Consider the following 118,528-nt stretch of genomic DNA (forward strand, 5'->3'; position numbering starts at 1 on the left):
GGTGTTTTTCAGCAAATTTAACTCTGGCCTGTCTATTTTTGGAATTGATGAATGGTTTGCATCTAGATGTGAACCCTTTGTATTTACTTTCATGGAGTCTTCTCTTTACTGTTGACTTAGAGACAGATACACCTACTTCACTGAGAGTGTTCTGGACTTCAGTTGATGTTGTGAACGGGTTCTTCTTCACCAAAGCAAGTATGCGGCGATCATCCACCACTGTTGTCATCCGTGGACGCCCAGGCCTTTTTGAGTTCCCAAGCTCACCAGTCAATTCCTTTTTTCTCAGAATGTACCCGACTGTTGATTTTGCTACTCCAAGCATGTCTGCTATCTCTCTGATGGATTTTTTCTTTTTTTTCAGCCTCAGGATGTTCTGCTTCACCTCAATTGAGAGTTCCTTAGACCGCATGTTGTCTGGTCACAGCAACAGCTTCCAAATGCAAAACCACACACCTGTAATCAACCCCAGACCTTTTAACTACTTCATTGATTACAGGTTAACGAGGGAGACGCCTTCTGAGTTAATTGCAGCCCTTAGAGTCCCTTGTCCAATTACTTTTGGTCCCTTGAAAAAGAGGAGGCTATGCATTACAGAGCTATGATTCCTAAACCCTTTCTCCGATTTGGATGTGAAAACTCTCATATTGCAGCTGGGAGTGTGCAGTTTCAGACCATATTATATATATAATTGTATTTCTGAACATGTTTTTGTAAACAGCTAAAATAACAAAACTTGTGTCACTGTCCAAATATTTCTGGACCTAACTGTAGGTCATTGCCACGGTCTTGATGTGAATTCATCCAAGAATTGCATATGGCATAAATGTTTTCCAAGCTGTCCGACCGTGTTACATATATACGTTCATTATAAGAAAATTTCTCAGAAAATGAGCCATAAGGTAAATACGCCACTAATACACATATACTGGCGGCGTATATGCACCACTCGCAATAGAATGCAATCGGAAGGACACAAGAGTGTATGTGCAAACAAGAATCTTTATTTAGTGAAAAATACACGCAAAACAGCAATATAAGATAGGATAAAAACAACTACCACTTAATCAAGGGGGGCATACAGTGTGACAATAGATGGTATAATGCATATTACACACCAGTAGCCGTGGGAGAGGTGAACAAATGATAATGTTACGGTGAAAGTATCAGCATAAACATGATAATGCAGAGTTCACGCTCCCAAAATAGCCGTGGGAGAGGTGGAAAATTGGATACAAGGGGTCACAAAAAAATACCAAGTACTAAGCAATTTAGACTAGAAAATAGTCGTGGACAAGAGGTATAGATTTGAATGGACCCACTCTCATAATAGCCGTGGGAGAGGTGTAAGGCTTTTTTGTCGCAAAGCACTTCTCTTAAAAGACCCCGGGTCTATGGTGTAATAACCAAGGAGGCCCTGGGAGACATAGTGTCAAGAGACATAAAGTGCAAGTGCATATGGATGGTACAAAAAGTCCCAAAACCATTAGGAGGGTACACAATAGTAAAAACACCCACAGAATAAAAAAGGCTACTGGCTACAAATCAAGGTTATTAATGGTCACATAGTGTACATACCCAGAAGGACAAGGGATCACCACCATTAATAACCTTGATTTCTATTACTGTGTTTTCATAAGCCATCTGTGACAGTTTGTAGAGAAAGTGGCAGAATAAATGTTGTTATAGCTAAAATTGTGTGTGGATTATTCCTATCAAACCTATCTGGAGCCTTGCAATGTGATTGTGTACATACTTGGCATACTCAGTAGCAAATGACGGAATCCTGCACTGGATTCCATCGTGCAACGGATTACGGCAGAATCCAGCACCATAGACATCCATTATACCTCTTGACGGATTGTGACGGAATCCTGCGCAGTGAGTTTTTTTGATGATCCAAAAAAGTCAGTTCCTTCCGCCCGACGGTCAGTCATTCCACGGTTGATCCATCGCACGGTGAATGCAACGCAAGGCCATCAGTCGCAATCCGTCGTTAATACAAGTCTATGGGGAAAAAAATGAATCCTGCAAAATATTTTGCAGGATACCGTATTTTCTTAAGGCGACGGATTGTGACTGATGCAAAAAGACTGAAGTGTGAAAGTAGCCTTGTAATGGTAGAGTATTTTTAATCAGGATAATGACTCCTCTTGTCTCTTGGAAATCAGACGTAGAGAAGATCCTCATGTATGAAGAATGAAATAATTTAGGGCGGTAGAAAAATGTGACTCTTGTACAGTAAATAGATAGTGTCTAGGGCATGTCCTGAGTAGTCTAGAAATGCTTTCTTACGTTTTAGTGGAGAGTTGAATCCCTGACATTATGGGATAGAATTTTACACATGGTGGATATAAGAGATGGCTGATGTGGGCTCAACTTGAGTATTGGCAGGTGATAGTGTACATTGTTGTGTGGTAAGATCAGTACAGACCTGGTTGTAGATCAGTCCAGAGGAAACGTCTCAGACGGGCTTGGGGATGGGGCGGCGGGAACCTGGGACAAGGGGAGTCATACGAGAGAAAGTAAAAGCAGGAAAACGAAGACATATAAGAGCAAGGAATAATATAACAAAATGGGCAAGGAGCCCAACAATATTTCACAACCACTAGGCAGCAAGCAAATTACCCAGGAATGAGGTTCGCAGTATATGTCATAACGTCTAACAAAAGTAACCGTCATTTAACATGCAAGTTTGGAGCTAATTTTTTTTTACATTTTTTCCACCAACATCAGTGAACCCAAATGTCCTTTTTGCGTGTGTGGCTGTGTGTGCAAAAAATGGGTTTTTTTTGTCTTCTTATTTTTGTTTTGTTTTTTTAACTTGATTTGTTTCTATCATATTCTGAGTTATTTTTACTTTTCTGATAATTAACCTGTGTGAGAGATTATTTTTTTCTGAGGCAATCTGAAATTTTTACTGGTTCCTTTTTTTGGGTGGATAAAACACATTGATAAATATTTATTAAAAATGTGTATGGACTTGCGGCAACAAAATAATAAAAAAAAACATTCATTACTATTCCATTTCTTTCCTGCTTCCAGTATTTACAATTTGGATTAATTTATTTCAATTGATCAGATTTGTACGGACTTGGTGATACTAAATATGCTAATTTTTGACTCATTGATATTGTGATGAAAGGTGATGATTCCAATTTTTCTTACGTATTTTTTAAAACTTTATTTTATTGTTTTTAGTCCTTTTAAGCATTTTGAACCTGCAATCATTTCATCGGTTGTTCTATATACTGCAACATAATTGTGTTTCAGTATGTATATAAAATGAAACATGTGACTGTCAAGGAGGAATGAGACAGAGATACCACCTAAGGCCTCCTTCACACGTCCATGTCTCTGGTATGTGTGTGGTCCGTTTCCTCACATTCCGGAGACACGGGCACACGTAGACCCTTTAAAATCAATGGGTCTGCGCTCACATGCGTATTTTCCCATGGACCGTGTGTCCGTGTGGAGCATACATATGCCCGTGTGCTCCACACGTAGCCATGTCCGTTTTTCTCCGGCATCACGGGTCGCACACGGACCGCATGGATGTGATCCATGTGACATGCGCCGGAGAAAACACACGTGCCTGTGAAATAAAGAGAATTTCTGTACTCGCCTTCTCCAGCACTGCTGTCTCTGCCGCTGCTGGCACCTGGTTCCGCCCTTCACTCATTATGCTCCTTGCATATTCACTCCACTGCGGGCCGGAAGCAGCAGCAGCAGGAAGTCGGCAGGACTGGAGACCGAAGATCAGCACCACGGACAGCAACATCAGGGACAATTGAGCAGAAAGTTCCCGTTCTCCGTGTGTTATCACGGATAACACACAGAGAACAGATGTGTGCCATAAACACGGCACACGGAGGGCAATATGCATCTTTGACACGTCAGTGAAAAACGTGCATGATTTTCACGGACTTGTGAAGGAGGTCTAATAATGTCTTTCTCCAAAAATAATACAGGGTATTATATTATTTATTCTTCTCCAAAAGATCATTTAGGGCTTAATTTTAGGGGATGTCTTATTTTTTATTCCATTAACAACAATCCACATTTATTCTTGAACAAAAAAAAAATCAACATTTATTCAAATATAATCATATCACTTTATGGAACATCAACATAATTCTACAAACCCTGTGTGTAACACGTATATCATACACATGTATATACATAATATACACACACGGCACATATGTACCAGCCTGTCTGTTCTTCAACTTTATACTCCTGCAGTTAAGAAGCTTTTGGTGACAACATAGTCACAGCACCGTGATGTCACAAAGGTCCTTAAGCAGTCTTATAGCATTATAGAGACGCTGGGGCCCTGTGAAATTGCCCAGTTCTCTCAGACTTTCACCTAGTGCCAGTCCTGTATACCAGCCTGCCTCCTGTTCAGTTCTTTTAGACTCCTGCAATGAAGAGACCTTTATTTACATCATAGTCACATGAATGTGAAGTCACCAAAGGTCGTTAAACAATATTAACCTCAGAATACAAACGCTTGGGTTCCTAAGAGAGTGGGAGCCCTGAGAACTTGTGCAATTTGACTCCTTCCAACGCCCTCCTTATAAGTAACTAGGGATTATTTTTGGACTAGGGCTTATATTTCAAGCATGCTCCAAAAATCCTGTAACATCATGATAGAGCTTATTTTTGAGGTAGATCTTATTTTCAAGTGAAACACGATCGCACTTATATACAGGCTCCTTTATGAGTCTCTTCTGAACATAAAACTAGAAATTATTATTATTTATTATTATAGCGCCATTTGTTCCATGGCGCTTTACAAGTGAAAGAGGGTATACGTACAACAATCATTAACAGTACAAAACAGACTGGTATAGGAGGAGAGAGGACCCTGCCCACGAGGGCTCACAGTCTACAGGGAATGGGTGATGGTACAATAGGTGAGGACAGAGCTGGTTGTGCAGTGGTGTACTGGACTGAGGGCTGAGGGATCTGAGGTTGCGTGCAGGTAGGTACCGGGAGACTTGGTCACAGATGTAGGGAGGAGACAGGTTGTGGATGGCTTTGTATGTCATAGTTAATGTTTTGAACTGGAGTCGTTGCGTGAAATGATTCGTGACAGTGAAATAAAATAGGAACCTATAAAGATGACTTCAGAGAAGTGAAAATTTTATAGAGTACAACCTGGTGACCTAACATCATAATCTATTAGTCCTTGTTTTGTATTCTGTCTTAAGGCCTCGTCACACACAGAGATAAATCTTTGGCAGATCTGTGGTTGCAGTGAAATCATGGACATATTGTTTCATTTGTACACAGCCACAACCCTGGCAGTGATTGTCCACAATTTCACTGCAACCACAGATATGCCACAGATTTATCTCTATGTGTGACAGGGCCTTTAGTCTGTTGATTAATTGAATTACATTACACTTTGTATGAAAATGGTATAAAATAATATTAATATAATTTTAAGGCAGTGTTATTGAAAAATCATATCACTTTTATTATTGGCAGATGGCTGTACTAGGACTTCAGAGAGAAATCTGATGTTTTCGAACTTTGCAGCAGACAATTCTTTTGTCAAATCAGATACAATCGAAGAACAGGCTCTTATGCCAGATACTCGTCAAGCCCTTCTCAGAAAAAAACTTTCATGTGATCCTTTACAAGTCCTATCTTGTGCATCATCAAAGACCCAAATGCAAAACAAAAGTCACAAAATGGTTATTGAACACCAAACAGCTCACATAGGGGAGAAAACATTTTCATGTTCAGAATGTGGGAAATGTTTTGATCATAAAAAAAAATTAGTTACACATCAGAAAATTCACACAGGGCAGAAGCCATATTCATGTTCAGAATGTGGGAAATGTTTTTTACAGAAATCAAATCTTATTAAACATCAGAAAGTTCACACAGGGGAGAAGCCATTTTCATGTTCAGAATGTGGGAAATGTTTTACTCAAAAAATAAATTATGTTACACATCAGAGAATTCACTCAGGGGAGAAGCCATATTCATGTTCAGAATGTGGGAAATGTTTTCTAGAAAAATCATATCTTGTTAAACACCAGAAAATTCACACAGGGGAGAAGCCATATTCATGTTCAGAATGTGGGAAATGTTTTAATCAGAAAACAAATTTTGTTAAACATCAGAAAGCTCACACAGGTGAGAAGCCGTTTTCATGTTCAGAATGTGGGGATCTGTTTAGTGAGAAATTCAAACTTATTAAACATCTGAGAAAGCACACAGGGGAGAAGCCATTTTCATGTTTAGAATGTGGGAAATGTTTTAATCTTAAAATAAGTTATGTTATACATCAGAGAACTCACACAGGGGAGAAGCCATTTTCATGTATAGAATGTGGGAAATGTTTTAAAGGAAAATCATATCTTGTTAGACACCAGAAAATTCACACAGGAGAGAAGCCATATTTCTGTTCAGAATGTGGGAAATGTTTTAATCGGAAAACAAATTTTGTTACACATCAAAAAACTCACACAGGAGAGAAACCATTTTCATGTTCGGAATGTGGAAAATGTTTTAGTCGAAAAAGAAATCTTGTTAGGCATCAGACAATTCATACAGGAGAAAAATAACTTTCTTTCAATGTTGAAAATGTGTTAAATGAACATGGACAAAAAAAAGTAAAAAACCCCCTCACATTTACAATGGTAGAAAATGTAAACAATTACCATTGACCATTATAGTAGTATCTCCCCACACCAAATGTTACATCAAGTGGAAGAGAAAGGAGTTGGACAAGCCCTTTGACACCTATTATCAATTCTGATTAAACATCTGTGTTGAAAACTTATACCCTTGTGTGATCTATATTTCATTATTATTGAGATGTATAGATATTGCATTGAAAGCTAAGTGTGATGCCTCTGGATTCGAATCTTTGAACCTCTGGTCTGTGGTTGGCTTCTTTGTCTGCTTAACCACAGCAAATACGCCTTTTGTTTGGGTGTTTAGTTTCTGTTCTTCTTGTTTTAGTTCTTTTTATGGAAACAGGTTTACTCATTTGCACGCTTTTTTTCCCCAATTACCTTTTGGGTGCATTCTAATTTTGATGTCCAACCATGCTGCTGTTTGTTTATGACGGGCAGTGGAAGGCCAGCTAGGGATCATTTCTGCAGTTTTTTCTTTACTCTGCACCTACCTTCTGTTTGTTGTTAAAAAGTGGGTGGCATATTCTTTAGCAGTATATACCTTATCTTGTATTTTGTTTGTTTTATTCACTCTGGGATCACTTTCTATCTCAGCACACCTTTCCTTCTTTAGGTAAATTTCACTCTCTGAAGAACGTGAGGGGCAAGACGGCCAATCAGGCAGAATAGGTCCGAGCTGCCATCTTTTTGATTGTTGTCAGGGCTATCCCAGCTCATGCAGGAACTATTAGGAACTGCAGGAGCAGGATCTCTAGTCTGTAACAGGATCCGTCAGGGTCAGTTGCACTTTTTAGTGTGTTGCGTAGTTCCCGTGTGAGTTGCAACACAACCCTAGCCCTAAGGAGTTGAGGCAGAGCTGATAGGAATTTTATGTATAAATAGTGGAGGGAGAATTGCATAGTAAATAATACAGTTGAAAAAGGATAATTTACCATTTAAATCTGTTTCCTTAGTCTGGTCAGCAGCACAACACAGAAATTCTTCACCCTGTGAGCTGAGAATGGAAATTTGAATCACCCCAGACTTTCTCCACTTGTGTATTTTGAACTTTTTTATTAGCAGGTTAAGAATTTTGTATAGAGGGAGCACTCAACTGCTGATGGGACAATGGGAAAACAGATTTACACATAGCTCCCAACTTTCAAAGAAGACAAAGAGGGACAGATTAAGGCTGAGGCTACACAAGCACTGCTGCGAGTTCATCCCATGACACTTGGATCCCGCTCTGATGGAGTGCAAGCTGAGTGCCATGCCACTGTAATGCGGTCCTGCGCTTGCAGCACAGCCAGGTAGGAGGGGGCACGCGCTGTGAAGGAGAGGGAGGGACTAATTTCCCTATCTCCTCTATTTTCAGCTGATGCGTATATCGAACTGTACTCTGTTGTAATGCGAATGATGTGCAACACTTGTCTCGCACCCATGGACTTGTAATGGTGCGAGAGAAAACTAATTGGATTCCACCCGCAGCATGCTGCGATTGTTTTCTCTGTCCAATTAGGGCTGAGAAAAAAATCGCTCATGGGAGCGGCCCCATACAGTAATTGGTCCTAGTGGAATTCCACTCGCTCCGTTTTTCTCATTGTATGTCCTTAGCCTAAGGATACACCAAGCATGTCGTACAACCACACTCATAACCACATCCACTTACTACATTTTAGGAGACTATCTTAACCACACGCCTAGCCACATCAAAAATATTGTTAGAAAGTGATGCTTACACTACTTTTAAACAAGGAATCCAATTTGACACACCTCACAGAAATCGTCTTTTTCTCTCAGAATTTTGTAAATATTATGGTGGCCTAGACAAATTTGCACACCCAACATTTTATGGCACACAATCCCACTGTCACGATTCCTTTGTGCAGAGCATCTTGCACATTAGGAGATGCTCTGTTGTGTTTTCCTGGACTACTGAGCTGGCAGTGACACGATTCCTTTGTGCAGAGCATATTACACATTAGGAGATGCTCTGCTGTGTCCTCCCGAAGATGACCCAACTTTGACTGACTTTTCAAAATTTGTCCGATCATTGATTACTTCAGCAACAAATTTGCTGAGGTAAAAAAACAAGAGGACTGGAGTAGATAGTGTGTCAAATCTCATCAATACATTTTTATTCATTATTCAAAAACGTTTCTTAGTAATAAAGGACACCAAAAATGGTTATAATAAAACATGAACATAAAAACATGCATGGAGAGGGATCACAATCTGTGTAGAGATAAAAAAAGATGTACGGTATGTTGGACAACTATTGGGACGTACTGATGACCCCTTTTAGGGTTAAACTTTTGAGTAAAGACACTGGTGCATTTAAAGTAAGGAAAAGCCTTGCTCCATTATATTCTATGCCAATTGAGGTATTAAGAAGGATTGCCTAATGCAAAAAGGTGCAACTGCTGTAATTTGGCAGGAAAATCTATATATAAACACAATGCACTAGGATATCCAGACATGCACCAGTATCCTGTAATCCAAGGAAATCTACAGTTGTGCTCAAAAGTTTACATACCCAAGCAGATTTTTTGCTTTCTTGGCCTTTTTTTTCAGGTAATATGAATAACAAAATTGTTTCCACTCATGGTTAGGGGTTGGCTGAAGCCATTTATTGTCAAACTACTGTGTTTTCTCTTTCTAAAGCGGGCTTTACATGCTACGAGATCGCTACAGCGATCTCGTTGGGGTCACGGATTTTGTGACACACATCCGGCCGCTGTAGCGATCTCATTTTGTGTGACTCCTAGGAGCGATTTTGGATCGTTGCAAAAACGTCCAAAATCACTCCTCGTTGACATGGGGGTCCATTCTCAAATATCGCTGCTGTCGCGTGGGCGAAGTTGTTCCTCGTCCCTGCGGCAGCACACATTGCTACGAGTGACGCCGCAGGAACGAGGGACCTCTCCTTACCTGCCACACGCCAGCAATGAGGAAGGAAGGAGGTGGGCGGGATGTTTGTCCCGCTCATCTCCGCCCCTCCGCTTTGATTGGCCGGCTGCTTAGTGACGTCTCGTTGATGTCGCTGTGATGCCGAACGTCCCTCCCCCTTGAGGGAGGAATTGTTCGGCAGTAACAGCGACGCCACCGACCAGGTAAGTGCGTGTGATGCTGCCGTAGCGATAATGTTCGCTGTGGCAGCGATCACCAAATATCGGCATAACGATAGGGGCGGGTGCTATCACGCTCGCCATCGCTAGCATCGGCTAGCGATGTCGCAGCGTGTAAAACCTGCTTAACTCATAATGACAACCAAAAACATCCAAATAACCCGTTCACATTCCCCTGACTAGTCTGCTCTTAGCATGTTAGCACATCTTCCATGGCAGGTTTAGGCTCAGTGCGCATGATCAGAAGTCACCGCACTTTCGGTCATCCGAACTAGATCACTGAAGCCTGGACATGTATACCCGGCTTCATAGTGCGTATGACCGGAAGTGCCGGGACTTCTGATCATGTGCACTGAGCCTAAACCTGGCATCGGAGGCGGGTGACAACGGATACAGGTACACACGTCCATGCCGATGACGCTGGGCATTGAATAGCATGTTAGCACGCCCACAGGGGCATGGTAACATGCTAAGAGGGCAGACTAGTCGGGGAAAATAACGCCCTTTAGACTAGTCCCTGCACTCATTAGCATATCATAAAGGATCTTTAGAAATACTTTTTCTAAAGATCCCTTTATCTATGCTACTAGATCCAGGACAGTTAGGCAGGAATTAGACATATGCACTCATAACTGCTGGTGATTCTGGGTGCATATTGGACCTGACAGGTTCCCTTTAAGGGTATAACAATTAAGTTCGAAAATTTTCAAAATATTTTCCAAATTTCCAATATTTTCACAAAAAATATCATTACACATTTACCACTGTCACATAATACAATGTAACATGAAAAAACACCCAGACTCAGAATCACTGGAATATATTGAAGTGTTCCAGATTTATTACATCATAAAGTGACATCAGTCAGAATTTGGAATGGTCATGGCTTGGCCTGGTCAGGAAGGTGAAAACAGGCTGGGTGGTGTAGGGATTAAAAAAAATGCAACTTCACATCTACATCAAATAAGAGGGAACAGTCATAAAAAAATTCAATAATCAGAGAAGATTGTTATAGTGTATTTGGGTGCAAACACTTGCTGAAAACAAAGCCACAATATTTATGCAACGTGTGAACACAGCCTTATAGACACAAAAAAAGCCAGATTATTATTATAGCGCCATTTATTCCATGGCGCTTTACATGTGAAAAGGAGTATACATAATAGGGACAAGTACAATACTCAAACAATACAAGGTACAAACTGGTATAGGAGGAGAGAGGTCCCTGCCCGCTAGGGCTCACGGTCTACAAGGGATGGGTGAGGATACAGTAGGTGAGGGTGGAAATGGTCCTACAGCGCTATGGAGGACTGAGGGTTACTGCAGGTTGTAGGCTTGGCGGAAGAGGTGAGTCTTCAGGTTCCTTTGGAAGCTTTTCAAGGTAGGTGAGAGTCTGATGTGTTGTATAGTGAAGCTACATGAAGATGATAAAGTACTGGCTGCTCAAAAACAACTAAACAAAATACAGGTCTCAACTAGAGATGAGTATGATGCACCAATGACGTTGCACCAGCCCTGGATAATCAAAAGCCGTGCCAGGAATGTGTGAAGGTAATATATTTGTATCCTCCAATTCAGCTGCCAGGAACCACTGAACATTACAATGGAGTCCCATGAATTGATCTGCTCATCTTTAGAACCAACCATCCTGAATCCAGTAGACAGTCCTGGATTTGGGCCGTGCAGTCTCGAGCGGTGGCAGAATGTTCCTCACTGCCACCGCCCCTCTGACATCTCCTCCTGCCGAGAAGAACGAAATGGCAAGTGGGTGTGACTTGATGTATGGCCAGGGACACAGGCAAAATTTACCTAGCAACTTCTTTCTTTTCTTCAAAAGTTGAACGGTATGCTTTAAATTCTGCTGACACAATTGACAGTGGCATCTAAGTGATTATACTGCTGTGATTGGAGCCATCTCCACTTGTAGCAGTTAGACTTGGGTGTCAGCTGTATAACGCAGCCACCACCTGTGCTGTATAGAGTGTGACCTGGGCTCAGCTCCTGAGTAGAGATGAGCAGGGCTGTTGAAGATCAGCCAGGGTTCAGCTGAACTTTAGATAAAGTTTTAATTTTTGTTTTTTTTCATACTACCTCCAATAACGATGATTTTACCTCCAGGGGGAGTCATTCAAACACTGCAAGCGGCTTGCACTGGGCCGAGCACTGACTGTACCCGAGCAAAATGATGCTCGATCGAGTGGTCCACAGATGTAGAGCACATGAACTCCAAACTCGAACTCTAATTTTTTTGAAAAGTCTATGTTCTGTATGAACACAAAACTTTACCATTCGGGTCTGCTCATCTCTACTCCCGAGCTCTCCTCAGAAATTAAGGTCTCATTCATACGTCAGTATTTTTGCATCAGTGTTTCTATGCCAAAGTCAAGACTGAAACTGACAGGGATAAATTATAATTGAAAGATTGTCATTTTTTCTGTGTTTTGGAGACACTTCTGGTTTTGGCATAAAAATACTGATTAAACTTACTGAAGTGTGAATGAGGCCTTAGTGTGCACATCCACCGTATAGATCTTGCTAATTGAATTCTGGGCAGAGTGGATCTCCAGAAAAAATGAAAAATTCTAATTTTTTTTTTATTAATTGCTTTGTGTCTCTTTATCTACTACTAGCTGTAGTACCCGGGCGTTGCCTGGGATAGTAACTATCTCTCTGTCTCTCTCAGTCTCTGTCTGTGTGTCGCTGTCTGTCTGTCTCTCTGTCTCTTTCCTTGGCCGTCTGTTTCTATCTCTCTGTCTGTCTTTATATTAGTCTATCTGTCTGTATCTCTGTGTCTGTCTCTCTATCTGTGGCTGTGTCTGTCTGTCTCTCTCTATCTCTGTGTCTGTCTCTATCTCTCTCTTTCCCCGTCTGTCTCTTTCCAGATCTGTCTCTTTCCAGGTCTTTCTCTTTCCCTGTCTGTCTCTTTCAAGGTCTGTCTCTTTCCCTGTCTGCCTGTCTCTGTCTGTCTTTTTCTTTGTCTGTCTTTATCTCTCTGTTTCTTTCCTCATCTGTCTCTTTCCAGGTCTGTCTCCCTGTCTCTTTCCCTGTCTGTCTTTGTCCATCTCTTTGTCTGTGTGTTTGCCTGTCTGTCTCTTTCCCTGTCTGCCTGTCTCTGTCTGTCTCTTTCCTTGTCTGTCTCTATCAAGGTCTGTCTCCTTCCCCATCTGTCTTTGTCTGTCTCTGTCCCTGTCTGCCTGTCTCTGTCCTTGTCTGCCTGTCTCTGTCCCTGTCTCTGTCCCCATCTGTCTTTTTCCTGGTTTGTCTCTTTCCCCGTCTCTCTTTCCCTGTCTGTCTCTTTCCCCATCAGTCTCTGTCTATCTCTTTCCCTGTCTGTCTCTTTCACCATCTGTCTGTCTCTGTCTGTCTCTATCTGTCTCCCCACCGACATCATATTACCTCACACGTAAGCTTCTTATACTACTAATGTCCTTTCTTCCTATAGCAACCAATCACAGCTGCTATTAATAACCTGTAGTTCTGGGCTCCATTCACTTTAATGGAGGCAGGTTTTTTGGAGAGTAACTGTAAAGTGAGGGGATAAATTTTCCTGTCAAAACATAGTCTACGACGTTCCCTGGGTCACATGAAGCGTCTGTGCAAAATTTAGTGATTCTAAATGCGACGGTGCGGATTCCTTTAGCGGACATACATACACACATACATACATACACACATATATACATACATACATACACACATAAACTCAGCTTTATATATTAGATTAGGACTTGTATGAAAATCAGATATTGTTTTATATTAAAGTCATGCAAAAGTTTGGAAAGTTCTGAAGAGTTTGTTGGCAGGGTGGACGGGCGCAGTTGTAGTTGTAGCAGAGGCTGTGGCTAGGCCCAGTGTTATTTCTTTGCATTCGGATTGCCTCTCCAGTGCAATTAAGTGTTAACAGTACATTCTCATGGACACTTTAACTGTTTTCTTCAAGATAACTTTACTGGTAATTTTCAACAGCATATCTTGATCTCGCACAAGGTGGGCACATTCTTGTCCCCCGAGGGGGTTTCCAGTAGCTGCACATCTGGAGTCTCAACCGCCTTCTTAGGATCCCGTTCACATTGTTCAGCATCACACATAGCACTTTCAGTAACGAGTCCATCACCGGTTAAAAAGTGTAACAACTTTACTGTAACATCTTTCAACACACTGCTTCTACTTCTTTAAAGCAGTTTTTCTACCAAGATTTTCCATAGGCAATTCCTTCTTTACAGAAACTGGCTCTTTAGCTACGGCCACCAAGAAGCGATTTATCGTTTCCTTCCTGACCCAAACATTCAGCATGTCAGCTGGTCTGACAGCTCGGCTCTTTGGCAATGAGAGGACTCCTGGTTGATCTCCCGCTGTGCTAGTGGCCCCGCAGACCATCTGTCTACAACACTTACAATCTGCCGGCCTAACGGCCCCGTTACATGCGTCGATTTATTGTGCGATCGCATGTGTGATCGCACCCGCCCCCATCGTTTGTGCGTCACGGGCAATTTCTTGCCCATGACGCATAAAGTCGGTCACCCCAACTTTGAGGCCCTGTTACACGCTACGATATATCGGGTGATATGTCGTCGGGGTCACAGATTCGGTGACGCACATCCGGCATCGTTTGACATATCGTAGCGTGTGACAGCTACGAGCGACTGTTAACGAGCAAAAATACTCACCTTATTGACACGTCGTTCATTTTCAAAATATCGGTCAAATTCCTGGATGCAGGTTGTTCGTCGTTCCTGAGGAAGCACACATCGCTCCGTGTGACACCCCGGGAATGACGAACACAGCTTACCTGCATCCCGCCGGCAATGCAAAAGGAAGGAGGTGGGCGGGATGATACGTCCCACTCATCTCCGCCCCTTCGCTTCTATTGGGTGGCCGCTGTGTGACGTCGCTGTGATGCCGAACGTCCCTCCCCCTTCAGGAAGAGTATGTTTGCCGCCCACAGCGAGGTCGTTCACACAACACGGGTAACAAATTGTAGCTGAGGGGCTCACACTTCACTTCAGTCTCCTTGACTCTTTCTCTCTTCTTGTCTTCTTTTAAAATGCCTGACTCCTCCACACCACTCGACTCCACTCTGCTACATCTGACCTTGCAGGTCCTATCTCTTCTTGCCACTACTCCTGCCTGCAACCAGGAAGCTCTCTTCCCTAGATTCTCTTCTGTGCAGGGGACTCTCCTCCTCCTTTTAACCCATGTCTCTACATTCCCTTACGCTGAGGGACCAGGGACTCAGTGACACCTGGGGGTGGTCAGCCAAATTACACAGGGGAAACACATAACTATATAGTTCATTACTATCATATTTCACTAGAATATACCCATTTGTCATAACATCTTCACTTGTACTATAACATTCTTCAGGGGCGGCAAGGCACTGGACCCCTCTTACATATACACCAGGGGAACGAACGTCACCACACCACATGGACTCATCACACGCCTAGGGACGCAGATACAGTTGGTCCTCTCCTCACTAGGACCTTCAGTGTCCAGGATCTGGGTTTGACCCAAACGTATGGGCCATATTTTGGTTAACCGTACTCCTCACTCACTACGCCTCCCACAGATGCAGCTTCTGTCTCTTTCCACTTCACTGGGGACTCTACTGTCACTTTCCATGTCCCTGACTTTCTATTGACTAAACTCCTCCTTGCAATTAACTCTCCCTAACCCAAGAGTACCAGGGAAGCAGTTACTGCATTGTGGCCATCTAGTAGCCGCATGGGCACATTACACTGTTATATCAATTTGAGACACTACAGAATTAAATAAATGGTGTATTGTAGGACAGGGGAGGCCGCGCCTTATGTGCCGCCCCTGCAGCGGTCGAACCGCTCGGATTCGGGGGTGGTGATTACTCGTGACAAGAGGGTATCCGGACCCGGGGGCTAGGGGCCACACTCAAATGAAGAAGGGGATTATTTACAGGGTATAGGTATAGTTCATGATGCCACAAGTGGTGTACGGTAATTGGGAGTTCCGCTGCTGCTGTTGGGAGTACCCGGAGTGATGGAGTGGGACAGCAAGATGACGTTACCTGCCACGGGTAGGGGAAGGCCCCGAGACTCTGGATGGTGCTATGGGATGCAGGGGAAGCGCAGACTCGCTGGTTGCAAGGGTTAATTAGGTACTCACTCAGCAATAAAGCAGATGCTGACAACAGGGTAAACCAAGTCTCTGACTGCCGTTGTCTCTTGAGGGGAGCTTCTGGGTCGCGTCCCCTGCAGCACTGCCTGGTGGTCTGTGACCTGCCTCCTGGCACAGAATTTAGAGTGTCCTTTGTGGCCCGTCAGCTTGGAGCTTTCCGGGCCCCGCTCCCCACTATGGATAAGTGAAGGAGCCTGCTCTTAGGAGCTCACGCTTAGGATTTCAGTGGGCCGCTTGTTTGGAAAGCCCTATCCCCCTCGTTGCACTAGTGCCCCCAATCTCTGAGCTTCGTGGGAACAGTCCATAGAGATCCTGTTCTCCGCAGGTTAATTGCCGGGTCGCCTGAAGCTTCTCCCCCGACCTAGGGTCCGTGTACCCCGTCGTGCCTTTGGTCCCTGACAGGTGATTAGGCCCAGGCTGCTGACTGTCCTCCAAGACAAGTCTCAGGCACCTAGCCTCAATCCCCTGCGACCGGGGGTCCGACTCCTCTAGGTCCAGACCACCGTCTGCGACCTAGTCTGCTTCTCCCTTGGGAGCTACAACTCTCAGCTTCCTCAGAGCTCCTCACAGCTCGAGGGCTACCACTCAACTCTAGGGAACTGCTACTCCCAGCTTCTCACTCACTGGGAGTTACTTCTGTTTTGCCTGTCAGCTCTGCTCTGTGCTCCATTTCCTCCCTCGTTGACTCCCCCCTACCACCACTCTGTCTGACCCCTAGGTGGACTGCCCTATTCCAGCTTAAGCAGCCCACTGGTGTGCCTGACAGGTGTGGTGCAAGGTGTATCTAGGATTTGTGAATGCTGAGAGAGGCAGTACTGCAGGTTAGGTTCCCAGAACCATGGGGGTTTGAGCCCTGCACGGGGAGGGAAAGATTGTGCAGAACCCTGTGACGACCTGAATAGTCCATGGCGTCACATTTACACCCCCTTAGGCTACTTTCACACATCTGGTTTGAGCACTGCGGCTCAATCCGGCTGTGAAAACTATGCAACGGATGCGGCGAAAACACCGCATCCGTTGCATAAGTTTTTACATGCGGCCCGTCCGTTTTTTTCCGGTTGCGGCATGCTACTGAGCATGCGCAGTGGAAAAAACCGCATGCGGCGACCGGATGCGTTTTTTTCCGCATCGCGCCGCATCCGGCCTCCATAGGTATGCATTGAAAGATGCGCCGCAGCGGCCGGATGCGGCGCGATGCGGTGTTTTTTGCCGGAGCAAAAAACGTTGCAGGGAACGTTCGATCGGGCCGCGGCATCGGCTAAATCTGCCGCATGCGGCAAAAACCGGACCGAACGCAAGATCCTGCGGCACAATACGGCACTAATGTAAGTCTATGCAAAAAAAAAACGCAACCGGCGTTACAAAAGCCGGTTGCGGTTTTTCTGCAGAACGCCGTATTGTGCCGCAGAGCAAAAATCCGGATGTGTGAAAGTAGCCTACAGGCTCACAAACTTTCAAGCACTTTGTATATTCTAGTAGTCAGAGACACGGTCCTTCAGCCCGCTAGCAATGTATCCCACTATTATACACCCCCTAATCCCTCTCATTTGCAGTGCTTGCATTGCCTTTCAGCAGTGCAGACTTCTCTTAGGCATCTGTGGAGCCCCGCATTACCTTCTGATGCAGGACGCCGCAGGGTCTCCACGGGCTTGGAAATCTTCGGGTCACAGGTAGGTTACCTTCAATGGGGGATTCGTGACGCCACTCTCGGTATTTGCGGTCAGGGGATGACCGCCACTGCGGTATAGGGGGCGCCTGGGGCTGATGTTCGTTGCAGTCAGATGTTGTAGCCCGATGTTGTCCCGAGAGTGAGGCTGGCCCCAGGGCCCAGTGTAAGTGTGTAGTACCACAGGTCGCAGAAGGACTCACACACAAAACAGCAATGTCTTTCAGGGTTTTTACTCACGCTTTCTGGTAACAGTGAGCCAACCCGGGCGATGCTGTGATGAACCAGAGGACGAACCAAGCAACCTTCAGGCTAATCCAAGGGTGACTGCTGACTTGCCTTCCTAGCCCTCTTGTTTTTGTGGTGACCCAGACTTGGAGTCTTACGGGGTCACCCAGGGAAACTGCTTCCACCTGTTCTCCCCTTTTCGGCCCGTTTGCTTGTAACCTTGACCAAGTAACTCCGGCTGCTTGCCTCTCGTCACTTATGGGCCCTCTCGTTGCTACGTGGCTGCGGACTCTGTGTTGGTTTGGTGAAGGGCATGGAGTGCCCTTACCTGCAGGTTTAGCAGGCCAACTGAATGGGCCCCTGCTCTGGCGACCTGTAACCCCGTGCGGGCGTAGTCCACCAGGCAGTCACCTTGCTCAGCCACCTATAAGCACTCCATCCCTAGGTGGTTTTCAGGCGGCACTGCAAGGTAGCCGTTCTCCCCCGCCAGCAGCCACTACACCTGCGGTGTCCGACTAGTGACAGCCCGCAGGTTCTCTCTCTGCGACTGCTCTCTCTCCCTCGGCTTCACTAACTGACTCGGCTCACTACTCCCTCCCCTCTGTGCCTGCTAGTGATGTGTCGGTCGCGAACGATCCGACACAAAGATCCGGCTCTCTGCAGTGACTGACAGGAGCCGGATCACTAGTGTGAGCCACTAAAATATCTAAACGGCTCTTTTCGCCGTCAAAACCCCGCCCACCAGCGGCTAAACTCCGCCTACTCAGCAATCTAATTGGGCGCTCGCAAGTGGGCGGGGTTTAGCCGCGGGTGGGCAGGGCTTTGGCGGCGTTACTATAATCTTAAATATGTGTTCACCTGGGGTGAACACATATTTAATAAGGAGCCGAGACCGAGCTGAAAGAGCCGGCTCTTTTTGGTGAGCGGAGCCATAGGAACCGGATCACCAAAAAGAGCTGGACTGCCCATCACTAGTGTCTGCCTCCGCAACTCTAGCAACCATCTTCTCTACCACACCCCTTGAGTGGAGATGGAGGCCACGCTCCCTCCTGGATTCCACAGGGGTCCCCTCAAAGGTCAATGTGGGAGACCTGGTTACTATGTGCCCATGTGTCCACACCCCGGTCAGCCTTCTGGATTACCTGTTTTGTACTCACTCAGCCTGAGTGCAGTACTCAGTGGCGCCTGACCAGGTTAGGGGCGCCTGACCAGGTTAGGGGCGCCACACATCATTCACACATCAGTATTTTCCATCAGTGTTTGTATGAGAAAACCAGGAGTGGGACAGAGAAAAACTATAATTGAAAGATGTACACCTGTTTTCTGTTTCTGAGAAACACTGATAAAAAATATTGACGTGTGAATAAAGCCTTAGGCAAACCAAAACTGGAACCAAAACTGCACCTTGTCCCAGAGAGCCTGTTAATGTAAAAATAAAAACGCTAGTAATGATGGTGCGTTTCTTTATGCGTTTTTGATGCGTTTTTGTCAATTCTGATTTCATGTCTTTCAGTAGAAAGTGTGACAAAGCAAAAGAAGACAGAACCTGCTACTTTTTTTTGTTAGAAATTTGTGATAAATAAACTGCAGAGAAAAAAACTGCAACATGCTAACAGCAAATCTGAATTCTCATAGACTTTGATAGGAAGTTAGAAGTGAGAACTTTCTGACAAAACTGCATAAATAAAGCGTCAAAAACGCGACAAAAACTGCAGCGTGCACATGTAGCCATTCATATAGCAGCTTCCTGCAAAATGTAGGACGGCTCCTCCCCGCCAAGTGACTGATCAGATGACTGTGACATCATCACAGGTCCTGGAAGCACAGAACAGCCGTATTTTTGGTGTGCGGCTCTGCAGGAGGAGGTGTGTCGAGATTCCTCATTACTGGGCGTAGGGGGCATTAACCCACTTAGTGCTGAGCCCATGATAAATCTCTGTGTGTGACTATAGTTGGATTGTGTGTTATACCGGGGGCAGGACGGGGCCAGGACTGGATGTAGTGATCATGTGAAGCCGGTAACAGCTCCGGAGATTTCTTACATGGGATCTTTCTGATGTTACATCGTCATCTTCTCCCCATTCAGGTCCCTACAATATCGGATCCTCTCAGATCTTCTATAGAAGAGAATTTTCCTGATTGATCCGTCAAGGATGGATAGGGACAGGGACAAGATGGCGGAGAGGATATTACACCTCACCCTAGAGATCCTCTTCCGGCTTACTGGAGAGGTGAGAGATTCTGATGACGTCACATTACATCATTCTTATCTATGGGAATAACAGATGGACAGAACTGGAGAGGTGAGGACTCTGGAAATGTCTGTAGTGAGATTTATTAATGTGTCTCTCCATAACCAGGATTACACAGTAGTGAAGAAGACCTCTAGTGAGCGCTGTCAGGACCCTGTGTCTGAGGGATGGGGAAGACCCCTGAGCCCAATCACGGGGCCTCCACCTCACCCCCTGATACATGAGGACATCAATGACCAGAAGATCCTAGAACTCACCTACAAGATGATTGAGCTGCTGACTGGAGAGGTGACACTGCTGGGAATGCTGGGACATTATACAGTAACGCTATGAAGGGATCGGGGGATGACGGTATCATTGTATGTGTCAGGTTCCTATAAGGTGTCAGGATGTCACCGTCTATTTCTCCATGGAGGAGTGGGAGTATTTAGACGGACACAAAGATCTGTACAAGGACGTCATGATGGAGATTCCCCAGCCCCTCACATCACCAGGTAATAGACAGGACTAAACACACACGGCCTATAATTATCTGTATGTAAGGAATGAATTCAGTCCTTGTATGTGTTTCCTCCAGTTCTATCCAGTGAGAGGACAACACCAGAGCGATGTCCCCGTCCTCTTCTTCCACAGGACTGTAAACAAGAAAGTCCAGATGTTCCTCAGGATCATCAGGTAGATGGAGAGAAGGTGCCATGACATCTCCCTATGATGTGTAGACGGCTGTGAAGGTCTTGTGCTCAGTCTTGTTTTGTCCTCCAATATTATATGTTTTATAAGTGTGTATGAAAATGGTAGAGATTGCAGGATTAGAGCTCATCATAAATGCAACTTCTCCATCTGTGACTTTTACAATATTTCTTTCAGGGTGAAGATCTGACCTATATTAATACCACAGGGACATATGTGAGTGGTGATGAATGGTGTAAAGAGGAGATACCTACAGACACAGGTGAGTAGAAACCACTAAATGCAGAGAATATGCCTTGTTGAATTCTTCAGACTATGTTCACAGTTGTTTTTAATGTGGATTTTAAAGATTTGGGACCCAAATGAAAGCCACTCTTTTTTGCCTTATTTTTTTATTAACACATTTTGACTATAAATTTTCAATGACCAAAACTGAAATGTTTCTTTACTCAGAGGAGTATCTAGAGGGGGAGCTGGCGGGGCATTTGCTCCAGGCGCAGTTGCCCCAGGCGCAGTTCCAGAGAGGCTCTGTTGGGCTGCATGATGCCGCGCTCTGAGATTCTCCCCGTTCCGTTTTGCCACCTTCCGTAGTGGGAGCCGGCTATTCTGAGTCCTGCTATCAAGCTGACAGCCCAGACTCAGAGGAAGTGCGGCGGGTGGCTCCTTGTGATCAATTGTAATGGTGTCTGTCAGACGCCATTACAATTGAACCCTGACCACCGACACTTCTGGGTCAGCGCGACATCATCAATGTGATCAGTTCAGCTGATCAGACTGTTGACGTCACTTGTCGTAGACACTGCCCACAGACGTAGCAAACAGCGGCGGTGGTGAATGCTCCAGTGGAGCTGAAGACACCGAAGAGGAACAACAGAGGGTGAGGGGGGCAGTATATACGGACACAATATGGAGGGTGGAATATATTGTATTTGTGTCCACATATCATGTAGAGAGATGGTGGGCAGGGTGGAAATAGGTATGACCACACAGCATGGAGAGAGGGTGGAAAGGAGGATGTATGGCCAAACAACATGGAGAGAGGATGGAGAGGAGGATGTATGTATGACTACACAGCATGGAGAGAGGGTGGAGAGGAGAAGGTATATATGGCCACACAGTATGGAGAGAGAGGGTGGAGAGGAGGAAGTATGTATGGCCACACAGCATGGAGAGAGAGCGTGGAGAGGAGGAAGTATGTATGGCCACACAGCATGGAGAGAGAGGGTGGAGAGGAGGAAGTATGTATGGCCACACAGCATGGAGAGAGAGGGTGGAGAGGAGGAAGTATGTATGGCCACACAGCATGGAGAGAGAGCGTGGAGAGGAGGAAGTATGTATGGCCACACAGTATGGAGAGAGAGGGTGGAGAGGAGGAAGTATGTATGGCCACACAGCATGGAGAGAGAGCGTGGAGAGGAGAAAGTATGTATTGCCACACAGCATGGAGAGAGAGGGTGGATAGGAGGAAGTATGTATGGTCACACAGCATGGAGAGAGAGCGTGGAGAGGAGGAAGTATATATGGCCACACAGTATGGAGAGAGAGGCTGAGGAAGAGTGATGTATATATGAAGACATTTGTGGAGAGAGGGAGGGGAGTGGGGATGTATTTGCACAGTATGGGGAACAATGAAGCAATGTATATAGATATAGCATGGGGAGAGAGGTTGAAGGAGGAATGTATACAGGCATAGTAGAGGGTGCGAGGTTGATGGTGCATATGAACACAGTGTGAGGAGCAATCGGGGGAAATTAATCTTGAAGACACAGTATGGGGAATTTCAGGACTGTATGTATGCGAGGGGGTAATTTTGAGGACACGTTATGGGCAGAAAATGGGCAGAATGGGTGCAGACACAGTATGGGGGAGCGAGGAGGAAATGTATGTGGACACAGTTTGGGGAGTGAGGGGGAATGAGTGCGGAGGTTGTGAGGAGACTGTGTGGTATGAAAAAAATTGAGGGGTATGGAGAGGGGGCAGCATGGGGGGGGGACAGTGTGAGGCCATAGCGAGAAGGGGTGCCTAATGATGGGACATACTATATTACAGTTCCAGAAGCAAGGACTAGGGGAAACTATATGCAACTGAGTAAGGAATTGGCTAAAAGATAGAAAACAAAGAGTAGTCATAAATGGTACATTCTCTAAATGGGCTATAGTCAGCAGTGGGGTGCCGCAGGGATCTGTGCTAGGACCGATTTCTTTTTAATCTCTTTATTAATGACTTTGTGGATGGGATTGATAGTAAAGTGTCCGTCCTTGCTGATGACACCAAACTATATAGCATATTAAAAACTGACCTTGATTGTACAATATTCCAAAAAGATCTGGATAAGATGTCAGAATGGGCGGATACTTGGCAAATGAGATTTAATGTTGATAAATGTAAAGTAATGCACCTAGGACAGAGTAATCCTATAGCTGCGTATACATCAAATGGAAGTAAACTCGGGTCTACAGAACAGGAGAAGGACTTGGGTATTCTTATTACAAATAAGCTGAGCAGCAGCACTCAATGTCAAGCAGCAGCTGCTAAAGCAAAAAGGATTTTTGGGTGTATAAAAAGAGAGATTAGATCCCGCGATCCCAACGTATTGTTACCCCTCTATAAATCACTTGTAAGGCCACATCTAGCATATGGGATCCAGTTTTGAGCTCCACATTTTAAAAAGGACATTCAGAAGTTAGTCGGTTCAAAGGCAATTAACTAGACTACTACATGGAATGAAAGGCCTCCCATATGTTGAAAAAGTTAGATATGTTTAGCTTAGAAAAAAAGATGTCTCAGAGGAGATCTCATATATATGTGTGGTCAATATAAAGGACTGGCACATGACTTATTTCTTCCAAAGACAATACTAAGAACCAGGGGGCATACACTGCGAGTGGAAGAAAAGCGATTCCGGCAGCTAAATAGGAAAGGGTTCTTTACAGTTAGAGCGGTCAGACTGTGGAATGCCCTACCACAAGAGGTAGTAATGGCAGATACTATAACCGCTTATAAAAAAAGGGCTGGATGATTTCCTCAGTACACACAACATTGTTGGTTATAAATGACTAAAGGGGGCTTTACACGCTACGATATCGTTAATGTTTTATCGTCGGGGTCACGTTGTTAGTGACGCACATCCGGCTTCATTAACGATATCGCATCATGTGACACTTACCAGCGACCTTAAGCGACCTCAAAAATGGTGAAAATCGTTCACCATGGAGATGTCGTCCCAAAACCAAAAATCGGGTATGGTTGATTATCGATGTTGTTCGTCGCTCCTGCGGCAGCACACATCGCTGTGTGTGACACCGCAGGAGCGAGAAACGTCTCCTTACCTGTCGCCGATCGCAATGCGGAAGGAAGGAGGTGGGCGGGATGTTACGTCCCACTCATCTCCACCTCTCCGCTTTGATTGGCCGGCCGCTTAGTGACGTCGCGGTGACATCGCTGTGATGCCGAATGTCCCTCCCCCTTGAAGCAGGGATTGTTCGCCGCTCACAGCGACGCCGCCAACCAGGTAAGTGCGTGTGGCGCTGCCATAGCGATAATGTTCGCTGCGGCAACGATCACACGATATCGCGCGCACGACAGGGGTGGGTGCTTTTGCGTACGATATCGCTAGCAATTGCTAGTGATATCGTAGCGTGTAAAGCCCGCTTTAGTGACCAAATGTAGAATTGATGGAGGAAGGGTGAACTAGATGGACCTAGGTCTTTTTTTTCAACCTAAGTAACTATGTAACTATAGTATAAAGACCGGGCAGTATAATGAGGACACAGTGTAGAAGACAGTGTGAAGAGGGTCTCAGTATGGAAAGGAGAGGGCAATGTGGTGGTCATGTACCATTAGAGGGACAGTGTATGCATCATATTTTGTGCAGAGAACACAGTGAGTGGCAATTATTTATTAAGGGGCACAGCGTAGGGCAGATATTTTTATATAGAAGTATAACCATTCCACTATACAGCTACAAGATGTATTAGTCATTGCTGAGGTCAGTGATTGGCTGAAGCGGTTACATGTTTGGCTGCAAGAGAAAGCATGGAGATTGGGAGAGGAGTGACTGGTCAACTCTCTGGAAATTAGGAAATTACTAATATTATCTCCCAAACACCCTTTAACCTTTTTATGACCGTATATACGGTAGTTTTAATTTTTTCGCTTTAATTTTTTTCTTCCCTTTCATGCAGGAAAAATAATTTTTGTAAAAAAAATCCTCCAATATCAGTGATGCCAAATGCCCTTTTTATGTATGTGGCTGTGTGTGGGAAATACATTTTTAAATTACTGATGATTTAACCTGTGTGAGAGCTTTTTTTTTCCGAGGCAAGCTGAAATTTTTACTGATTCCTTTTGTGGGTGGATAAAACATTTTGATCATTTTTTTTTTCTTTTTAATTGAAAATTTATGGGCTGATTTGCAGATAATAGAATCACAATAAATTATTTTTTTAATTATTTTTCTGCTTACAGCATTTACAATTTGGATAAATTGCTTTATTTCAATGGATCGGTCTTTTACGTACTTGGTGATACTAAATATGCTTATTTTTTATTTGTATTGGGATAAAAGGCGGTGATTCAAATATTATTTTAAATTCTTAAAAATAAATTTCTCTATCGCTTTCATTGGGGGACACAGGACCATGGGTGTATGCTGCTGTGACTAGGAGGCTGACACTAAGTGAACATAAAAAGAGTTAGCTCCTCCCTAGCAGTGTACACCCCTAGCCGGAGGCGGAACTATGCCAGTTTTTTGCTTAGTGTCGTAGGAGGCTGATGTGGGCCCATATCTCTGTGGGCCAACCTCAGCCTAGGCTATTTCTTTTTTCCGTTTTTTTTCATCCTATACGGCGCCGCTCAGCCTTCTCATCTTTTTTACGTTTTTTATCTCCTCTGCAGGGTTAAAGGCCCTGCATCAGAGAATACCCTCGCCTTTCCCTACGGGGTATCGTTCCCAGGGTTCCTTGAGGCTCGAGACGCCAGCCCCTATCCCCCTCCGGCCCCACGGTACCACTCCAGGGGCTGCTTGGGGTCCCACACGTTTATTGTTTATGGGCTCACTCCCCGTCGACCCCTATGGTACCGTCCCAAGGGGTGTTTCGGGTGGAGACGGCGAGGATGCTCTGCACTGGATGATCATCGCAAGCGCAGGAGCGCTCACAGCACCAGGCCTCCCCCAGCGTTCTTCCCTGATTCACTGGGCCCAGGCAAAGGATCACACACTGCAGCGCAGGAGCGCTCTGCAGTCTCCCCCACAGCCCCCCAGCAGCCCTCCCCTGGCACTTGCCAGCAGCAGCCGGCACTCACCGGGGGCCGCAGCAGCCAGGATGGGACCCAGGGATCTGGACACCGCGCAGGGACGCAGGTAAGCTCTGCTCCGTGCGCAGCGCTGCACTCCCGGCGGCCGCCGCTCACAAATTTAGTCCCCGGCTGTGGGCCTACCTTAGGCCGAAGCGCTCCGCCCCCCGTTTTGCGCGCGCGCGCGTGTCTTCCTGGCCCGCCCCCCGCTTTTTCTGCCCAGCAACAGCTGAACTCATCCCTAGCACGCCCCCTCAGTAAAAAAAAAAAAAAAGAGGCAAAAGCCCGCGTTTTTCTTGCAAATCGGCCCACCTCAGCACAGGCAGGCCACTGAGTAGCAGCATCTATTTTCCGGTGGCTGCCCCCGGCTACTCTGAGCCTCCTGCTGACCCGGGGAGGACACAGGCCTGGGTGAGTGCTGTTTCTCATTAGGATCAGCAACTTTTCTTACACTTTTTTCTCCCCACTTTTTTCCTTCCTATCTCCTGTCTCCTCCCTAGTGTCTCTAGTAGGAGCCCCTGAGCAGCCATGCCTAACTCTAAGTCTTCCCGATCCCTTTCATAATGCATTTTGCGTGCTCGTCCTGCAACGAAAAATTCTCCCAAGGCCAGCTTGCGTCCCTGACCCACAGCCCACGCAGATTGCCCCAGACGCCGCCGGCACCCCCATCCCACTCGCTACTGCAGCAGTATGCGCTCCCTCCCCCGGAGTGGCTGACTTCTTTCTCCCAGTCGGTGGATTCCCTGTCGAGGGCGTCTCTGACCATCGCACAGGCTTTGCAGTCGCTCCATACGCTCAGCCAGGCCCCGCAGGTCCAGCCGTCGCAGGAAGACAGTCGGTCTGACCCAGACCCGACTACTGGAGCGAGGAAGCGGACCCGCACGGTGTCGTCTTCCAATTCCTCCCAGAGGTTACTCTCCCCTCCAAGGCCCGAGTGCCACTCGTCTCCGAGACCGTCTAACGATTCAGGGGAAGAGTCGGATGCAGCCTCCCTTCTGGTTTCGGATCATTCAGCCGATGTCAGGCGTATGGTGGACAGCCTGGTCGACGCGGTGTATACGACGCTGAAGCTACAGCCGGACCCTGCAACCACCCAGAGCTCACAGGTATCTTTCAAACGACTTAAATGTGTTCACAGGTATTTCTGCGATCATCCAGAGTTCGCTGAGATCTTACGCAAGCACAGACGGCAACCGAACAGGACGTTCAACAGCGGTAAGTCGATTGATTTACACTATCCCTTCCCCGAGGATCTCAGGAAGGAATGGGCGGGCTCACCAGTGGTCGACCCTCCGGTCTCCCGCCTGGCCTCGCATACAGTCCTATCTCTGCCGCAGGGAACATCGCTCCGTGATGCCACGGACCGGAACATCGAGAGATTCACCCGCTCGGCTTTTGAGGCGGCAGGCGCGGCCCTGTCTCCGCCCTTCGCCGCCCTCTGGGTAGCTAAGGCCATGGTGACCTGGGCCGACACCCTCCGCAGAGGCTTCGCTCGCAGTCTGGCGATCCCGAGCTCGTCAACATGGCGGCACAGATTGCTCTGGCGGGTGAGTACATCATTAACGCATCTCTGTCTACAGCCAATTGCGCAGCACAAGCGGCCATCAACACGGTGGCAATCCGCCGGGCGGTCTGGCTCAGAGCCCGGAATGCAGACGCGGCTTCAAAGAAATCCCTTACCGCCCTCCCGTTTGCAGGAGGCCGCCTGTTTGGGGACAGGCTCGATCAGATTATCACCGAGGCTACGGGAGAGAAAAGCACCTCCCTTCCCCAACTGAGACCAAGATGTGTGCCGCGCCGCCAGCCGACCTCAGGTTTTCGCCCTTTTCGCATCTTCAGTTCCCCGACACAGCCTAGGAGGAACAGATCCCCGCAGAGAAGCAGGAAGAACCCGTCTTTCAAGACAAATCCCTCCTGGCGTTCCAGACCACGCCAACCTGCCAAACCAGCATCTAGATCTCAGCGATACACCTCCAAATGACTCGTGGTCTTCGCGCATCAGCGCAGACTAGGTGGGGGGGCGCCTTTCTCTTTTCCAACGCGTCTGGATCCCCTTGATCACAGACGCTTGGGTCAGAGAAATCCTAGTCTCGGGTTACAAGATAGAATTTACGTCAATTCCTCCAAGTCGGTTCACTGCCTTACCGTTTGGTCTTGCGTCTGCGCCTCGAGTGTTCACGAAAGTCATGGCGGCTGCCATGTCGATCCTACACTCCAGAGGTGTTTTGGTAATTCCATACATACCTGGACGACTTGCTGATCAAAGGGTCCTCTTTCAACGACTGTCGTCTAAGTGTCCAGATCACCATGGACACTCTATCCCGTCTCGGTTGGCTCATCAATCGGAAGAAGTCCTCGTTGACCCCGGCTCGCCGGATTACCGTCCTAGGCATGGAGTTCGATACCATCCAAGGACGCGTGTTCCTTCCACAGGAATAGATTGTCTCCCTCCGGAAGGACGTCCAGACCCTCCACCACTCCAGAGCGGTGTCCATACGATTTGGTATGAGGGCCCTCGGCCGAATGGTGGCGGCAATAGAGGCGGTTCCGTTTGCCCGCTTCCACCTTCGTCCTCTTCAGCTATCTCTGCTGCACAATTGGGACAAGTCTCTATTCACCTTGAATCGCAAGATACATTTGTCCCCGGAAGTCCGCCACTCGCTGCGCTGGTGGACCAACAGCCAGAATCTCGTCAAAGGAACGTCGTTCTTACTTGTGCACTGGAAGACAGTCACCACCGATGCCAGCCTGCTGGGCTGGGGAGCGGTCTTCCATGAACACACGGCTCACGGTCAGTGGTCCTACCAGGAAAGCCGGCTCCCGATCAATGTTTTGGAGTTAAAAGCAGTCCTACGAGCCCTGCAAGCCTTTCAGCGCCTTCTCCAGGGGTCTCCAATCAGGATACAATCAGACAACGCCACCGCGGTGGCATACATCAATTATCAGGGCGTCACGAGGAGCCTCATGGCAATGAGAGAGGTGAAGAGGATCATACAGTGGACAGAGTCTCACCACGCCAGGATCTCCGCGGTACATTTCCCCGGCGTGGAAAACTGGGCGGCCGACTACCTCAGCAGACAGGGTCTGGCGTCGGGCGAATGGTCTCTCAACAGAGAGGTTTTCGAGCAGATTTGCCACAGGTGGGGGACTCCGGATGTGGACCTGATGGCCTCGCGGTTCATCAATCAAGTCCCACAGTTCATATCCCGCTACCACGACCAGCAGGCGCTAGGAGTCGACGCCCTCATTCTTCCGTGGAATCAGTTCAGACTACCATTCATCTTTCCGCCGCTGCCACTGATCCCAAGAGTCCTCAAGAAAATCAAGGCAGAGGGCATTCCGGTGATTCTCATCGCCCCAGAATGGCCCAGGCGAGCACGATTCGCAGAACTCGCACAGCTCGTCGCAGACACCCCATGGCGGCTTCCGGATCGGCCGGACCTGCTGTCTCAGGGTCCGCTCTTCCATCAAAATTCAGGGGTTCTCAATTTAACGGCATGGCTCTTGAATCCTGGCTGTTAGCCCAGTCAGGATTTGCTCCAGGAGTGAGTCACACTATGATTAGGGCTCGAAAGCCTTCATCTTCAAAGATCTACTACCGCACCTGAAAGGCCTTTTTTCAGTGGTGCGAGGTCAACGGCAATCGCTCCCCGCTAGTTCTGTCACTACCGACGCTTCTAGCGTTACTTCAGGCAGGGTTGCAAGCGGGTCTCTCGCTGGCAACCATCAAGGGGCAGGTTTCGGCTTTGTCGGTTCTTTTCCAAAGAAATCTAGCATCACGTCCGCAGGTCAAGACGTTCATCCAAGGAGTCACTCATCTGAATCCGCCCTATCGGGCTCCGCTAGAACCATGGGATCTTAATCTGGTTTTAGGATCCCTCCAACTGGCTCCATTTGAACCACTCAAAAAATCTTCATTCTCACACTTATCCTGGAAAGTGGTCTTTTTGGTGGCGGTCACTTCAATCAGGAGAACGTCTGAACTGGCAGCTCTTTCGTGACGTTCACCTTTTCTTGTTTTTCACCAGGACAAGGTTGTCCTGCGCCCGTCTCCGGAGTTCCTGCCGAAGGTGGTGTCTCCTTTTCACCTGAATGAGGAGATCGTGCTTCCATCTTTTTGTCCGGCACCCACTCGCTCCTTGGAAAGGTCACTACACACTCTGGACTTAGTACGAGCGCTTAGGACTTACGTCTCGAGAACTGCGCCTTTCCGCAAATCAGACAACCTGTTCGTCCTGCCTTCTGGTTCCAAGAAGGGCATGCCGGCGTCCAAGGCTACCATTGCCAGATGGATCAGGTCAGCCATTTCGGAGTCCTACCGAATCAGGGACAAGTCCCCTCCGAGGGGAGTAAGAGCCCATTCCACCCGTGCAGTTGGGGCGTCTTGGGCAATCAGGCACTAGGCTTCAGCCGAGCAAGTCTGCAAAGCCGCAACGTGGTCCAGTCTTCATACCTTCACCAGGTTTTACAAGGTCCACACCCAGGCATCAGCAGATGCCTGCCTTGGGAGAAAGGTGTCGCACACCTCTAAAAAGGTAGTAAACATTTGTACAGAACTTTCCTACAGAATTTGTGTGTTTGTTTTGGATCTGTAGGACGGCTTATCTACCCACCCAGGGACTGCTTTTGGACGTCCCATGGTCCTGTGTCCCCCAATGAAAGCGATAGAGAAAGAAGGATTTTTGTGTACTCACCGTAAAATCTCTTTCTCTGAGTCTTCATTGGGGGACACAGCACCCACCCTGTTTGGATTGTGAGGTCTTCATTTACCGGATGTTTCCCGATGTTGTTCGCGGGTCACCTTTGTTTCCATCCGGCTATGATATATATTACGTGCCCATAAGGCACTGTGTTTTTCACCACACATTTTTTCTCTTGTATTACATTGTTAGTTATGGTTGTTCAGGTCTCTCCTACTACTGCTTTTGCTGTAAACTGGCATAGTTCCGCCTCCGGCTCGGGGTGTACACTGCCAGGGAGGAGCTAACTCTTTTTATGTTCACTTAGTGTCAGCCTCCTAGTCACAGCAGCATACACCCATGGTCCTGTGTCCCCCAATGAAGACTCAGAGAAAGAGATTTTACGGTGAGTACACAAAAATCCTTCTATTTTTTTTTTTAGTCCTTTTAGACGACTTTAATCTGCAACCATTTCATTGCTTGTTCTATATACTTGTTCTATATACTTCAACATAATTGTGTTGCAGTATGTAGAAAAATTAGGCATGTGGCTGTCATGGAAGAATGAGACAGAGACACCACCTAATATCCTGTTTCACTCAAAATAAGACAGAGTATTACCATATGTCCCCAAAAATAAGACACTGTCTCATATTAGTTTTTTGCCCTGAAAAATGGACTAGGACTTATTTTTGGGGTAGGACTTATTCTTGGGGAAACTCAGTTGTTGAAAAGTTGAACCCGTCCAAAAAAAGCAGACCCCCCCTCCTTCCTAGGAGAATCATACTTATCCAACCCTGGACATCGGTGTCACTACGAGGTCCTCCTGTGATCTTCAGCAGGTGCTCCCAGCAGGTACTGTGGTCCTCCCTTGCTTCAGACCAACACTCACACACAACAAATCGCAAATACTGATATACACACACAAATCAATATACACACACACACACACTTCAGATCGAATATACACACACATCAGATTACACACACATCACATTGCACACACACAATCACACATCAGATTGCACACGCACACACAACATCCGATGATACCTATTGCTGGCCAGCAGGGAAACGTGGGTTGCAGTGCAGTGGAGCGTGAGGACCTGCGGTGGAATGCATAGAGGACCTGCAGTGGAACACATTGATGCATTCCACCGAAGGTCCTCCGTGCATTCCACCGCAGGTCCTTGTGCTCCACTGCACTGTGTCCCAGGTTTCCCTGCTGGCCAGAAGTGATCGGTATCATTGGATGTGGTGAGTGTGTGTGCGTGATCTGATGTGTGCTGGTGGGCGTTCCATTGCAGGTCCCCCCTTTTAGCGTCTGGTGAGTATGACTGCGGGGACTTCTATCTTCTCTTCTTTTGGTGTGTCTGCTTTCTATAATGAATTGTCCTGCAATATCTTTATCTTTTTTATTTGCATGGACACTTCATTATTGAACCACTACTAGGGCTTATTTTCGGGGTAGGGCTTATATATTAGGCCCTATACCAAAAAGGATAAAAATTCCTGTTAGGGCTTATTTTCAGGGAAACACGGTACATTGTTTTTTGCTCCAAAAGATCGGTTAGGGCTTATTTTCAGGGCATGTCTTACTTTTTTTCCATGAACAACAATCCACATTTATTCTTGGGAAAAAAAAAACCATTTATTCCAACATAATCATATCACATTGAGAAACATCACCATGATTCTCCAAACCCTGTGTGTAACCCATGTAGCATACACACATGTGTATACTATAATATCCACAAACCCCGTGTGTACCACGTGTAGTATACACCTATGTATGTATGTATGTATGTATGTGTATATATCTAATATATAAAGCTGAATGTGTGTGTGTGTATGTAAGTGTGTGTATGTGTGTGTGTATGTCCGGGATTGGCATCCGCACCGTCGCAGCTACAGCCACAAAATTTTGCACACTCACACTTCTGGACCCTTAGAGCGTCATAGGCTATGTTTCGAGAGGAAATTTTAACCCCGCTCTTTACAGTTATTCGCCAAAAAACCTGCCTCCATTAAAGCGAATGGAGCTGGGAGCCACAGTGCAGCCAGAACTTCAGAAGAATGCGCAGCCACGCCCTTATATGGAATGTTGGCGTGTCACAATGCAGCCAGGGAAAGAGGCAGACACAGACAGAGTATGAAACAGACATAGACAGGCTAAGAGACAAATACAAAGAGACAGAAAAACAGACAGACTGACAGGGAAAGAGAGGGAAAGCGAGAGACAGGTAAAGAGACAGACACAGACAGGTAAAGAGACAGACACAGACAGGTAAAGAGACAGACACAGACAGGTAAAGAGGCAGACACAGGGAAAGAGGCAGACACAGGGAAAGAGGCAGACACAGGGAAAGAGGCAGACACAGGGAAAGAGGCAGACACAGGGAAAGAGGCAGACACAGGGAAAGAGGCAGACACAGGGAAAGAGGCAGACACAGGGAAAGAGGCAGACACAGGGAAAGAGGCAGACACAGGGAAAGAGGCAGACAGACAGGGAAAGAGATAGATAGCCAGGGAAAGAGACAGACAGTCAGAGACAGACAGGGAAAGAGACAGACAAAGATAGAGAGATCGAGAGAGATATATACAGAGGGGGAGACAGACAGAGAATTGGAGAGAAACAAAGAGACAGTTACTATCCCGGGCGTTAATATATTCTATTTATACATTCTATCCCGGGAATGTTAATACATTCTATTTTGTTAACAGCAGTTATTAACCCGGGCGAAGTCGGGTAGTACAGCTAGTATATCTATATATATCTCTATATCTCTATATCTCTATCTCTATCTCTAGAGAGAAACACACACTACACATATGTACTAGCCTGTCTCCTCTTCAACATTATACTCCTCCAATTAAGAAACTTTTGGTGACAACATAGTCACATCACCTTGATGTCACGAAGGTCCTTAAGCAGTCTTATCAGAGCAGGATAGAAACGCTGGGGGCCCTGTGAAATTCCCCATTTTGATCTGCCTTCCACCTAAAGCCAGTCCTCTATACCAACCTGCCTCCTTGTCTGTTCCTTTAGACTCCTGCAATTAAAAGACTGTTGGTTTCATCATAGTCACATGACTGTTAAGTCACCGAAGGTCGTTAAACAATTTTAACCTCGGAATACAAACACTTGGGTCCTAATTGAGTGAGGGTCCTGAGAACTTGCACTCTGACTACCACTATCGCCCTCCCTGACTGTAACAAGGTCTTATTTTGGGAGTAGGGCTTGTATTTCAAGCCAAAAATCCTGTTAAATCATGCTAGGGCTTATTTTCTGGGTAGGTCTCATTTTGAGGGAAAGAAAGTACCAGTGACTTACAGGCCCCTTTTATGAGTGTTTCCTGAACATCATACTGGAAATGATTAGTGACAAGTGAAGTCAAACATGAACGTATGGAGAAGAAGACTTAAGAGAAGTGAAAATTTTAAAGAGCATAACCTGGTGACCTAATATAATAATCTATAAGTCCTTACTTTGTGGTCTAATGTCTTAGTCTGTTGATTAATTGAATTGCATTACACTTTGTATGAAAATGTTATAAAATATAAAATAATATAATTTCAATGCAGTGTTACTGAAAAATCATATCACTTTTATTATTGGCAGATAACTGTACCAGGACTGCAGAGAGAAATCTGATATTTTCAAACTTTGCAGCAGATGATTCTTTTGTCAAATCAGATACAAGTGAAGAACATTCTATTACGCCAGATACCCATCAAGCCCTTCTCAGAAAAAATCTTTCATGTGATCCATTACAGCAAGTTCTATCTTGTGCATCATCAAAAACCAAAATGCAAAACAAAATTAATATAAGGGTTATTGAACACGAAATAGCTCACACATGGGAGGAAACATTTTCATGTTCAGAATGTGGGAAATGGTTTACAGAGAAATCACATCTTGTTACACATCAGAGAATTCACACTGGGGAGAAGCCATTTTCATGCTCAGAATGTGGGAAATGCTTTAATCATAAAAAAAATTTTGTTACTCATCAGAGAATTCACACAGGGCAGGAGCCATATTCATGTTCAGAATGTGGGAAATGCTTTAATCGGAAAACAAGTTTTGTTACACATCAGAAAAGCCACACAGGGGAGAGGCCATTTTCATGTTCAGAATGTGGCAAATGTTTTATAGAGAAATCATATCTTGTTAAACATCAGAAAATTCACATAGGGGAGAAGCCATTTTCATGTTCAGAATGTGGGAAATGTTTTTTAGAGAAATCATATCTTGTTAAACATCAGAAAGTTCACATAGGGGAAATGCCATATTCATGTTTAGAATGTGGGAAATGTTTCAGTCGAAAAATAAATTATGTTACGCATCAGAGAACTCATACAGGGGAAAAGCCATTTTCTTGTTCAGAATGTGGGAAATGTTTTATAGAAAAATCATATCTTGTTAAACACCAGAAAATTCACACAGGGGAGAAACCATTTTCATGTCCAGAATGTGGTAAATGTTTTAATCGGAAAACCAACTTTGTTACACATCAGAAAATTCACACAGGGGAGAAGCCATTTTCATGTTCAGAATGTGGGAATCTGTATAGTGAGAAAGCAAAACTTGTTAAACATCTAAGAATTCACACAGGAGAGAAACCTTTTTCATGTTCAGAATGTGGAAAAAATTTTAGTCGAAAAACAAATCTTGTTAGACATCAGAGAACTCACACTGGAGAACAATCACTTAGTTTCAATGTTGAAAATGTTTTATAGAGAATTGACACATTGATAGACATCATAGAACATGTACAAGAAAAACATTAGTCAAAATCAGTCACATCTAAGTTAATAAGATGATGTTAATTAGATTGAGCCTAGGGCATGCATAGACAAAGTTAATTGCCCCGCCACCACAAAAGAAACAAGAATTACTCGATGGAGTAATGGTATGTAAGTGCAGCAGAAGACGAGCGTACTTCCCAACTTGTAGAGGTAGAGAAGAGAGTGTTGATTTATATATACTTAAAGAAATTCTGCTACTAGAATATTTCCTTAGTGTCCCACCCAGTACAGTTCCTTTTCTATAGCATACAAAAAGGATGTCTCCCTGCTCCCTTTTAATAGTGCATTTTCCCACAATTTAATGTTCCCACAAAGGATTCCCGCAAACAGTGTGATGTTTACACAGATTCCCCCACAGAACCTTCCAGTCATGTTACCAGTGTGACCCCCAACACTGTATGATGTCTCCACAGTGCTCTCAATACAATATTATGCTTCCACATTCTGTTCAATAATAGTGCGAGGCCATCATAGTGCCCCAATATGGTATAATGCCCCCATATTGCCCTCAGTATATTGAGGGTGCCACAGTACCCTAAATATAGTTTGATGCCCCCTCAGTATCCCCCTAATATAGTTTGAACCCTTCAGTGTCTCCAATTACAGTTTGAGGCCATCAATGTGGCCTCAACATAGTGTGATTCACCTATGGTTCCCCAATTCAGTATTATGCCCCCATAAAGCTAAGAAATACAGTATGAGGCCGCTACTGTTCCTTTCAGTACAGTATGATTTGCTCCCTAATACAGTATGATGCTCCCTAAGTGCCCCCTAATACAATGTGATGTGCCCATCAATACCATATGATGCTCCCTAAGTGCCACCTAATAGAACACAGAAAAATGCAATGACATAATTTCAAAAATACTCACCCAATCTCGTTCCCCAAATGCAGTGTTTTGGTCTGTTCTATGTGGACTAAGGGGTAATTTACACGTTGCGACATCGCATCCGAAATATCGTCGGGGTCACGTCGTTAGTGACGCACATCCGGCGCCGGTAACGACATCACAACGTGTAAATCCTAGACCCGCCGATAAACAATTGCAAAAGCGTCGAAAATCGGTGATCTGTGTAGCGTCGGTCATTTTCATAATGTTGGGTCGACCGCAGGTACGATGTTGTTTGTCACTCCTGCGGCACCACACATCGCTGTGTGTAAACCCGCTGGAGCGACAAACATCTCCTTACCTGCGTCCCGATGGCAATGCGGAAGGGAGAAGGTGGGCGGGATGTTATGTCCCGCTCATCTCCGCCCCTCCACTTCTATTGGCCGGCTGATTAGTGACGTCGCTGTGACACTGAACGCACCTCCCCCTGAAGGAGGGATAGTTCGGCGGTCACAGCGACGTCGCCGAGCAGGTATGTGCGTCTGAAGCTGCCGTAGTGATAATGTTCGCTACAGCAGCAATCACCACATATCGCATGTGCGACAGGGGCGGGTACTATCGCCCTCAGCATCGCTAGCCGATGCTAGCGATGTCACAACGTGCAAAGTACACCTAAGGGGCACTTTGCACGTTGCGACATCGCAAGCCGATGCTGCGATGTCGCACGCGATAGTCCCTGCCCCCGTCGCAGGTACGATATCTTGTGATAGCTGGCGTAGCGAAAATTATCGCTACGCCAGCTTCACATGCACTCACCTGCCCTACGACCGTCGCTCTGGCCGGCGACCCGCTTCCTTCCTAAGGGGGCGGGTCGTGCGGCGTCATAGCGACGTCACACGGCAGGCGGCCAATAGCGGCGGAGGGGCGGAGATGAGCAGGATGTAAACATCCCGCCCACCTCCTTCCTTCCGAATAGCTGCCGGCGGCAGGTAAGGTGATGTTCCTCGCTCCTGCGGTGTCACACACAGCGATGTGTGCTGCCGCAGGAACGAGGAACAAAATCGTACCTGTCGCAGCACCGGCATTATGGAAATGTCGGAAAATACACCTTTTGCGCTCGTTCATCGTATCATCTAGGATTTACACACTACGATGTCGAAAGTGACGCCAGATGTGCGTCACTTTCGATTTGACCCCACCAACATCGCACGTGCGATGTTGCAACGTACAAAGCCGCCCTAAGACTCCGCACAGCAATCACGATCTAGTAATTTAATTTTGCCTGCTGCTCTAGAACTAATATGCTCTAGCTAAATAATGTATCAATGAGCTGATGGCTCCACCATTGTATTTAACTTTATGTGTGTCCTAAAGATGCGGAAATCATTGAAACTTCGACACACCAGGCCCTTCCCTGGCTCACCGGCTTCAAAACAGCCCCATGGTCTGCAAACGTCTGGCTGTATACCACTGGATGATGCCAGTTAAGAATCAAATAGCAGCCTTGGCAGTTAACCCTATTATGTACAGTAGTATCTCACAACGGCAAATGTCACATCAAGTGGAAGAGAAAAGTGTTGGACAAGCCCTTTGAAACCTATTATCAATTATGATTAAAAATCTGCATTGAAAACTTAGTTCTTTGTGTGATCTATGTTTCTTTACCCAGCGTTGCCCAGGATAGTGTCTCTTTGTCTCTCACCCTCTGTCTGTCTCCCTCTCTGTCTGTCTCTCTCTATGTCCATGTCTGTCTATGTCTGTCTCTCGCCCTACCTGTCTCTCTGTCTTCCTCTCGCCCTGTCTGCCTTCCTCTCCGTCTGCCTCTCTGTAGATCTCTCTCTCTCTGTGTCTCTCGATTTGCCTGTTTCAGTCTGTCTCTCTGTCTCCACTGTAATCATACCGACTGACACATCAGCTGTCTTATACTAAAAATATCTTTCATTCCCTATAGCAACCAGATTAACGACCTGTATCTCCCAGCTCCATTGACTTTAAAGTAAACAAGTTTTTTGGTGAGTAACTGTAAAGCTCGGGGTTAAATTTCCCCCTCAACACATAGTCTATGACTTTCCTTGAGTCAAATGAGGTGGCTGTGCAAAATTTCCTAATTGTAAATGCAACACTGTGATTCCTTTAGCGGTCATACATACACACAGTTTTATATACGGTATGAGTTTATTTAGATATGTAGATATTGACTTGGAAGATAAGTGTCATGCGTCTGGATTCGAACCCTTGAGCCTCTGGTTGGCTTCTCTGTCCGCCGAACCACAGCACATACAACTTTTGTTTTGGTGTTTAGTGTCTGTTAACCTTGTTAGTTCTATTAGGATAACGGGTGTATTAATTTACACATTTGTTTGCACAATCACCTTTCAGGTGTGGCTTTTAATACTGTCCCTCTGCTGGTATTTCCTGCTAATGTGATATTTTAAATTGGATGTCCAGCCATGCTGTTGTTTATTCCGGTCAGTTGAAAACCAGCTAGGGATCATCTCTCTGCTGTTTATATTCGTTACTCTGCACCTACCTTCTGTTTGTAGTTAGAAAGTCTGCCCCATATTCTTTAGCAGTATATACAGTCAGGGCCAGAAATATTTGGACAGTGACACAAGTTTTGTTATTTTAGCTGTTTACAAAAACATGTTCAGAAATACAATTATATATATATATTATGGGCTGAAAGTGCACACTCCCAGCTGCAATATGAGAGTTTTCACATCCAAATCGGAGAAAGGGTTTAGGAATCATAGCTCTGTAATGCATAGCCTCCTCTTTTTCAAGGGACCAAAAGTAATTGGACAAGGGACTCTAAGGGCTGCAATTAACTCTGAAGGCGTCTCCCTCGTTAACCTGTAATCAATGAAGTAGTTAAAAGGTCTGGGGTTGATTACAGGTGTGTGGTTTTGCATTTGGAAGCTGTTGCTGTGACCAGACAACATGCGGTCTAAGGAACTCTCAATTGAGGTGAAGCAGAACATCCTGAGGCTGAAAAAAAAGAAAAAATCCATCAGAGAGATAGCAGACATGCTTGGAGTAGCAAAATCAACAGTCGGGTACATTCTGAGAAAAAAGGAATTGACTGGTGAGCTTGGGAACTCAAAAAGGCCTGGGCGTCCACGGATGACAACAGTGGTGGATGATCGCCGCATACTTTCTTTGGTGAAGAAGAACCCGTTCACAACATCAACTGAAGTCCAGAACACTCTCAGTGAAGTAGGTGTATCTGTCTCTAAGTCAACAGTAAAGAGAAGACTCCATGAAAGTAAATACAAAGGGTTCACATCTAGATGCAAACCATTCATCAATTCCAAAAATAGACAGGCCAGAGTTAAATTTGCTGTATAACACCTCATGAAGCCAGCTCAGTTCTGGAAAAGTATTCTATGGACAGATGAGACAAAGATCAACCTGTACCAGAATGATGGGAAGAAAAAAGTTTGGAGAAGAAAGGGAACGGCACATAATCCAAGGCACACCACATCCTCTGTAAAACATGGTGGAGGCAACGTGATGGCATGGGCATGCATGGCTTTCAATGGCACTGGGTCACTTGTGTTTATTGATGACATAACAGCAGACAAGAGTAGCCGGATGAGTTCTGAAGTGTACCGGGATATACTTTCAGCCCAGATTCAGCCAAATGCCGCAAAGTTGATCGGACGGCGCTTCATAGTACAGATGGACAATGACCCCAAGCATACAGCCAAAGCTACCCAGGAGTTCATGAGTGCAAAAAAGTGGAACATTCTGCAATGGCCAAGTCAATCACCAGATCTTAACCAATTGAGCATGCATTTCACTTGCTCAAAGCCAGACTTAAGACTGAAAGACCCACAAACAAGCAAGACCTGAAGGCTGCGGCTGTAAAGGCCTGGCAAAGCATTAAGAAGGAGGAAACCCAGCGTTTGGTGATGTCCATGGGTTCCAGACTTAAGGCAGTGATTGCCTCCAAAGGATTCGCAACAAAATATTGAAAATAAAAATATTTTGTTTGGGTTTGGTTTATTTGTCCAATTACTTTTGACCTCCTAAAATGTGGAGTGTTTGTAAAGAAATGTGTACAATTCCTACAATTTCTATCAGATATTTTTGTTCAAACCTTCAAATTAAATGTTACAATCTGCACTTGAATTCTGTTGTAGAGGTTTCATTTCAAATCCAATGTGGTGGCATGCAGAGCCCAACTCGCGAAAATTGTGTCACTGTCCAAATATTTCTGGACCTAACTGTACCTTATCTTGCATTTTGTTATTTGTTTTACTCACTCTAGGATCACTTTCTATCTCAGAACACCTTTCCTTCTTTAGGTAAATTGCACTCTGCTCTGCCCTCCTGTTCTTTAGGAGGAACGTGAAGTGCACAGTGACTGATCAGGCTGAATAGGTCCAAGCTGACATCATTTCGTTTGTTGTCAAGGTTATCCCAGCTCATGCAGCAAACAGGACAGACATCGGCAGCAGGATCTCTAGTCTGTACAGGAATCAGCAAGGTCAGCTGCAGTTTTTAATGTGTTGCCTAGTTCCTGTGTGAGTTGCTACACAACCGTAACACTAGGGCCACTTTCACAGTGCGATTTTACTTACGTTCACTGGTCACATCGGGACATTCGTCCGAACCCCCCCAAAAAACGGGTTTCGGACGCATACGCCGACGGGGCGATTGACTATAATGGATCAGACCGGGTCAGCGTGTGCTCTGTCTTGCACCATTTTCGGGCATATATGTTTTTTGCAGGCGGACACCCAAAATACGAGACACCCCATGCAACTTTTTTAAAATTATTTAAATAAATAATTTTAAAAACCAGTGTGCAGTCCCCCCCCCAATTTTGCTACCCAGCCAAGATAAAGTAGACAGCTGGGGGCTGGCATTCTCCGGCTGTGGAGACCCATGGTTATTGGGCCCTCCAGCCTAAAAGTAGCCCACAACTACTTTAGAATTGTTGCACTAGATCTGACAATTCCAGCACTTTACCTGGCTCATTCTAATTGCTCTGGTGTGGTGACAATTGGGGTAATATAAGGGATTAATGTCAGCTGTGATTTGTCAAAAAGTTACAGCTGTCATCAAGCCCAAGGTTAGTAATCGGAAGGGATCTATGTGACTCCCATTACTAACCCTGTAAGTAAAAAGAAATCAACACAAAATGCAGAGGAAAATACTTTTTTTTTTCTTAAAAATCCACCCTCTTTCTCCAATTTATTAACAACCAAAACACCCCTGCAGATCCGACGTAATCCACAGACACCTGTTCAAATACAAAATACGGCACTCCTGGTTTGGTGAGGTGCCCGGATAGGAGCCAACTCCGTAATACTAACAAATAATCTGGCACTCAAATTTGCATATAAGTATATAATTTTAATGTGGCAAAAAAATGAGGTAACAAATTCTTTTGTCTGTACTTTTTTGTCTATATTGATGCCCCTTCTTTATCTTTTGGTTTATCATACTGTACATTTGAGGAAGGTTATTTTGAAACCGAAACATCACGGATTTGTACACCATTTTTTTGCCACATTAAAATTATATACACACTCATGCAAATTTGAGTGCCGTATTCTTTTTTTGTTAGTAAGCCACAGACACGACGTCCCACGACGATCCCGGCTTTCCTACATCTGAGATCGCAGTGCAGAACAAGAGAAGTAGTACTGTACAGTGTGTATATATACAGAAGAAGGGTTTGCTCACACTTGCGTATAAATACATGTGCAATCCGATCAAAAATCAGATTGCACTCGGACCATAAGCTGTTTTCCAAATATTAAGCTCTGTTTTTCTATTGTATCAAATACTTATTTCATGCAATAAAATGCAAATTCATTATTTAAAATACAATGCGCCTAAGCCAAAACATATATCCCTTTCATCACACTCCAAAAACAGTCACATAATTCTCAACCACATAGTTGATGTCACCTGCAGTCCTATGTAACGCCACAGATAAGAGTGGTTTATCTCTGCGTTCAGATAATGTATTAGATGTGACCTGTAATCCTATGTAACACCACAGATAACAGTGATAATACTCTGAGTACAGATAATGTAGCTGATGTTGTGTCGCCCTGGGCAAGCCAGGGGACACAGGTCACAACACCACCACACCCCACACTCCAGGTAGGCACATCACAGCTAACCACAAATCCTTGTTGCCTTCCTCCAGAGGTTGATGATGCACACCAGGGGGTGGGCCAGGCGGTTGGCTCCGCCCACCAAGGAGCTCACAACTCTGGAGGCAGGAAGTAAACCAGGCAGAAGAGCTCAGGGAGAGCTTGAGTGAGGAGTCCAGCTAGGGACATGAAAGAGTGAACAGCAGATTAGCCCAGGCAGGGCTTGAGTAAACATCAAGATTAGCCCAGGGAGGGCAAGAGTGAAGACAGAGTGAAGTCTAGCAGAGGGCTAGAGTAAACAGAGAAGTGAAAGTGGTGAAAGTAGAGAAGTGTAAAGGAGAGAAGCCAGTAAAGTGACAGAAGGAAAGAAAGCCTGAGAGCCCAGCTTTGTGTAGGGCCAGAACAGCAAGGTCAGCAGTCAGCGGTGAAGATCTGCAGTGGGACTGTCTGGAGGTTGCTGGAAGGGCCGCGGAGGCTGTGTGTATCCAGGGCCTGGAGCAGTATACAAAGGGCAGTCAGTACCAGAGCAGGGGCTTTCGGATCCCAGCAAGGCTTGGAGTCGCTGTAAATTGCTAAATCCGTTAGTGAAGGGGACGTAGATCTCTCAACAAGCAAGTCCTGATTGACGGCAAAGGTCCAACCACAACGGGGAAACACCGCCACCGCCAAGGCACCAGTTTCCCAGGGCCGGCGCCTGCGGGCAAAGTGTAGAGTTCCTCCGGCCCAGATTGCAGCCGGGGAGCGGGTAACCGGAGGGAATCCACCGATACCACAAGACATTTCAAAGGTGCAGGGAAGAGACCGTCACCGCTAACTGCAGGGAACCGCAGCACCGTGAACCATCCGAGGGACCCGTCCAACCAGCCGTTTGTTTACCGAGAACTGTGTCGTGTTTACTGGCTGAGTGAGTACCTCAGTGCCGCAAGGCACAGCGCTGCCCCTGCGCCCCTGCACCCCACTGGGCCCCGGGATCACCAACCCCTACCCACGGAGGGGCAACACAACACCTGGCTGCTCCCATCACCATCCCCGGGATCCCCATCCAAAGCAGCGGTGGTGCAATCACCACAACCGTGGGTGGCGTCACTAACTATAACCCCAACAAACACCCCCTTTTCACTCACGGGCGAGGAGTGTCGCTCGAGACACCCCGGGATCCGGCCCACAGCTCGAGCCACCAGGAGCAACTGCCGGACCCGAGCAGAAGGGGTGAGCGCGGTGTGCAAACACCCTCCTCCCCGCCCGCGACAACTTGGCGTCACGAACAGGATCTTACCGTTCTGCCGTCAGGTAGAGGTGCGCCATGTTACCGCCGGAGGCATCCGTCAGAAAAATTTCAGAAGCCGCCATCTTTGGCGCGAAAAGTTCCCGCTCGAGCGTCTTCTCGAGCAGTAGAGGCGCGAAGGCCAAAACTCCGCCCCGAGAGAGGAGGGGCCGGAAAGAGCTAAGGGGGACGAAATGGCGGCTGGCCGCATGTAAGCACGGCTATGGAAGCAGGGACGCCAGGACCCTGCGGCCATTTACTGGTTCCTGGAAGAGGCCGCTGCTAAAGATGCTGAGTCCGACCAACAACACCGTGGTCCCCGCGCCTGGCATGGCGGCGTGGGTGGAAGTCCGGACCGTCCAGCTAAGCAGCCGTCTGCAGGTCCACAGGCAGCTCCTCCTAGAGGAGCGGGAGGCCGACATGGTGGAAGTGGTGGCTGCTATGTGGAGATGCGAGGTGGAGGAAGATTTGGAGGAATGGGTAAGAGACCCACGTCCCTGTATTCCCGAGGGATCGGCCGCTGCGGCTGAGGGGCCCGGCCTACACCCGTTCACCCTGCTGCCTCTCCCGCTACCCGCGTTAGCTGCTGCTGCCCCGCCACTAGGCCCGCTACCACCACCACCGGTAGCGGTACCCTGCCAATCCGCCCCGGCGGACCGACCTGCAGCAGAAGCTCGTGACCACCCTGAACCGCTTCTATGGAAGAAGCCAAAGGCTGAGCCCGTCAGCAAAGATGCACCGGAGGCACGGCGGGGATGCAGCTGCCAGGAGGCAGAGCAGGCCATGTCACAGCGGGGTCCCTCATTACTGAAGGTGCCGGTCGTAGCCGACACGGAGGGACTCTGGCTGGGCCCGTCCCTCGCACACGCTGAACCGGAGCAAAAAGAAAGTGCTCCCGGCTGGGAGCGACGGCAACAGCAGCTGCGCAGGGAGATCGATGCCCGAGAGGGGTGTAGAGCGGATGTGCGTGCCCGCATGAATATGGAAGAAGATCGCCTGCAGCGAGCTACCATTGGGGTCCAGAGCGGTGCACCATGTGAAGGTGGCACTAGAGCCCCACGAGTGAGAATGGACTGTTGAGCCGCAAAAGGCAGCGGAGTGCCGCTGCACCGTCCCCGTTGGGACCATCACTGAAGTTGCTGTTTGTTTAAAAAAGTTTAAAAAGTTTGAAATGATAAGTGAAATTACCGAGTTTGTCACCTGACTTGTGTGTTGATTTGCAACCGGCTGGAGCCGGCACCGTTGTCCCCGTGGGGACCGTTTAAAGTTTAATTGGCATGGGAACTATCCATGGACAAGCCCGTGAACTTGCAGGGCAACCACAAACGTTAAGTGGCTTGTAAATATGTTGGGTACCGTTACCGTTTCCGCAATGCCGCCTCCGGAGAGGCAGGTTGGAGGGAGGGCCCTGAGCAGAGCAGGCCAGGGCCCAGCCACCAAAGGAACCGGTGGCCACCCTCTGGAGGACAAGGACAGATCCCGCTCGGGTAACTTGTGCTGGACTGTGGGTCAAGGGGTGCTGCCTGGGTTTTAGGGGCAGCATCAGGGCCAGGTTGCTTGGGTGGGAGAGAGCGGAAACCGTGACCGTATACCGTTGCAACGTTTAAGTAAATGTGCCTCCCGTCTTGGGAAGAGTTTTTGATTAAATATGTATTTATGTTTGCTTAACCCTTGTTATCCCCTTTTACAGAAAAATAAAACCGGTGTAGGACGGCAGCCCGCGGACGGTCTGCATTTTGCTAAGGGGGAATGTGTCGCCCTGGGCAAGCCAGGGGACACAGGTCACAACACCACCACACCCCACACTCCAGGTAGGCACATCACAGCTAACCACAAATCCTTGTTGCCTTCCTCCAGAGGTTGATGATGCACACCAGGGGGTGGGCCAGGCGGTTGGCTCCGCCCACCAAGGAGCTCACAACTCTGGAGGCAGGAAGTAAACCAGGCAGAAGAGCTCAGGGAGAGCTTGAGTGAGGAGTCCAGCTAGGGACATGAAAGAGTGAACAGCAGATTAGCCCAGGCAGGGCTTGAGTAAACATCAAGATTAGCCCAGGGAGGGCAAGAGTGAAGACAGAGTGAAGTCTAGCAGAGGGCTAGAGTAAACAGAGAAGTGAAAGTGGTGAAAGTAGAGAAGTGTAAAGGAGAGAAGCCAGTAAAGTGACAGAAGGAAAGAAAGCCTGAGAGCCCAGCTTTGTGTAGGGCCAGAACAGCAAGGTCAGCAGTCAGCGGTGAAGATCTGCAGTGGGACTGTCTGGAGGTTGCTGGAAGGGCCGCGGAGGCTGTGTGTATCCAGGGCCTGGAGCAGTATACAAAGGGCAGTCAGTACCAGAGCAGGGGCTTTCGGATCCCAGCAAGGCTTGGAGTCGCTGTAAATTGCTAAATCCGTTAGTGAAGGGGACGTAGATCTCCCAACAAGCAAGTCCTGATTGACGGCAAATGTCCAACCACAACGGGGAAACGCCGCCACCGCCAAGGCACCAGTTTCCCAGGGCCGGCGCCTGCGGGCAAAGTGTAGAGCTCCTCCGGCCCAGATTGCAGCCGGGGAGCGGGTAACCGGAGGGAATCCACCGATACCACAAGACATTTCAAAGGTGCAGGGAAGAGACCGTCACCGCTAACTGCAGGGAACCGCAGCACCGTGAACCGTCCGAGGGACCCGTCCAACCAGCCGTTTGTTTACCGAGAACTGTGTCGTGTTTACTGGCTGAGTGAGTACCTCAGTGCCGCAAGGCACAGCGCTGCCCCTGCACCCCACTGGGCCCCGGGATCACCAACCCCTACCCACGGAGGGGCAACACAACACCTGGCTGCTCCCATCACCATCCCCGGGATCCCCATCCAAAGCAGCGGTGGTGCAATCACCACAACCGTGGGTGGCGTCACGAACTATAACCCCAACAAACACCCCCTTTTCACTCACGGGCGAGGAGTGTCGCTCGAGACACCCCGGGATCCGGCCCACAGCTCGAGCCACCAGGAGCAACTGCCGGACCCGAGCAGAAGGGGTGAGCGCGGTGTGCAAACACCCTCCTCCCCGCCCGCGACAATGTCACTTGCAGTCCTAAGAAATACCACATATAACAGAGTGATAACTTTCAAATACAGATAATGCACTAGATATTACCTGCCGTTCTACTGTGTTGTCCCAAAAAATAAGACACTGTCTTATACTTTTTTGCCCCCCAAAAAAGTACTAGGGCTTATTTTTGGAGGTGGTCTTATTATTGGAGAAACATGGTTGGGGGTAAGTTTCCCCCACCCTAAAAAGCAGATTCCCCCCCTTCCCAGGAGGCTCATACTTACCAGACCCCAGACGTCTGCGTGGCTCCCAGTTCCTTCCTGGGATCTCCAATGGGTGCTCCCAGCAGGTATGCTGCATGCTGCCTCCCCTGCTTCAGGACGACACTCACACATTAGATCACACACTCATATACATACACACACACCCACACACCCATCAGATCACAAACACAATCACCAATTAGATCACACACACACTCACTCACCACACATTAGATCACACACACATTAGATCACACACACACTCACACTCACACATTAGATCACACACTCATATACACACACACCCATCAGATCACAAACACAATCACCAATTAGATCACACACACACACTCACCACATCCAGCAGTACAGAATGCCTCCGGCCGCAGGGAAAAATGGGTTTCAGTACAGTGGAACGCATAGAGGACTTGGCGGTGAAATGCATAGCACGTCCTGTAAGCATTCCATCTGCAGGTCCTTGCACTCCACCGCACTGTGTTTCAGGATCCTGCCGGCCAGAAGAAATTGGTATCGCTGGATGTGGTGAGTGTGGGTGTGCGATCTGATGTGTGATTTGTGTGTGTGATCTGATGTGTGTCAGTGTGCAATCACCACAGGTCTTCTGCTCGGCGTCTGGTAAGTGTGACTGCTGTCTATAATTAAGTGTCCTGCAGTATTCTTTAACTTTTTTATCTGCATGGACACTTCATTATTGAACCGCAACTAGGGCTTATTTTCGGGGGAGGGATTATATTTAAGCCTTGCTCCGAAAATGCTGAAAATCCCTGCTAGGGCTTATTTTTGGGGGAGGTCTTATTTTTTTATTTTGAAAAATACAGTATGTAACACTATAGACAACTTGTGCACTTGCAATGAGCTTAATAATACATGCCTGCTTCTCCTGAAGCTGGTTATTCATCTGTTTTCATCCTGCAGAATGCAAGCAAAGGAACATAATTACATGGCACTGTATAAGGGTGCAATTTGAGCTGTATATGGGATCACTATTCATGGGTCACTGTATTTCAGCGGCCTCCCTAGCTGGGGTACAGTGTGTGGTTAATTCTCTGGTTTGGCCATTATACATGGAACACTTTTTGAATAGGACATTGTGTATGGTAAACTCTCTGGTTACTACATTTTCAAAAGAGCATCTATTAGCTGAGGTACTGTTATCATTAGATGACACAGGTAGAAGTTCAGCAAAGTTTTCAGCAACGATACCACAGAGTAGTACATGCCACCTGCTTGCAACCAAGGCTTGAATGAACTGAAAATATCACCAGCACCAGTCCAAGGAAGGAGCGGGTATCTAAACACCGAGCTAAAGCTGATGATCAACAGCTGGCTGAAAGGCGAGCTCCTGCTGGGTCCAAAATGTGAAGAGATGAATCCAGCAGTAAAGATACCTATACCAATGAATACTGACAGCAGGAACCAGGGCTGTGGAGTTGGTAAGGCAAACCTCCGACTCCTCAATTTCCCTGATTCTGACTCCAATTCCCTTATACAGTTGAAACCAGACGTTTCCCTCCGCTCTCTAAAAGTCACATCTGCATGTTTTTCTCACTATCTGACATGAAATCAAAATATGGAAGTAAAAGTATAACGGTAAATTAGGAGCGCTAAGCAGCAGGATCCAGGGAGACAAAGTTTTTGATATAAAAACTTTTTTATTGAATTAAAATACCCTCTAATAGCCACAACGCGTTTCGACAGCTATGTTGCTGTCTTCATCATAGCTGTCGAAACGCGTTGTGGCTATTAGAGGGTATTTTAATTCAATAAAAAAGTTTTTATATCAAAAAACTTTTTGTCTCCCTGGATCCTGCTGCTTAGAGCTCCTAATTGACCGTTATACTTTTACTTCCAATCCTTTTATCACCTTGAGGGATTTACAGCAGGAGCAGCTTTGGGAGCAGTGAATCCCCTTAATCATTGCCAACTTCCCTCTCCCTGGCTGTTGCGCTATCGGGCTGTTTTCACTACGGAGACTTGTGATCATACTCACTGTGGTGCTATGTTCACGTGATCCACCTGGAAGGAGTTAATCCACGTACTCCCTGTGACCGCACACAGCTCCGGATTCCAGCGGGACTCCGTCCGTCTCTGACTGCAATTAACCGGGGTTGTGCACGGGTGCGCAACCCTCAAAGGTAAGCAGCTTCAGGGCAATATTTAATTCTCCCCCTCACCGGATATCACCCAGCTCGTCTCTCTCCATTCTCTTTTCCAAATGAAATCAAAATAAACCTTTCCAGTTTTAGGTCAATTAGGAACCAAAATTATTTCTATTTGCTAAATGCCAGAATAATGAGCGCGAGAGAATGTTTTAAGGCATTTTAATTACTTTCTGCAAATTCAAATGTTTTAATCCACTTCATTAGTATTTGATATTGTTGCCCTTATACTGTATGACTTGGGTCAAATATTTTGGATATTCTTCCACAAGTTTCTCACAATAGCTGTTAGGAATTTGGGCCCATTCCTCATGACAGAATTGGTGTAGCTGAGCCATGTTTGTAGGTCATCTTACTCGCACCGGCCTTTTCAGCTTTGCCTATACATTTTCAATAGGATTGAGATCAGGGCTTTGTGATAGCCACTCCAAAACATTGACTTTTTTATTCTTAAGCCACTTTGTAACCAGTTTGGCAATATGCTTCGAGTCATTGTCCATTTGGAAGACCAATTTCTGCCCAAGCTTTAAGTTCCTGGCTGATGTATTGAGATGTTGCTTCAGTATTGCCGCATAATCTTCTTTCCTCATGATGAAATCTATTTTGTGAAATGCACCATTCCCTCCTGCAGCAAACAACCCCACAACATGATGCTGCCACGCCCGTGTTTCACAGTTGGGATGGCGTTCTTAGGCTTCGAAGCTTCTCCTTTTTTCCTCCAAACGTAACGATGGTTATTATGGCCAAACAATTCAATTTTAGTTTAGTCAGACCACAGGACATGTCTCCAAAATGTAAGGTTTTTGTTCCTGTGTGCATTTGAAAACATTAATCTGTTTTTTTATATTTCTTTTGGAGTAATGGCTTTTTCCTGGCAGAGTGGCCCTTCAGCCCATGTTGATACAGTACTCATTTCACTGTGGATAATGACACAATCTTTCCAGCTGCCACCAGCATCTTCACAAGGTCTTTTGCTTTTGTTCTTGGGTTGATATGCACATGTATGATCAAAGCATATTCATCTCTGGTACACAGAATCCGTCTCCTGCCTGAGCGGTATGATGGCTGGACATTCCCATCTTGTTTGTACTTGCGTATAATTGTTTGTACAGATGAACGAGGCACCTTCAGGTATCTGGAAATTGCACCCAAGGATGAACCAGACTTGTGCGAGTCCGCAATTCTCTTCCTGATTTCTTTTGACTTTCTCATGATGCTACACAAAGAAGCAGTGTGTTTCAGGTGTGCATTAAAATACATCCACAGGTGTGTCTGTAACTAACTCAGATGTTGACAATAAACCTATCAGAAGCTTCCAAAGACATGACATCATCATATGGGCTGTCCCATTTTGTTTAAAGGCATAGTACCTTAGTGTATGTAAACTTTTGACTTTGCAGAAAGTAATAAAAATGCCTTAAAACATTCTCTCTCATTATTGTGGCATTTGGCAAATATAAGTAATTTTGGTTCCTAATTGACCTAAAATGGGAAAGTTTTATTCTGATTTCATGTCAGATAGTGAGAAAAACCTGCAGATGTGTCTTTTTAGATAGTGGATGTAAACTTCTGATTTCATCTGTACATGACTCATGTTTGTGATAAATTTACTGTAGTAAAATGGTAGCATCACTACTTATAGAGCTGAAGTGCAGCACAGATTAATCTCAACTAAAAGCCTAGTTTCTTTGATCAGGAATAGGACATTTCATAACTTTCCCAAATTCTTATGAAACAATATTCATTACATACTACATTGAACCGCTGTTCCCAATTTATTATATATTTTGGGAGTCGGTCATTTTTATACCAACTCTGACTCCACAGCCCTGGCAAGAACAACAGAAAGTCAGGGAGCATTCTGCGCAGCCAAACGCTGTGACCTTCTATGGCCAGAAACCCATTGACTTTCACAAGTGACACACCCGTGACAGCTTCGCTCTGTACACATTGTACATGCATACATATCGTACACACACGGCTCCACTCCATACACACTGTACACACACTGCTCCATACACACTGTACACGCACGGCTCCGCTCCATACACACTGTACACGCACGGCTCCGCTCCATACACTCTGTACACACACGGCTCCGCTCCATACACACTGTACACACACGGCTCCGCTCCATACACACTGTACACACACGGCTCTGCTCCATACACACTGTACACGCACGGCTCCGCTCCATACACACTGTACACACACGGCTCCGCTCCATACACTCTGTACACGCACGGCTCTGCTCCATACACACTGTACACACACGGCTCCGCTCCATACACACTGTACACGCACGGCTCCGCTCCATACACACTGTACACGCACGGCTCCGCTCCATACACACTGTACACGCACGGCTCCGCTCCATACACTCTGTACACGCACGGCTCTGCTCCATACACACTGTACACACACGGCTCCGCTCCATACACACTGTACACGCACGGCTCCGCTCCATACACACTGTACACGCACGGCTCCGCTCCATACACACTGTACACGCACGGCTCCGCTCCATACACACTGTACACGCATGGCTCTGCTCCATACACATCGTACATGCATGGCTCTGCTCCATACACATCGTACACGCATGGCTCTGCTCCATACACATCGTACACGCATGGCTCTGCTCCATACACATCATACACGCATGGCTCTGCTCCATACACATCGTACACGCATGGCTCTGCTCCATACACATCGTACACGCATGGCTCTGCTCCATACACATCGTACACGCATGGCTCTGCTCCATACACACACGGCTCTGCTCCATACACACACGGCTCTGCTCCATACACACACGGCTCTGCTCCATACACACACGGCTCTGCTCCATACACACGCCTCTGCTCCATACACACACTGTTCTGCTACATACACATCGTACTCACACTGCTACATCCCTCCTGACCGCGCACATAAACTTCCCCTCATCCAGCCCCATGACAACCAGCACAGCAGAGTCCTGCATACACTGAGGAGCTGATCATGTGACCCCTGACTCCTCCCCTCCATGTGACATCATCACAGGTCCTGTAAGCACAGAGCAGCCATATATCCAGTGTGCGGCTCTGCAGGAGGAGGTATGTGCAGATTCCCCATTACTGGGCGCTGGGGGCATTAACCATACCTCCCAACCGTCCCGGATACAGCGGGACAGTCCCTCTTCTGAGCCTTTGATCCCGGGTCCCGCCCGTGAGGCTGTTTGTCACGGCTCCACCCACCCACTGTAGCCCCGCCTCGCTGTTTCTCCCTTCTACTATTCATTACAGAGCCGAGCGCGCACCTACTCCTGTGACTGCTGCTGAGGTATGAATCACCCCCTGCAGCAGAGCGACCCCCCTGCAGCAGAGCGACCCCCCCCTGCACCAGAGCCGACCCCCCCCAGTCCCGGAGCCTGCGTTTGTCTGCAGCTGTTCTCTCTGATTCCCCGTGTGCGGCTTCTCACTGCTGCAGACACGCGGGGAGTCAGGACGCTGAGGAGACCGTGCAATCAGCACTTCCCTCTCCTGCAGATAGCAGTGACAATAACCTATGGAGAGTGACATCTGCAGGCTTCTATTAGCTTACCGATCAGTGGTCTCCTGCCTGTGGAGCAGAGCTGCTGGGTCCTAGCTTCCCAACAGCTTCAGCTCTGCTTTATCCTGGCTCCCCTACCAGTTAAAGGGAACATGTCAGCAGAAATTTCACAATAAAAATAAAAGATTCCCCTCTGCAGCTCCTGGGCTGCTTCTAGAAAGGTTCCTGTTGTTATTGTGCCCCCTTTGAGACCTACAAAAATACTTTATGAAGTTTTACCTTTTTGTATGCAAATGTGTTTTTATGGTCACGGGGGCGGGCTGTCTGGCGTCCGTTATTCCCCCTCCTGCCGCTTTACGCAGTCCCCCATTGCTCATTTACATACACAAGGACGCCTTCCTCATGTAACTGTCCTCCCGAAGTTTTGCGCATGTGAACGCTTTTTCAGGTGATTGCGCAGGCACGAGATTATGGGCGGCGCTGTGATTGTCATCAGCAGCGTTAACCAAGTACCCGCCCATAATCTCGTGCCCGCACTTTTCCCTCTGACTCCACCGTTATGCGCAAGTGCTGGCCATATGAACCATGTTACCTATTACTGCTTGCACGAGATTATGGGCGGGTACTTGGATGACTTTGCTGATGACAATCACAGCGCCGCCCATAATCTCGCGCCCATGATAATAGGTAACGTGGTTCATATGGCCAGTGCTTGCACATAACGGTGGAGGCAGAGTGAGAAGCGCGGGCACGAGATTATGGGCAGGTACTTGGATGACGCTGCTGATGACAATCACAGCGCCGCCCATAATCTCGCGCCCATGGTAATAGGTAACGTGGTTCATATGGCCAGTGCTTGCGCATAACGGTGGAGGCAGAGTGAGAAGCGCGGGCACAAGATTATGGGCAGGTACTTGGATGACGCTGCTGATGACAATCACAGCGCCGCCCATAATCTCGCGCCCATGGTAATAGGTAACGTGGTTCATATGGACAGTGCTTGCGCATAACGGTGGAGGCAGAGTGAGAAGCGCGGGCACGAGATTATGGGAAGGTACTTGGATGACGCTGCTGATGACAATCACAGCGCCGCCCATAATCTCGCGCCTGCGCAATCACCTCAAAAGCGTTCACACTTTGCACAGTGCTTACTCCCGCGAGAGTGGCACTGGGCATGCACAAAACTTCAGGAGGACAGTTACATGAGGAAGGCGTCCTCATGTATGGAAATGAGCAATGGGGGACGGCGTACAACGGCAGGAGGGGGAATAACGGACGCCAGGCAGCCCGCCCCCGTGACCATAAAAACAGATTTGCATACAAAAAGGTAAGACTTCATAAAGTATTATTTTAGGTCTCAAAGGGGGCACAATAGCAACAGGAACCTTTCCAGAATTCATCCCAGGAGCTGCAGAGGGGAATCTTTTATTTTTTTTGCTAAATTTCTGGTGACAGGTTCCCTTTAAAGGGAACCTATCAGGTGCAATCTGCACTCAGAGCCAGGAGCAGTTCTGGGTGTATATTGCTAATCCCTCCCTAACTGTCCCTGTATACACCAGCATAGATAAAGGCATCTATAGAAAAAGTATTTTTAAAGAGCTTATATCTTATGCTAATTAGCGCGGGGACTAGTCCCAAGGGCGTTACTTCACTTGGCTAGTCGGCTCATATAGCGTGTTAGTACTCACACAGGGGCGTAATAACATGCTAACATGCTATGCGAGCCGACTAGCCAAGTGAAGTAACGCCCTTGTGACTAGTCCCCGCGCTCATTAGCATAAGATATAAGATCTTTAAAAATATTTGTTCTTGATCTCTTTATCTATGCTAGTGTATACAGGGACGGTTAGGCAGGGATTAGCAATATACACCCAGAACTGCTCCTGGCTCTGAGTGCATATTGCACCTGACAGGTTCACTTTAAAGGGAACCTGTCACCAGATTTGGGGCCTATAAGCTGCGGCCACCACCAGCGGGATCTTATGTACACATTCTAACATGCTGAATACCTCCCAACCGTCCCGGATACAGCGGGACTTTCACGCTTTACGTTGTTTGTCCCGTTGCCACGGGCGGGACGGCCGGCTCCCGGGCTCCGCCCACCCACTCTCTCTCCGCCTCCCTGCTTTTCCCTCCTACCATCCTAGTAGACGTGGCATAGAGAGGAGCGCTGCCTGTGCTGCTGCTGGTACAGTAAACTAATCTCCCCAGCGCTGATTTCCCTCCCTCCCCCCTCACCCCCTGCCGCCTGTCTGTGCGGGCGCCCCCCTGCCGCCTGTCTGTGCGGGCGCCCCCCTGCCGCCTGTCTGTGCGGGCGCCCCCCTGCCGCCTGTCTGTGCGGGCGCCCCCCTGCCGCCTGTCTGTGCGGGCGCCCCCCTGCCGCCTGTCTGTGCGGGCGCCCCCCTGCCGCCTGTCTGTGCGGGCGCCCCCCTGCCGCCTGTCTGTGCGGGCGCCCCCCCGCCGCCTGTCTGTGCGGGCGCCCCCCTGCCGCCTGTCTGTGCGGGCGCCCCCCTGCCGCCTGTCTGTGCGGGCGCCCCCCTGCCGCCTGTCTGTGCGGGCGCCCCCCTGCCGCCTGTCTGTGCGGGCGCCCCCCTGCCGCCTGTCTGTGCGGGCGGCCCGCCGCCTCATTGTGCGGGCGGCCGGCCGCCTCTCTCTGCGGGCGGCTGGCCGCCTCTCTGTGCGGGCGGCCCGCCGCCTGTCTGTGAAGGCGGCCGGCCGCCTGTCTGTGAAGGCGACCGGCCGCCTCACTGTGGCTGCCTGCGTGTCCGTGCTGGAGGCCCGCCGGCTGCCTGCGTGTCCGTGCTGGAGGCCCGCCGGCTGCCTGCGTGTCCGTGCTGGAGGCCCGCCGGCTGCCTGCGTGTTTGTGCTGAATGGGTGTGGATGGGGAGTGGATATGGGCGTGACTGTGAAATGGGTGTGGTTAGGGGGCGTGGCCTAAAAATTTGCCGCGGCGCGCTACGCGCGCCGCAAACTTTGTCCCTCTTTTCCTTCTTTAAAAGTTGGGAGGTATGCATTAACCCCTTCCTTGTCTGTCATTATGGTGCTTAGTTGAGGTTCAGCCTTCACAGGAGACCATGATTTTTACCACATACTATTGTATTGTAGTGTATAGGTTAAGCGATCAGACAATTAGTTCAAGTCACCTAAGGATTTTACAACATACAATAACAATTTGTACTAAATCATTTTTACCCCTTCATGACCTTGGATTTGTATCGTGTCCCTCTCCAATACCAAGCCCCCATCTTTCCCTGCACATCGGCAGATCCGATCAGCCGACATGAGCCTCTAACAGCGTCAAGCATCACAGAGATCCGCCTGCGGCTGTTAACGGATTAAACTCAACTGTCAATCTCTGACAGTGACATTTAACATGCGCCGGCAGCTGGGGTGTCATTTCCCCCCCATCGGCGGCCCCGTGACGTGATTGTGGGGGACCGATAGGTTGTCATGACAGCCAGGTATAAACTGATGACGCGTCACTGTCATGACGTAGTTCCTGTGAATGTCAGTTGTGAGATGCCAGTCACAGAAAGTCATCATTTCTGCTATACAGAGCGGGGCTGATGCTGATGGACCCCTCTGTACAGTACAAACGATCAGATGATCAGCACTTCAAGTCCCTTAAAGGGATTAGCACAAACAATAAAATGTGGGGGGAAGGGCGGGTTTTTTTAAAAAAAAACAACAAAAGTTCAAATCACCCCCAACCCCCCTTTTGCCCAATTGAAAGTAAAGCAATTTTTAAAAAAAAAACCAAACCCACATATATAGTCATGGCCATAGGTGTTGGCACCCTTGAAATTTTTTCCAGAAAATTAAGTATTTCTCCCAGAAAATTATTGCACACATGTTTTGTTATACACATGTTTATTTCCTTTGTGTATTGAAGCAACAACAAAAAAAAACCTAAGGAAAAGAAGGAAAATTGGACATAATTTCACACAAAACCCCCAAAATTGACACCTTGCTTTACAAAATTGTGGGTAAACAACTTTGTTTCAATCATGAGATGCTCGTTCAAACTCACCTGTGGCAAGTAACAGATGTGGGCAATATGAAAATCACTTCTGAGACCAGATAAAAAGGGGAGAGGTTGACTCAATCTTTGCATTGTGAGTCTGAGGACTTGAGAACTAAAATTCTTGAAAAACATCAACAATCTCAAAGTTACAAGTCCATCTCTAGAGATGTTGATTTTCTTTTGTCTACGGTGCACAACATAATCAACAAGTTTACAACCCATGGCACTGTAGCTATTCTCCTTGGATGTAGACAGAAAAAGAAAAATTGATGAAAGTTTGCAACACAGGATAGTCTGAGCAGTGTATAAACCTCCTCAATCAAGTTCCAGAGAAATTTAAGCTCTCCTGCAGGCTCAGGGTGCATCAGTGTCAATGCGAACTATCCATCGACATTTGCATTAAATAAAACGCTATGGAGGAGACCAAGGAAGATCCCACTGCTGTCACAAACATAAAAAAAGCTAGAGTGCGGTTTCTCAAAATGTATGTAAGCCAAAATCCTTCTGAGAAAGCGTCTTGTGGATAGATAAGACCAAGATAGAGGTTTTTAGTAGAGCACATCATTCTACTGTTTTTTGAAAATGTAAACAGGCCTAAAGAGAAAAGAACACTGTACCTAAAGTCAAGTATGATGGAGGGTCAAGGATTTTTTGGGTTGTTTTGCTGCCCCTGGCACTGTGTGCCTTGACTGTGTGCAAAACTTAATGAAATCTGAACATTAGCAAAGGGTTTTGGATTGCAATGTAGAATAAAGAGAGCAATACCTGCTACGCAGACCAGATAAGCAACCCAAATCCTAATCAATATGAATATAAAGCAAGGATTAAAATATAACTTTTAATTTATACTGTCTATAAAAGACCAAGATACAAAAAGTGCAGTACAATAAAAATAATAGAATGGACAGATCTCACTAAACTTCTTTCCGAGTAGATCTCATACCACTGGATACACGGGCAAAAGAGGGCCGACTTGGAAAAAAGGGGTAACAATGTCAGTGTATGCTAACCCCTGTCGTGTCCATGCATAAACTTCCACCCTAACAAGGTTAGCAGCATCCAAGTCAAGCAAGCTGCCCCAGTGAAAATTAGCCTCTCCCAACGCGTTTCCCTCTCCAAACTAACAGAGCGTTTATCAGGTGAGAATTGGGACATATAGCCTGCAATGGCAGGTATATACATACACACAGCACACTTCCAGTCTATGTGTTCACACAGCTCAATTTCAGCATGTTTGCTAATGGCCAGTGGCGCCTCTTTTGCCCGTGTATCCAGTGGTGTGAGATCTACTCGGAAAGACGTTTGGTGAGATCCATCCATTTTATTATTTTTATTGCACTTTATTGCACTGCACTTTTTGTATGTTAGTCTTTTTTAGACAGTATAAATTAAAAGTTGCAATGTAGAACCCAGTGTCAGAAAGCTGGGTTTGCATCGTAGGTCATGGGTCTTCCAGCAGAACAGTGACCCCAAATATACTTCAAGAAGTACCCAGAATTGGATGGAAACATAGTGCTGGAGAGTTCTGAAGTGGCAGCAATGAGTCTGGATCTAATTGAACACCTGTGGAGAGGATCTTAAAATTGTTGTTGGGCGAAGTCCACTTGACAAAGGGAGCAGACAAGACGTGAAACGCGCGTTGCGGTGTCCGGTCTGGGTCCTCCTGTTGCCCTCATTCACTCCTATAAGTAATATTATATTGTTTGGTCTGGGTAGCACTGGCCTTTTTTACTTGTTATTATGGTCATTTTTTTGACACACCAGATCTACTACCTGTTCATTGGGGACCATCTGACTTTGAATGCAGGCACAGAATCCCACCGGTTTATTTTCTGAGAACCCCTACAATTATACTCACTAACAGGGACATATGCCCACAATATTCTTTTGGTCTCTACATTCGGGGTTTCTCTATTTGAGATACAGCAATATCTCTTTATAGTAATTGTGACTTTTGTACTATCGACTACAATTGAATCTAATCAATGACCTTTTATGTCCTTTTTATACACTGTTGTGCTTTTTGTACTTATCTACATATTTGTCTGCTCCTTTAATTTTTAATACTATTTAATAAAAACCAAATAAAATGTTTTAATTCAAGTGCATCTAAGTCCACATTTTTCTCCAATCTTGCTATTGTCCCTTTTAGTGCATATTATGTTACCCTTTCCCTTCTGGTTATGACATACATGTAATATATTTTCAATTGATTTTTTTTTTGTTTTTAAGGATGGATAGAGACAGGGACAAGATGGCGGAGAGGATATTACACCTCACCCTAGAGATCCTCTTCCGGCTTACTGGAGAGGTGAGAGATTCTGATGACGTCACATTACATCATTCTTATCTATGGGAATAACAGATGGACAGAACTGGAGAGGTGAGGACTCTGGAAATGTCTGTAGTGAGATTTATTAATGTGTCTCTTCATATCCAGGATTACACAGTAGTGAAGAAGACCTCTAGTGAGCGCTGTCAGGACCCTGTGTCTGAGGAATGGGGAAGACCCCTGAGCCCAATCACGGGGCCTCCACCTCACCCCCTGATACATGAGGGCATCAATGACCAGAAGATCCTAGAACTCACCTACAAGATGATTGAGCTGCTGACTGGAGAGGTGACACTGCTGGGAATGCTGGGACATTATACAGTAACGCTATGAAGGGATCGGGGATGACGGTATCATTGTATGTGTCAGGTTCCTATAAGGTGTCAGGATGTCACCGTCTATTTCTCCATGGAGGAGTGGGAGTATTTAGAAGGACACAAAGATCTGTACAAGGAGGTCATGATGGAGGATCCCCAGCCCCTCACATCACCAGGTAATAGACAGGACTAAATACACACGGCCTATAATTATCTGTATGTAAAGAATGAATTCAGTCCCTGTGTGTGTTTCCTCCAGTTCTATCCAGTGAGAGGACAACACCAGAGAGATGTCCCCGTCCTCTTCTTACACAGGACTGTAATCAAGAAGACCCCGATGTTTTTCAGGATGATCAGGTAGATGGAGAGAAGGTTTCATGAAATCTGCCTATGATGTGTAGACGGCTGTGAAGGTCTTGTGTTCAGTCTTGTTTTATTTACCAGTATTAGGCCCTGTGCGCACTTGCCGTTTTTTGCTGCGGATTTCCTGCAGTTTTGCTGCATGTTTCGCTGCAGAAAATGTTCATAACATCTCTGCAATGAATCACCAGCAAAACCTATGGAAAAAAAAATGCTGTGCGCACTATGCGGAATTTGACAGCTGCATGTTTTGCTGTGGGATTCCCGCAGCAAAAACAATTGCATGTCACTTCTTTTCCGCACGTCGCTGCGGGATTTCACTCCATTGACTGTAATGTAATCGTGAAATCCCACAGGGAATGACGCAGGCAGCAAATTCTGTTCGGTTCATTGCATTTTCCTGCGTTATTCCCTCCAGTATTTCGCGATTTACCTGCGGTAATGTACATCGCGTGCCTGCAGTTTGCAGGGAAGTGATGTCATTATGACAGGAAGAGGAAGCGGAGCAGAGAGTAAACACACACACACACATCACACACAGACATATAGAATACACATAGAAAGCAAATGGAAATATAGAAAACAAACCACGTGGGATCCGCCGTATTTTTACCTTCCAGCCAAGGTAAGCACACAGCGGCGGCCCGGTATTCTCAGGCTGGGGAGAGCGAGGGGCAGGGTTAATGTCCCCCGCCTCCCTCCCACCTCCCGCAGCCGAGAATATCAGCCGCAGCTGCCCCGGGACTGTCGCGTGCATTATGCGACAGTCCCGGAGTGTCCCCGGCTCTTCTTGTTGCCGTGATGCAGTGGCAATCAAGGTAATGTAAGGAGTTAATGGCGGCGGATCACCACCACTAAGACCAGGCTTGATCATGGCAGCGTCTATGTGACAGCTTACATGATCAACCCGTAAGTAAAGTGAAAAAACACACGCACCGAAAAATCCTTTATTTTAAATAAAACACAAAAAAGCTCCTGGTTCACCCGTTTATTAACCCCCCCGAAACACACAGCTCCGACGTAATCCACGTCCTGCGATGCTTGCATCCAGCCTCGACTGACACAGACACTGCTGAATGCAGATTCGCAGCGAGACAGCAGAGGTAACCACAGGGCATTTCCCACGGCCGGTAATGTGAACTCACTGCCGACCGTGAGAAATGCAGCGTGTGCTCACAGGGACTCTATCTATTTATCTATTCTTCTATCTATCCCTCTGTCTGTCTATCTATCTATTCTTCTATCTATTCTTCTGTCTATTTCTCTATCTATCTATCTCAGAATGAAATGACTTTTTTTTTTTTTTCAATGTGCTTTATTGCATTGAATGCAATAAAGCACATGTACCAACCCGCACGCGGCAAAACCGCAGCAATACCGCGGTAAAACCGCAGCAAACCGCATGCGGTTTTCGGGTGCGGTTTGCCTCGGTTTTTTACCGCGGGTGCGGTAATCTTTCAATGCCTGCGGAATTTTCTTGAGAAAATTCCATTTTCCAGTGCGCACAAAGCCTTATACACTGAAAGCCAATTTACTATTAGCGACATCGGCCTTTTCCTGACTGGAGAGTAAACCTTTAACCCCTTAGTGCAGCATAAAATCAAATGATTAGTTTTCCATGGATCAGTTCCAGTGTGAATCTAAATTAGACAATCTGAAAGACTTAACAATATCTGTTCATCTATGTATATTAGTTGTGGGTAGTATTTTTAAAAATGACTACCTTGTTTTTCATGCAATGGCATCAAAACTATACAAGAAAAACATCAAATAAAAAGGTGGTCATGTGGATGTAAACAGTTCATTAGAATTAAAGAGGTTGTCCCACGAACAAAGTTCATTTTAATTAATAGATCCTGTGGAACTTATTTTTCTTCCATGAGACAACCTCTTTAGAGGTGGTTCACACTTTTCATTACTGGCCACATCAATATTATGTTGAGAAACAAGGTGTCTCTCAAATACCTTGTGTTGCCAATAGTACCTGTGAGCAGCATTACTACGGTCTGCTCACCACCTTCACATGACCCCCGGGCTCCGTGACCTCTGATGTCCAGTGATGTCACGTCTACTTCCTGTGGACCTAACATTGCTGCAGCCGGCCCCAGTCTCCGTGAGTCACTTGGCTGTGGGCGGCGTTTCACCGCTCATCACAGCACAGCGTTGCGCCTGCTAGCGGCGCTCTGCAGTGAATGAGGGAGCATGGAGATACTGGGCTGTGACGCTGGGCTGTGCTAAGCGGTGAAACGCCACCCACAGCCCAGTCACTCAGGAAGACTGGCCCGCCACAGTTGACTTGACATCACCAGACATCATATGTCACGGAGCCCGGTGGTCACGCAAAGTGGGTGAGCAGAACGCTATAGCACCGCTCACAAGCACTATTGGCAACACAAGGTACTTGAGAGGAACCTTGTTTTTCAACATAATATCGATGTGGCTAGTAATGAAAAGGTGTAAACCACCCCTTTAAGTGAATCTCTTGAATTTCAATTCTGGCAAATTTGTTCAATTCAGGAGGAAAATTAATTTTGTATTCAATAAATGTGAACGAATGAAATTAGTTGAGAAAAGGTTAAAAACAAATCTTATAGTCACCTCTCCGGTGAATTTGATATGTCTCAAATTGATTCACTCACCTCACCTCAAGAACATATCGATGATAGGTGTTCGTGGAGGCAATTCACCTCACAATGTGACTGTGTACGATGTTTCTTTTGTGTTTCTCTCTTCTAAAATGGCAGCAGCATCTCTGTTATGGTGGCTATAAACAATTGGTGACCTTGATGGCATTAGGGGGAATCCTGCCACCATCACTCATTTCCAGTGGCGTAACTAGAGTTTGATGGGCCCTGGTGCAAAATTTGTACTGGGCCCCCCCTCCACGTACACCGACACTTATGGTACGGGATAATGGCACTGACACTCGGGGTACAGGATAATAACGCTGACACTTGGCTTTTACCCTCGGCACCCAGATTTCCCATGATCTGATATCCATCTTGTCCTCGACACCCAGCTTTCCCATGCTCTGCCATACATCTTTCCCTCAGCACCCAGCTTTCCCATAACAGAGCATGGGAAAGCTGGGTGCGAGAAGATGTACAGCAGAGCATGGGAAAGGTGGGTGCTGAGGAAAAGAGCCTTTTCCCTCAGCACAAAACATTTCCATCCCATGCTTGTATCTTTGTTTCCCCTAGTATATAGTTCTCTAAATACTATAATGGCCCCCACATAGCCTTCCATATAGTATAAAGGTTCCCACATAACCCTTCATATATTAGAATGCACCCCCATAGTCCTCCATGTATTATAATGTATGTCCCATAGTCCTCCATATATTATAATTCACCCCATAGTTCTCCATATTTTATACTTCACCATATAGTCCTCCATGTTTTATAATGCAACCCCATAGTCCATGTATAAGGTAGCCTCCATAGTCCTCCATATATTAGAATGCAGCTCCCATAGTCCTATATGTATTATAATACAGCCCCATAAATCTTCATATTGTATTATGCAGCCCCATACTCCTCCATGTATAATGCACCCCTATAGTCCATGTATAAGGTGTCCTTCAGGTTTATTATGCAGTCCCATAGACCTCCATGTATCATGCAGCCAGCCCCCCCAGGGTCTCCATGTGTCATGCAGCCAGCCCCCCCCAGGGCCTCCAGGTGTCATGCAGCCAGCCCCCCCAGGGCCTCCAGGTGTCATGCAGCCAGCCCCCCAGGGCCTCCATGTGTCATGCAGCCAGCCCCCCCAGGGCCTCCATTTGTCATGCAGCCAGCCCCCCCAGGGCTTCCATCTGTCATGCAGCCAGCCCCCCCAGGGCCTCCATCTGTCATACAGCCAGCCCCCCCAGGCCTCCATGTGTCATGCAGCCAGCCCCCCCAGGGCCTCTATGTGTCATGCAGCCACCCCGCCAGGGCCTCCATGTGTCATGCAGCCAGCCCCCCCAGGGCCTCCATGTGTCATGCAGCCAGTTCCCCAGGGCCTCTATGTGTCATGCAGCCAGCCCCCCGGGGCATCCATCTGTCATGTAGCGACCTCCCCCAGGGCCTCCATGTGTCATGCAGCCATCCCCCCCCAGGGCCTCCATGTGTCATGCAGCCAGCTCCCCCAGGCCTCCATCTGTCATGCAGCCAGCCCCCCCCCCAGGGCCTTCATGTGTCATGCAGAAAGTCCCCCCCAGGGCCTCCATGTGTAATGCAGACAGCCCCCCAGGGTCTCCATGTGTCATGCAGCCAGCCCCCCCCAGGGCCTCCGTGTGTCATGCAGCCAGCCCCCCCCCCCCCAGGGCCTCCATGTGTCATGCAGCCAGCCCCCCCAGGGCCTCCATGTGTCATGCAGCCAGCCTCCCAGGGCCTCCATGTGTCATGCAGCCAGCAAAATAAAAAAACAAGTACCTCTCTTCTCCTTCCGACCCCTGCGACCTTGGTAGTTACGCCCCTGCCCCCATATGTCACACCCCTGCTTCCCATACAGCCTTCAACCCCCCCTATCACACACTACACCCCCATATGTCACGCACACCCTGCTCCCCATACAGCCTGCACCCCCCCATATCTCACACACTACACCCCCATATGTCTCACACCCTGCCCCACATATCTCACCCTGCCTGTACCCCAACTTACCCCTCTCAAACACTCTGCACCCCTTCTCATCCTTCTGTCACAGTCTGCAGCCCTCATATACCACTCACCCTGCACCCCCCCTCCTCCTCATGTTCCCTCTTTTCTCATTACCAGTCATGTGTCCAAATCTCCTTGAGGAATCAGTATGTTCTTTCTTTCTGCCCGGCAATCCTGTGTCTCCTACCACACAGTCACATGGGCATGACATCATCGCAGGTCCTGGCAGGATGGATTCCGTCTTCTGTGCAGGAGTACTTCTGCTTTGCCGCAGGTCAGAGAGCCCCTCTACTGACACCGGGCCCCCCTGACTCAGACCGGCCCCCTGGTAGTCAGCCACTGAACAGCGCAGCTCCTCTCTTACAGAGAGGAGCCGTCTCTGCAGAGCGGCTGCCGGGCCCCTATAGCCTCTGCGATCGCGGTCGTTACGCCCCTGTTCATCTCTAGTCTTCACTCACAACTTGACGTTCCTTAGTACGGAAGGACTATACTAGGAGCCGACCACTTCCACTGTGATCGCTTTCAAAAGGGAAACAGAAAAGCAAATCCAGAGAGTAAAGGAGCACAATAATTGTATCAGTGACAAAAAGTTGTTCTGACCTGGTCAGAAGAATCCAGATTCCTGTGGCATCATGCTGATGCTTGGGTCCAAATTTGGCACCAGCATCATGAATCAGTCATGAACTATCCTTTTAGTCTACTGGAGGTGGAGTAATGGTGTGGGCAATGTTTTTCAAGCACATCCTGGGTCCTCTCATCGCTTTTGATGGAGGTTTGGACAATCTGACTTGCCTAAGTACTGTGGCGGACCAAATTCATTACTTCATAGCAGCTTATCTTATGGTAGAAGGACAATGCACCATATCACAAAGGTTGTATAATATAATGGATTGGTTCCAGGAACATGACAGCAAGATTTTCTCTAATCACCCTCCCTGACAGCACCACAAGAGATTGTCTTCCCCTTTCCTAATTAGAACTGAAAGCACAAAAGAGGTCAAATAGCCCCTTCCCACCATCTATCTCCAGTGTTTCCTTTACCTATGGGGCATGGGTAGGTCATCGCATGGGGCTTTGTGACTGGCAACAGACGTCCCTTTCTAGTACCTTGCTAACCAAGTGGCTGAGGGCGATCTCTGCTCAATTCACCTTTCACGCCACTCCCGTCTCCTCTGGATTACCACCAATCCTTTTGCGCCTTAGTGGTAAAGTGGAATATCTGCCAGGCTGGGGGCCTCCTGTAGCTCCCCAGCCTTTCTCCTCCCCTCTCCAGCGTGCGGAGGACCAGAAGTGACGTCAGACACAGCCTTACTCGATGTAAGACATCAATTTCAGTTGCATTCCAGGGTGGAATGCATGCTGGATTCTTATCATGGCGTGCAGCTGCAGTATCCAGGAGAGGACCCTTACAAATGCTTTAAGGACACCTATTTCATCAGGGGAGGAGTCACATTCAAGGAGAACACAGTGCTGGGTCCTGGTCATTTATTTAACTGGTCCAAACAGAAGACGTCTAAGGTAGGACCTGTTGTAATTATGGAGGGTGTAGCTTCTTCCCGCTGCACATCTGCAGAGCCCAGCACAATCACAGTTCCAGTAATTATACCTGGTTTGGGTAAATCTTTCCTTTTGGAGCAGGATATACCTTCTCCGCTTCTTTTTAGGGGGACAAGTATCCTACACCGAAAAGTAATGCTAAGATCGCAAGTCATAAGTGTGCCATCTGTGCTAAAATGTCCGGCTTCCTGTAAAAAAACGCTGTGCCAGAGCTGTAATTAGAAGGTTATCCGAAAGGAGCAATTGTCTTTAATGGAGGATATAAGGGGGATGGTACCCCAAGAAAATGTAATCTTCCCTAGCCAATTTCTCCCAATCTATGTCTTTGACTCCATCTGTGGCCAAGGAAGAGGAAGATTGCTGTAATAGAAGATTCCAACTGAAACTCCCAAGAAGGACAAGCTTCAATTCCCGGGGAATTACTGTAGGAAAGTGGACTAGGCTCCATTCCAGACCTGATCCTGGTAGACAAGAAGAATTACTTTTCATCTGAAGATATGGAGGAGCTCCTTACAGCTGGAAGAAGTACCATGTAGGTAGAAGAGGTGGAAACTACTCGGTCTGTCCAAGACAAGATGCTTGGAGGACTTAGGCATAAAAAGAATATGGTGCTTCTGGTTCATGAAAACGTCCAGGGTCTGATTATGGGTGAATTGAAATTCCCAGAGAAACAGGTGGGTGTCCTTGTTGAACTAAAAGATAGGTTTCCACTAATGAGTAAATAACTAAATGCTGATCTGAGATACCAAAGGTGCACATCAGGTAGCCACAGTGGGAAAGAAGACAACATTGCCATTTGAAGATTCGTCTCAGCTGAGAAATCCCATGGATCGCAAGATGGACACCCTGCTAAGAAAATCATGGGAAACTTCAGCATCATTACTGAAGATGAATGTGGTTTCCACATGTGTCGCAAGGTCCATGTTATGGTGGTTAAACCAACTAGAGGACCATCTTTGCATGGGCACTCCAAGAGAGGAGGTGATAGGTTTCCTGGCGGTCGCCTCTGCAGTCACGGTGAGGGTGGCAGCCAAGTATTCGTTATTTTCCAACTCAACGAGACAAGCTCTTTGGTTGAAGCCATGGAATGAGGATGTGGCTCTAAGATAAACTCTGGTCCATTCCCTTTTTGGGAGAAAACATGTTTAATTCAGCTTGATGAAAAAATCCTTACCTGATCAAAGAAATTTAAGGAAATTATCCTTTCGTTCATCACAGAACCAGATACCTCAATACAGAGGGAAAGGAAAGTCAGGTTGCTGGAGTTAACCTAAAGGAGGAAGTGGAGGAAACATCCTGCTTGATCAGAATCAGCAACAAAATAATGATGCCAGAACAGGGGGGGGTCTGTACCTGAAAGTTCCTTCCCCAGTGGCAGATAATTTCATCAGATCAGTGGATCCTGGAGTCCATCCAAGAAGGAATAAAATGGAATTCTCCTGTAACCCACCTAACATTCTAGAAGCTAATAAATTGCCTAATGTTCGGTCTTGAGGATCTAAAGTCTGTGGGGGTGATTTCTCCAGTTCCAGAGGTTGTTGTTGTTTATTCCTTGTAAAAAGACCAAGTGGATCCTACAGTATAATCCTAAATTTGAAACCATTAATTCAGCACATCATTTACAAAAGGATCAAAATGGAGTCCATAAGCTCTACTCTCCCCCGATAGGACAACATTTCGTTATGGCGACTATAGATCCACACTACAAGACACCTATTATTATGTTCCTGTACATCCAAATTACAGGAAGTTCTTAAGGTTTGCTGTCACGCAATATTAATAAGTACTGCACTACTAATTCAATGTTCTGTCTTCAGAATCTCGGCGGCTCCATGAGTATTTACAAAGATTATGGTTGGAAGCAGTGGCATACATCAGAAATCAGAACATCAGCATAGTTCCATATCTCGACAATTTCTTAGTGATAGCTTCCTCTATACAGGTGCTCAGAGAACAACTGCAAAAATCCCTTCAGATTTTAACCTCTTTAGGGTAGCTGTTGAACCAACAGAAATCAGACTTAAGGGTGCTTTACACGCTGCGACATCGCTAGCGATCTCGTTAGCGATGTGACACGCAAGATCGCACATGTGACTGGCGTTATAAAACGACCTATGTGCGTTCTCGGCAGATCGCATCTGCGATCTGGCGTGTCACTTCACTAACGAGATAGCTAGCGATGTCGCAGTGTGTAAAGCACCCTTTAGTCCTCTCTACCAAAACGATCTTCCTAGAAATCCTACTGGACTCTTAGAAGCAGGCATCCTTACTAGAGGAAGAAACACAAATTTAAGTAAAATCCAGAATAGCCACTCTGTGGAGTCAGAGAAGAGTATCAATAAGGTATGCAATGTCAGTCCTGGGTTCAAAGACCTCTTGTATTTAGGCAGTGGCCTGGTCACAGACGCATATAAGAATTCTGTAAATATTAATTCTTCGTTGTTGAGACAGATCTCCCAGGTACCCAAATATAAAGGTCCCTTTGCCCAGTCATATGAAGTCTTCACTCATCTGATGTATCTACATCACAGGAGATGTTTGTGTATATATATCATAGGAGACCCTGGGGGCATATATATCACTGAAGGAAGCTGGGGCACATATATTACTGGCGATTACTGGGGAATCTATATCACTGGGGAGGGCTGGGGAATATACAGTATATCACTAGAGAGGGAGGGGGAATAAACAGCACTTGGGAGAGCTGGGGAAATATACATCATTGGAGAGAGCTGGAGGCATATGCAGCACTGAGCAGAATGGGGCATATGTAGCACTGGTGACTTATACAGCACTGGTGAGACTGGGGGCACATACAGCACTGGGAACATGCTGTATATAGCACTGGGGACGGTGGGGCTGTTGCTGCTGTCTTCATCTGTGGGATGTGTCCTAGCTCCGCCAAAAAAGTACATCCTCGTGCTGGCACCGGCCAGCACTGCATGCACAATCATGCAGTATTCAGTAGTGAACACTGCATGTGTATGCTTGATGTTTAAGTTGGGGTTTAAAGGGAACCTGTCAGGTGCAACATGCACCCAAAACCATGAGCAGTTCTGGGTGCATATTGCTAATCCCTGTCTCACCGTACCTGTATCTAGTAGCATAGATAAAGAGATCTTTAGAAAAAGTATTTCTAAAAATCTTTTACCGTATGCTACTGAGCGAAGGCACTACCCCCTGGGCGTTAGTTCCGTGGCCAGTCGCCCCTATTTGCATGTTGGAACGCCCCTGTGGGCGTGCTAACATGCTAATGAATGTGCAGCGTCACAGGATGATCTCACTCACTTCTGAACCACCATCGCCACTCGATGCTGGATTTCGGCTCAGTGCACATGACGCCGGAGTTTGGGTCATGCGCACTACTTCAGTTTGAAGCCAGCATGCGCACACCTGGCTTCATAGTGCGCATAACCCAATCTCCGGGGTCATGCGCACTGAGCCGAAATCCCCTGTCGGATACGATGGCGACGGAGAGGTGAGTGAGATCATCCCCTGGCACTGTGTATTCATTAGCATGTTAGCACGCCCACAGGGGCGTACTAAAATGCTAATGGGGGCGACAGGCCGGGGAACTAACTCCCATGGGACTAGTCCCCTCTTTCATTAGCATACGTAAAAGATCTTTAGAAATACTTTTTCTATAGATCTCTTTATCTATGCTACTGTATACAGGGACGGTTAGGCAGAGATTAGCAGTATGCATCCAGAACTGCTTGTGGTTCTGGGTGCATATTGCACCTGACAGGTTCCCTTTAAAGAGCCGTCAGCCAGCAAAATATGGTTGGCGGGCTGAGAACTGCTGTCCCCAGGAATCTGCCTGGGGTCTACAGAAAAGGTCATTGCTCGCTACATGTGGCCCGATTGCCTGAGGTGTCCCACCCCTGCTATAGAGGATCCTTGAGTTGTTCAAAGCATTGCAGTACCTCCATCTAATTTGAGTCAACTGTGAGAAGCTATCCTGTCCTCATGGGCCAATATTTCTGCAGAACAGTCAACATTTAATGGAGTTTATAGCACAATGAATTGTTGAGGTTCTAAAGTTGAAACAAGATCCAACACAATACTCGATGGTCTCTAATAAAGTTGCCATTCAGTGTATGTTTTATACTTGGTGGAGATGGTTGTATAAAGCTGATCATAGACATTAGATGTTGTCTGGATCTTCTCACAATTTTCTGGTTATGGAGGCTGCTGGTTTGATTTAGGAGCCATCAGATTGGATTATACAGGAAACCGGCAGCTATGTGATAACTACTGCGGTCATGTCATGTTTAGTCGTCATGTTAATTAATGATCTTTAATCTCCTCGTGACTTCTCCATCTATCTGTGACTTTTACAATATGTTTTTCAGGGTGAAGATCTGACCGATATTAATATTATAGAAACATTTGTGATAGGTGATGAGTGGTGTACAGAGGAGATTCCTACAGATAACCGCACAGGTGAGTAGTGACCACTAAATGCAGAGAAGTCACAGATTCTACTCAGTCACTGGATGCTACAAATAAGTTTGGATTTTTGGGGGATTTGTTGCACAGAGTTTTGATTTTAGTTTTAGAGTTCTGCTGATATTTTTGACAATATGATGTAAAAATGCCCCTCCATACTCTCTTTTTTTTAATTAACACATTTTATTGGCAAAGATTTAATGGGCAAAACTGAACAAGCGTTACATATTTACAAACATGGGGCTGATCTTCATGCATTTGTTTTGGTCATACTGACATGATTGCCGCAGCTAGTCTTTGGCTACAACGGACACCCTAACACCTCTGGGGTCAATGGTTAGCTGATACAGTAACACAGTAACATGTTTGTCTGGAAGAGGTAGCACTGAGATTGGACAACATTGGCAGACGAGTAATGGGGATGGATAAGATGAGTATGCTTATTTGTCCTAATAGAGATGAATTGGGATTTACACAGCTGAAACTGTCCCACTGAAAAAGGATGAGTCAACAGTGTAGACTTTTAAAGAGAATCTGTCAGCAGGGTTTTGATATCTCATCTAAGGGCAGCATGATGTAGGAAAAGAGACCCTGAATCCATTGATATAGTTTTTTGGGGGCAGCAGTTCTGACACAAGCAGAGTTTTTAGATTTAGCAATGCAACAGAGCTGAGAAAGCTGCTCACGCCCGCCATAGGCTCTCGGTATACAATGTTTACAGATAGTCATCTGCTAATCACAGCAGGGAACGTGCCAGACTAGCTAACCTCTAGCTGACCTAGCTTGACAATGATAATTTTCTGAAGCTAAAACAAACATTGCAGGTAAACAACAGCACACTGTTATGGTCGCCGAGGGACAGCGAACATCCGGGGGTGGACCTACTAGACCAGACCTGGGCAAGGGGCGGCCCGCGGGCCACATCCGGCCCGCCTACTCTCTGTGACCGGCCCGCCCGTCTTCAGCCGGTGCAGTGGAGCCGGGCTGCAGCGTGCCGAGCAGGGAGAGATCCTGTGCAGGTCCGCACAGTAAGTGCAGGCAGCGAAACGCAGGAGTCTTTCCTCTGTTCCCTGCCGGCACTAATTGTCAGTGACACACGCGCGCGCTCTGACGTTGTCAGTACTGCGCTGCGTGTGTCATTTCAAAAGTTCCCGCCCGCCCTGCAGGAGAAGGAGCAGCACAGCAGACGGAATAATTCATGCTGCAGGACCTGCGATGACGTCACGCCCATGTGACTGTGTGGGAGGAGACACAGGATGCCGGGCAGAAAGCAAAGATACTGAATCCTGAAGGAGATGTGGACACATGATAACTGGTAATAAGAAAAGAGGGGACATGAGAGGGAGGGGGCTGCAGGGTGAGTGGAATATGAGGGAAGATGGAGTTGCAGGGTGAGTGGCATATGTGGGAAGATGGAGTTGCAGGGTGAGTGGCATATGTGGGAAGATGGAGTTGCAGGGTGAGTGGCATATGTGGGAAGATGGAGGTACAGGGTGAGTGGCATATGAGGGAAGATGGAGTTGCAGGGTGAGTGGCATATGTGGGAAGATGGAGTTGCAGGGTGAGTGGCATATGAGGGAAGATGGAGTTGCAGGGTGAGTGGAATATGAGGGAAGATGGAGTTGCAGGGTGAGTGGCATATGTGGGAAGATGAGTTGCAGGGTGAGTGGCATATGAGGGAAGATAGAGCTGCAGGGTGAGGGCATATGAGGGAAGATGGAGTTGCAGGGTGAGTGGCATATGAGGGAAGATGGAGTTGCAGGGTGAGTGGCATATGAGGGAAGATGGAGTTGCAGGGTGAGTGGCATATGAGGAAAGATGGAGTTGCAGGGTGAGTGGCATATGAGGAAAGATGGAGTTGCAGGGTGAGTGGCATATGAGGGAAGATGGAGTTGCAGGGTGAGTGGCATATGAGGGAAGATGGAGCTGCAGGGTGAGTGGCATATGAGGGAAGATGGAGCTGCAGGGTGAGTGGCATATGAGGGAAGATGGAGCTGCAGGGTGAGTGGCATATGTGGGAAGATGGAGTTGCAGGGTGAGTGGCATATGAGGGAAGATGGAGTTGCAGGGTGAGTGGTATATGAGGGAAGATGGAGTTGCAGGGTGAGTGGCATATGAGGGAAGATGGAGTTGCAGGGTGAGTGGCATATGAGGGCTGCAGACTGACAGAAGGATGTGAAGGGGTGCAGAGTGTTTGAGAGGGGTAAGTTGGTGTACAGGCAGGGTGAGATATGTGGGCAGGGTGTGTGACATATCGTGGTGTAGTGTGTGTGATCTGGGGGGTGCAGGCTGTATGGGGAGCAGGGTGTGTGAGATATGGGGGTGCAGGTTGTATGGGTAGCAGGGTGTGTGAGATATGGGGGTGCAGGTTGTATGGGGAGCAGGGTGTGTGACATATGGGGGTGCAGGCTGTATAGGGTGTAGTGTGTGTGATATGGGGGTGCAGGCTGTATGGGGAGCAGGGTGTGTGACATATGGGGGTGTAGTATATTACAGGTGTGCTATATGGAGGTGTAGTATATTACAGGTGTGCTATATGGAGGTGTAGTATATTACAGGTGTACTATATGGGGGTGTACTATATTACAGGTGTAGTATATGGGGTGTAGTGATGTAGTATATTACAGGTGTATATAGGGGTGTAGTATATTACAGGTGTACTATATGGAGTTGTAGTATATTACAGGTGTGCTATATGGAGGTGTAGTATATTACAGGTGTACTATATGGGGGTGTACTATATTACAGGTGTAGTATATGGGGTGTAGTGATGTAGTATATTACAGGTGTGCTATATGGAGGTGTAGTATATTACAGGTGTACTATATGGAGGTGTACTATATTACAGGTGTAGTATATGGGGTGTAGTGATGTAGTATATTACAGGTGTAGTATATAGGGGTGTAATGTAGTATATCGGAGGTGTATTATATAGTGGTGCAGTATAATACAGGTGTATATGGGGGTGTAGTATATTACAGGTATATGGAGGGAGTGTAGTATAATACAGGTGTAGTATATAGGGGTGTAGTGGTGTAGTTTATTACAGGTGTAGTATATGGAGGGGGTGTAGTACTGTAGTATATTGGGTAGAACTGAAGTAATTATATTAGTCAGGCCCTCTAAACCAATCCCAATTTCTCATGCGGCCCCATGGGAAAATTAATTGCCCACCCCTGCACTAGACTGTGCACCGGACTACCCCGAAGGCGCAACTAGCAGTGAACCCCAATACAAGGACTGTGTGGTGCACCAACGGAAGACCTAAATGCATGGCAGCCAGGGATCTGTAGATATAGTCTCTTAATGTCCGATATTAGCGTACACAGTTGCAGCAGCACGGAGATAGTGGCCCAGAGGTGATGACACAGACTTGGCGGCACAGCGGTGATGGCTCAGGCTTGTCGACACAAGAGTAGTGGCTCTGATGTGGCAGCACAGCGGTGATGGCTCAGGCGTATCGGCACAGGGGTGGTAGAGAGCAGGCTCTAGGATGAGACAAAGGTTAGATACACGAGACTGGTACAAGGACTAGACACAGTAATGTACCTGAGAACTAGCAACGCACTATAGGCAATGTTGCTCAGCCGCTTCCTGTCAGGGGAGGCAGGCTTAAATACCTTTAAGGTAATAGGTGACTTCAGGAACAGCTCCGGGTAATGGGACGTCGGCTCTTTAAGAAAGGGGGCGTGGCCACACGCACACTACGGGCAGACACAGAAGCAATTCGTGCAGCTTGGAAGCAGCAGGAGGACGCAGCAGCCTCTGGACCAGAAGAGGAGAGGATGGGGCCGCCAGGAGAGAGGACGCCCCCACCGGAGCCTGGGAGCGGAGGCATGCGGGAATACATCGCTTGGACCAGGGAGGTGAGAGAAGGGGCTCCCCCGCCAGGGCCTGAGAGCAGGGACATGTGGGGATACAACGCTGGGGCCGGGAGTGGGCACTACACACACAGCAGTATGATAAGAGACAGCCTTTTTTCGCTTGAAACGCGCTGATGATTCTTTGCGCTGTACCTGGCCTAACAATTTTTGTTATGGGCTTTTTAATTATGCTTCAATAAAGTTTTACATTTTATTTGCTGGTGCTGTATTTTTTCACCTTCTAATTTTGCTCTCCACCTTATAGCCTGGAGCAGGTTGTCCGTGCACCACCACCCTCAATTTTCTCCGGTGAGCTGTGCATTTCTCCTTTTTCTGAGTACTACGGTACCCGGAAATCTGTCCGCAGGCAAGATTTTTCAAGTAGCCCACAAGCCGGAAATTCCCACCCCTGCCCTACAGTATGATGTCTTCAAATTATACAAGGGATTTCATTGACAAATTTCAGGATTATACCTCTCCTTTAGGTCATAATAAATGTAATATAACTCTACTCTCAAAACTACAATATACAAAAGATGATAGTAACTACTCCAGCACAATTCATTACAATTTCATTCTAACATGCTTAAAGGGGTTTTCCCATGAACAAAGTTGATTTTAATCAATAGATCTTCAAATAATAATAAGTTACACAATTGGATGTGTTTAAATAAAAATGTTCATGTTCTGAGGTAATGTTGTATATGTGTCCCTGATATGTACTGTGTAATGGCCGTGTCTGACCGTATAGTGACATGGTCTGACCATACCAATCTCCTGAGTCGGGGAGGAAACAAAGAAGTTTACAGACATTACAACATGGGATCATAGCTGATTCTTTTTGTGAGGTAAAACATTTCCCTGCCTCTTTTTAAAAAATGTCTTACCTCAAAGAAAGAATTATTTGCAATCCTGTGTTTGTGTACAGTTCACTTCTGCCCTGACCAAGGAGATGAGGTATTATCAGACCATGTCCCAATATGTGCAATACTGTAGAGGAAACAGCGCAATAGGAAATTGAAAGAAATAGCAGGCCGCTCACCTTGTGTGGCTGTATGACACACAGCCAGTGTAGAAGCAATAACAGCTGCCACAAGGTCCACGAGCCCTACAGCTGGGGGTAACAGATACAGTCGTATGAAAAGGTTTGGGCACCCCTATTAATGTTAACCTTTTTTCTTTATAACAATTTGGGGTTTTGCAACAGCTATTTCAGTTTCATATATCTAATAACTGATGGACTCAGTACAATAAACCTCATTTCAATCCAGAAATATTACTAACAGAAAATGTGCAATCCGCATTTAAACAAAATTTGACCGGTGCAAAAGTATGGGCACCTCAACATAAAAGTGACATTAATATTTTGTAGATCCTCCTTTTGCAAAAATCACAGCCTTTAGTCGCTTCCTGTAGCTTTTAATGAGTTCCTGGATCCTGGATGAAGGTATATTTGACCATTCCTGTTTACAAAACAATTCCAGTTCAGTTAAGTTTGATTTTCGCCGAGCATGGACCGCACGCTTCAAATCATCCCACAGATGTTCAATGATATTCAGGTCTGGGGACTGGGATGGCTATTCCAGAACATTGTAATTATTCCTCTGCATGAATGCCTGAGTAGATTTGGAGCGGTGTTTTGGATCATTGTCTTGCTGAAATATCCATCCCCTGCGTAACTTCCACTTCGTCACTGATTCTTGCACATTATTGTCAAGAATCTGCTGATACTGAGTTGAATCCATGCGACCCTCAACTTTAACAAGATTCCCGGTGCCGGCATTGGCCACACAGCCCCAAAGCATGATGGAACCTCCACCAAATTTTACTGTGAGTAGCAAGTGCTTTTCTTGGAATGACGTGTTTTTTTTGCCTCCATGCAGAACGCCTTTTTGTATGACCAAACAACTCAATCTTTGTTTCATCAGTCCACAGGACCTTCTTCCAAAATGTGCTTTTGCATACCTCAGGCGACTCTGTTTGTGGCGTGCTTGCAGAAACGGCTTCTTTCGCATCACTCTCCCATACAGCTTCTCCTTGTGCAACGTGCGCTGTATTGTTGACTGATGCACATTGACACCATCTGCAGCAAGATGATGCTGCAGGTCTTTGGAGGTGGTCTGTGGATTGTCCTTGACTGTTCTCACCATTCGTCTTCTCTGCCTTTCTGATATTTTTCTTAGCCTGCCACTTCTGGGCTTAACAAGAACTGTACCTGTGTTCTTCCATTTCCTTACTATGTTCCTCACAGTGGAAACTGACAGTTTAAATCTCTGAGACAACTTTTTGTATCCTTCCCCTGAACAACTATGTTGAATAATCTTTGTTGGCAGATAATTTGAGAGTTGTTTTGAGGAGCCCATGATGCCACTCTTCATAGGAGATTCAAATAGGAGAACAACTTGCAAGTGGCCACCTTAAATACCTTTTCTCATGATTGGATACACCTGCCTATGAAGATCAAAGCTCAATGAGGTTACAAAACCAATTTAGTGCTTTAGTAAGTCAGTAAAAAGTAGTTAGGAGTGTTCAAATCAAGAAATTGATAAGGGTGCCCATACATTTACACCGGTCAAATTTTGTTTAAATGCGGATTGCACATTTTCTGTTAGTACAATAAACCTCATTTCCATCCAGAAATATTACTCAGTCCATCAGTTATTAGATATATGAAAATGAAATAGCTGTTGCAAAAAACAAAATTGTTATAAAGAAAAAAGATTAACATTAATAGAGGTGCCCAAACATTTTCATATGACTGTAGGAACTTGGAGAAGCGTGGATCGATCGGCGCTGCTGTGTATAGGTCTAGTCCGTGAAGGAGAAGAAGAGGTGCTTTCTTAACCCATCTGCTGGTGCTATTAGTCACATCTTATTTTTGCCCTGATAATTACTAAAGATTGAGTTATGCCATTCACAGAAGTTAGGCACGTGAACATGTAAATGGGGAAGCAGGTTAGGAGTCAGGAGTAGAGATGCGCAAATCAATTGAAGTTCAGATCGGCGAATGCCGCCAAACCAACCCTCTGACCGAACCCCATTGGAAGTCACTGATTGGAAGTTCTGGTCTCCGTCCACATACAGCAGCCATAAGCAGAACACTTTCGGGGTCAAGTGGGCAGGGTTTTTCCATTTTTTATTTGGTGCACACTACATCCGATCACGCTGTTGTTACCCCGTGCGACGTTCAAACACTGCAAGCAACTCGCATTGGGCTGAGCAACGAGCGCCGATACAGTGATGCTTGCATGAATGGTCAGCATACGTAAAGCACCCAAACTCTTTTTTTTTTTGGTAAAGGTTGATGTTCAGCCCAAAAACCGAACATCAGGTTCGATTCATCTCTAGTCGGGAGCAGATCAAGGTCAATATCAGTAGTATGAGGTCTACGGTTATAAACATTGTCCTAGTGAGTTGAAAGATTTATTGTACTAATAATTATATAGTAATTTTTAGATACAAAAGTTCTAAAATAAAAATAATAGAATAACTATACTTCTAATTACATTACTTTAAAATAATAAAATTGATTTTATTTTTTGCAGATGATCATATCTGGGACTCAGATTTTACAGCTAATGATCATGGTATCACAACAGATACATATGAAGATCATGCAAATATCTCAGATATCGCTCCAAGCCTGCACAGCAAACATTTATCATCTGATTCTTCTCAACAAGTCCTGCCTTTATTACAGACTGTTAAGCAAAGCAAAAATCACATAAAGGATGAACATCAAAAAGCTCACAAAAGAAAGAAGTTGTATACATGTTCAGAATGTGGAGAATGTTTTACAAAGAAATCAAATTTTGTATTACATGAGAGAAGTCACACAGGAAAAAAAACATTTTCATATTCAGAATGTACCGCAAATTTTACAGAGACATCTGAACTTGTTGGACATCAGAAAATTCACATAGGGGAGCGCCTATATGCATGTTCAGAATGTGGGAAAATGTTATGTTCAAAAGCTTACCTTGCTGACCACCAGAGAATTCACACAGGGGAGAAGCCATTTTCATGTTCACAATGTGGGAAAAGTTTTAACCAGAAATCAGCTCTTGGTAGACATCATAAAGTTCACACAGGAGAAAAGCCATATTCATGCTCAGAATGTGGGAAATGTTTTACATGGAAATTCAATCTTGTCATGCATCAGAAAATTCACAAAGGGGAGAACGTATATCCATGTTCTGAATGTGGGAAATGCTTATCATCGAAAGCTTATCTTGCTGAACATGTTAGAATTCACACAGGGGAGAAGCCATTTTCGTGCTCAGAATGTGGGAAACGTTTTAACCTGAAATCAACTCTTATTGGCCATCAGAAAGTTCACACGGGGGAGAAGCCATTTTCATGTTCAGAATGTGGGAAATGTTTTCAGAGGAAAGCAGGTTTAGTTAGACACAAAATAAGTCATATGGGGTAGAAACCATATTCATGTTCAGACTATGGAAAATGTTTTATAGATCAAATTTTGGTAGACAACAGAAAGTTCATATAGGGAAGAAGCGATTTTAATGTGCCAAAAGTGGAAAATGTTTTACACGGAAAACAATTCTTGTCCCGAATCTGAAATGTATAAAATGTTATTTTAAGGACCCTGTTCTTGTTAGAGATCAGAGAATTCACAGAAGCCATTTTTCATTTAAAGGGGTTGTCCATTACTTGGACAACCCCTACTCATTCCTCTTGTTCACTCTGGTAAAAATAAATAAGCCTATACTCACCTCCAGTGCGGCTGCGGTTCTAGCGATGTCTGAAGCTGCGTTCACAGGCCCTCGTGATATTGTTATGACGCGGGACGTGTGACCAATCAGCGCTTTGTGTCTCTCTCCCCGCTTCCAGACATTTGAGCAGGATGTGAGAACTGCACTGACTTCCTGCTCAAACATCCAAAGGTGGGGTGAAGGAAGCCGGCACTGATTGTTATCACACACGAGCCCACGACCAATGTCACGTGGGCCCAGGGAACGCGACTTCAGACATCGTTGAAACCGCGCCCGCACCAGAGGTGAATATAGGCTTATTTATTTTTACAGAGGTGAACAAGGGGAGTAGAGGTTAACCAAAGTAGTGGACATCCTCTTTAATTGACAAACTGTAGAAAAAATGAACGTTACAATGCAGTAAAAGTGACATTACACCATAGAAGAGAAAGGGAAATACATTTTTGGCAGTACAGTGGCTGAATAGTTAAACCTTCCAGCACTAAAGTCTTGGGTTCATACCCCATCCAGGACATCTGCAAGGAGTTTATGCTGTCCCATGTTTGGCTGGGTTTTCTCTGGGTTCTGCAGTTTCCTTCCTCACTCTGAAGTCACACTGATAGCGAATTTAGATTGTGAGCCCCATTGGGGGCAGTGATGATGTGTGTAAAGTGTTGTGAAATTAACAGTGTTATATAAATAAGTTAAATTAAATAAAAGCTCTAAATGATGATTGGAAAGAACGTATGCAATTACCAAACATCTATGAAAAAGATAGGATCCAAGTATCACACTTATACAATGAATGGGCAATTTATTAGACACCCATCTATTAGTGCGTTTGACATCTTTTGACCTTTGCAACCACACCAATTTGTTGTGACAGATTTGAAATGCAGAAGGATTGGTTGATGAGGATAAGATTAGAGATAAGTGAAGCCGAAGTTCGGTGTTCAGTGTTTGTACAAAACACAGACTTTACCAAAAAAATAAAGTTCGGATTCGTAGTTTGCGTGTTTTATGTATGCAAACCACTCGCTCGAACATCACTGTGCACAGGTACGCCCAGTGCGAGATGCTTGCATAGTTCAATCGGCTCGCACTGGGGGTAACAATAGCATGATCAAATGTAGTGTGCAACCCCTCGCTCAAAAAAAAATGGAAAACCTCCCCCACCCTCCCCCAGAAGTGATCTGTTTATGGCTGGCTTCAAGTGGTATGAGACCCGAACTGCTCAATTAGTGACTTCCATTGGGGTTCAGGGTCAAGTCTGGAATCCAAACCAAACTTTATATAAAGTCTGGCTGCACCCGCCAAACCGAACTTCCAAGGGTCTGCTTATCTCTAGATAGGATATCGTTTCACTTATGCTGCAAAAATTGCATTACTGCCTACCTGAGTCTTTAACTTTCCCTTCTCTTAGACAACAATGGCACTGAAACTGTTCATTTCCTCTTATAGCCTATTCGTGCTAGTGTTAGTTGGGGTATCAGAATTATTAGTTGTAATTAGCTTGTCTGTGCATTGACTTTTGATTAAAATGATTCTTAACATGAGTTCTGAAACATGATCACTTGATTTTACTCTGTATTCTAGGGACAGGTGTATAATTTCCATACACAGTTCAAATTGTGAAAAGACAGATGATTAATATAAACCTGGTATTTAGTTCAGGTGCATAAAATATTTCACATACACAGTGGATGAGATAAGTATTGAACATGTCACCAATTTTCTAAGTAAATATATTTCTAAAGATGCTATTGACATGAATTGGTTTGTAGAGATGGGTGGACTCGCATATACCCGGGATTGACAGGTCCAACCAGGTTTCAAAAATAAGCCCAGTTCTGGCCCGGAATTCCCGGATATTTGGCTGGACGCCATAAGTCATAAGTCTATGGGGACCAGAAACTGGCACTTTAATTACTGGAAAAGCTAGCGGGATTGAAGCAGGCACATTAAACCTACTGAGTCTCCAGCGCAGCGGAAACACTAATTCCCGGGCCGCTCATTATCCTTCATGCAGACGCACTGCTTTCTTGCCTATTGGCAGTCCTCCCAATTCTGGTTGCAGTCAGATGCGCCCCCACCCTGTGTGACAGCGTGTCTGACTGCTTTCAATCACAGGCGCTGTGTGTGTCCCTATATTGGTGTAAAAATTATTATAAATAAAATAAATTGGCATAGGGTTCCCCCATATTATGATACCCAGCACAAATAAACCATACGGTTACAGGCTGCAGCCCCCAGCCGTGTGCTTATCTTGGCTGTGTATCAAAATAAGAGGGACCCCATGTGGCTTTCTTAAAATTATTTAAATAAATAATTAAAAAAAAACAAAACAGCGTGCAGTCCCCCCCCCAATTTTGCCGACAAAAGCTGACAGCATGCTTTTTGGGGCCCCCCAGCCTAAAAACAGCCTGCAGAAAATCCAAAAAATTCCAAGGCACCGAGAAGCTCCTCTTCATTTATAAATCTTTATTTGTCCCAGCATACAAAACGAAAAAGTGCAAAAAAAACCCAACGTTTCGGCTAACAAAAAAAATCTTGCAAAATCAGACAAGATGATTTTCTGGATATGTTTTCTCATCGTGTCTCTCATAGTTATGGTCTACCTATGATGTCAATTACAGGCCTCTCTCCTCTTTTTAGGTGGGAGAACTTGCACAATTGTTGGCTGACTAAATACTCTTTTTCCCGCACTGTACAAGATGGGATTTACAGTTATGTCAGAAGTACAGTTACAGATAAGTTATGGTTGAAAATAGATACACAGATGGATCAGTTACCTTGTTCCTTATGAATAGGTCTGGTGTTGGCTGGTACAGGGGAAAGGGGGGGGCTTTCTCTGGCTGGAGCTTCTTCTTTAGTCTTAATTGGATTGTCACCTGGCCATTTGGTGACCAGATCCTTCCTGCATAGCAGAGGGTGTGTAAATGAATAGTGGCAGCTGAGTGACATATCTGAACATCATATTCCTCATAGTAATCCTCACAGGCTGAAAAATATTTATATATCTATGTATAGTCTACTTCCTAACACCATGGTGAGTCCTATGAGACATGTGATCCAACACTTGTACACTCCTAGGTGCGAGTCTTAACAATTCCATTGATTGATTCTGGCCTGTCACCCTGCATGTTTTAAACAGGACTTGAGGAGATAGTGTTTAGCGATGCCCAAATATTTGAGCACCCACAGTCTTTAGAAAACGACCGTGTCCAATGGCAATTAGTGTTTCAAGCGGTCAATGGTGATGAAACAGTTGCCAACAAGTAATGTTGGTAAATCAACAAGTCAGGAGGAGCAGCAATGTGTGGAAGCGGAAGACTAGGTGATGGACGATATAGTCATTCACCCAACCATGCCATGCAGAGCGAGGACAGCAACACCGCAACTGGCAGGAAGAGGCAGAGGGAGTGTTATGTTCTTTGAACAACTCACAAAAGGTATGAAGTTAACGCAGTAGGAACTACAAATGACCCTGTCAGTGCCCTTACAGACTAAAGATCCCAACCTTGCAGTTCACACTGGTTCCTGCTGGAGTTGGAATAGCCCTCACAACAGACGAAACTAAGGCAACTTGGGCCAATACTACCTGATTGGCCATTGAGCACTTTGCGTTCCTTCTAACAAACTGGAGGGCAGAGTACAGTTCAAATTACCTAAAGAAAGGAAGGTGGGCTGAAGTAAAAAATGATCACAGATTGTGTAAGACAAAACAACAAATACAAAATAACAGAGAAGGTGAATATTGCTGAAGGATATGTCACCTACTTATTGATAAGAAACATAAAATAGGTGCAGAGTGGCTAACACGAACAGGAGAGCGATATATCCTAGCTAGTATTCCACTGACTGGCAAAAACTAACAGCAGTAACGCTGGACTTCAAAAGGAGAATATCAGCAGCATGAAATACCAGTAGGAGGAACGCACTTAAAGCAGCACCCAAATGGTGATTGGATAGACAAATGAGTAAATTAATACACCTGTTACCCTAATAAAACAAAAAGCATATATAAACAGAAACGAAGCACCCAAATGTGAATCTACTATGGTCCAAGGGACAAAGCTAACCATAGCAAAGACTCAAGGGTTTGAGATACATGACAGAGTGAAGGTGAACAACTGTTCCCCAAAGCACCCACACATGGCAAGTTCCTAGGGCAAGGGTTAGGTGTTCCTTTTTTCCCGGTGTATTCCCATGCACCCCTTCCAACCCAAAAAAGGTTATACGGTTCATGGATTATTATTTTTCCTGTCCTCCTCCAACATATAAACAGGGTCATCATGTGATCTTTGCCACAAATTATTAGAGGGCCATCAGGCGGTCCTCACTGATAAATTTTGAAGGGCCATCAAACGGTCCTCACTCAACCGACAAAACTGTCAGGAATCTACCAAGTTGGTGAGCGACTATGACGCCATAATCAGTGTAACCATCCCACTTCTATGTCTACCCAAACACTCGCTGCTCAGAATTAAAGAGGAAACTTTGCATATGAACCTTGTGGAGATGGAGAAAGTACACAGGGTGCTGTGTGCTTTCATATCTTGAATGCTTTTCCTGGAAATGTTGACGTTTAGACTTGTCGATGCTGATGTTTTACGCAAACTGATGGCTGCGTCCTTCCTGTGATACTTGGTACCAAGCCGCCAATATATTTCCCTGCATGCCATCACAGCCTTACACCTGCACATGTCTCATAACATCACCTGTGCCCTAACCAAAGCCGTTAGATTGCAGCAGCAGTATACCTATAGAAAAACTTTAAAGCAATATATCACAACTATGTGCTTCAAATCCAAAACTATCCCTCCTCCCACAACTATCCCTACACTGAATGCATTTAATAATGGTATTAATAGTAAATTTAATAGATGTAAACCTGAAAAGAACTTTTGGTTTTAGGTTGCAGCAGCAAGATCTGGAATGTTAGAATCCCTGCCTACATGCCTCTAATACACTATCTCTCCTTCAGAAGCTTACCCTACACTAAATGCAGTAAAAGGAAATCTGTGAGGTGCAATATGCACCCAGAACCACGAGCAGTTCTGGGTACATATTGCTATTCCCTGCCTGACTGTCCCTGTATACACTAGCATAAAGAGAGGTTTAGAAAAAGTATTTCTAAAGATCTTTTACCGTACGTTAATGAGCGAGGGCACAAGTCCCCTGGGCGTTAGTTTCCCTGCCAGTCGCCCCCATTAGTATGGGAATAGTGGCGACGGGGAGAGCGGGGGGAGGGTGGTAGCAGTACTCACACATCCCAGTGACAGGGGGAAAATGCAGCACACAGCATACACTGTAAGCTCCACAAAGATGGCGCCGATCTCCTCTCTCTCTCTGCTGTAATCTGGACAGTCCGGGAGCGTGTCCAGGTCACAGCATGGAGCTCTCCGTGTTAAGTCTAGGTGTCGGATTGCGACTATGAGATCCAATGCCCAGGGCGCTGCCATAAATGCGGTAATGTCGTTACACACAGCAAATCCTAGATGGCAGCACCCAGTTTTTCCTTAAAACTAGAATTAAATAAACTAAATAAACAGTGAGTTTAATTTTGTATTAAAAATACTTGATCCCACAATCACTATTATTAATACAAAAATAAAAAAATCAACACCTTACCTTTAAGAGCGGTATTATTAGAGAATAGATTTGTTACATAGCAGAAGCTGCATGGTCTGTAAAGCTATAATCCCTGCATACATGCCATGCCTCTCATATACTATACTTACTTCAGGAGCTTGCCCTACACTAAATGTAGCGAAGAGTGGTGTTATTATAGAATTAGCCCTGAAAAGGACTGTTGGTTTAATGTTCTACCTAATCATGTTAATTGTCACTTTGGTACATCTAGTTAGATGGCAGTTACAGTGCTGGCCAAAAGTATTGGAACCCCTGCAATTCTGTCATATAATACTCAGTTTCTTCTTGAAAATGATTGCAATCACAAATTCTTTGGTATTATTATCTTCATTTAATTTGTCTTCAATGAAAAAAAAAAAAAAAATTGTCATAAAGCCAAATTGGATATAATTCTACACCAAACAAAAAAGGGGGTGGACAAAAGTATTGGCACTGTTTGAAAAATCATGTGATGCTTCTCTAATTTATGTAATTAACAGCACCTGCAACTTACCTGTGGCACCTAAGAGGTGTTGGCAATAACTAAATCACACTTGCAGCCAGTTGACATGGATTAAAGTTGACTCAACCTCTGTCCTGTGTCCTTGTGTGTACCATATTGAGCATGGAGAAAAGAAAGAAGACCAAAGAACTATCTGAGGACTTGAGAATCCAAATTGTGAGGAAGCATGAGCAATCTCAAGGCTACAAGTCCATCTCCAAAGACTTGAAAGTTCCTGTGTCTACGGTGCGCAGTGTCATTAAGAAGTTTAAAGCCCACGGCACTGTGGCTAACCTCCCTAAATGTGGAAGGAAAGGAAAAATTGACAAGAGATTTCAACGCAAGATTGTACGCATGGTGGATAAAGAACCTCGACTAACATCCAAACAAGTTCAAGCTGCCCTGTTGTCCGAGGGTACAACGATCTCAACCCGTACTATCCGTCGGCGTCTGAATGAAAAGGGACTATATGGTAGGATACTCAGGAAGACCCCACTTCTTACCCCGAGACATAAAAAAGCCAGGCTGGAGTTTGCCAAAACTTACCTGAGAAAGCCTAAAACATTTTGGAAGAATGTTCTCTGGTCAGATGAGACAAAAGTAGAGCTTTTTGGGAAAATCCATCAGAATAGAGTTTACAGGAAGAAAAAAAGAGGCATTCAAAGAAAAGAACACGGTCCCTATAGTCAAACATGGCGGAGGTTCCCTGATGTTTTGGGGTTGCTTTGCTGCCTCTGGCACTGGACTGTTTGACCGTGTGCATGGCATTATGAAGTATGAAGACTACCAACAAATTTTGCAGCATAATATAGGGCCCAGTGTGAGAAAGCTGGGTCTCCATCAGAGGTCATGGGTCTTCCAGCAGGACAATGTTTCTCTCAAATACCTTGCATTGGCAAAGTGCCTGTGAGCGGCGCTATTGCGGACCGCTCTGCCCCAACACATGACTCCCGGGGCTCCATGACCTCAGGGATCTGGTAATGTCAGGTCAACTTCCAGCTGACCTGACATCACCTCGTCCGCACCCAGTCTTCGTGAGTGACTGGGCTGTAGTCGAAGTTTCACCGCTCGTCACAGCCCAGCGTTTCTCCTGCTTGCAGCACTCTGCAGTGAGGGAGGAGACAGCAGGGAGGTGAAACCCCGCCCACAGCCCCAGTCACTAACGGAGACTGGGGTCGGCCGCGGTGATGTCAGGTCAGCAGGAAGTTGACGTGACATCACTGGATCCCCAAGGTCATGGAGCCCCGGGAGTCATGCCATAGGGAAGAGCGGTCAGCAATAGCGCCGCTAGCAGGCAGTATTTCCAACGCAATTTGAGGTATTTGAGAGAAACCTTGTTTCTCAACATAATATCGATCAATTAAATAATAAAAAGGGGTGAACCACCTCGTTAAAAAAAAGAAACAAACTTACATGTTTGATATCTGTGTTATCCCACTGCAGGGTGATTGTGAATATTTTTTGCACACTGTCAGCTTTCATATAATAATTACCGTATTTTTCGCTTTATAAGACGCACCGGATTATAAGACGCACCCCAAACTTAGACATAAAAAAAGGTAAAAAAAGAAAAATGGGGTCCATCTTATAATCCGGTGTTCTCTTACCGGAGGGGGGCAGCAGTGGTGGTGAAGCGGGGTCACAGGAGGCAGCGGATTTGCTGGCAGGCACGGCGGGTCAGTGGCAGCGGCGTCCGGGGTGGCAGCAGCCGGGGGATCCATGGTGGTAGGAGCCGCGGGGCACACAACACCCGGCCGCTACCCGCACACAACACCCGGCCGCTGCCCGCACACAGCCGTCGACCGCCGCCTGCACACAGCCGCCGACCGCCGCCTGGACACAGCCGCCGCCTGCACACATCACCCGGCCGCCGACCGCCGCCTGGACACAGCCGCCGCCTGCACACATCACCCGGCCTCCGACCGCCGCATGGACACAGCCGCCGCCTGGACACAGCACCCGGCCGCCGACCGCCGCCTGTACACAGCACCCAGCCGCCGACCGCCGCCTGGACACAGCCGCCGCCTGCACACATCACCCGGCCGCCGACCGCCGCCTGGACACAGCCGCCGCCTGCACACATCACCCGGCCGCCGACCGCCGCCTGGACACAGCCGCCGCCCGCACACAGCACCCGGCCGACCGCCGCCTGCACACAGCACACAGCCGCCGCCCACACACAGCACCCGGCCGCTGCCCGCACACAGACGCCGACCGCCTCCCGCACACAGCACCCGACTGCCGCCCGCACACAGCCACGGGTACCCGGCTGCCACCGCACGCAAGCACAGGTACCCGGCCGCTTGCACGCAGCCACAGGCACCCGGACGCCCGATCACCGCACAGACAGGACCCCCAAGTACTGCTATATTCGCTTTGTAAGACGCACCCCCCATTTTCCTCTCAAATTTTTGGGAGGAAAAGTGCGTCTTATAAAGCGAAAAATACGGTACCTATGATGGTTTAAAATTTACGCTGGCAGCTGTGCGTATTGTATGACTATCAGTTTTTTTCATGTGCCACATACTCATTTCTACATTTTAAAATGCTGTGTATTCGTGTATTTCTTTGTATTTTTTTGTAATAAAAATGAACTTTGATTTAAAATCATTTGGATTTTCTTCTGGGTAGTTTTATAGGCATTAAGAAACCTTGTTTCTCAACATAATATTGATCTAGTAAATAATGAAAAGGGGTGAACCACCTCTTTAAATAAAAGAAACAAACATACATGTTTGGTATCTGTGTACTCATTCTGACCAGGGCAAACATTGTGCAAGATGATAACTGAGAAAGTCCACTAATAAACAACAAAAAGTTATAATAAATACCAATATATAAACCAAAGGAAAATGTCAGTCTAATGGATGATTAGACCAAGAAAGACGTAAAAAAATACTACTAATAATAATAAATATATAGAGAAAAATTGTTTATTATAAATATATAGTCGCAAACAATATAAAGAAATGGAGGTCACTAAAAAAATGATTTAAATTAAATCTGACTAAGTGACAGACCAACCTGAAAAAGAGACAAAAATATTCCCCTGCGCAATATCGCATAATATGAAAATGCAAATATATAGAATAGTAGCAAATAACAAAATAAAGTAGTAAAGGCTGAGATAACTGACATAGGACCTATGCACAAATAAGTAGATCGTTATGTAAAAGTGAATATCATATCAGAATATAAAAGAGTTACCAACTCGAGAGAAAAAAAAATGAAAATTGGGAGTGAAAGGGTTAAAATCCTTCCAGTCGACATGCAATAGTTGAACAAGAGCTCCCCGCCAGGTTCATTCTTCGGATGTTCATGATGGGTTTACTAGCAAACTAAAAAAATAATTGCCTATAAAATCTAATTAGGTTTAGGGTACCTCATTAATTCCTAAATATGTAGAAGGTTACCAGGCAGAGCTTACAGGGCATTAAGGTCAACATTTCCACTAGTGACCCCAGGAAGTCTTGTCATAGGGGTTTGGGAAAACCAGGATGGTGCTTATAATTCAGATTTCACTTTTTTTTGTGTAAAAATAGACTTTAGTTTGAAGTATACAGGAGATCTTTGTTAAAAATAACATTCAAGTAGATGACCCTATGAAAACGTTCTTTTTACCGACTCTCCAATTTGTAAAACCTATCTTATTTAACATTCCTAGGTAATTCTTAACTAATATACGCAGTCCTGTGTCCAGAATTCCAATCTATTGTGATTACAGAGGGTGTCTCTCTCTGGAGGATCTGTCCTGTATGACACAGAAGCCCAGTGATGGGAATGGATGTACGTGTGTGGCGGAACCTAGAATGTATGGACTCTTGGTGATATATATATATATGCACACATGTGAAGGCATATGTATATGTATGTGCTCTGCATACATGCATCCTGGCAGCACAGATGAGAGTTCATATGTATAAGCATGTCGGCAATCGCCCAACGAAAGAGCAAAATTGTGCTCATTCATATGGGGGATTGGATTGTTTATGGAGGAACAAAAATCCTTCTTCTCGGCAGCATGTTGTCCAGAGCAAACTGCAGAAGAGATGTGATACTGTAAGGGACAGATTGAGCTACTAGTCATTCTTCTGTGCCCATTATTCGTCCTCATCCTGCGTAAAGAGAACGGAAACAAGCACCGGAGGAGTTGAATATTGTTGATCGCACTCATTTACCAATCTGAACTCATGGTTGAGTGTGATGGTGCAATATGTGAGCATTTAGGGACCTACTTTAAACTTTTGCCGAGGGCCGTATTTTGTCTAAAGCCAGCCCTGGGTATAGGAAGGTTAGCAGAGGGAAGAAAGACAAGAAGTTTAGTTTTGGAAAGATTCAGTTTCAGATAGAGAGAGAACATGATGTTAGAGACAGCGGAAAGACAATCCCTGGTATTTTCTAGTAATACAGTGGTGATGTCAGGAGATGATGTGTACAATTGGGTGTCATCAGCATAGAGATGGTACTGTAAACCAATTCTGCTGATGGTCTGTCCAATAGAGGTAATAATAGGAAATGACCATTTCTGGATCGAGAAGTGATTCTGTTTGCATGGGTCAACATTCCTGCTTTCAATTCATGTAAAACTCTTGTAGCTCATAAGGCCAAAAGAGGTCAAACAAAGTACTAGAGGGGTGTCTCCAACAAGCTGCCCATTCAATGTATGGGTGAGTCCCTTAGATTTTATTTGCTTTTTAACCCTAGAACGTATACCTGGGGCCTCGCAGGCCTGCTAGGTTACTTGTTTTCTATTGTAGTTTTCTATGGTTGCGCATTCTAGGGTTAATAATGTTTATTGATAATTTCATATATTTCTTAATCATCATTTAGTGCTTTACTTTCCTCTACAATTCTCTACTATATGTGATTTTAGTTTGCCTTTAATTGATTTTTGTACCTTGCACATCTTGTCAATTAAATGATTTAAAAAAAAAAAAAAAAAAAGAAAACGGCTACTCACCTATATGAATTTTCTGATGGGCAACAAAAAATGATTTTTTCTTAAAACATTTCCCACATTCTGAACAAGAAAATGATTTCTCTCCAGTGTGAGCTCTTTGATGTCTGAAAAGACTTGTTTTTGATGTAAAATATTTCCCACATTCTGAACAGGAGAACGGCTTTTCCCCTGTGTGAATTCTCTGATGTTTAACAAGATTTGATTTTGATATAAAACATTTCCCACATTCTGAGCATGAATATGGCTTCTCCCCTGTGTGACTTCTGTGATGAATAACAAGATTTGATTTGTTTGGAAAATATTTCCCACATACTAAACATGAAAATGCATTCTCCCCTGTGTGAATTCTCTGATGTGCAACAAGATTTGTTTTCTCGTAAAAACATTTCCCACATTCTGAACATGAAAATGGCTTATCCCCTGTGTGTATTTTTTTATGTCTAGCAAGATGATATTTGTGAGAATAACATTTCCCACATTCTGGACAAGATAAGTTCTCCCTTGTGTGAATTATCTGATGTTTAGTGAGATTTGATTTGTCTGCAAAGCATTTCCCACATTCTGTACATAAAAATGGCTTCTCCCCTGTGTGAATTCTCTGATGTTTAACAAGATCAGCTTGTCGAGAACAACATTTCCCACATTCTAGACATGAAATTGACTTTTTTCTGATGTAAGATATTTTATGTTTCATAACTCTTCTGTTATTTTTATTATTCTTAACAGTCGGAAATAACTCAATAGAAAGAACCTGTTGAAAAAGATCACAAGAAAGATCTTTGCTGTGAATGGCTGGCACTATGTCTTGGATATTGGCACACTTTTCATATGTATCTGGTGTGACACTATGGTCACCTGCTTCAACATGTGAAAATATTGGTTGTTTTCCTGAGATCCTGGTACAGTCATCTGCCAAAAATGAAAAAAAAAATAAATAAAAATATTATGGCATTTGTTTTCCTTACAATTTTTATGTATGGGTTAAATAATGTTATATTTTGAAATATTTGACTATTAAGGATGCAGCAATATGATATATGTTTATTATTTAAATTTTATTTCATTATTTTCATTTTGGGAAAAGAGAGTGATTTGGAATGAAAACCTTTATTTTTTTTTAGTCCAGCATACATTAAAAAATAAGGCATACTCACCTTATCGATTCTCAAGGCTTTGCGTTTCCTCTTCTGGCCATACAAGTGAACACTTCAACCAATCACTAATGCTAGCGGTGACCAATGTGATCAGTAATTGGCTGCAGCAATCACATTTCCTAACATTCACAACACAATGGCCCGGTTTCATTAAGATTAGGGTTGTTTGAGGCAGTTTTAATAAAGGGGCATGGCGGAGTAAGAGGAACATGGCACACTATATTTAATGAATGAGGAACATCTTATAAGTGGTGTGTGACTAAGGGACTGGAGTAAAGCGGGCTTTACACGCTACAATATCGTTAATGAATTATCGTCGGGGTCACGGTATTTGTGACGCACATCCAGCTTCATTAACGAGATCGCAGTGTGTGACACTTATGAGCGACCTTAATCGATCGCAAAAGTGGTCAAAATCGTTTGCCGCGGAGAGGTCGACCTGAAACAAAAAATCGTTTTCTGCTTATTAGCGATGTTCCTCGTTCCTGGGGCACCACACATCGCTGTGTGTGACACTGCAGGAGCGACGAACATCTCCTTACCTGCCTCCACCGGCAATGCGGAAGGAAGGCTGGTGGGCGAGATGTTTACGTCCCGCTCATCTCCACCCCTCCGCTTCTATTGGACGCCAGCCGTGTGATGTCGCTGTGACGCCGCACGAACCGCCTCCTTAGAAAGGAGGCGTTTCGCCGGCCAGAGCGACGTCGCAGAGCAGGTATGTGCGTGTGACGCTGCCGTAGCGATAATGTTCACTACGGCAGCGATTTTTGCTAAATTCTGCATTAAGCAAAAGGTTAGCGATTTTTCAAAGTGTTTTGCATAAGCACTTTTATGTATCAGTGACCATGTATGGAGATTGACCCTCTATTTTATTCTATAAAGCTGGGGCAGGTCTAGCCACTAGGCCATTTATGGCCCACAATGCCATTTGCTATGGCACTTTGGCAGATTTCTGTTCAGCCGCAGTGCTTGGACTGCCCACCCTTTAATTCTTCCCTAAACAGGGCGCACAGCACATAGTGTCAACTACTGAAGGCTAGATGATGTCCTTACACAGGCCACTGTCAGCATCAGGATGTTCTTTGTGGGTGGAATTGGCAAGCTCTGCGGTCCTGCCCTATTCATTCCTGAGATGAATGCAGCAGCCTCCTATGTGATGTGTATGCGACAGTCTTGTTATCTTATATGTGATGTTCATACAGCAGTATTGGTGTCTCCTATGTAATGTATATTCAGCAGTCTCAGTGCATCCTATGTGATTTACACATCAGTCTCAGTTTTTCCTATGTGATGTATAGAGCAGACTTGGGGTCTCCTATGTGATGTATATACAGCAGTCTGAGTGTCTTCCATATGATGTATACAGCATACTCTGTCTTCTATATGAATTACACATCTGTCTCAGTGTATCCTATCTGATGTATATACAGCAGCTTCAGGGTCGTCTATGTGATGTGCACACCAAGTTCAGTGTCTCTTTGTGATGTATATTCATCAGCCCCAGTGTATATTATGTGATGTATATAAAGCAGTCTCAGTGTCTCCTATGTGATGTACACAGCAGTCTTAGTGCATCCTATATATGTATACAGTAGACATCCCACTGCTTGAGTTCTATAAATCTAACGTGACCAGTAATGAATCTCCCAATGTGAAGACACATACAGTGTAATATACATCTATGTTTGGTAAAACTCTCTGCTTTGGGTTCTTTACAAATCGTCACAAAGAGCAGACTGCGCTTCCTGACATAAATCTGGAAAATCAATCGGGAGTATCAACATCATCAATACCACCTAACATCACAAGCCTCACCAATGAGAAGCAGTTCCAGCCATCACATTAAGGGGAAAATAATTAAATGAAGGACCAAACCTTTAAGTTGATAATTTTGTGTGACCACTAATGATGGTAGCCATATGGTTCTTAGCAGAAAAATAGATCACCACCCCTGTTGTAAAGCGATATTTAAATTTTGCCCATTTAACCAATGCTCAGAATGTGTTAAGAAAAAAATATAACTAATATGCAATATATCCTAAAAAAAAAAAATCACAATTGTCTCAGCAATGGTATGAGAAGAATCTGTGTCTTCACTGAATGTAGGGGTCACTACTCACCTTTGCAGTTATCTGTAGGAATTGCCTCTGTACACCGCTCATTTTCCCTCACATATGTCTCTGTAGTATTAATATGGGTCAGATCTTTATCCTGAAACAGAGATTGTAAAATTCACAGACAGATGGGGACATTGTAAGAAATTCTTTAGACAGAAAATATACTAAATTACTATGACGACCAAACATGACATGATAGTAGTAGTTATCACATAGCTGTAGGTCTCCTGTATAAATCCAACCTTTCGACTCCTAATTCTAAACAGAAGTCTCCATAACCAGAAAATTGTGAGAAGATGCAGACAACATCTAATGTGAACTGTATACTCTTTGAACTCTGTGAAGACTTTCCTTTCCATCTCCCTTAGATTGCACGATCACTGGTAATCTGCTGTTCTATCAAGAGTTGAGCAAAAAGACTTCTGCAGGCTAGTCCAGTATCCAGTCCTTCAGTGCACTCAGATAAGGGAAGTCTTTACTTTTGTAGCCGCCATCCCTGTTTCGGCATTCTAGTATTTGCTAGACAATTCTACCTCATTATGTTACAGAACAAGGCACTCCATGATAAAGTGGGCCTATTAAACGCCAGAGGCACCGAGGATGTCGATTGCAGAAGTGGGCATCTCAAAACTATTTTACTCAACCAAAGTTATATCCTTTCTGTGTTGAAGCTTAATTCAGATGCTGGTTATGTGACTACACACAACGTAACAATTCCTGATAGGCTTCTACATGAGTTAAAACAAGACTGAACACAGACCTTCACAGCCGTCTACACATCATAGGAGTGATCTCATGACACCTTCTCTCCATCTACCTGATGATCCTGAGCAACATTGGGATTTCCTTGGTTACAGTCCTGTGGAAGACTCTCTGGTGTTGTCCTCTCACTGGATAGAACTGGAGGAAACACATACAGGGACTGAATTCATTCTTTACATACAGATAATTATAGGCCGTGTGTATTTAGTCCTGTCTATTACCTTTTGATGTGAGGGGCTGGGGAACCTCCATCATGACGTCCTTGTACAGATCTTTGTGTCCTTCTAAATACTGCCACTCCTCCATGGAGAAATAGATGGTGACGTCCTGACACCTTATAGGAACCTGACACATACAATGATACCGTCATCCCCCGATCCCTTCATAGCGTTACTGTATAATGTCCCAGCATTCCCAGCAGTGTCACCTCTCCAGTCAGCAGCTCAATCATCTTGTAGGTGAGTTCTAGGATCTTCTGGTCATTGATGTCCTCATGTATCAGGGGGTGAGGTGGAGGTCCTGTGATTGGGCTCAGGGGTCTTCCCCATCCCTCAGACACAGGGTCCTGACAGCATTCACTAGAGGTCTTCTTCACTACTGTGTAATCCTGGTTATGGAGAGACACATTAATAAACCTCACTACAGACATTTCCAGAGTCCTCACCTCTCCAGTTCTGTCCATCTGTTATTCACATAGATAAGAATGATGTAATGCGACGTCATCAGAATCTCTCACCTCTCCAGTAAGCCGGAAGAGGATCTCTAGGGTGAGGTGTAATATCCTCTCCGCCATCTTGTCCCTGTCCCTATCCATCCTTGATGGGTCAATCAGGAAAATTCTCTTCTATAGAAGATCTGAGAGGATCCGATATTGTAGGGACCTGAATGGGGAGAAGATGACGATGTAACATCAGAAAGATCCCATGTAAGAAATCTCCGAAGCTGTTACCGGCTTCACATGATCACTACATCCAGTCCTGGCCCCGTCCTGCCCCCGGTATAACACACAATCCAACTATAGTCAGACACAGATTTATCACAGAATATCTCCAATCCAGCACTAAAGACAAGGAACAAATCTAGAAGAAAAATTTTAAATATCTGAAACTTTATTAATTATTTAATAACAACATAACACAAAGATATAAAATCCAGGGAACATCCACAGAGATCTGGACGCCAGAACCGATTTCGTAAGTAACAGATAATGATAGAGCATTAACCCCTTCACCACGCAGTGATTTTCTGCTTTTAGTTATTTTCTCCCCTTCTTCCAAGAGTCATACAAAAAAGTAAAACTGACCTGGTATTATTATGCCCCATGTCGGTACAAGTTTGTTGATATCAAACATGTTTAGTTTTACTTTTATCTGAAAGGGTGGGGGAAAAAAGCGCAGAATTTTGTCATAAAAAAGAATGGCACTTTTGTTTCCATTTTTCATGACCCGTAGCGTTTCTATTTTTCGAAATAGTGGACTCAGTGATGGCTTATTTTTTGTGTCTTGAGCTGATGTTTGTAATCATACCATTTTTGGATAGATGCGATGTTTTGATCGCCTGTTCTTTCTTTTTTTTCAATATTCTTTTTATTTTTTTATAACATAAAAAACAATTCGAAAACAGCAGAATAGCAGTTAAATATCTTCACAGTACAGCCTAAGACACACAGCATGAAAATCGGAGCGAGTGGAATGCGATAAAACATCACATTCCACTCGGACCAATACCAGCACCCATGAGCGATTATTTTCTCAGCCCTAATCGGACCGACAAAACAGTTGCAGCATGCTGCGGGTAGAATGCGATCCTCTTTCTCTCGCACCCAATCAAGTCTATGGGGCAAGAGAAACATTGCACTGCACCAGTGTAATGCGACTGTAGGGCGAGAATGGCACTAGCCGGCAACGGAGGGGCGAGGGAGATAAATCCTTCCCTCTCCTCCTCAGCACCGGCCCGCCCCTCCTCAGCGCTAGCTCGCCCCTCCTGAGTGACGGCGTGCCGACCCTTCCCTCCTCCGCGCTAGCCGTGGTCCAATCGCACGATGAGACCTCATTCGCAATGACATTCGTATGACACTCGGCTCCGGCTGTGCTGCCAGCATGAGCCGAGTGTCATGCAAGGCTTGCAGTAGTTCCCGTGTGGACCCTGCCTACAGGGTTCACTGAATTCTATTAAAATATTTTCAGCATAAGAAGTCAGTTATTGTTCGAAGAAGACTGACATCATTTATCGAACTAGAATGGCATATACAATGTTTCCCCGAAAGTAGGACCCCCCCGAAAGTAAGACAGGGTGGGGGTTACGGGGGGGTCCTTCAAGGCCTCCCCCGAATGTAAGGCAGGGTTGGGGGGCCGCTGTGAAATGTAAGGCCCTTACCTTTGGGCCGCCGCTGTCCCCCATTGGGTCCCCAGGCTCCAGAGGTGTCCTCAGGTGCAGCTGGGCGGGTCCAGCGCTCATGGGGTTAACTCGCCGTGTTAACCCCGCAATCCGCCCAGCTCAACAGCTCATTGGCCGCCCCTGCTCCCCACGTCACCGCCGGCCCCCGGCTCGAGCGCTGATTGGCCCAGCAGCTCGGGCTGTAATTGGCCGCCCCAGCCCCACGTCACCGCTGTTTCCCTGCTGATTGGCACAGCGTTCCCTGCAGCACAGGACTTCCGCACCCACAGCCGCACCGCAGAGGAAAACGTCCAGCATTTAAAAACCAAGTAGGAAAACATGTACTGTATAGGGTATGGGGCTGTGTGCAGTGGGATACGGCACTGTTATGGGGTGTGGGGCTGTGTGCAGTGGGATACGGCACTGTTATGGGGTGTGGGGCTGTGTGCAGTGGGATACAGCACTGTTATGGGGTATGGGGCTGTGTGCAGTGGGATACGGCACTGTTATGGGGTATGGGGCTGTGTGCAGTGGGATACGGCACTGTTATGGAAATACCGTCATACGGTAATACGGTAGTAACAAGATATTTTTGATACGCTGCATTTGTTTTATTCTACTGTTTGGTGATGACCGACTCTTCAGCATGTTAATAAATGTTAATTTATTGGTTAAAAAGAAATTGTCATTTTTTTTCGGCTAATGTAAGACCTCCCCCGAAAGTAAGACAGGGTGGGACTTTTTGGGGTAAAATTAATGTAAGACAGGGTCTTACTTTCGGGGAAACACGGTAGTAGTTACAACTTGTCTTCATTAGAACTGACCTTCATAGGAAGGTGGGATACAACATATCTGTTTAATGCCTAGAGTGGAGCACAGCAGAATATATTAAAGCGGGAGGGGGTTGGGGGTTGGGTGGGAAGAGGAGAGCCCAGTGGAGACAGAGCAGACTCTGTCAATGAGCAGGAGAGCCTGAAAAAGGTGAAGTAGGATCTAGTACAGGAAAAGAAGAATGAGGGGAGAAAGAAGTAAGGGGGTGCCGTTAAAGGTATAGAAATGGGAAGTCTGGGGCGGAGTACTATGGCGTCGCCAAATTAAGTTATTGGTTGGATGCCCTAAAAGATTTCCAGAGGACCCACACCCTATCAAATTTCATTTGAGTATGGTACGCAAGCGATGCAACTTCCCCGAAGTGAAACAGTTAGTCCACCATCAATAAACATTTTGAAACCGTGGGGCTTTGAGTTGTCCTCCACAAGGGTGGAATGAGTAGTTTCGCTGCTGCCAAAAGGAAAAGAAGTAATGTCTTATTGCGATTTGACTGAAAGGTTCAGAAAAATCATACTCAGTTGGGGCTGCTGGGTTAGAGAGCAAATTTGTTTTCAAAGTCCCAATATCTGGTCCCAAAATGGTTTTAATACCTCGCAATGCCACCAAATGTGCATAAAAGTGCCTGTTTCCTTGTTACATCTCCAACATGTCTTGGGAAGAGATGGGAACCATAGGTGAATTTTCACTGGAGTTATGTGCCATCTTGTTACTATTTTATAGGAGTTTTCCTGTACCCTTACACAACCTGATCAACCAAAAGATCCCTTATAAATCTGCGCTACCTCAACACTTGAAAAATTTAATTTTAAATCTTTTTCTCAGATGGATATACCGTATATGCCCGTTTCTGCGGTAATTCGCTTGTAATCAAGTGTTAGCACAGTTTAGATAGAATCTTCATGGGTTGTTTAGTCTGTGATATTAAACTTTCGATGGCTGATAACTCCCTAGTGGGAAGACCCTGAGGTAGATAAGTTTTTATTGCTACTTTTAAACGCCCATATTGGTTTTGATCGTCTGTTATTGCATTTTATTGCAATGTTTCGGTGACCAAAAAACATAATTCTGGTGTTTTCATTTTTTTTTCTCGTTACGCTGTTTACAGATCATTAATTGATTTTATATTTTGATAGATCTGACATTTCATAAAGTGGCAATACCAAATATGTGTTGTTTAGCTTGTTTTATTTTCAATGGGACAAATAGGAGATACTTTGAACTTTTAAACTTATTTATTTTTTCATATTAAAAAAAAAGAAAAATTCAATTTTTTTATTGATTTCATTAGTCTTTTGTGGGACTTGAAGCTTACACTGTCCGATCGCTTCTGCTAATCAAATCTGTACTTCAGCAAAAATGCTATTCTCTGTGTGTGCCGATGCTCTGCCGACATTCACAGGAAATGAGTCATGACTGTTACAGGTCTTCAGCTGTCCCCACGACGTCATGGCAACGCACTGGTGTCATATGATCACATTATGGGCCACTGATCCCCGTCAGAGTGCATTAAATTGCATTGTCAGAGTTTGACAACATAGATCTAACTAGTTAACAGGAGAGGGTGGATCTCTGATCCACCCGCACCTGTTTGCTGATCTGATCATCACACATGTCCAACTAACGTGCGGTGAATAATGCAGGCTCGCATAAAAGGGACAAATACGACCCCGAACATATAGGTACGTCCTAGTGACAACATGGATCGGGGACGGCCATAATCAGGGCCGCTATCAGGGCATAACAACCATGAATGGTGTATGGGGCCCGGTAAAGAGGGGGGCTCAGCCGAGCCTGGGCTAATTCATTCGCTTTATTCACTGGACCCCAGCCACAGCAGAGGGGCCTGTCAGTGTCGCTTCTGCCATTACACATCGCATGCAAATTAGCCATGTGTGCTGGAGGCAGAGTCAGTGGGGCAGAGCAAGGCTCAGCATGCAGCAGTGTGATGAGATCATCACTGTGCGACCTCATCACACCACTGCAGGAAAGCAAAGCCGCGGAGGTGGCGAGGACTCGGCAGCAGGGCGGGACAGGTAACCGCTCTGTGAATTGAAGATAGGAGTAGGACGATCACCGGGGTGGTGGGAACCCACCCACCCTAGTACCTGCCTTGCTTTAGCTGGATGCTTGTCAGAAGGCGCATATCCACCTGAAATGCATCGCGGCTCAGATAGGACGCCCCGCAATGTGGGAGCCGGGGAGGGTGAGTACAATGTTTGGGGGGTTTTCGTCATTTTGCGGCAAATATGCCAGGAGCCCAGAAAGGAGACATATATGCCAGGAAAAGGACATATATACCAGGAAGGGGACAGAAACAAAAATTGGTACATACATACCAGAATGTGCCCAGGAGGGGTATATATTGACAAGGAGGACCCTAGGATGAGCCATATACAGCGGGATGGGGGACAAATAAACCAGAATGGATACATATATACAAGGAGTGGCACAGGGAGGGGACAGATATACCAGGAGGAGAACATATATGCGAAAGAAGGAAAGAAATAAACCAGGATAGGCCCAGGAGGGGCCCATATATACCAGGAGGGGGACATACGTACCAGGAAAGGCCCAGGATGGGGACATATATACCAGAAAGTTATTATACAGACGGGCAGTGTGTGTGTGAATAGTATATAGAGGGGTAGTGTGTGGGGGGCGATATACAGAGGGGCAGTGTGTGTGGAGAGATACACAGAGGGGTAGCATGTGTGGGGATATTATACATATGAGCAGTGTGGGAGAGATATAACAGAGAGAGGCAGTGTAGAAGGTGTATTATGGATAGAGGCAGTGTAGAAGGTGTATTATGGAGAGGGGAGGTGTAGAGGGTGTACTATGGAGAATGGTGAGGGGTGGTGTAGAGGGTGTACTATGGAGAGGGGCGGTGTAGAGGGTGTACTATGGAGAGAGGCGGTGTAGAGGGTGTACTATGGAGAGAGGCAGTGTATAGGGTGTACTATGGAGAGAGGCAGTGTAGAGGGTGTACTATGGAGAGAGGCAGTGTAGCAAGTGTACTATGGAGAAGCAGTGTAGAAAATGTACTATGGAGAGAGGTAGTGTAGAGAGTGTATTATGGAGAGGGCTGGTGTAGAGGGTGTATTATGGAAAGCCACGGTGTAGAGGATGTATCATGGAGAGGGGCAGTGTAGCAGGTGTATTATGTAGAGGGGTGGTGTAGAAGGTGTATTATGTAGAGTGGCGGTGTAGAAGGTGTATTATGGAGAGAGGCGGTGTAGAGAGTGTATTATGGAGAGGGGCGGTGTGGAGAGTGTATTAATGGAGAGGTGCGGTGTAGAAGGTGTATTATGTAGAGGGGCGGTGTAGAAGGTGTATTATGTAGAGGGGCGGTGTAGAAGGTGTATTATGGAGAGAGGCGGTGTAGAGAGTGTATTATGGAGAGGGGTGGTGTAGAGAGTGTATTATGGAGCGGGGCGGTGTAGAAGGTGTATTATGAAGAGGGGAAGTGTAGAAGGTGTATTATGCAGAGGGGCGGTGTAGAGGGTGTATTATGGAGAGAGGCGGTGTAGAGGGTGTATTATGCAGAGAGGCGGTGTAGAGGGTGTATTATGCAGAGAGGCGGTGTAGAGAGTATTATGAAGAGTGGCGGTGTAGAAGGTGTATTATGTAGAGGGGTGGTGTAGAAGGTGTATTATGGAGAGAGGCGGTGTAGCGAGTGTATTCTGGAGAGTGGCGGTGTAGAAGGTGTATTATGTAGAGAGGCGGTGTAGAAGGTGTATTATGTAGAGGGGCGGTGTAGAAGGTGTATTATGTAGAGGGGCGGTGTAGAAGGTGCATTATGTAGAGGGGAGGTGTAGAAGGTGTATTATGGAAAGGGACGGTGTAGAAGTTGTATTATGGAGAGAGGCGGTGTAGAAGATGTATTATGGAGAGAGGCAGTGTATAGGGTGTATTATGGAGAGGAGCGGTGTATAGGGTGTATTATGGAGAGGGGCGGTGTATAGGGTGTATTATGGAGAGGGGCGGTGTATAGGGTGTATTATGGAGAGGGGCGGTGTATAGGGTGTATTATGGAGAGGGGCGGTGTATAGGGTGTATTATTAATTTTCTGAGGGAAATAATTCGTTTTTTGAAACAACTTCAAGGGTACTAATACTTTTGGCCATGACTGTGTGCATATATATACATTTATATATACATTTCGAAGAGTGGTGGTGAACTATGGAAGGTTTGAGGGGTGGAGGCAGCGCTGGGGTGAAGCCTGGGCGAAGTCTCAAGGGGGCCCCAAAATTTTGCCAGTATGGGGCCCTGAAATTCCAAGTGGCGGCCCTAGCCATAATGGAGACTGTACAGTAACAGAGCAGGGAGCGGAGACAGGAGGGAAGTGACCCAATCTAATCCCATACAGACAGATCTCCTGATAGAGCCGCACAGGCGGGAACACGTTCTGTCTCCTGGAGTGTGAGCGCAGCACTGAGGGGGTTAATGTAATGGGCAGGGCCGGCGTCAGTACCCGGCAAACCCGGGCAAATGCCGGGGCCCTGGAGAGCCGGGGGGGCCCACTCGGCCTCGTCAGTTCTCCTGTCCCTTGGCCGGGGCCCACTCGCCTTTACAGTTCTGCGGTCCCCGGCCGAGTTCCGGGGACCGCAGTCCTCGGCAGCAATCTGCGGCGCCGTCACTTTAAGGCGCGCAGACATCCTCGTTTGAATTTCATCTGTGGGCGGAGCTACCGCCTTCTCAGTCCCACAGATGAAGGAGGCGAGCTTCTGTCCGGCGCTGTGTGGGCCCCCTCTCCACCGTGACCTAATCGGGTAAGTGCCCTCCCCGCCTCCCCATTATAGGCCCCGGTGAGCTGCTTCTACCCCCTGGATCTATGCCCTGGCCCCTGCCAATGCCCCCACCCGCCGATTCCGCGGGTGCTGGCCCCGCCGAGCCGCGGGTGCTGGCCCCGCCGATTCCGCGGGTGCTGGCCCCGCCGATTCCGCGGGTGCTGGCCCCGCCGAGCCGCGGGTGCGGGCCCCGCCGAGCCGCGGGTGCGGGCCCCGCCGAGCCGCGGGTGCTGGCCCCGCCGAGCCGCGGGTGCTGGCCCCGCCGAGCCGCGGGTGCGGGCCCCGCCGAGCCGCGGGTGCTGGCCCCACAGAGCAGCAGAGTTGTGTGCATTTGTCTGAATGTAGCAGAGTTGTATGTGTTTGTCTGAATGTAGCAGAGTTGTGTGTGTTTGTCTGCATGTAGCAGAGTTGTATGTGTTTGTCTGTATGTAGCAGAGTTGTATGTGTTTGTCTGTATGTAGCAGAGTTGTATGTGTTTCTATGTAGCAGAGTTGTATGTGTTTGTCTGTATGTAGCAGAGTTGTATGTGTTTCTATGTAGCAGAGTTGTATGTGTTTGTCTGTATGTAGCAGAGTTGTGTGTGTTTGTCTGTATGTAGCAGAGTTGTGTGTGTTTGTGTGTATGTAGCAGAGTTGTATGTGTTTGTCTGTATGTAGCAGAGTTGTATGTGTTTGTCTGTATGTAGCAGAGTTGTATGTGTTTGTATGTAGCAGAGTTGTATGTGTTTCTATGTAGCAGAGTTGTATGTGTTTGTCTGTATGTAGCAGAGTTGTGTGTGTTTGTATGTAGCAGAGTTGTGTGTGTTTGTCTGTATGTAGCAGAGTTGTATGTGTTTGTCTGTATGTAGCAGAGTTGTATGTGTTTGTCTGTATGTAGCAGAGTTGTGTGTGTTTGTATGTAGCAGAGTTGTGTGTGTTTGTCTGTATGTAGCAGACTTGTATGTGTTTGTCTGTATGTAGCAGACTTGTATGTGTGTGTTTGTCTGTATGTAGCAGAGTTGTATGTGTGTGTTTGTCTGTATGTAGCAGAGCTGTATGTGTTTGTATGCAGCAGACGTGTGTGTGTGTGTGTGTCTGTAAGTGTATATGACTGTATATATTTGTCTGTTTATATGTATTTTTGTGAGTTTGTCTTTAAATATGTATATGTTCGTATCGGTGTCTGTGTGTGGATGGGGCCCACTGGGACTCTTCCGCCCGGGGCCCACAAAAACCTGGAGCCGGCCCTGGTAATGGGGAGTCTCCACATACCTCCTCTTGCAGAGCCGCACACTGGATGGTAGATGCTAGAATGTATGGGCTCCTTTCAGGTATGATGTAATTTGTCACGTGATAGGGGCGTGTTCAAAATGCAGCCCCATGTTTCCAGACTGAATAAACATTATTTTATGGGCATAAAGTTGTTAATAATATAAGTGGGGGTCTGGGGGTAAGACCGGTCACGCCCACTAAACTGGACGGAGCCCACATCAACCCTAGACAATAACTGTTCTGTGCTTACAGAACTTGTAATGATGTCACATGGAGGGGAGGAGTCAGGGTCACATGATCAGCTCCTCAGTGTGTGCAGGACTCTGCTGTGCTGGTTGTCATGGTGCTGGATGAGGAGACATTTATGTGTGGGGTCAGGACTCAGGAGGGATTACAGTGTGGATGTAGCAGGGAGGGATGTATACGACGTGCGAGGAGCGGAGCCGTGTGTGGAGCGGAGCCGTGTGTATACGACGTGCGAGGAGCGGAGCCGTGTGTGGAGCGGAGCCGTGTGTGGAGCGGAGCCGTGTGTATACGACGTGCGAGGAGCGGAGCCGTGTGTATACGACGTGCGAGGAGCGGAGCCGTGTGTGTGTGTATGACGTGTATTATTATTATTATTTTTATTATTATAGTGCCATTTATTCCATGGCGCTTTACAAGTGAAAGAGGGTATACGTACAACAATCATTAACAGTACAAGACAGACTGGTATAGGAGGAGAGAGGACCCTGCCCGCGAGGGCTCACAGTCTACAGGGAATGGGTGATGGTACAATAGGTGAGGAGGCGGTGTACAGAGAGGAGCCGTGTGTATACGACGTGCGAGGAGCGGAGCCGTGTGTGTGTGTGTACGACGTGTACCGAGAGGAGCCGTGTGTATACGACGTGCGAGGAGCGGAGCCGTGTGTGTGTGTACAGAGAGGAGCCGTGTGTATACGACGTGCGAGGAGCGGAGCCGTGTGTGTGTGTGTGTGTGTACAGAGAGGAGCCGTGTGTATACGACGTGCGAGGAGCGGAGCCGTGTGTGTGTACGACGTGTAGAGAGAGGAGCCGTGTGTATACGACGTGCGAGGAGCGGAGCCGTGTGTGTGTACGACGTGTACAGAGAGGAGCCGTGTGTATACGACGTGCGAGGAGCGGAGCCGTGTGTGTGTGTACGACGTGTACAGAGAGGAGCCGTGTGTATACGACGTGCGAGGAGCGGAGCCGTGTGTGTGTGTACGACGTGTACAGAGAGGAGCCGTGTGTATACGACGTGCGAGGAGCGGAGCCGTGTGTGTGTGTACGACGTGTACAGAGAGGAGCCGTGTGTATACGACGTGCGAGGAGCGGAGCCGTGTGTGTGTGTACGACGTGTACAGAGAGGAGCCGTGTGTATACGACGTGCGTGGAGCGGAGTCGTGTGTGTGTGTACGACGTGTGTAGAGTGGAGCCGTGTGTGTGTGTACGGCATGTGAAGAGCAGAGCCGTGTGTGTACGACGTATGAAAGCATAGCCGCGAGTGTACAATGTGTGAAGAGTGGAGCCTTGAGTGTACTACGTGTATATAGTGGTGTGTGTGTACGACGTGCAAGGAGCAGAGCTGCGTGTGTACGACGTCCAAGGAGCGGAGCTGCGCGCGTGTGCGCGCGACGTCCAAGGAGCGGAGCCACATGTGTGTGCGAGGAGCAGAGCAGTGTGTGTGTACGACGTGCAAGGAGCGGAGCCGCGTGTGTGTACGACATGCGAAGGAGCGGAGCCGCGTGTGTGTACGACGTGAACAGAGAGGAGCCGTGTACGTACGACGTGCGAGGAGCGGAGCCGTGAGTGTACGACGTGTATATAGTGGAGCCGTGTATGTACGTCGTGTTAGGAGCAGAGCCGCGTGTGTGCACGACGTGCAAGTGTGACGCCCTGGCAAAACCAGGTATTCACACACACTAGGCCCCCGCATAACACCGTCCCACAAAGGGTTACACACAGCCGACAAAATCCTAGTCACCCCCCCCCCCAGGGTAGGACAGGCACACCAGTGTGCAGGACCAGGCAGATGAGAAACGCCCACCTAGGGGTCTGGAGACCCCGGGGCGGTAAAAGCAGTAGTTGAAGTCAGAAGTCGAAAGTTGTAGTTCAAGTGGAGTGGAGTAGTTGAGAGGAGTGGAAGTTCAAGTGCAAGCCAGAGTGGAAAGTCGTCGGGGTTGGAGCCCTGGCGTGCTGTCTAAGTGGCAGACTGTGGTCTGTGTCAAACAGGAGACGGCAAGACGGCTGCCGAAGAACCGAGGTGGACCGGGACAGGGTTGGAGCTCACCGGTACCGACACCGGAGAACCAACCCGGAAACCGCGCACAGAGGGGCTACTTGGACCCTGAAGCCAGGACCGGAACCAACGGCCTAGCTAATTAACCAATTGAGGGCAGGATTATAGGTCCTGTCCCAACCAAAGTCCCAAAAGCAGACAACAGCCCACCGCGGGGGATAGGGCATCCGTCAGGGCCCGGTAGATCCCAAGGGCTTCCGTGTTCCATACCGGAGAGCCCAAAGAGAACTCACAGTAGTGCAGAGGAAAGTGACACAGATCATCAGCCCGGGTGTGGGACCCAAATGCACCCGGCTGCGGCGGCCAGCCACCACCATCTTGGTTTACCACTGGACTGGTCTGATTTATTCAATCGTGAGTAAACTAACACCCCCCTCCCCCGGTCTGACCGGTTGCGCCGGCCCCTGGAATCACCACCCTCAACACAGAGACACTGGGCTCCGGGGCAACCATCCCTACCCACGGAGGGGTTAACAACCAGCTGCCATCCCATCGCCCCTGGGTGCCCCACAACAGCAGTGGTGGTGCCACACTTCACCACACAAGGCGTCACAGACAGTTTTACAGCAAATCCCGTACTAATACAGTGCTGGTTTTCAAATACAATTTGATATACGACGTGCAAGGAGCAGAGCTGCGTGTGTGTACGACGTGCAAGGAGCGGAGCTGCGTGTGTGTACGACGTGCGAGGAGCGTAGCTGCGTGTGTGTACGATGTGCGAGGAGCGGAGCCGCGTGTGTGTACGATGTGTGAGGAGCGGAGCCGCGTGTGTACGACGTGTACAGAGAGGAGCCGCGTGTGTACGACGTGTACAGAGAGGAGCCGTGTGTACGATGTGCGAGGAGCGGAGCCGCGTGTGTGTACAACATGCGAGGAGCGGACCCGCGTGTGTGTACGACGTGTAAAGAGAGGAGCCGTGAGTGTACGACGTGTGAAGAGCGGAGTCGTGAGTGTACGACGTTTATATAGTGGAGCCGTGTGTGTACATCGTGTTAGGAGCGGAGCCACGTGTGTGTACGACGTGCGAGGAGCATAGCCACGTGTGTGTACGGCGTGCGAGGAGCGGAGCCACATGTGTGTACGACGTGCGAGGAGCAGAGCCATGTGTGTACGAAGTGCGAGGAGCGGAGCCACGTGTGTGTACGACGTGCGAGGAGCGGAGCCGCGTGTGTGTACGACGTGCGAGGAGCGGAGCCGCGTGTGTGTACGACGTGCGAGCAGCCGAGCCGCGTGTGTGTACGACGTGCGAGGAGCAGAGCCACATGTGTGTACGATGTGCGAGGAGCGGAGCTGCGTGTTTGTACGACGTGCGAGGAGCGGAGCCACATGTGTGTACGTTGTGCGAGGAGCGGAGCCGTGTGTCTGTACGACGCGTACAGAGAGGAGCAGTGTGTGTACAGAGAGGAGCTGCGTATGCGTACGATGTGCGGGGAGCAGAGCCACATGTGTGTATGACGTGCAAGGAGCGGAGCCGCGTGTGTATACGATGTGTACAGAGAGGAGCCGTGTGTGTATGACGTACAAGGAGCGGAGCCGCGTGTGTGTATGACGTGTACAGAGAGGAGCCGTGTGTGTACAACGTGTACAGAGAGGAACCGTGTGTGTACGATGTGCGAGGAGTGGAGCCGCGTGTGTGTACGACGTGTGAGGAGCGGAGCCACATGTGTGTACGAGGAGCGGAGCCGCATGTGTGTACGATGTGCAAGGAGCAGAGCCACGTGTGTGTACGACATGTACAGAGAGGAGCCGTGTGTGTATGACGTACAAGGAGCGGAGCCGCTTGTGTGTATGACGTGTACAGAGAGTAGCCATGTGTGTACGACGTATACAGAGAGGAACCGTGTGTGTACGACGTGCGAGGAGTGGAGCCGCGTGTGTGTAAGACGTGAGAGCAGCGAAGCCGTGTGTGTACGACGTGCGAGGAGCGGAGCCACATATGTGTAAGACGTACGAGGAGCGGAGCCGCGTGTGTGTACGACGTGCAAGGAGCGGAGCCGTGTGTGTACGACGTGTACGGAGCTAAACCGTGTGTGCATGTGCAATGTGATTTTGTACAGTTTTCCTATAAGAAAATAAGCACTATCCTATACAAACCAAATAATGTGAAATGAGGATTTATATTTTTATGGTCTTATCTTCCTGGTTTACCTCCAAGATCTCCTCATGTTCTGATTTTGAAGATCCATCCATGTTTGTCTCCTGCCCCATCTTGAGGTCAAAGTGATTCTCAGGCCTCGCTCACACAAGCGTATGAAAAGACTGAGCGAGAGTAGGATTGGTATCCCATATGTCCACAGTTACAGGACCATTTACAGTGTTCTATGCTACAGAATGGTAACCTATCCGTAAAAATCAGACTTCACATGGATGGTCCGTGTGACGTCCGTTTTTTTAAAGCACCTATTGACTTGTGTTGGCGAGTCTCGATCTATTTACGTGTCCACTCACAGCATGCCACAACATTTTTCTCATCCAGAGACTGGATGAGGAAAAAAAATGACTCTCATTGACTAACATTGGTCCAAGTGCAATGTGAGATTTTCTTAATACTTAAAGTATTTGAAGAAGCAAAAGGTTTTACCATCCTCATTGAAAGAAGCTTGAATAGTTTGAATTCTAAAATCCTGTTAGCACCCTGAAGCACCAGAATCGTACCGCCCGATTTCCCTTCTATCAACAGATGTTAAATTATTAGCCAAAGTGCTCGCCAACAGGATGTCCCGAGTTGTCTCATCTGTTGTGAATGAAGATCAGATATTATGCCAAGCAGGGCTATGTCGTTGAACCTTAGATTATATCTGGGTTTGCAGCTCAGCTCTGAGAGTCCTGTGGAGAGGGTCATGTTGTCTTTAGATGCCGCTGAGGCATTTAACAGCTTGGAATGGAGGTTCTTCTGTACCGTCCTGTGGAAACTGGGATTTGGGGATAGGTTTATAAATTGGGTAAAATTGCGGTATGACTCCCCAATGCCGAGAGTTAGGCCCCTTTCACACATCTGTTTTTTGCCATCAGTCACAATCCGTCGTTTTTAGAAAAAAACATCCAGCGCTGAATCCATTTTTTTCTCATTGACTTGTATTAATGACGGATGGCCTCAGGTTTCATCCGTCGTTCGACGGATTCGTCGAAAACTGTTTGTCTGTCGGATGGAGACAACGTCCACGGTAACGTTTTTTATTTGTGTCGAAAAAACATACAGTGATGGATCCATCGCCGTCCATTAGAATGTAAGCCTATGGGCACAGGATCCGTCGCAATCCATCAACTGACAGATTTCGACGAGGGATCCGACTTTTTTTAACTAAGCATGCTCAGATGTGTCAGGAAAAGTCCATGCTGGTCAGGAAAAGTCTCTCTCTCTCACACTCTCATACTCACACTCTCATACTCACACACTCACACTTTCACTCTCAGGATTGGTGATATAGGTTTTCAATAGCAAATAACCTTTGGCATGAAAAAAAAGTGGTGCTACAGATTGTTTTTTTTACAGGGATCTATCGCATCAGTTTTACCACAACCTACGACGGATCCATCACATTAGTCACAAAATGGATTGTGACTGATGAAGAAAAACTGATGTGTGAAAGGGACCTTAGGGTAAGTGGCCAGGTCTCTGGTTCGCTATTGAAGTTGAGCCATTGGCATTTGTATCAAGGATGTCCAGGGAGGTGAAGGGATTCAAATGCGGGGATATAGAGCAGAAATTGTCTCTATATGCAGTTGATCTGCTTTCATATCTGGAGAGGGTGCACGCCTCAATCTTGCTGACGAGATCGGGATTAAAGATAAACTAATCTAAGTCGGCCCGGGTGCCGGTGGATCCTCTCCCAATTATTTTTTTTTACTTACAGGGGTCGGTCCCCATAGTTCAGGAGTTTAAATACTTGAAATAATTGTTAGTCCAAATCCACATGAGTACCGGGCCCTTAACCTTGACCCCCAGTTTGTGCAATTTAGACTGAAGGGTAACACCTGGTGCCAACTCCCCCTATCAAACATTGGCAGAACTAACTTAATCAAAATGGTATTGATGCCACAGTTGTTATATCTTCTACATAATTCCCCAGTGTGGATACATATGGAATTCTTTGCCAAAGTTGTTACCCTGTTGTGGGAGCTCATAGGGAAGAAAAAGCATGCTGAGATCCGATTGGAAGTACTACAGGGGGGAAAGAGGAGGGAGGATTAGCAGTACCGAATAAATTCTTATATTATAATGCCTCTCAGATACAACACTTTAGAGGATGGGGAAAGGAGTGCGCATTTTTCATGTAAGTGGCGAACTGGTGAGAGAAGGTTTGGATTAGAAGTAGCCCTTAAGTCGACTAGAGGTGGGACGGTGACAGGTAAACAGAGTGAAATATCCAACATTAGCCATGATTTTTAAGGTATGGGATGGGGCAAATCCCTTCTGAAGATTAGCAGGCCTGCGGAGTATTGGCCACTATGGTGGAATCCGGATCTGCAAGAAGTCCAGAAGCTTGTAGGAGTTAAAGGATGGGAAGATAGAGGGGTCTACCTGTTGTCACATAGTTTGCAAAGTAATGTTCTTAAAAGCTTTGAGCAATTCCAGACTGAATTTCATCACCCACATGCATTTTTCTACCAATAATGTGCTTGAGAAACAAGGGAGGGTGGTTCCCATGAATGTGACATATAATTCTATGTTGTATACTTTAATTATATCTGATCTTTCTAGAGGCCTTATATCTGAAATATATAAAAGGTTGCTGCTGGCTCACCTGGATAGGTACCAGTTAACTGTCAAAAATATATGGGAGCGGGACCTGGTCCCCTTAGCTGATGACCAGTGGTCTGATATCCTGGAATAGATCCCTAAATTGGCAGTCTCAGAGTGTCAAAGGCACTCTCAGTTGTTTCTCATTCATAGGGTATACAAGATGCCAAGCCTCCTTTTCAAGATGGGACTTAGGCCAAATGCACAGTGTCAGGTGTGGAAAGAAATAGGCTCATTTAATGCATGTAATGTGGGAATGCAGACATTTTAGCGAATTCTGGAAGAAACCCTGGGACTTATAGAACAGGTGTACCATATTACAATACAGTCCTCGCCCCCTATCTGTCTGGTGAATTTGGAGGAGGAGAGTGTAGATTCGGACTCCCAATGGTCCTTGGTATATCATAAATTCTCTACCAAGCAAGAAAGCTATTGGCGTACCACTGGCTATACCCCTCATCCCTGACTATAGTAGAGCTTAAAAACAAGATGAATAATCTCCTTAGAATGGATAGGAGAGTCTATTTAAAGGGGAAAGCACTAGGTAAATTTTGCAAGATTTGGCAGTCATGGACCTCTGGTGCGTTGGTCCAGGATGGTATGGTGGATTATCTGTTGTTATGCCTGCAATAAGGGAAGCCACCTTGGAGTTGGGGGTCTGGCTAATACATATGTTATAGACCCCTGAAGGGCATTGCAAGGAGTTATTGTGAGGGAACATGTTGACGTTCGGGAGAAGGAGAGGTGGACATGGGCAGGGAAATGTTATGGAGTGACATGGCTGGCAAACGATTGCTACAATGGACAGATGTACTGTTGCAATACTTTAGCTTTAATTTTTCATTAATTTAATAAAATTATGTTGTTTAACTACTCTTGTTATGGAAAACCGAAACAGTGACACAAAATTGTACAGAGGGCAGATCTGTTATCCTGAATAATATTGTGCCATCTTGTGTATTATGATACAAATGTATATATATAAGGTGATGTCTATCTTTATTTGCTCTGTACCCTTTGTATTATGTTCAATAAAAATTATCTGATTAAAAAAAAATCTATACCAACATGATCTGAAATCCCAGATTCTTTTTATGTTCAGGGTCACAGTTTGGAGCAGATTTTATTCAGGGGCAAATTCTAGGATATATTTGTGTTCAAAGGGCACAATGCTGGCATAAGCACCTAAGTGCAAGCTGGCTTTCTACTTCGTGCTACATGGAAAGCCAAAAGGGACATAATCTCCAGTGCACATAGGCATACGAGTGCACTTTGATGACGTCAGCATCGCTTACGACTATCAAAGGAGTATAGATTTGCTGGTTAGGAAGAGGAAGATTGGCGAATGGAGGCTTCGGGGAGGTGTGTGATAGCGACTCTTTGGGCAGCTGTTCTGCTCGTAGTGACGTTGACCAGGGTGGTTTATCATTGTTATGCCCCGGTGTTTATTCTCCCATCCAGAACAAGATGGATGATGCAGCAACTTTCAGGGAAAACCATTTCGAAGTTTTAGTGAGCTTTGGGAATGTATCGAATTTTAATTACTCTTTAATATTTTTCTTGTCTTATAGGACAGACCTAGGAAGGATGTTGTTATATTGAACTTCTTGGTCAGAGCAGTGCAGACCTTTAACTTTGCCAGTTCACAAAAAGATTATTTCTCTCATAAAATGTGAATGAAAAAAGCCAGAGAAGAAGGGATTTTTTCCTTTGACTGTTAAACATAATTTTAGCCATTGAGGAAAACATAAGTCAATTTTCATAAGTGATCAGAAAATCATGCCCTCTAAAGTCACTACTACCATTTGATAACATGGGGTCATTAAAAGTTCCAGGTGTGATGATGGCTATCTTCACTTCTCACGGACAAGGCAGGGGAGTCATGAAGTCCAGGGTTAAATACCAAGAATGTATATCAAAGGCAGAGAGCTGAAAGAGAAGAAAAGGTCACAGTCCAAGGTTTAAAGTCCACAACAGTTACGAATTGAGACAAAAGGGGCTAGACAAACAAACAGTCAAAGGCAAGGTCCAAGGTCAGGCAGCAAGAGATCAGCAGAACACAAAAGCACAAATGTGCACACCACTGAGCAAAGCTACAACTAGCAATGGTCTGACCACCGCCAGCCACCTAAATAGCCAGGCAATTAACCAGAAAGGGTGACACCTGGAGGAAGCCCACTGGACCCAACCTGATTAACTGCGAGGCAATCCTCAATAGCATGAGGATACTCCACACACATCTGTACCTGATTGGTGGCTGTTCTATCCTTTCACAATACTGGCAACTATTGGATGGCTGAGCTGTCATTCAGTGAGTGGCAAATTTGTGACATCGGGGTCATTAAAAGATTCACTAGATTTTTATTTTTAAAAGAAAACCTGGGGGTCCTCAGCAGAGACCTTTAAATCAGCCATTGCAGGAACTTGCATGGCAATGTCATTAATTTTCCAATTATACTAATTAGAAAGCTAAAAGTATAAAGCTTCTAGGGAAAGTGCTCTGTGATCTCTCCCTATGATCCAGAGAGTGGTGAGGTATATTGCAGATGTTTCAGCAGACACTGTAAATTTAGCTGCTAGGTCCTCAGCTTTATCCAATGCAGTCTGTCAAGTCCTATGGTTAAAATGCTGGTCAGGAGATATCCGTCTAATGCAAGATTTTATACCATACCAAGGGGATATTCTCTTCAGTCCTGTCCTAAATGACATCCTCAAGAAAACAGGGGAAATGAAGAAATGGTTTCCTACCGAATTCTTACAACTCGGATTTAACACAATGAAGCCTCATCCCAGTTGAGCAGGGTACTAAACTGGATAAAAATATTCTCAAGCAATTGGATTGTCAGTAGTGATGGGCAAACCCGGACTGTAAAAGTCCGGATCCGTGCGGGATACCTATCGTGGTATCTGTGCACCGACCTTGGGCCCTTAGTTCTCAGGGAACTCCAGGTAGCTATCCGCATCCGGACACCCGGGTAATTAAAAAAAATAAATGAAAAAGAAAGGACATAGGAATACAGCAGGAGCGTTACACAGTTAGGTCCAGAACTACTTGGATACTGACACATTTGGCATTTTAGCTGTTTATCAAAACATATTCAAGTTATAGTTAAATAATCAATATAGGCTTAAAATGCAGACTTTAAGCTTCAGTTTGAGGGTATTTGCACTCTAATTGGAAAAAAGATTTAGAAATTACAGCTCTTATTATGAGAAAATTATAATAACTATTAAAAAAAACACCTGCAAAGGCTTCCTGAGCATCTAAAATGGTCCCTTTGTCTGTTCAGTAGGCTACACAATCATGGGGATGATTGCTCACTTGACAGCTGTTCAGAAGGCAGTCATTGGCACACTCCACAAGGAAGGAAAGCCACAAAAGTTCATTGCTAAAAAAGCTGGGTGTTCACAGAGTGCTGTATCCAAGCATATTAATGGAAAGTTGAGTGGAAGGAAAAAGTGTGGTAGAAAAAGGTGAACTGTGTTTTATCAAGACCAAAGTCAACGCAGCCGTCTACCAGGAAATGTTAGAGCACTTCATGCTTCCCTCTGCCGACAAGCTTTTTGGAGATGGAAATTTCATTTTCCAGCAGGACTTGTCCCCTGTCCACACTGTCAAAAGTACCAATACCTGGTTTAATAACCACAGTATTTGTGTGCTTGATTGGCCAGCAAACTCACCTGATCTAAATCCCATAGAGAATCTATGGGGTATTGTCAAGAGGAAGATGAAAGACACCAGACTCAACAATGCAGACGAGCTGAAGGCTGCTATCAAAGCAACCTGGGCTTCCATAACACCTCAGCAGTGCCACAGGCAGATTGCCTCCATGCCACGCCGCAAGTATTGAGTGCATTTACTGTACATACTTTTCAGTAGGTCAACATTTCAGAGTTTAACCTTTGTCAGGCTGCATAATTTTACAACGTTAACAGCGACACCTTATCTCGGAAGGGGGTGGAGATATTTTATTGAAATTTGGCCAATATATTCTGGACCAAAACTGCAGAGATGTCACGAAATTTCAGCCCTCTACAGCTTTTGGAGAAAAAAAATGTATTGCAATTTTAAAACGGAATAGTTACAATTGTACCTATTCAGCCGGACAAAGGTTAAAATAATTTTTTTCAGTTGGTCTTGTATAATATAATTTTCTGAGATAATGACGTTTGGGTGTTCATTGGCTGTAAGCCATAATCATCAACATTAACAGATATAAACACTTGAAATAAATCACTCTGTTTGTAATGACTATATAATATATGCGTTTTCCTTTTTGTATTGAATTACTGAAATTAACTTTTTGAGGATATTCTAATTTATTGAGATGCACTTGTATGTAGCTTCCTCTTTTCATGGGGCCAAAAGTAATTGGACAATTCTCTCAAAAGCTCTTTAATGGGCTGCATTGGATTGGCTATTTCTTAATCCATTATCACTTAGGCAGATAAAAGGTCTGGAGCTAGTTCTATCTGTGGTATTTGCATTTGGAAGCTGTTGTTGTGAACCCACAACATATAGCTAAAGGAGCTCTGAATGGAAGAGGAACATACTATCATTAGGCTGAAAAAAGAAGAAATCCATCATAGAGATAGCAGATATCTTACCAACAATTTGGTACATTCTACAAAAAAAAGAGCAGACTAGTGAGCTTGGAAACTGAAAAAGGCCTGGATGTCTACTATAGCCAACAGTGGTTAATTACTGTAAATTATTTTCCATGGTGAAGACAAACCCCTTCACATCATCCAATTAAAGAGCAATCTCCAGAAAGTAGGTGGTTAGTATCTAAGTCAACCATAAAGTCTTCATGAAAGAAAATACACAGGGTTCACCACAAAGTACAAACCATTAAACAGCGTTAAAATAGAAGGACCGATTAGACTTTACAAAAAAAAATCTAAGGAAGTCAGCCCAGTTCTGGAAACGCATTCTTTGGATAGACGAAACTATTATCAACTGGTACCAAATTGATGGGAAGAAGAAAGTATGGGGAAGGCTTATAACAGCTCATGATCAAAAGCACACCACATTCTCTGTAAAACATGGTGGAGGCAGTGTGATGGCATGAACATGCAAGGCTTCCAAGACATGTGTCACTAGTGTTTATTGATGATGTGACTGAAGACAGAAGCAGCCGAATGAATTTTGAAGTGTACAGGGTTATATTTTCTTATCAGCTTCACCAAATCCAGCAAGGTTGCTTAGATGGTGCTTCACAGTCCAGAAAGATACAAACCATACTGCGAAAGCAATACAGAAGTTTTTTAAGGTAAATAATTGGAATATTCTGTAATTGCCAAGTCAATCACCAGACCTCATGAATATGTAAAAATATAAACTTTATTTAGAAGATCATAAGACAGCAGAGACTGGCATACAATAAAAACAAAAAGCTAGAAAACCCCAAAAAGGTGTAGATGGTGTGTATGGATTATACTACACCAGCAACTCAAACCTCTAGCTTGATAATAAAGTTTGACTCACTAGATCACATGCACCATAGAGACAAATGGAAAATACCACCAAATATGTAATTACATGTACAAAGAAATATAGACAAGTGGTATAAAAATAAGCATGCTGGTATCATTAAAATAAAGGTGTATACACTATATGAAAAAAACAAACAGACAAACCTGTCAGGACTGGAATAGAGGCAAAAAGGACAAAGTTGCATGCAGACCCTAAATGCAGACCTTGGAAGACAGTGAGTCAAAGATAAAGTAGTACAAGGGGTAGAGGGGAGACCCCACACGTATTGCCACGCACAGGTGGCTTCCTCAGGGGCCATTTTCCTGACAGGTTTGGATTTTTTCATATGGTGTATTGTATTGTGTGTTGTGTATTTATTGTTTGCCAGTCATTGTCTTATGATTGTCTAAATAAAGTTTATATTTTTACATATTCGGGTGATCCCATATTTTGCATATCTCGCTTGTTATTCTCATACTTTCACATGTTCTAAGATGTGCTTTATGGTTTAGATCCCCCTGTATTTGTTTCTGTAGTGCCCTCCCCACTCAGCACATTTAATCACCAGACCTCAGCCCCATGAATCATGCATTTCATACGCTTAAAGGGAACCTGTCAGGTCCAATATGCACCCAGAACCACGAGCAGTTCTGGGTGCATATTGCTAATCCCTGTCTAACTGTCCCTGTATACACTAGCATATATAAAGAGATCTTTAGAAAAAGTATTTCTAAAGATGTTATATCGTATGCTAATGAACGAGGGGACTAGTCCCCTGGCCGTTCGTTCCCCTTGCCAGTCGGCTCCATTAGCGTGTTAGTACGCCCCTGTGGGTGTGCTAACATGCTAATGAATGTGCAGCATCAGAGGATGATCTCACTCACCTCTCGGCCACCATCGCGTACGACGCTGGATTTCGGCTCAGCGCACATGACCCTGCAGTTTGGGTCATGCGCACTATAAAGCCGGGTGTACGCATCCTGACTTCAAACTGAAGTAGTGCGCATGACCCAAACTCCGGGGTCCAAAATCCAGCGCTGAGCAAAATCCGTTACAAATGGACTATAAATAGCAATCTGTTAATGGATCCATTGTCCATAGACTCCACATTTTAAAAACTGATTCAGCCCACATCCGATATTTAACAACAGACAAAAAAGTTGTGTTTGCACAACTTTTTGCAAATGGATCTCTAACGGATCCATAACAGATGACTAGAGAACATGTGAACTCAGCCTTATAATGATCACATTTAGACAAGCTCGATTCTTCAATGATTTTTATTGTTTTCTCTTTTTTTCTAATTTTTCCTTTACAGCAAATAAATAAAACTTTTAAATATGTTAGTTAAAAAAATTTACGCCATTTTATACAATTTTTTTTTTTACAAGCTTTATTTAGTCTGACAAGTGGTGAGTCATACGACACTCCATGGGTTCATATTTTGCGCCCAGATTTTAATGTAATGCCTATTTAACCCTGTATACAGTTAGGTCCAGAAATATTTGGACAGTGACACAATTTTCGCGAGTTGGGCTCTGCATGCCACCACATTGGATTACGTTTAATTTGAAGGTTTGAACAAAAATATGTGATCGAAATTGTAGGAATTGTACACATTTCTTTACAAACACTCCACATTTTAGGAGGTCAAAAGTAATTGGACAAATAAACCAAACCCCAACAAAATATTTTTATTTTCAATATTTTGTTGCGAATCCTTTGGAGGAAATCACTGCCTTAAGTCTGGAACCCATGGACATCACTAAACGCTGGGTTTCCTCCTTCTTAATGCTTTGCCAGGCCTTTACAGCCGCAGCCTTCAGGTCTTGATTGTTTGTGGGTCTTTCCGTCTTAAGTCTGGATTTGAGCAAGTGAAATGCATGCTCAATTGGGTTAAGATCTGCTGATTGCCTTGGCCATTGCAGAATGTTCCACTTTTTTGCACTCATGAACTCCTGGGTAGCTTTGGCTGTATGCTTGGGGTCATTGTCCATCTGTACTATAAAGCGCCGTCCGATCAACTTTGCGGCATTTGGCTGAATCTGGGCTGAAAGTATATCCCGGTACACTTCAGAATTCATCCGGCTACTCTTGTCTGCTGTTATGTCATCAATAAACACAAGTGACCCAGTGCCATTGAAAGCCATGCATGCCCATGCCATCACGTTGCCTCCACCATGTTTTACAGAGGATGTGGTGTGCCTTGGATCATGTGCCGTTCCCTTTCTTCTCCAAACTTTTTTCTTCCCATCATTCTGGTACAGGTTGATCTTTGTCTCATCTGTCCATAGAATACTTTTCCAGAACTAAGCTGGCTTCATGAAGTGTTTTTCAGCAAATTTAACTCTGGCCTGTCTATTTTTGGAATTGATGAATGGTTTGCATCTAGATGTGAACCCTTTGTATTTACTTTCATGGAGTCTTCTCTTTACTGTTGACTTAGAGACAGATACACCTACTTCACTGAGAGTGTTCTGGACTTCAGTTGATGTTGTGAATGGGTTCTTCTTCACCAAATAAAGTATGCGGCGATCATCCACCACTGTTGTCATCCGTGGACACCCAGGCCTTTTTGAGTTCCCAAGCTCACCAGTCAATTCCTTTTTTCTCAGAATGTACCCGACTGTTGATTT

General features: G+C 46.0%; 3 protein-coding genes across 3 annotated transcripts in view; 2 read left to right on the forward strand and 1 right to left on the reverse strand.

Annotated features, from left to right (window-relative positions):
- Positions 1-6,786, forward strand: part of LOC142311931 (uncharacterized) — a 10,392-nt gene extending 3,606 nt beyond the window's left edge. The window contains exon 5 of the mRNA XM_075350799.1: positions 5,497-6,786. Coding sequence (XP_075206914.1) covers positions 5,497-6,584 — 1,088 coding nt within the window. The 3' untranslated portion in view covers positions 6,585-6,786. The remainder of the gene's footprint in view (positions 1-5,496) is intronic.
- Positions 6,787-19,945: 13,159 nt separating this feature from the next.
- On the forward strand, positions 19,946-80,523 carry LOC142311951 (uncharacterized). Its single transcript, XM_075350820.1, has 8 exons — positions 19,946-20,041; positions 20,171-20,350; positions 20,433-20,556; positions 20,640-20,737; positions 20,930-21,014; positions 34,349-35,403; positions 76,383-76,394; positions 78,284-80,523. The coding sequence occupies exons 1-8, from the start codon at positions 19,964-19,966 to the stop codon at positions 78,719-78,721; spliced, it is 2,070 nt and encodes a 689-aa protein (XP_075206935.1). The 5' UTR covers positions 19,946-19,963; the 3' UTR covers positions 78,722-80,523.
- A 7,568-nt stretch (positions 80,524-88,091) lies between these two features.
- LOC142311944 (uncharacterized) lies at positions 88,092-94,470 on the reverse strand. The gene is made up of 4 exons (XM_075350814.1): positions 94,352-94,470; positions 94,186-94,268; positions 93,372-93,462; positions 88,092-91,006 (listed from the first exon to the last, which is right to left on the reverse strand). The coding sequence occupies exons 1-4, from the start codon at positions 94,434-94,436 to the stop codon at positions 90,090-90,092; spliced, it is 1,176 nt and encodes a 391-aa protein (XP_075206929.1). The 5' UTR covers positions 94,437-94,470; the 3' UTR covers positions 88,092-90,089.
- Between the last annotated feature and the right edge of the window lie 24,058 nt (positions 94,471-118,528).

This window comes from Anomaloglossus baeobatrachus, chromosome 5 (genome assembly GCF_048569485.1).
Source record: "Anomaloglossus baeobatrachus isolate aAnoBae1 chromosome 5, aAnoBae1.hap1, whole genome shotgun sequence".
In the NCBI taxonomy this organism is placed as follows: domain Eukaryota; kingdom Metazoa; phylum Chordata; class Amphibia; order Anura; family Aromobatidae; genus Anomaloglossus; species Anomaloglossus baeobatrachus.

What these genes read in the sequence shown, in the direction of transcription:
- LOC142311951 (XM_075350820.1), top strand. Translation starts at nt 19,964, where the DNA reads ATGGATAGGGACAGGGACAAGATGGCGGAGAGGATATTACACCTCACC. An exon ending in TTGAGCTGCTGACTGGAGAG is followed by an intron (nt 20,351 to 20,432) that starts GTGACACTGCTG and finishes TGTATGTGTCAG; the next exon opens with GTTCCTATAAGGTGTCAGGA. An exon ending in GGAGATACCTACAGACACAG is followed by an intron (nt 21,015 to 34,348) that starts GTGAGTAGAAAC and finishes TATTATTGGCAG; the next exon opens with ATAACTGTACCAGGACTGCA.
- LOC142311944 (XM_075350814.1), bottom strand. Translation starts at nt 94,436, where the DNA reads ATGGAGGAGTGGCAGTATTTAGAAGGACACAAAGATCTGTACAAGGAC. An exon ending in CCAGCCCCTCACATCAAAAG is followed by an intron (nt 94,269 to 94,351) that starts GTAATAGACAGG and finishes TGTTTCCTCCAG; the next exon opens with TTCTATCCAGTGAGAGGACA. An exon ending in TCCTACAGATAACTGCAAAG is followed by an intron (nt 91,007 to 93,371) that starts GTGAGTAGTGAC and finishes CATTTTTGGCAG; the next exon opens with ATGACTGTACCAGGATCTCA.